This window comes from Lepisma saccharinum, chromosome 17 (assembly GCF_977018435.1).
Source record: "Lepisma saccharinum chromosome 17, izLepSacc3.1, whole genome shotgun sequence".
Classification (NCBI taxonomy): domain Eukaryota; kingdom Metazoa; phylum Arthropoda; class Insecta; order Zygentoma; family Lepismatidae; genus Lepisma; species Lepisma saccharinum.
In genome coordinates, this window is record NC_139245.1 from 65369571 (window position 1) to 65513749 (window position 144179).

At 37.9% G+C, this 144179-nt stretch overlaps 1 protein-coding gene across 1 annotated transcript; it reads right to left on the reverse strand.

Annotated features, from left to right (window-relative positions):
* Positions 1-104527: 104527 nt before the first annotated feature.
* Positions 104528-105067, reverse strand: LOC146001449 (uncharacterized). The gene has a single exon (XM_083138769.1). It carries the CDS (start codon positions 105065-105067, stop codon positions 104528-104530), a length of 540 nt encoding a protein of 179 aa, XP_082994895.1.
* Positions 105068-144179: the final 39112 nt, after the last annotated feature.

Genomic DNA, 144179 nt, shown 5'->3' on the forward strand with positions numbered 1-144179 from the left:
TACAAATATCAAGGTACATCACCATTCTCATACAGATGGTAAATTCTTAATGCCCCTGTGTAATAGCTGTAATATTAAGATCCAGAGACCAAAATTTGTCCCCATATTTTGCCATGGAGCATCCAATTATGATTTTCATCATTTGATCAGGTACGAGGGGTTTGACAAGCAGAATTTAAATATTTTAGCAGAAAATGATGAGAAATATATAGCTATTAGCAAAATAATTAAAGTTAATGGTGTTCCTATTCACTTAAGATTTCTTGATTCCTACAGAATTTTATAAGCTAGCCTGGCTACACTGGCCACTCAATTATCTGATGATCAATTCAAAATCACATGTGCTTTGTTTCCAAATCAGGACCTGAAATTAATTAGGCGGTAGGGTGTATATCCATATGATTATGTTACAGATTTTTCTAAATTTGATGAGTGTTCTCTGCCACCACAACAAGCATTTTACAGCAAAGTCAGAGGATCTGGAATCACTGATGATGATTATCACCATGCCCAGTTGATGTGGAACAATTTAAAATGCCAGACATTTGGTGATTATCACATGGCATATTTGAAACTTGATGTCACTCTCTTAGCTGATATACTGCAGGCATTCAGAAAATCATCCATGCAAAATTATAAGCTGGACCCAATGTATTTTTAAAGGCAACGGGCCTAGCATGGTCTGCAATGTTTCTAAACACTAAAATGCAATTGGATTTGTTCCAGGATCAAGATAAGCACTTGTTTATGGAACCATGTATAAGAGGGGGCATGGTGCAATGCTCTCAGAGATATGCCAGAGCAAATAACAAATATATTCCTGATTATGATCCAGCACTGCCATCAAATTATATACTGTATGTAGATGCAAACAGCCTCTATGGTTATGCTATGATGGATAAACTGCCATATACAGGGCTTGAATGGGTTGAAGATTTCAATATTGAAGATCTTAAGGATTTTGATGACAGTGACTATGGCCTCTTCTTAGAGGTTGATCTGACAATTCCAGATGATTTACACAACAAATTTTCTGATCTGCCCCCAATTCCTGAGGTTAAGTGTTCACCTGGCTCCAAACAGAAGAAATTGATGATGACACTGGAGCCAAAACAGGGTTATGTCATATATTACAAAAACCTCCAGTTCCTGATGCATCATGGTGTTCAAGTGATCAAAATTGGCAAAGTTTTGAGGTTCAGGCACTCAAGATGGTTGAAGCCATACATTGATACAAAAACAGAGCTTCGAACATCAGCAATAAGCCAATTTGATAAATCTTTGTTTAAATTGATGGTCAATTCTGTATATGGCAAAACTATTGAAAATGTCAGAAAACATACCGATGTTAAAATAATTACTGACCCCAGCCTGAGCAAAAAATTGATTGCAAAGCCAAATTTCAATTATAGAAGAATTTATGATGATTAAGTTTGATAAGCCTATTTATGTGGGGGCTGTGATATTGGAATTGGCCAAATTACACATGTTAAAATTGTATTATGATGTGCTGAAGCCTTTTTATAAGGATCGTGTAAAACTGATGTACATGGACACAGATAGTTTTGTTCTTGATATTCAGACAGAAGATGTTTATCAAGATATGTCACAGCCTGAATTGCTTGAATATTTTGATAGCAGTGAACATACAAGGATTCAACCCCACAACAAAAATGTGCCTGGCAAGTTAAAAGATGAGACACTTGGTGATGTTATTGTGGCATTTGCTGGGTTAAGGGCCAAGATGTATAGTTTTGAAACATGTACTGGTGTTGTTGCCAAAAAAGCCAAGGGCATTGGCAGAGTGACTGTTGAAAAAGAGCTTGAATTTGAAGATTACAAAAATTGCCTCAAATCATGTAGTGCAATCAGAACATCAGAATCCAGAATTCAGAGTGTGAATCTGTGAATCATTTTGTCATGTGGCATACATACTCTACCATGGGGTCATTGTGATTTGAAAAATGCAATCAATGCCAAATTACAGAGCATGATTTGAAATAAATAAACATGCCTATGAACTTATTTGGGTTAAAAAAACAGGCTATTATGGAGCTGCCAACACCACAAACCTCTTCTGATATAATATCTAAACTAAGTGGCTTGTTAATTATTCATCTGAACAGCATACTTACAGATGTTGATGATGAAAAAGGTAAAATATTGTACATATTTAACAATAATTTAAATCATTACCAATTACCTGTAGGTGGTCAATTGCAATTTATTACAACCCCTGAGGGTGAGGATTTCAGTAGGGAGAAATATTTATAGAATTAAGCACTCAAACATGATTTCTGGCACTGTATATACTGTTTCTGCTGGTGACTGCTTATATATTGAGGTCCCAGGATTTTATGACAAGCTTATACCTTTTTTTATAGAATTAAGAATCAGATACTCTATAATAAATAACCACTAAATCAAAAATGCCTAATGATATATTTGGCCATACATGGCATGAAGATCACAGTGATGAGATTCTTATGCTTGATGTCAGAGTCAAGAAATTAAGAAGTGATTTACAAGCTTTACAAACCACACTCAATGCCAGTCTTCAATTAGAAATTACAAATTTACAATCACAATGCATGGACCCTCTTCTTAAAATTGATTCTGAACTCAAATTGCTGCTTCAAAAATATACTGACTTGGCCACATTAGATAATTTTCAAAGTTTAGAAGAAGCTGTAGCAGCTCTTCAAGCCAAATTTAAGACCCAGGCCACCAACTCTGAGCAATTGAAACAGCAATTGGAAGAGCAGATAAATAATGTCCAGACACAACTCCAAACAATTGTCAAAAGCATAAAATCACAAGAAGTTTTTGATCTAGTGATTTCCACTCTAAAAGAACAGATTCAGTCACTCCAGATCCCTAATCTGGACCCCTTGAACAATGCCATAGCCGAGGTTAAAGAAAAAATTGAGACACTTGAAAATTTTATGAACAACTTGCCATCTTCTGATGCTTTGAGTGCAATAACTCGGAGTGATGCCAATATTAAGCTGCAACTTGAAACATATGAAGATTTTGGAAAAATTCAAAGTACCATAGCCCATCTTGAGGGTGCAATAGCAGCAGTGCAAAGTAATTTGACAAATGTACAAGAATCTCTAGAATCCCGCCTGCCTGGTATTGTAGATACCCTTGTTAGTGTCCAGCAACAAATCACAAAGCTTGAAATCCTCAACACTGAATCTGAGCTATCTCATTTTCATCACTTGATAGATGATATCCAAGCAAAACTTGAAATTTTACAACAATCAACACCCACTCAGGCAGATATAGCCCTGCTCCAAAATGCTATGCAAAATGTGGCTGATGCTTCTGAATTAAATAATGTGAAATTGGCACTTGAATCTTTGGAAAATACTGTTTCAAATCTGCCTACATCACAGGAACTTAAAAATATTAAGAGAGCAGTGAATCGCATATTAAAATCAGAAGATATCAAGAATATCCAGACAGAGATCAAACAACTCACTCAGACAGTGGCCACTCTACCAACCAATCAACATATTAATGAACTGCATGCCCTGTTTGAGGATATCAGAAGACAGGTCCATGATCTTACTGCTCAAAATTCAAAATTGGCAGTTGTTGAAAATTTGCAACAAATTGTAGCTAATATCAAGCAACAGCTAGGGACCATGGAATCCAATCAAGCAAATGCTCTGTCTGTTTTTGCCACCCAGCTTCAAGAGATTGTGCAACAATACAAGAAACTTGTTGTGGACATAAAAATCAAGCCAGGCCATGATGATGTTGTTAGGACCATCAATGAGCACCTTGAATCTGTAACAAGCAGATTGCTTACAGCAGAAAAGGAAATGACATTCATAATCGAGAATCCAAAACATACAATAATTCTTGTATTGTACAGCATCCCCAACAAAGGATATGATTCACCATTTACACCAGGTGGCAAAATATATATGCTGTCCCCTGCACAATTTTATTACCAGTTTTTTGTTGGGGGCACATTGAGACCAATCAAGATCAAATATTGGCTACAACCACAGGCACACCACTACCCCACCTTATCAATAACAAATGCTGATAACAAAGTGAAAATCACCAGTGTAGAATTAGAGGATTTTACAGATCCCAATACATTAGAAACAGCCTATGTTGAAGATGATGGCTCTCTGGAATTTAAAATACAAATAGGGGACAAATTATATTTAGTAATATCAGCTGCTGAACACCCCATAGTTGCAATATTCTTGTTTACATATTATGTCTAGACAAATTATTGTTGATGAATTACACAGACAAGCCAGACATAATTTTAAGAGATTGCCCGTAGTCACAAAGGGCATAGATGATTTATGGCAGAGCGACTTGATTGAAATGGCAAGTGGACAGCTGAAAAACTTAAACAAAATCAACAAGGGCTACAAGTATCTACTCACTGTAATAGACACATTTTCAAAATTTGCCTGGGCTGTGCCACTCAAATCCAAGACTGGAAAATACAGAAGCCTTCAGGACAATCATCAATCAGAGTGGAAGATCACCGCGCTATTTGCAAACAGATAATGGCAAAGAATTTTATAATTCAGTGTTTCAACAATTTTTTTAAAAACCGGTCAATACAACATTATTCGAGTTACAGTGATCTCAAGGCCTCAATTGTAGAGAGATTCAACAAAACCCTAAAAAATCTTATGTGTAAACAATTTACACTTCAAGGTAATTATAAATGGATTAATATTCTTCCAGAACTTCTACATAAATATAACAACTCGGTCCATTCCACAATCAACATGAAACCCTCTGAAGTAACTTCATCTGATGAGCAAAAAATGATCAGTACTGTTTATTATCCTAGTTACAAGCCAACAATAAGAAAAGCCAAATACAGGGTGGGCGATCAAGTAAGAATCAGCAAATATAGGCACTTATTCAAAAGAGGGTTTACAAGAAACTGGAGCACTGAATTATTTACAGTGGTTCAAGTTAAACCTGGGACCCTTAACACATATATAATAAAGGATCACCGAGGAGAAATTCTCAAAGGCCGATTCTATGAACAAGAACTCAGCAAAACTAAACAGCCTGACACATATCTCATAGAAAAAATCATCCGCAGAAAAGGCAACAAGTTATTTGTCAAATGGCTAGGACTTCCAGAACACAGCTGGATCGATGCAAACAAAATAATAATATGAACACCTGGGATGTTATAAAAAGGCTGCCAGAACCTGAAAAGCAGATTAAGAGAAATGGAAAATTGCTACCTGATAATATTGGGCCATCGGCTTGTTGTAAAACTACACTAATGATTGATAATTTTTATTGGCACCCAACTGGTTAGACTGGAAAAACAGGCACTTGTATGTCTTTTCTAAGAGCTTGGAACAATTAAAATATCAGCAGCTGATGAAGCTATATGATGGATTGGATATAGCCAATTTTGAACCAGATGTTAAGCCACTTCATGAATGTCTCGATAATTCTGTTGTTGTGTGTGATGATATTATACTGGATAATCAAAACAAGGTTAGAAATTTCTTTACACAGGGCCGACACAAAAACAATGATTGTTTCTACCTGGCACAGACTTTTTCTAAAATTAATAAGCAGCTGATCCGAGATAATAGCAATTTTATATGTGTGTTTCATCAAGATCATGAATATGTAGGTGGGGACTTGAGCTACAATAATTTTTCCAAGTTTTGCAGTTGGTGCTGGAACCAAGACAGTTATGGGTTTGTCACAATTGATATGACAAGAACACCTAATACTGGCAAATACAGAAATAAAATCAACAATTTTCTAGACATTGAAACATATATAAATATGAAAAGGCCAATTATTGATGATCTTAAATTAAGAGATTATCTTGTAAAAAGATTTAAGGGGTGGAAATCAGAGAACCGAGGAATCTATGAAAAACACAAACAAACAGAACAGCCTATTATTGATGCTATTAGTGAATTAGGTAAAAATATCAAAACTGTTACAGAGCAAAATCAAAATTTGATCACAGAGCTTGTATCTGTAGCTGCAAGAAACATATTAGATTATCCATTCACCCCACTTTCCAGTATTCATACACCTAGTCCTATTGCTCCTCGAAGAATTGAATTTACTCAGGTTCCTATTGAATTGGGTCTTCTTGCTCAAAAATATTTAACCACACCTAAAGACAACAAAGATGAGGTCTTTGGCTTATATGCTGATGCAGAGCCTGATGGTAGCATCATACATAAAATAGGCAATTTCAGAGTAACATTTATGGGAGATGATCTGATTGTATATTCAGAATCTCATCTTGGAGAAAGAGGTGCTTTTGTTAAATATCCTGGAACACCTGGTTTGTGGGAACTGATGACTAGGAAAAGGCCTGGCAGCTATACAGATCAAGATTATGAACATTACAAAGAAATATTAATAAAATCAGATGCTCTATACCAGAACAATGATCCCACACAAAAAAGAGTCAAGTCTAGCAGTGGGGCAAAATTCAACAATTTAATCAAGCCCATATGGTCACAAATCAAGACAGGTAGTGGAATCAAACAATACAACACCCTGCCTAAAGAATTTGTGTGGGTTGATGATGTCAGGAAACTTGTAGATAGGTTATTAGTGATAGCTGGGGAGGAAAATGCTGGCAACCAGAATTTTTACAATGAAAAAGTTGGAATTATGGACATGATAAGCACAAAATTGTCTAATTTTATAGTAAATGACACTAAGGGGATTGGATATCTTATAAAAATTATTAATACTCTACCACCTAAATTTTGGAATATTTCTGAGGGTCGGGGGTTGGTTAATGACATTATAAACAAGCTGCCATTTGAACTACACATTCCAGGCTATCAGTATTGTGGTCCAGGCACAAAATTGGATCATAGATTAAACAGAGGGGATCCTGGTGTTAATCCCCTAGATGCTGCTTGTAGAGACCATGACATAGCATACAACACACATTCTGATCTTGACAAGAGACATGTTGCAGACAAGAAATTAGAAGAGGCTGCATTTGGTAGATTTGTAAGCAAAGATGCTTCTTTGAGTGAAAAATAGCAGCATTGGGGACCACCATAGCTATGAACACCAAACAAAAACTGGGGTGGGGGCTGTGAATATATATATATAATAAACATAGGATGAAGGCCAAGGGTGTTATGTATCAAATACCTTATGCAGGTCTTAAATCTCTTGGGCCTATTAATAATCTTATAACCAAATAGCAGCGCAAGAAAAAAAGCTCTTGTATTGCCAAGGGCCATGGTATGAAATTGTTGCTTAGTACCCCTCAATTAAAAAAATTACAACAATCTAGAAAAAAATCACATGTGGGGGGATTTATATTTACTATCCCGGCCATCTTAGCAGCACTTGGGGCTGTTGGGAGCTTGGATGGTGGATCAGCCGCCATAGCAAAAACAGTAATAGATGCCAAGAAGAATAAGGCAGAATTAGATGAATTGAAGCGCCATAACCTGGCTATTGAGAAACAAGGTAAAGTGTTAAGAGAGCCATGAATAAGTTTAAAAAAAACAAGAGCCGCTTACAAACCAAGATATTGAAGCTTTAATCAAGCCACTGAGCATCAAACATTTTAGAGGTGTGTACATGTCTGATTCTTTACCAGAACAACCACTCAACAAAGAGTGTGGCATTGTTAATTTGGATAAGTACTAAAATCAGGGCACTCACTGGATTTGTTATCTTAAATATTTAAACAATAAGGCATTTGTGTTCGATTCATTTGGAGGTGTTCCACCTGAAAATTTAACAAAATATCTAAAATCAACTAATCTTTATTACAATAATGCCCGTGTTCAAAACTTCAAAGATGTTTATTGTGGACATTTGTGTTTATCTGTTCTTAGATATATGTCTCAAATAAATAAACCATCAATTGAAAATTTTCAAAAAGCCCTGTGGTATCTGAAACATCATGGGGGGTATTCCATCTCACCAGCCAAAATTCAATATTGAAACTCAACTTACATGATGACATAGTGTATCCCAAAACAATAGCTCTCAGAGCATTTTATGGCATGTACTTGATCCCTAATATTACACACAACAACAACACAATTGCAGTAGGGGATCAAAAAATTGTCATCACTCCAGGGCAGTATAATCTGTCCACTCTAAATGCTCAATTACCCAGAGGTATAGTATTAACTCAAAATTCTGTCACTCACAGAGTAGAGATTGTATCTGCTACAGAAACAGTGGATCTGGGTACTATAGGAGAGCTGTTAGGCTTTGAGAACAACACAAAACTTGAACCAGGCATCAAACACACTGCTATAAATATACCTAAATTCTTGGCCATAGATACTCTGAATATTCACTGTAATGTGGCCGAGGGTATGATCACCAAATCAAATGGCATAGGCACTCACAAACAAACTGGCATCATTGCAACATTCAAACCTAATTCTGAATTTATGGAGCCCATCATCTACAATCCATCCCCAACATTATATTTTCCTGTGTGCCATAACAGAATAGATTATATTGAATTGATGGTCACTAATGAAATGAAGAATTAGTTGATTTTGCTGGAGCCACAACAACTGCTATCATAGAAATTAATATTTAAATAAAAATACATACAAGAAGAAAATGGAAAATATTGAGAGTTATGAGCTACAATCATTCCCTCCAAACAGGAGGACATTTGCAAATTTAAATCAACCCAACACAGAGATTGAGGTTGATCTTGATGTAGGGGATGGCTTTATACACCCCCACAGAGCAGATCTATACATCAAATTTGATGTTGTAAAGCTCGATGGAACAGATTATCCGGCAAATTCAAATATAAGATTGGTAGACAATTTTGTGCCGCATCTGTTCTCGGAAATTGAGATCAGAAAGCATGGCGTTGTTATAAACAGAATAGATTATCCCGGCATTACCTCCACAGCTTTGGCCACACTAAAATTATCCAAAACCGAGGCTTCATACTACAAAATAGGTGGATTTGAGGCTGGTGATAAGATATTATCTAAAAGCCATACAGTGCTGTTCCCTATGCGCTTGTTGCCAGGATTCTTCTCAGATTACAAAAATATTATGTGGAAGGGTGGTTTAAGAATTACATTTAGAAGATCTGCCAATGATAAAAATGCTTCGATGAGGTACAGTGCAATAAACTCTACAGGGGAAGCTCTGCCTAATACCCTACATGATGAGGGCAAGTGCATTATTCAGACTATGGAGCTAAGAATCCCTGTTGTTGAATATGAGGCCAGTCATGCTCTTAAATACAAAGCAGATATTCTAAAAAATCCACAGATTCCTCTGCAATTTTATACATATCAATGTGTACAGAAGCCCGCATCTGGTACCTATTATGAGTTTGATGCTACAAATTCATTCTCCAGTATACAATATTACATGCCAGATTTTGTGGTGGTATTGTTTCAGACTGGAAGACACAATAATCAGGAAAAAAATTCAAGTAAATTTGATAACTGCAACATCAAGAACATATATCTTAAAAATGGCAGAAATGAGGTATTTCCTAGAGAAAATTATAATTTAAACATGTCCAAGGATGACTTCCTCAAATTATATGAGGCATTTTCAGCATTCAAAAGAGTCACTACTGGCAATACTGACATGTATTACACACCAGATGAATTCAAAGCACAGAGACCCATGTTTGTAATCAACACAACAAAAAGGAAACAAGTTGTGGTTAATGACAGGACAAACATTAAAATTATCTGTGAATTCCATGAGGCATTACCTGATGACACCATATGTAGTGTTATTCTCATAGGTGAAAAATCATATGTTTATGATGTAAGAAATGAGAGAGTCACAGAGCAAATCTAGAGGGCCGACTCAAACACAGAATCCCCTTGATTACAAACCAATAATACCAACATTTTGCCGTCAGGAAAATTTTTATATATATTACTTACCAAAATTTAACAGCACTTCTGCTCGTGGCAGGAAAGCTCAAATATATCACATCTGCATTTTGCATGAAAGCTCAAATATATCACATCTGCATTTTGCAGGAAAGCTCAAATATATCACATTTGCATTTTGCAGGAAAACTTTTATATATATTACTTACCCAAATTTAACAGCACTTCTGCTCGTGGCAGGAAAGCTCAAATATATCACTTCTGCATTTTGCAGGAAAGCTCAAATATATCACATCTGCATTTTGCAGGAAAACTTTTATATATATTACTTACCCAAATTTAACAGCACTTCTGCTCGTGGCAGGAAAGCTCAAATATATCACATCTGCATTTTTCAGGAAAGCTCAAATATATCACATCTGCATTTTGCAGGAAAACTTTTATATATATTACTTACCCAAATTTAACAGCACTTCTGTTCGTGGCAGGAAAGCTCAAATATATGACATCTGCATTTTGCAGGAAAACGCATATCAAACAGCACTTCTGCATTACAACAGAGCTCATAAACAGCTCCTGTGTATTGCAGGAAAGCTCAAATATAGCACTTCATCTCGTGGCAGGACAGCTCATATCAAACAGCACTTCTGCATTACAACAGAGCTCATAAACAGCTCCTGTGTATTGCAGGAAAGCTCAAATATAGCACTTCTGCTCGTGGCAGGAAAACTCAAATATAGAACTTCTGCTCGTGGCAGGAAAGCTCAAATATATCACTTCTGCTCGTGGCAGGAAAGCTCAAATACAGAAATATGCAATGAATATTCTGTAAGTTACAGACTCGGGCTTATATTATTGCGACAAGACCAAACCTAAATGCAATTCAGGTTTGCATGACAATATCCAAGAAGCCAATATTATCATTACTAAGAATTTCCTTTTTGAGTTAATAAAATGATGGATGACATGTAATTTTCTCTGAAGGGGTACAGTGTAGATAAGAATTTCCTTTGAGTAAATAATATGATGGATGACATGTGAGGCACAGTACAGGTTATATTTCTTGCATGCCAGCAGATATAATCTCCCAGGCGTACAGAAAGAGGCCAATATTCTCTTTACTAAGAATTTTCTCTTTGAGTAAATAATATGATGGATGATATGTTATTTCTCTCTGAAAAGACACAGTGTAGATTATAATGCTGGCATGCAAGAAATATAATCTCCCAGGCGTGCAATAATTTATTGCTGGCCGAGACATAGGACTGATCAAAGATTAGAAAAAAACAAGCAAGTAATTAATTATGTTTGCCCACTCTTCTCTTATTGTATTGATCGGGCAGTTCAACAGCAGTAACTAGGCTCGGGTGATCCCCAATATAAAATAATTTTGCTCTATTATGCTGTTATATAACACTTTTTACCAGGTTTCAGATCTGGGAGCTATCAATTGTATATCAACTAGCAATAATTATTCTCAAAATCTCACGTGTGGAGATATTGTTTTGCCACATGTATTTCAATCTCATATTTTGTCAGGACTCAAACCCGAGACTCTTGTTTACAAGGCAACAATATTAACATTTTGCAATCAGGGGAGGCTTCACATTTTATCAGAACTCAAACCCGAGCCTCCTGATTACAAGGCAATAAAAACCATGGGGCTATGCACCACACTCTACTGGGTCTCCTGTGATTTTGACAGAAAAACACACTATAAACAATAAGATGATATGGGAACTTGGCATAGTTTTAAGTGTAGGCAAATCTGTCTGAGGGGCTTCATCTTTTCTACACTAGAATTCAAAATTCTTAAAACTTCAGAGCATGTCACACCTGAAGAATTGGGGTGTAAGCCCCTCTTGCCATTGTTTTAAGTGTGGGCAAATCGGATTGTTCAATCAAATAGCCTCTTCTTTTCTACACTTGTAAGTTGAGTTTATAATATTGAAAATACAACTACTTTTCTCTGGAGGAAGAACAGCAACTGCGTTTGAGAAGTTGAAAGAAGCTTTACTTACAGGTCCTGTATTAATGGCATATGATCCATCAAAAGAAGTAAGGGTATATACGCATGCAAGCAGTAAGGCTATTGGCGCGGTGATTTTACAGCCGAATGCGAACGGTGATTTTCAGCCTATTTCCTGATGCAGTAGAGTGTTAAAAGACCATGAAACTCGACTTTCAACCATCGAGCAAGAATTGTTGGCAATCATATACGCATTTAAGTCGTTCAGATTCTTTCTACTGGTCCGACATTTCGAATTATTTACCGACAACCAAGCAATCACATTCATTCGCTCCTCAACGCAACATTCAAACAAATTATTTAGATGGTACACGTTGATGGCCGAGTTCGATTTTACGCCAATTGACTGTAAAACTATACAAAATATGGCGGATACTATAAGCAGAGAGACAGAACATGATACACAGGATGAAGAAGAGGAGCTTCCAGAGCCACTTACATTGTTATTGTTATATGAGACAATTGATGTTGCTGTACACCAACGAGAGGATTTTTTTTTGGAAATATCATTAATATGTTGGAAGGAAAAAGGGGGCAACAACCCACCAAACCCCTCATTGCAGAGGCAAGCCTGCTATTATGTTATGGAAAATAAACTTCTTTATAGACAACATAAACTAGAAGTTACGACAAAAAAAAATATTATGAATACCGATGTCACTTCGCAAAGCTAGTCTTGAGACATTATGTAGTTTACCAGCTGGAGGAGTGCATTACGGCTTCACTAAAATATACAAAAATGCACTGGATAGGATTTACTTTCCATTTATGAAGAACCATATTCAGAAATATTCAAGGAGTGTGTAATTTGTCAGCAGAATAAGCGCATAAAAGGAGCGCCATATGGAGAACATTTAACGTTCAACTCACATAAACCATTCGATAGAATCGCTTTAGATTTTAGCGGACCGTATTCACCAAGTGGTTTGTTCCGCCATAAATATATATACTAAGTGCAATCGATCATGGTACTCGATTTTTAATTGCCCAATCAGTAGCAGATACTTCAAGTGAGACAGCAGGTAACTTCATTTTTGAAAATGTAATTTTACGCTACGGATGTCCTTCCCATATCGATACGGACAAAGGTACTTCATTCACAGCTAGTTTATTTAAAGAACTATCGGAGAAATGTGGAATCCATCTTAAATTTGCTCCAGCAGCTAATCACAATTTAATAGGATTATTGGAACGATCACATGCTATTTTACAGGGACTTACGAAAAACTTCGTGAACTCAAAACACACAGATTGGCTTTTATAATTGCAATCGGCCGTGTGGTCGTACAATGTTAATTACCAGGAGAATTTGAAGAAAAGTCCATTTTTTCTTCTTCATGGATTTACGCCTAGATTAGTCTGGGAGAGCGGACTACATTTAACGCCCAGTGTGAATGTAAACAACGAGATGAGATTCAAGATTCTCGAAAAAGCACGAGAAGCAGCTTATGAGTCTCTACAGAAACGCCACCGACAAGCAAAAAAGTACTACGATAAAGGTCATCAATCCATTGAATTTACGCAAGGAGAATTGGTTCTAGTATACGATGGCAGTCATCGTGTACACACCGCTAAATGCTTTTCCGGAGTATATAAAGGACCTTGTAAAATTATGCAAAAGAAAATCCCAATGTTTACAAAGTGTAATATAAGACAAAACGGGGACAGACAGTCGTAGACTCAATTTCGATTCAGAGATTGAAGAAATACTATGTTTCGGAACATAGCGGCTATGAGAATGTAAATGGTGATGATGAGATTGAAGAACAGGAACATTCAGGAGTGAATGAGTGAGAACATACCTTTGACCCTGGACGTAACTTCCTTTTCAGTACTCTTATGCACTAAATAAATTTTACATCTTGCAAATATTTTTTTTTAAAACGAACAAACACTAAAATTATGTGAAATATTATTGTTTAGCCCTTAATAATTCAGCCGCGGTGGCTCAGTCGGTAACGCGTCTGACTACCATGCTCAAGGTTCCGGGTTCGATTCCCGGCCGGTTCAAATCCGGGAACTTTTCTAACGGTGGAAGCGGCCCCGGCGCCCACCCAGCGTCGAATAACATGGGTACCTGGGGGAAACCCTGGGGGATAAAGGCGGTCAGGGGCGTGATGCTGATCACATCACCCCCACTCACGACCGGATCAAGAAAGTGTGGAGCGTTACCCCCACACCCCCTATACGCCTTCATGGCGTGGTGCTATGCACAGGGGAACACTTTATCTTTTTTTACCTTAATAATTGCACGGCAGTGTAAATCTAGTTATTACCACACTGAAATCATTAGCTATAACTCGTAGACATCGAGGTTTCATAATTATGACGTCGGGAAGTAATAAGAATCAGTTTCCTTGACTTACTATTTATTCGACACAAACACGTAATTGCAGGTATTACACCCCGAACAAACGTCAAGCCACTGCTTGATGCCCAGTCCGACGTCAAGCGATCTGCCGTTTTAACTGCTAGCACCTCCCCCTTCCCACCTCGCTCGAGCCGCGAGGTATGAGGAGCTCTGAGGTCGTTCACCACGTCACAGCGACGTTCCTACCTCTATACACTCTAGTACAAAATTATTCACATGATACAACTGTAATAACTCCCCTCTCTTCGGAGAAAAATTTCCTTCAAGTGAAGTTTTTACAAAATAAAATACCCATTTATAATTTACACATTGTTATCTTATCTACACGCATACTTTGTGTAGTTACAGTTAAACTGGTATATAGCATTGTCAAACACACTGGGTATAATCAATACAACATCTATTTTAAAGAAAAAATAAAAATAGCAAATAAATATAAATCATTTTAAACAAAATATAAATCTTTCTTTGATATACACAAAACAAATGTTTATACAATTTTGGATTTAGTTTTTCCAATTGGCTTTTCAATGGAACAATTCCAGATTTTTTTATTATCACTGTGATGGTTACCACTGATATTGCCAGTTTTCAAATCTATTACAATGTATACATTAGTTGCTTGTTTGTCAATTACCATATACGGACCTTAATAGACCTCACAGTACTTTTTATTGCGATTTTCTAGGAGGCTGCTAAGATAATGGGTTTTTACAAATACCAGGTCTTTTATTTTAACTTCAGGTCTATTTTCTTGTTGCAAGTTGTACCTGTCATTTCTTTTCTTCCTTGCTTGGAAACCCTTTACAAAAGCCATGTATAGCTTATCTTTCCACAGAGAAATTTCATTAGGCGGTAAATTAAAATGATTCAAGATACATGAGTTAAGATTTCTATTTAGTTGTAACTCTGAGGGAGCAAATCCTAGCTGTGTGCGTACACTATCATTTAATAAGCTTACAACTACATTTATATATTTCGGCCGATCTTTGTGGTTGTTTTTACAAAACACACGCATGAGCCGGTTGAGTTCAGAATGAATTCTCTCAAACAAATTAGAAGTAGGGTGATATATTGGGGTATACGCCAATTTTATACCTAAGCTTGTTAAAGTGTCCACATATTTGTTAGAATGAAACACCGTGGCGATATCACTGACCAACCTATGTGGAATGCCAAAATGCCTGACATACCCTTTTAGCAAGGCTTCTACAATACTGTTCGCTGTACCTGACCGCATTGGATACGCGAACAGATATTTAGTGTTAGCATCTTCTAAGGTTTGAAGAAACATTTCTCCTTGCGAGCCTCTAATAAATGGTCCTTGTATATCTAAAAACAAAATAGTTTCACCCTGGTTACAATGTTATTAGAATATGCACTTGGGCGGATGTCTACTCGGCTTTGTTCTCATACATAGTTCACAATCTTTGAAATAACTCAGAATACCTTTTCTAATACAAGGCCAAAAGTACATTTTCCTAACTCTTCTGAGTACCTTTTCACAACCAAAGTGGCCCATATTATCATGATAATTCCTCAGTATTACAGAAACTATATTGAGGTATACATATTTTCCAGATGTTCTCAAAGTGAAAATCTCTTATCATCAAAACTCCATTGCATACTTTATAAAACATTTTCAAATTTCTACACCTTTGAGGTAAACTTACATTTACATTTTCACAATTGTTCAAATAATAAATAATAGGTTGAAATAACTTATAATTGTACTGTTCTTGGACTAACAACTCTACAGATATATCTAATACTTCATTTTTAAACCTTACATTATTGTTTATGTGCATCAAGTTCGGCTCTGACTCTGAAAATTGTCTGGACAATAAGTCCGCTAGACCATTGTAAGATTCCTTGCAGTATTCTACAATGAACTGGTATTTTTGAAGTTGAAGGGACCAACGCAATAAGCGAGGGTTCCAATTCTTCGAATGGTTCAGCCAAGTGAGACACTTATGATCACAAACTAAAGTAAATTCTTTACCCAAAATATATTGATTACATTTCTCAATACAAAATAGAAGACTTAAACATTCTAGCTCGGTTATAGTGTATTGTTTCTCATAACCTTTCAGTGTACGACTTACATAACTTATTATTCTTTTCTCACCATCAATTATTTGATACAAATATCCTCCAATGCCAAGTAAGGAAGCATCTCCTTGGACATAAAACCTTTGATTAAGATCAGGATGAAATAGTTTAGCATCATTAGAAATTTCTTGTTTGAGTAAAGGAAAACTCTCTTGTTCCTTCTTAGTCCATATCCATTTCTTACCTTTCCTTAACAATTCATATAAAGGTGCACATATGGTAGCAAAGTTTGGAATGAATCTTCTCATCCAAGAGAAACAACCTATAATTTTTTGAAGTGTCTTTACACCCTTCGGAGTAGGAAGATTGAGAATAGCCTCTACTCTCTCTGGATTTACTCGTATACCTGTTTCGTCAATAATGTGACCCAAGTACAATAACTTTTCTTAACAGATGAATGTCTTCTTGAGACGTACAGTCATACCACTCTCTCTCTTAATTTAGAAAATACACTTCTTAAATGTTCTATGTGACTTTCTAAAGATTCACTTCTAATGCATAAATCATCAACATAAATGATATAATTCTCTGACAGAATGTCGCCTAATACCTTTGTCATTGCCATCGTAAATGCTTGTACTCCATTACATGTACCAAACACTAAACGTTTGTATTGGTATTGTCTACCTTCAAACAAAAATGCAGTATACTCTTTAGATGACTCTGACAACAAAATCTGATGAAATCCAAGGGAGATATCGTCCAGTGATACATATGGTCTACCAACAAATCCTTGTAATGCCTCTTCAATATTAATTGGTCTAATTTGACTAACTTTTTGGTGTTGATTAATATTCCTGAAGTCAGTACATACCCTTACACTTCTATCAGACTTAGGAACTATTACTAGTGGATTTAAATATGGTGAATCAGAAAGTTGTATAATGTCCCACTCAAGTAATTTTTGAATATGATCTCTAACATTTTGTCTGTAATGATAAGGTATTCGATATGGCTTAGAAACTAAAGGTTCTGTTGTATCTAATTCAATATGATGTTTATATTTAGTACATAAACCAGGTTTTTCATCAAACAACATCCTAAATTCAAGTAACAAATCAAACAGTTGGTTCTTTTCATCTTCACCGAGTATTTCAGCTTGATTGCTTTTAATTTAAGATCTTCTACACTAGCAACAGTTATTTCCTCCTTTGACTTTTGTGTTACATTAAGACAACTACTCTCTGGCTCTTTACTCACAGCAAAAGTTGGACAAGATATAGGTAATAATTTAAATAAACTTTCACCTTGTTTGGTGTGTAGCAATAAAGAATTTTCCTTGAAGTTTACAAGAGCCTCTACATTATACAAAAAATCCAAATCTAAAATAATTTCTACTGTCAAATCTTTGACGACAACAAACTGAACAAAAAACATAATTTCTTCAATTTCTATATCCACACAAAATTTTCCAAGTACTTTCTGTTTTCTTTTTCCAGAATAGTCAACCAAAATAATGTCTTCTTTTGGCTCTAATTTAGGTCTGGTGACTTCGCTAGTAATACTTTTCCATTTGACTCTGACATCATACAAATGTCGCTACCACTATCTACTAAGCATTTACTCTCTATCCCATTAATATTTGCAAAGATGAAAGTTGTATTCTTGAGTTTGTTCCTGAGGTTTACAGGTAACATTAAGTTATTAGAACTATATTTTGCTTCATCTTCTAACAAGTCTTCATAAAAATTCATATCTACCCTACATACATTTTTAAGGCATGATTCACAGTTTGCTTTATTAGAATTTTCATTACAAAGTTTGTTTCTTAAATCATCAGTATTAAGATTGGATACTGACACAATATTCTCATCTTCGTCTATACTATTCTGTGTCACACTAACAATAGATTCACTATCTAGTTTAAAGGTTGTTCAGGCACAAACCAGGGCGCATTCACCCTAAGTGAATACCCACCATTACCATTTTCTATTTCTTCCCTAGTACTAGATCTAGGTTAATTTCTTTCAGGATTGTTTTGAACATCATCGTGTGACACAGTGTTTGTACTAGTATTTCTATACCTAGGCCTATTATTATCAGCATTTATACGATTTTGGTTACTATAATTGTATCTACCTCGACAGTTACTATTTCTATAGTTATTGCCTGAATATGGAAAACGGTTTACTCTCCAGGACCTTTGACCAGATGTACTATCATTACTACTATTATTATCAGTGGTATATCTCCTGAAATTACCAGAATTCCTTACATTAGTTTCATGGCTTGTATTAGAATTTTGCATATTGCTTACTCTAGATTGATTATTTCTTTTAGTTTCATTAACAACTTGTACTTGTCTAATAACAACAGGCCTTCCAACTCTCCCACTGTCACATTCAGCACTTGCATACAAAGCTTCATGACGCGCAACCAATTCCGCAGCGGTACCAAGACTAAAATTAGGTTCATTTAAGATTGCTTCTCTAACTCTATTCGGTAACTGTTGGGCTACTAAATAGTTTTTTGCTGTTCTGTCATGTCTGGCTGAATGGAATTTAGTAAATTAATCTGTGACCAGAAATAATTTAACAGAGTTTGTATACTTTCTTTGCTGTATCTCTTGCACAAGACATTTGCAAGACATGTTGACTTCCACGATGCACTTTCAAAGGTATTAAGGAAAAGAACCTTAAACGAACTATAATCTACAATGTGTAGTTTCTCCTGAGAGAACCAATTTTTAGCAACACCTTTCAAAAGCATTGGTACATACTTCATGTAATCTCTTTTGGGAACATTTAACATATCCAAGCGATCGATCCTCAACCTCTTGAAGAAATTGTGACGCCAAATAGTCCATCCTAGTTGCAGTAAATTTAGGTAACCTATCTAGATCAGAGTACTTAAGTGTACTAGGTACAAACTTCCTTCTGTAACTACTACTTTTGTGATCAGTTCCACTTCCCGAACTACCATCATGAAATTTATCTCTTGACATGCTTTTCGCAACTCTACCTGTCTTATTGCTACTTATAGATTTACGTTTAAACCCCCTTAACTGAACTTTTGTTTCAGAGTTAGAAGATTTTACATCTGAATCAGATTCTCCTTTACGTAATAGTCTTTGCTTTCTAAACGTGATATATTCAGTTTTTTCAATGGGTAAAGAAGCTTTCTTCCCTTCCCTTTGAAGTTGAAACAATCTAGAAATATCAGGACTAACTAAGCCTTGTACTCTAGTTTCTAGTCCTAAAGAAGATTTTACCGGTTCAGCACTTACTCTTAAAATGGAAAAATCATTCGTTAAATCTCTAACTTGATACCGAATATTCTCCAACTTATCATCTAGAACCTCATATTTGTTAGTAATCTCTGTAAGTTGTTGTAAGCAACCCTTAACAGTAATGTCATTACTAGATATTTTCTGTTGAACGGTTTGAACGCTCAAGTTTAGATCTTGAATAGTTTGTCCAGACGTAACACTAATTTCGTTAAATTTACTATTCAACTCATCATTACTTCATGTCCACTAATGTTATTAAACAACTCCTTCATACTACTTTCATTTCCATGTACAAGGTTGACTAAACTTTCAAACTTATTTTGATTCATTTCGAGTGTTTTCTTACTTTCATTCATTTTCTACCTGTTTTACATGAGAATCGAAAACCTCTCTCAATTTTTTATGTTGATTTACACACGTAACAGAAACCTCGTTTATCTTATCTTCTAATATCGTGCTCAAGTTGACCACTTGTTCCTTTAGTTCATGGGCGCATTCCTTTGTTTCAACCAAATTATCAGACACTTTCTTTTCGACTCGTGCTTCCAATAATTCGAAGTCTTGCCTTAAGAGACCTATACTGGTGCCTATTTTACTTACACAGGCCTCAACACTATTAATATCCGCTTTGACGTTACTTTCAACACTGTTAATATCAGCTTTGACATTAGCTTCAACACTATTAATATCAGCTTTGACATTAGCTTCAACACTACTAACTTGTTCCGCGAGTCGAGCTTCAAATTGTTTAAAGAGAAACTCCAATTCCTTTTTTGTAGCCATTTTCAATTTCAGTTACTGCTAGCTAAGAATTGTTGTCCCCGTATTCAGTACAGCTATTTTATAATTTCGGTACAACAATCACAGCACGATAAAGTTATTCGTCACTCATCTTTTCATTATAGAAAAAGTTCAGTACTTACGTTCCAACATCACAGACGAAAAAAATGAATTCTTCCATCTAACAGCTACAACCAGATTCTAACGACGTAGACGATCGAGTCCTCCTGTTCATGCGCCATACTTATGACGACGTGAAGTAATAAGAATCAGTTTCCTTGACTTACTATTTATTCGACACAAACACGTAATTGCAGGTATTACACCCCGTACAAACGTCAAGCCACTGCTCGATGCCCAGTCCGACGTCAAGCGATCTGCCGTTTTAACTGCTAGCACCTCCCCCTTCCCACCTCGCTCGAGCCGCGAGGCATGAGGAGCTCTGAGGTCGTTCACCACGTCACAGCGACGTTCCTACCTCTATACACTCTAGTACAAAATTATTCATATGATACAACTGTCATATAATAATGAACAACAAGTACAGGAACGCTCGAAAAAAATAATAATAATTAATATTATTGTAATCACGAATAGTGAACAAAGGGAATGAATGTAAACAGCGCGCAAGAAATTTTCCTCAGGTATCTGAATGCATGCAGAGAACTGATGGAAATAATCTTTTGTGAACTACAAAGGATAAATAGTGTAAGTCGATAATAGACTTTAGTATCTTTTATGAATGAAATGTGTTAAACAGATTCGGTAAGGAAAATGAAAATTAAAATTCAATATGATTTAGCGTGGTTAGTCAAAGTAGGGTTTAAACAAGTACACATTTTAATATTTCAATTGTTAAATTTAAGTTAATTACATTTATAATTTTAATAACTTAATAAATGACAGAAATATGAAATTATCAGTTTTATAAGATTTAAATAACGTTAAATAAAGAGAACAGTTATAATAAGAGCTGACTAGGCATACTGCCCGTAAATTATTCAATTAAATGAGCTACAGATCATAATAATTAAATAAGAGCGATAATAAGAATTATAATATAGATAATAATAATAACGAAGAGAATAGTGAACATATTTAGTTCTTTGACATTTATAAAGCTTAAATACAATGTGTAACATGGAAATAATATAAATATTAAGATTACCTTTATAATTATACGCATTTTACATTGAGATTTAATTACTTTGTATATATTTCTTACATAAATTTACATAAAAGCTAGACTTGAAATCTAATATGAAGAGAAATAAGTCAATTAAGAGCATAGAAGAAATAAGTAGTATTTTACACATACAGTTACGATCATGAGATATCAGCAGCCACTTGTCACATTTTATTAACAATTTAACGACACAGTCATGAGATGAATTAAGTAAAGTACCTTTCATTAAACATGTAGACACTACATTGATTCATCTAATTTAGGATACTTCATTCCAAATACGACTCTAATCTAGTTACTTAGAGTACTTCCTAATTTTTTTTCTTCCACATGGTAGAAATTTTCCATCTTGTAAAATTCTCACTTAAAATTTCACTCACATGTATTTCATACTTCTCGAAGCGATATTCAAAGTCAATTTCAACTGCCTTCATGGTAAAATGTCTTTCGTCAGCAAAAGGATAAAGTTCAACTGGGATGCACTGGGGAAATTCCTTCCTCTTTTAGCAATGGGGAAACTGGAGTGACATTCAGGAAGACAGAACAACTGAAGAAATATGCAAATGAGGCACTCTATTCGTTTCTTCCGGCAACGATATCTCCCTACATCGACAGGAGCAAAATTCTCTCTTAACATGAAGTAACCAACACGTTGCAAATTAAACAGCAGATATCTCACATTCCACATTAGCCGGGGAACTGAATAAACTGCCGACAGAGCATTCTTTCAACTCAGGTTATCAGCTCGAAAGATATAAGGGAACATGGAATTTTATGTCTGTTCAGAGCGTTATTTCTTTGTGAGACAACATTTGGAATCTACATTGGAATTAAGTTTTCATTTTTATATCATTTAATGTTAGGTGCATATGCATATAATTAAACACTACGAATTGCTAATCCTTTTATTATATACACAATTGCATATTATTTTTTATATTCTTAGAATATTATTTTACATATTCCAATTGTCATGGACACTATCAGCAAGTTGTGTATTTTACAATTAATCTTTATTAATGACGTTATTTTTAATAATTATACTAACAGAAGGACGATCGTTAGACACATTATTTTTAGTAATATTTAAAGTATTTCATTCAATCCAATTGTTATTTATAATTATTTTCAGTCAATTTAAGCATTCATATATTTTCAGAAACCAATTTTCATTTAAATTTTGCAGTAGTATACAGTATACACTTATAAATTCTCAAGAGTATTTACAATATTACATTCAATTCATGTGTAAAGTTGAATTTGCTTTTTGTAATTATTAGTAGTTATATTTATTTATTTTCTCTTCCCAAGATTGTAATTATATTTGGTGTGTAAAGGATGGCATTAATCAGAATTTGGGTATTTTTTAGTAAGAGTAAATGTTATGACTGAATCGGTACTCCTTTTCAAATTCCATTTCCTCAAATATAACAACCCTCAACTACAAGAATTTTCACACCTGAAATATTTACAAGTACTACCTTCTTAAAATAAGGGTGACTTAGAGGCGCCCTTGTCTCAACAAAACCTCTACACACACCGACACATTAAGTTCTCTCACAAACAACTTTACACTAACGATCAGGAGGAAATGCCTGTTCAGTATATGATGCAAATTTCCTTTCCAAAACCTACCTGAATTGCCTCACAGATAATTCAAATTTTAACGGTGAAATGAACATTTTAACAATATTATGAAACCATGTTAACAGTCCTCAGTTCAGCTTTTTCACAGATGTGAACGTCTAGAGATGGTCACCAGCTAAACCTTGGAGAAATAAGATATCAACAACCTCCCCCATGGCGCAGTGGTAGCGTCATTGGCTTGTAATCAAAGGGTACCGGGTTCGATACCCAGTGGAGGAACAAGTGGTTCGGATCCCACTTTAAACTGTAGGTCCAGTCCCGATTAGCCTTACTGTGCATAAAAGTGGACTTAAAATACCAACTCAAACAATAAGACATCACCATGATTTACACCTGAAGGACGCAGAAACATTATTTTGTTCTACGATTTTTTTTGAGAATTTCTCAAGATTTTTATACCTGAGATTTCTCCTCATTTTTCGACACGTGGAAACATGAATTACAATTAGACCTTTCGTCAGTTTTAATTACGCAGTTCCGCGAAATCAGTCGATAAGCACTAAATCGTTTAACACGGATCTCCTTCATTCTATTCTAATTAATTCCTACTGAAGTCAAGTAGTAGTGAGACCTGACATTCAACGCTGATAATACATACATTGATTTGAAGGAATATTTACATACAACTAAGTACTTCACATTCACAATTAGACGATATGCAGTCCTCTACTGTACTTTTTCATCAATGACAATATTTTTATCTGCAAAGTTAATGCATCAAAGTGAAAAACATTTTTCACGGCCACAAGGAACTAATATATACATATATACGTGGTTTGATTCAAGAAGAAACTTCATTGCTATGCGCAGAGACTATTAACTGATGATAACAAGAGTAAAATTATAGTATTTTACTTGAACTCTTTGGGAGAATCAGGATAACTCAAGGATTATTTTATGGACCAATGTTAGTGCTGTGATTTTATCTATCGAACACTATTATATTCTTATTTTTAAATACATAAATTCATGTACATATATTATTATTCAAGGACAGTTATTGATACAGTATATATATTTTGATTAACTTCAAGTTTTCTAATTAAATATTTACTTTGATAGTTGACATATATTAATAATAAAAACGACAGCGATAATTACTTGATACACTAAAGTAAGAGACGGTGAAATTTACATCGATAATATGACATTTGTGTACAAGTGTAAATCGGATGAGTATTACACGTTCCTGATTTTGTAAATATTAACTTCAAAATATTTAATAGTGTTGTGGAGTGTCAGTGTTTATAGGATTGATTATATGCTACCTCGTTAGTGTGTTACTGTTCCATAAACCTTGAACTAGGTCAATACTGATGGAACAATAACCTTGTAATTGTGTCACGTGGTGTGTGTTTACATATTTTATGCGTAGACAATCATAACGTCAACGTGTGTGACGTAAAACTCTCAATCTTTGCATACATGAGTCAGCATAACAAAGTCACATGTCAGTGTTCACCTTTCATACGCTGACAAGTATTGTTTATTTATTTTCTTTTTTTATTGTTTATTTTTCTTCATTCATTTTCCTTTATCAAGAACAATATTACTCAAATTTCATAATTTCGGTTGTGGTATGATTACATACTGGTACCGGCCTCATGAGTTGCACTACCCGACCATGTAGGTGACGAACTTTGAAGACAAACTAAAATAACAAATATAGAATTTACGTATTTCACCCATCTCGATACCCTCGAGACAGTCTACGCCAAGAATGGTGACTTCCAAATTATTGACAAAGAAATAGGTGAGAAGTTGTACATCAAAAATCCAGTTGCCTCGGCAGCTGGAAGTCCCATCCGAGGCATATTCCTTTTTTTCGTATGTCTAAGCAGATTATCGTGGTCGAACTCCACGTACGTCGCAATTACAAACCACTACCGGTGATGACGAAAGGCATCGATGACCTATGGCAGGCTGACTTGTCCGAAATGAGCAGCGGCAATTTAAAATAGTTACATAAATTCGATAAGCCGATAGCCAAATTACCTGCAAACGGACAACGGAAAGAAACTCTACAACTCTGCATTCCAGTAATTTATTCGAAGGCACAACGTCCAGCATAACTCGATCTACAGCGACATGAAGGCCAGCATCGTGGAACGAATAAACCGAAGCTTGAAAACGGGCATATGCAAACGATTCACCGTTCAGAATAACTACAAATGTTTTTCTATACTAGCTCAGATCGTAGGCAATTACAATCGCACCGTCCACACCGCGATAGGGAGGAAGCCCGCGTACGTATCCATGTCTGACGAGATAGGACTGATATCCACCGGGTACTGTTCAAGTATCAAATCACCTTCAAGAAGCCTAAATACCTTGTGGGGGATTGTGTGAGGATAAGCAATTTCAAACGTAACTTCGAGAAGGGCTTCACCAAAATCTAAAACACAGAATTATTCACCTTAAAGCTAGTATTGATCGGTAGGCGGCACACGTACTTAATAAGGGACAACAACGACTAACTACTGATAGGGCAGTTTTACAAGCAGGAACTCAGAAAACAAAATACCATGACACGTAGCTCATTTTTGCACAGAAACAAAAAAAACTGATTGTCAAATGCCTGGGGCTTTTGGAGATAAAAACTTCGATCAACGCCAGCGAGATGTTCCTATTGGCAGGATGGAGTGTAGTGAAGAGCTCACCCAACCCATTGCATCAAATTACCATTACAATTTTGTGCTCGCATTCAAGTGGCTAAACTAGAAGAACAGAAACACCTGTGTCATCTCCAAACGTCTACAGCAGCTGAAGTACAAACAAGCGATGAGTCTGTATTAGAGACTGGGCATAGCCACGTTTGATCTCTAATCATATCTCTGACTCATTGCCTCGATAATTCTATTGTGGTCTTCGATGATGTGACCCTAGAGAATCAAAATGAGATATGTAATTTCTTCAAACAAGTCCGGCACAATAACATAGACACCTTCGCTTAAGCCAGACGTTCTCCAAGATTCCCAAGCAGATGCTTCGTAGTAGTACAATTGATTATTTCACTGGATTACCTTGTCAAAGGTCATTTGATAACATAACATATTTGTGCTAAAATTAAGCTACAATTTTATATCTTCTGGTGGATTTAGCTAATTTCTAAATGTAGCAAATTGCCAGAAGGAGTTGACATGTTCTGGCCCACCTAGTAATAGAATTATTAATATTAGTAAATAATTTTGGTAAACATTATGCTATATTTTCATATCTTCCGGTGGATTTAGCTATTCTGTAGGTGTAGCAAAATGGTCTAATCTTGCTATGAATTCTAAAACCCTCGTACAATGACGATTAACATTCTTCAATATCTACCTTGGGAATTCTACCCCCAGTGTCACGTAACCCCACTGTTGATTTTTTCAGAGTGTATTTATATATTTATTAGTATGGTTCTCCTCATGAATTTTCTGAACGTACCTACTTCTGGCCAAAAAATGTAAAAAAAATAATCAAAAGAAACATTTTTTTAAAATAAATAAAAAATCAGAAAAAATGTAAAAATAAATAAAAAAAAATTAAAAATAAACAATCAAAGAAAAAATATTGTCAAAATATTTTTGTTACACTTAAGCATAGACTTGTGTCTCCAGCAAAATTTATATATAAATTCAATACCCAAAATATTTTACTATTCTTGATAAACTTAACCTTCGAGCTGGCGCGTGTGCGCAAAATTTACGCCAAAAGTAATTTTCTTTAATTTCCTTGTGTTTCTTTTGAATTAGTCGACCTATGCTTTTTATGTGTTCCTCAAAGAGGTATTTTGTGTTTCATATTAGCAGTTATTGTTACTAATTCATATGTTATACTCTGTCAATTGTTGTTTATTTAAGATCAGAACACTGTGTCGTAAAGTTTGCGCTGCGCGCCTGCTCCTGTTCTGTAATTTTTTATTCAGGTCATTGTTGAAAATGAGTCGACAAAACGTAGACGTCAGCGAAATTCAGCGTATTCTTCAAATTTCTTCTGATGAAGAGGGATCACATGAATTGGACAGTGATAGTGACTTAAGTGACGCATATATAGAAGTCAATCAATATGACAGTGAATCATTTAGTATCATTCATTATGAGCAAAGATTTTTATAATATAAACGTATTTTTTTTTGTCTACATTTATTTATATCATATCTGAGGTTAATATAAATGAAATTTATTGAAATACGAGTTAGAATGCTGAAAAAAATACTTGTAACATTTAGGTTTTCAGCAGGAATATCTTTCGTAAAAAGTACGACATTCACCTGCTGATGAAAAGTGTGGTGCGCTATAAATATGTAATAAGTTACGTACTGTATTTTTTTATTTTTTCAACATTCTAACTTGTATTTCAATATGTTTAATTTATATTAACCTCAGATATGATAAAATTAAATGTAGACCCAAAAAATACTTTTATATTATAAAAATCCTTGTTCATAATGAATGATACTAAATGACGTAAAATATGCGTCACTCGCCCGCTGGTGACACGATTATGAACGCGCCCGCTAGAAGGTTAAGCATCAGCTTGTGTTTCCAGCAAAATCAGTATATAAATACAATACCCAAATTATATTACTATTCGTGATACAAAGCAATGATTAATTTCTATTCAATTCTTAAGAGTATTTATACTAAATATATTATCTGCAAGTAAGATTAAAAGATAGAGTTGTGATATATCCAGAAAATATATACATAAATACCAAATAAAAACAATGGCTAAAACTGAATGCCCCAAATGTGGTAAATTTATATACAAAACAAGTTTGTAAAAATATTTTGTAATATATATATACTGCGCATCCAAAAGAAACTAAATTATTAACAAAAACCTGTCCCTATTGTAAAAATCATATTACCACAACTAATATTAGCAGCCATGAAAAGAGTTTTGAATTTCAACAATTAACCAGCCAGAGTAATCCACGAAAGAAGCAGATATAGATCTAAGTGATGATCCTGAACCAAAACAAAATAGATATTTCACTACACCTAGTACAACAGCTTCTGGTGGTCGTCACAGTGATTACACTTTCGAATCAGAGCCACACTGTGATATCGTCAATTTCTTTAACAACATACACTCTTCATTAATAGAACTCCTCAGAAATGAAATTAAAAATAAATCTATCACGTTTTATGCTACTGTATCTTCTGAATATGAGAAACCTGATGAAACACATCATACATTTTGCCATTGTTCCAAGCCTCAGACTCTATATTAAAGTGATATAGATAATTTGGAACGAATTTGTGCCCAGCATATGGACGTATTACTTACAAAACATGACAAATTTCAGGCTAAAGATTCTGGTTGGAAATTATGTGAACTCCAACACAAACTAAAACTTTAAATATGTAAATTTCCACCTCTTACTGCTTCTACTTATGTCCTTCTTCCAGTAGATATTAAGAACAAGAAAGCAGTGGTCAATATAAAAAATAAAGTTAACAAGTGTTTTCTGGTGTGTATTTTGGAAAAGCGTTACCCAATTAATTGGAAAAATAATCCAGAGCAAGTTCAACATTATATACAGTATGAGACAGACTATAAACATGTTATGTCAGTTATCCAATATCCTGTTGCTATATCTGATATAACAAAATGTGAAAAACAAGCAAAAGAACCCTTAGCAATGAATGTGTATGCCTATACAAAAAATAATTTTGTATATCCTCTCAGAATAAATACCAACAATAATGATAATGCTACTGAGATTGATTTGTTACTTATTTCAGATCATAAGAGTTTACTTTACTGTCTTATTCGTTATCTTTCACGTCTAGTTAGATATCAAATAACTAAATATCCTGGGGAAATAAAAAATTGTCGTAGGTGTTTTACTATATTTTATAATCGTATACAAGAGAAATATGTTAAATATAATAATCCAGCAATTGCTGACAATAAACTTAAAATAAAGCCTGTGCTTTTTTGTATCTACAAACCAAAAGAAGTTAAGAAATTAAAACAATACAAGGCCTTGTTAGTGCATCCAGCTATAATAATAGCAGATTTTGAGGCATTACTTAAACCATTCAACTATTCAGATACTGAATAGTTGAATATCTTCTACTACACCGTATCAACTCCAATAGGTTTGTAGTTATCGTTACATAATTGTGTGAATATTCATTAAAATCTAATGAGACTTAAGTATACAGAGGACCTAATGCTGCCTAACATATTTTCCAAAAAATATATGAAGAAGTATTTGGAAAAATATTATATTTGTCAATACCAAGAGTACCATTATCTGCTGCTAATGAACAATTGCATGATGCTACTGCGATCTGCCCACAGTGTAATTTACATTTTACAAATGAAAATGAGAAAGTTTATCACCATGTTCATTTCACAGAAAAGAATCTTGGAGTCTTGAGTAATAGCTGCAATACATTAGTCTTAGCAAAACATTAAAGATATCTTAAAACAGTACTCTTAAGATGAGATTTCTCTCTGCTGGCCTGGATGATCTTGCCAACAAATTATATGATGAACAGTTCCAAATTACAACTAATAGTTTTTTCTGACTTGGGCATAGAACATAATAGACAAATATTAGTCTCTCAATATGAATATGTAACTTACCGTACTAAGTTTAATGAAGAAACTCTTCCTCCCCTCAAGAGTTCTACAGCCAACTCAGAGAAAATAATATTACAGATAAAGATTACCATCATGCACAACTAATATAGAAGAAATTTGGCTTTTAGACACTGGGAAACTACCATGATGCTTACTAAAATTTGATGTGACAATTCTTGCTGATGTATTTCAAGCTTTTAGAAAATTGTTTAAGAATATGTATGAATTGGAACCTGCACACTTTTACAACCACCCAGGGTTAGCTTGGGCAGCCACGTTAAACAAAAATAAGATTAAGATGGAGCTAATTTCAGATGTGGACATATTTGTTTTTATAGAAAGAGCTATACGTTGGGGCATGGTACAATGCACCAAAGATATGCTGGAGCCAACTACATAAATATGACAAAACAATATAATCCAATTGAACCCATTAGTTATATAATCTATGTTGATGTGAATAATTTGCATGGTTATTCAATCATGCAGAAACTCCCATAAGCTGATTTTGAGTGGATAGACCCTACATCAAGAGACATAGAAAATTTTGATGAGACTGAGTATGGTTTCTTTGCTGAGGTGGATCTTTTTTTTTTCCTAATATGTAACATAATCTGTTTTCGGATTTTCCACAAGTTTCTGAGATCAAGTACCCATCTCAATCAAAAGAAATGAAGCTTCTCACGACTCTCGACCCTAAAGAGAGATATGTTATACACTATAAGAATCTCAAATTTTAATTTTGAAAAAGGTTCATATAGTGCAAATTCGAAGAGTTCTTAGATTCAAGCATTCAGAGTGGTTGAGGCTTTATATTGAAACTAGCACAACACACAGAACACTTGCTACTTCAGATTTGGATAAGGATTTCTATAAATTAATGAATAATGCTGTCTATGGTAAGAATCTGGAGAATATTAGGCGGCATGAAGATGTAAGACTAGTCCTTGATTCAAAAAAGTGAAATAACAAACAAGGAGTATTCGAACAGAACTACAAGCTATTATCCAGTGTATTAAAACTCAAAAAGATAATTACTGATTTGCGTGAGCAGATTCAATCCTTTGAGATTCCTACATTGGAAAAAATAAAAATTGAACTACAAAATGATGAAGTGCACACTGCTATAACTGAAGTCAAAGGCAAACTTCAAATATTTGAAAATTTCATAAATAATCTACCTTCCTCCAGTGAACTTGATGCCATTGCTCTTAATGTTATTAACATTCAACTCCAGCTTGAGACTTACGAAGATTTTAGTAAACTTCAATGTACAGTCATGTTCAAAAAATCTGTCGCATGGATTTTTTATAAGTCCAACGTCTTACGAAATTATGTTGGTAGCTCAGAAAGAAGGAAGTGTTGTAAAATATACGATCCTCCAATCAGAGTGAAGTTCGATTTGGAGGAGCAGGAGGCCTGACTCACGGTCTTGTCCCCAGGAAGTTCAACCAATGCAGCATTGCCAAATATGAGATAACGTCCCCATTTGTTAAATATTGTTTCAATACTGCGAATCGGCAGAAAGATTGCGCAAAAGTTTACTTTGTCGTTTTAATTGCCTTTAATCGTTTCAAATTACTATTAAATTGTTCCAATTATAGTTCACGAGCTTAATATAATGTATTCATGTATGTGTTTGACAATCATATATCACACATTAGAACAATTTTCACATTGTTTTCACTACGTGAGATGACATTTCATTTACATATATGATAAAATAGTGGTTTGGGTGTATTAACAGTTTTCATTAATTAATTTAGAGATGCATTTTTAATTCTTGAGTTAATGATTAAGTTAATTCGTTATTTCTCGCGGAAAGTGGGAACCACAGCTGAAAGAAAATATTATTGAGGTCAAGAGTTCGTTTTAACATCACTTTTTGCACACATAGGCGAATCAAGACTCGGGGTACATTTGAATTGGAATCTGAAACATTATGCAACCTGACTGGAACTCGGAAAAGGACACACTGATTACAAGACGTCGATACATTACCACTTCATCTGGCGAACGCCAATAATAATGAGGGGTTGTGGGAGTGGGAGAGGGGTCACGGAAAGTAGAAAATAAATAGTATTTTTGGGGGTATTTAATGTTATATTTCTACACATACAAACCTAAGAAAATATTTATTTTGATGCATGAGTGTGGGGGTGGGTAAGGGGGAAAAGAGAGGGACAGAAAAATATTTGGAGAGATGAGACGAAGTGGTGATTGTGGAAAATGTTTTATTTGACGTTCAGTAATAAAAACAATCAAATCAATGATGATTATCTTATAAATACCATAGTTAATGTAAGTTTGTTTTAAATATGGGGGCGGGAGCTGTTTGTTTTACGTTCAGTGCAGGATAACAAGTGGAGACACATAGTGGTTTGTATCTCACTTTAAACTGTAGGTCCAGGCCCCATTAGCCTATCTGTGTATAACGTGAATTTAGAATTCAGTAGAAAATAACGTCGATCTAGTATTTTGGATTTTCGATGCGTTGAGACCACTAAAATTTCCAATTCTTATAATAAGAAACGTGTCCTCATATTACGATTTTGAAAGAGAGAGAGTTAATTGTATAATCTTTCGTTGTTAATTTCAAAGAAGACTAATTCAAATAGTAACAATGGGAACGAATAAAACTTACAAAAAGTTTTTGACACCTTGGGGATTTGAACCCAAGACCATTAGAGTGACAACCCAGTGCGATAACCACTACCCCACGAGTTCGTTCCTTCTTACGGCATGATTATGAGTTAAGACCAATTCGTTCAATATGCAATAGAAATATAATCCCCACCCGCCTCTTTATAAACAACATACCCAAACGCTTCTTTGTAGCAAATGAAATAAAGGTGGTATGAATGTCACAAAACATTTAAGCAAAATCTACTATATTTACGACGCAATCGTTTTACATGGAGAGGCTACAGCTTGGAAAATTGAGGTTGTGGCGTGGTTTCTTGTAGTGGTAGGGTAGATATTCGTATGTCAAGGTTCCTGCGTGCACTAGCCAGTAATTTCCGAGGAAAAAACTTCATTTTTTTACAATGTTAAAGTGGTTCGGTGATAGGCTATCAGTATTACACGCCGAAGATTATAGGTTTGACTTATGTTCGATTACCCCTATTATTAGTATATTTAGCAACTAAGTATTCTATTTAATTAATAATTAAAAGAAATAAAAATGTTATATATTTTTTTAAAAAATCACACTCCTTTCTAATGATTTTTCAATGTTAATTTTGAAAATAATTTTTCAGAATATGTTTTTGAATTTCTCATCATTTTACTAGGATTTGCATAAAAATGATCCATGTGTCATATTCGACGAAATGTCATGTACAGCGAGAGTTATACATTTTTATTTTAGGGAAAATTATCAAGAAACAAAACAATTAAATACTATTGACATATTTTTGTGAATAGTATTTATTTTACATTATTTATTGTTCACCATGCATAGTTGTATGTGTTTAAAAAGCATGACAAACAATATGTTATCTACATTTCGCAAAGCAAATAATATACGAATTTTCGTAATAAGTAAAATGCAATAAATAATTTTTCTTTTTAATAAGAAATAAAAATCGCAGAAAACACAGAATTTTACAACCCATAAAATGCCTTGTAGCCTTTGCAATTAAGTGATGTAGATTCAAGTAATAAAATTTCATGCAAAATCGCACGTTATAAGATTGTTCAAATATATTAAATCAATGTGTCCATAAGTTATTATACTGTCAGCCATTTGGCACATCTCGTTACAAAATCTCAGCATATCACAATTCACTAGTTAATCGAATTGAATATTGATTCACTTCACAGTTCAATGTGCAACAATAGTTTCGACTTATATCACGTGAGATGTAAACTCAATTCAATTCTCTCATTGTATGTAACTTGTATGTTGGGCTCATGTAGAAATATCAATTATGAGCTCTAAGCTAAATTTGACGCTAGAATCGCTTCATCAACTCTTGCGTCTCGCTGCCAGATATTCTACGTTCCTGTTTGCTCCAGGTCGCTTCTGCATTTCATTATCATTGTTTTCACCTCTGTTTCATTCTCAAAGTCGTTATAAACCTACGTAATTTCTACTGTTTACAGTAGACAGAATCTACTGTTATCAATTGTAGTACTCCACTGTGTCTCTCGGAAATCTACTCAAAATCAATAATTTCCTACTGAACACTTTCAGTAGGCCTAATGTGTAATTACAGTTGAGGAACTACAAGTGAAATATTCTCTTCAATACTACATGTAATATGGCATGAAGTGTGTTTCAATTTGAATTTGAATTCAAAATTTTGGGTGCGTCAGCACTTAGGCTATTTTGCACTAGTCACTTTATACGGGGTCCAGCCCCTTACCAGAATTAAAATAACATAACTGTAACGTCGTGTTGTAACTAAAATATTCTGTATTCGGTTAAAAGCTGAGGCTGTAAAGAGGCACTCAGCACCCACAAGGACCAAACACAGGACAACACAGAAAATTATACTGGCCATGGGGCCAGTCGCCAGAACCTCGTTCCTCTGCAAAATGAAGTCCAGGGTGTACTACGTGAAAGCAACAATTGGGTGTACATACTTCGTGGAAGGTCATCCATTACACCCTTGTAGTGTGTTTAGCTCAGCATGTTACCTGTAAATATAACTTTTTATTCCTCCTCACTAACAATTTGTTTTTATATCTATTTAAAATTTAAACTAACCTCACTTTCATGTAGTACACCCTGAACTGCATTTTGCAGACTAACGAGGCTCTGGTGAGTGGACCTACATTTAGTATAATCTTTGTAGGACTGCGTGTATGTTGTCCTTGTTTATGCTGACTGTCTGTCGCTTTACAGGCTCAGCTTTTAACCCAGGTAAGGATATTTTAGTTTTCAGACACGCTTTAATTTTTGTAATGATAAGGGGTTGGACCCCGTATAGCGTGACGGGTGTAAAATACCCTAAGTTTTCAGGCACACAAATTGTAATTCAAATTTAAAAATCTCAACATAGATGTTTCAAAACACCTATTGATCTACTGAAACCAGTACAGTAGATAAACTGCAAGTGAAAATAATTTATTCAGTATAGTGTATAATATGTTAATTTTAATATTTTGGCTGTAAATATTAATTACATACCCCCTTATTATTTGTTTTGTATTTATATCTTTTTGAAAATCTGAACACAGTAGATGTTTCAAAACACCTATTGATATACTGAAAACAGTAGACAAAAGTTTCATTGGAGTAAGTAGGAAAGAGTCATGAAATAATACCCAAAGAAGTCAACCATTATGAATTAATGTTACATACTTTTTTTTATTTCACTTTCCAAAACCTAGGAGCTCGAAATAATACATAGCATGCGATTTAGTAGACAGTCTGCTTTTCTGTGATTGATTCGTCGTGCCCAGTCGGGGATTACTACCGTACAAGGTAAAAGGGGAATAAATTCACCACAGTACCATGACGTATGAAGTAACATGTTCACAGGCATCCAATACAACTGATAATGGTTCACATGACCTTGGAAATGAGGGAAACACGTTTCACGCTCGTTTCCAGAATGCTGTGGCTAAATCTGGAACTAATGGTGTAATAAGAAATAGTTTGCAACATTTAACAATGACATTTCGCATTTACAAAATATGAGATATGTAGACGGTAGGGAATTACTTACCACGAAAATCAAGGTCTAAATTGCAGACATCAAAATCTACTCCAGGTTGTAAAGTACAGGGTCATCCGTTTGGGATGTCAGAAAAGTATAACGCTGTAGCTTTTATGTTAATGTATATGTATCGATGCAATTTGCGGTAATGTACATGGCAAAGATGGGAGTTTGCAACAATGACTTCCGCGAGACAACGCAGCAGTAGTTCATAGTGCAATCAGCACATGGCATGTATAGAGACGGTACGCGCGCGCTCAGTGTTCAGTGTTGATACAGAGTGGAGTGAAGATGGTCGTTATGTTTTTTGTATGGGGCTACGTCAAGTCAAACGTGTATGCACAAAGACCACAGAATCTTGCTGACCTATGGAGGATGATTACAGCTGCCTTTCAGCAAATCACTCCAGAAGTGCTGCGTGCCACGTGGCGCGCTATGGATTCCCGGTATGATTTGTGCCGCATGCGCGATGGTGGACATGTTGAGTGCTAATGTGCTGTGACATGAACTCCCGACTCTCCTACACATGTCTGTACCGTTTACAACCAATAAATGTTCATAGTTTCTAGTTAGTAGCGTTTTACTTTTCTGACATCCCAAACGGATGACCCTGTACATTTGTGATAGACAGCAGATAGGTTAATAAGGTTTACAAGATTGCTAGCGACTCTTACGACAAACGTTCAACGAAGGTTATTGAGTGAGAAAATGGTAAATTGTTAAAAATAGCGGTATGTTGAGTGAAGATCGAAGGTTCGAATCTCTTCTAGAACCGGCTATTTTTTTACACTAATTTTTGGTGCATAATATATTTAATGTATTTTCGATATTTATAAGAAACAAAATATGAAAACTCTCCTCCTCCGTAAAGGTGCGGTCTAAAACTCTGTGCTTTAGACTCCGACTGCAGCGGGACGGCATGGGTTCGAGTCGTCCTGGGTTCTCGGCCTGTTATGTGTATAGGACCGGCGGAAACCCACCATCGTGAGGAAATTGGGGAGCTACGAGTGACTGGTGTAACCTGGTTTCAGATATCTTCTATAACGGCTGAGGGTTCGACGTCCTGACCAACGTCACCTTGTTGCCAGTTCAATATAACTCTAGGTAGGATTGTGGGAGGGAGACTGACAGTCGGGAGATAGCCCATGGCCTTTCAAGGTTTTAAAATATGAAAACTATTCCTTCCGTAAATCTAATTTCTCGTCATTGTCACGTGAGATTTCTTTTCAGTATGACTCCTGCAATACTAATTATTTCCTAAGTAGGATAATGAGGTGGACAGAGAGATATTAAATTATGAGTTCACTGTTTAAAAAATTAGCATTATCACATTTGTATATTCACGTACCTCTTTACAAATTCCTGAGCACCTCACTACAATGAACCAATCTAGTGCACACTAGAGCCTTGGCTTATGATATGGGGTATCCTACAATTACAGTCAAACCACAACCTCAATTCTCGAAGCTGTAGCCTCTCCATGTAAAACGATTGCGTCGTAAATATAGTAGATTTTGCTAAAATGTTTTGTGACATTCATACCACCTTTATTTCATTTGCTACAAAGAAGCGTTTGGGTATGTTGTTTATAAAGAGGCGGGTGGGGATTGTATTTCTAATGCATATTGAACGAATTGGTCTTAACTCATAATCAAGCCATGAGAAAGAACGAACTCGTGGGGTAGTGGTTATCGCGCAGGTTTGTCACTCTAATGGTCTTGGGTTCAAATCCCCACGGTGTCAAAAACTTTTTGTAAGCTTTATTCGTTCACATTGTTACTATTTGAATTAGTCTTCTTTGAAATTAACAACGAAAGATTATACAATTAACTCTCTCTCTTTCAAAATGGTAATATGAGGACATGTTTCTTTTTATAAGAATTGGAAATTTTAGTGGTCTCAACGCATCGAAAATACAAAATACTAGATATACGTTATTTTCTACTGAATTCTAAATCCACGTTATACACAGATAGGCTAATGGGGCCTGGACCTACAGTTTAATGTGAGATACGAACCACTATGTGTCTCCACTTGTTATCCTGCACTGAACGTAAAACAAACAGCTCCCGCCCCCATTTTTAAAACAAACTTACATTAACTATGGTATTTATAAGATAATCATCATTGATTTGATTGTTTTTATTACTGAACGTCAAATAAAACATTTTCCACAATCACCACTTCATCTCATCTCTCCCAATATTTTTCTGTCCCTCTCTTTTTCCCCTTACCCACCCCCACATGCATGCTTCAAAATTAATATTTTCTTAGGTTTGTATGTGTAGAAATATAACATTAAATACCCCCAAAAATACTATTTATTTTCTACTTTCCGTGGCCCCTCTCCCACTCCCACAACCCTTCATTATTATTGGCGTTCGCCAGACCAAGTGGTAATGTATCGACGTCTTGTAATCAGTGTGTCCTTTTCCGAGTTCCAGTCAGGTTGCATAATGTTTCAGATTTCAATTTAAATGTACCCCGAGTTTTGATTCGCCTATGTGTGCAAAAAGTGATGTTAAAACGAACTCTTGACCTCAATAATATTTTCTTTCAGCTGTGGTTCCCACTTTTCGAGAGAAATAACGAATTAACTTAATCATTAACTCAACAATTAAAAATGCATCTCTAAATTAATTAATGAAAACTGTTATTACACCCAAACCACTATTTTATCGTAAATGTATATGAAATGTCATCTCACGTAGTGAAAACAATGTGAAAATTGTTCTAATGAGTGATATATGATTGTCAAACACATACATGAATACATTTTATTAAGCTCGTGAACTATAATTGGAACAATTTAATAGTAATTTGAAACGATTAAAGGCAATTAAAACGACAAAGTAAAGTTTTGCGCATTCTTTCTGCCGATTCGCATTATTGAAACAATATTTAACCAATGGAGACGTTATCTCATATTTGGAAATGCTGCATTGGTTGAACTTCCTGCGGACAAGACCGTGATTCACGCCTAATGCTCCTCCGAATAGAACTTCACTCTGATTGGAGGATCGTATGTTTCACAACACTTCATTGTTTCAGAGCTACCAACATAATTTCGTAAGACGTTGTACTTATAAAAAATCCATGCGACAGATTTTTTGAACATGACTGTACCATACCTCAAATTGAGGATACTTTAACAACAATGAAATTGAAAATGAAAAAATTGACAACAAACTTACATGGCATTACTGAAACTCTGAGTAGAGTCCAGGGCAGCAACAAATTACTAAGCTGGAAAATCTTAACATTGAGTTTGAATTGTCTCATTTTTATCATTTGATAGATGACATACAAAACAAATTAGAAACAATACACATATCAACACATACACAAAATGTAATAATACAACTCCAAAATGCCTGAAGTACTGTAGCTGATGCCACTCAATTAGATGCTGTGAAATATGCTCTGACAATAATACAGAATACTGAAATAGTTTACCTACACTCAGGAACTAAGATCTGTGAAACGATCAGTAAATAACTAACTAACTAACTCCCTAGCCTTCTTAAACCCGAAGGTTCATGGATGCAGCAAAACATGTCTTCCATCTTTCCCTATCTTCAGCAAGTTCTATATACACTTTTCCATCCCTAACGATTTCCCTAGGTCCATCTCAACGTTGTCCCTCCATCTTCGTCTTGGCCATCCTACAGATCTCTTACCATCAGGTTTCCCAACAAGAATCCTGTAAATTCCTCTTTCCTCTCCCATTCGTGCAACATGGAAACCCACCTAAGTCTTCTTGATTTAATTATTCTAATAATATCTGGACATGAATACAAATTATGTAGTTCTAAATTATCTAACCTTTTCCACTCACCTGTCTCCTCATCCCTTTTAGGTCCAAAGATCTTCAAAAGGATCTTATTTTCAAATACTCTCAATTTATGTTCCTCTTTCAATGTAAGGGGCCAAGTTTCACATCCATATAATACTACAGGCAAAATTACTGTTTTGTATATTTTAACTTTCAGTTTCTTAGATATTAAACGAGAAGACAAAAGTTTATGAAGAGAGAAGTAACATGCATTTCCTGAATTAAGCCTACTTTTTATTTCCTCTTTAATATAATTTTCATTTGTTAATATTACTCCTAAGTATTTGAATTTTGAAACTGGCAGAAACGAGTTGTTATCAATAATTAGATTTTAGTTATTACGCAACACTTGGTTTCGGCCTGTAAGCATATATTTAGTTTTCTCTTTGTTAACTTCCAAACCTATCTCTTTAGCAGTTTTGAAAAATATTTTAGCATTATTCTTAATTGTATTCACATCATCCCCCAGTAAGTCTACATCATCTGCATATGCTAACAACTGAGTCACACTATTTAATTTTAGTCCTTCATTAGTTTCTTTTACCTTCCTTACAGCATATTCTAAGGCAAAGTTCAAGAGCTATGGAGATAATGCATCTCCTTGTTTTAACCCATCATGAATTGTAAATTTGTCAGACACATTAATACCTACACGAATTTTACTTTCTGTTTCATTGGTGCATATTTTTATCATACTAACAAGCTTCTTAGGTATTCCAAACTCTACTAATATATTATAAAATTTATCTCTTTTGACCCAATCACATGCTTTTTTGAAATCAATGAATAGCTGATGGACATTTTGATTATATTCCCACTTTATTTCAAGTGTCTGTCTGATGTGAAAAAATTGATCAGTAGTTGATCTGTTACGTTTAAATCCACATTAATAATCACCTATAATTTCATTAGTATATGGGGTTAGTCTTGTTAAAATAACGTTAGATAATATTTTATATGTTGTTGAGAGTAGAGAAATTCCACGGTAATTATTGCAGTTCATTTTATCACATGTTTTAAACACAGGAACAATTATGGATTCTTTCCACTGTTGAGGGATTTCTTCTTTATTCCATATTAAACAAATAATTTATGAATTTGACATATTAATGAATTTCCACCATATTTAATTAACTCAGCTGGTATTAAATCAATGCCAGGTGCTTTGTTATTCTTTAGCCTTTTAATAGCATCTTTAACTTCAGTCAAGTTAGGTTCTGGAACTAAAGGTTCCGCTGTGTGGACTTCATTTACTTCTGATTTATCTCCTACATGAACATTTAAAAGGTCATTAAAGTAGTTATTCCATCTATTTAGAATATCGCTTGGGTCAGCTAGAAAATCACTGTCTTTATCTTTTATCAAGTTTACTTTAGGTTGCCACCCCTTTCTAAACTCATTTACACCTTTATATAAATCTCTAATATATATTTTTTTTTTTTTTTTTTTTTTTGCTGTTCGGTTCAATTTTTGGCAAAATGTGGCTGCCTAAAACCCCACATCGAACCTTCCGCCAGGTGGAATGCCGGACACTCCTGATACCAAAGCGCCAGCCCGACGCGGGTAACCGTGACGGAACTAGGGCACAGTTTCCTCCGCATTTTTACATTACGCTGATTACCGACACAGACATGAGGTCGATAAATTTCATCGAATTCATCCTCATGTTAGACTAAACATACAGAAATTTAATATTTGTTGCTAAAATGTTGGTGTGCTTGTATGTGGGTTTGTCTTGAGTAGTAGGTATGCTGTCTAGTGTAGTTGGGATTGTCTTGTGTAGTAGTTGTGCTGTCTAGTGTGTTTGTGTTTATATTATGTAGTAGTATGCTGTCTAACGTATTTCTGTTTGATTGTGTAGTATCGGTGATGTGTACGTATGTGTCCTGTGTTGCAGTTGTGTTGTCTAGTATGTTTGTGTAGTAGTTGTGCTGTCTAGTATGTTTTTCTTGTCTTGCGTATTAGTTGTGATGTCTAATTTGTTTGTGTTTTTATTGTGTAGTTTGTTTATGTTTATATTGTGTAGTAGTTGTGGTGTGTTTGTGTTTATATTGTGTTATAGTTGTGATGTGTTTGTGTGTGTCTTGTGTAGTAGTTGTGCTGTTTAATGTGTTTGTGTTCGTCTTGTTTAGTAATTGTGCTGTCTAATGTGTTTGTTTGTCTTGTGTAGTAGGTCTTCCATTCATACTGGGGGTTAGGCGTAGAGCTGACAACTCTGCACTGTAAAAATAAATGTCAAGAAACATCAACATAAGGCGATGGATGTTCCCAAGGTAAAATATTCCGGAGGTAAAATAGTCCCCCGTTCGGATCTCCGGGTGGGGACTACTTTGGGAGGTCCCTGGACTAAGGATAAGATCTACGTTAGGAATAAGGATATTAAATTAGGTCCCTGGAATGTTCTGAGCCTTTACCGGCCTGGGGCATTTCAGTGTACAGTTAATGAGATAGTTAAGTATAAATTAGATGCAGTAGCTGTCCAGGAAGTTAGGTGGCCAGGAAAAGGGAATTGTAAAACTAAAAATTATACTTTTTTCTATGGTGGTACAGAAAATCATAATTTTGGAACAGGCTTTTTCATAAATAATAGAATTATCTCTGCTCTTAAAACAGTAGAGTTTATTAATGATAGGATATCATATGCAGTTTTACAGGGTAGGTGGTGTAAAATTATTTTAATAAACATACATGCACCAACGGAAGATAAAGATGATAATACTAAAGATGATTTTTATACAGAGTTAGAACAGGTCTTTGATAAATTTTCTCAGTATGATATGAAAATTCTGTTAGGTGACTGTAATGCACATATTGGCAAAGAAGAGACATTTAAAACCAATATTGGTAAAGAAAGTCTTCATGAATTAAGTAATGATAATGGTATAAGATTGATTACTTTTGCAACCTCAAAGAATTTAATTGTGAAAAGTACCACTTTTAAACATAACGATATCCATAAATATACCTGGTCTTCTCCAAATGGTAAAACTCATAATCTGATAGATCATATTCTCATTGATAAGAGAAGGCATGCTAGTATAATTGACGTTCGTACACATTGAGGTGCTGACTGTGCCAGTGACCATTATTTAGTAATTGCTAAATTAAGAGAAAGACTCTCAGTGATAAATCATAAGCAACAAAATCTAAAAGTTCTAAAATTTGATACAGGAAAGTTTACTGATGAAAGAATTAAGAAAGATTACCAAATTAAACTGTCAAATAGATTTGATGTTTTGCAGGATTTAAATGATGATGAAAATATAAATGAAACAGACGTAAATAAGAATTGGGAGCACACACGAAATGCAATAGAATCAGCAGCTAAAGAAAGTATAGGATATCATAAACCGAGAAAGAGTAAGCCATGGTTTGATAATGAATGTCATAATCTAATAGAAATAAGAAATCAGGCTAGACTTAGGTGGTTAAATAACTCTGATGATACAAATCTAAACAATTGTAATAGAATAAAGCGAGAAGTTAACCGCACGTTTAGAAGTAAAAAAAGAGATTACTTGAAAGCGAAATTAACGATCAGTAAATAGAATATTCAAATCTGAAGACATTAAGAACATTCTGGTTTAAATTGCACAAATTCAAGAAACTATTGCCAGTTTGCCCAACAACAAAATTGTCAGTGATCTTCACTCATTATTTATTGGAACTAGAATCCAACTACAGTTCATGATATTCTAGCCAGAGTTCAAGATTGAGACTTGTGGAGAGTTTACAGCAAATTATTTCAAATATTAGGTTTCGAATTTGACCATAGAAACAAATGAAGAATCATCCTTATCAAGTTTCACCACACAGTTTCATGATTTAAATGAACAATTGAAACAACTCTATGTTTATTGGAAAACCAAAGCCAGCTATGATGAGATTGTTCGTACAGTGGCGAACTATAAAAAAATGTCTCCCTCTTCTAAGTTAGATTGGAAGCAACAAACAAAAAACGATTTTGAATTGGAAACACTCCATCGTCAATGACGAAACTCTATGCAAGATAAGGGAGAGCTGCACAGCTGTCAGAAGTGCAATGTTAACCATGAGTCATCAAGGAATTAGCACTTCATTTCTTTCTCTGGTCATTCGGCCTCCGAAGAAATATTTCTTGTCCATTTTGAGCTCTTAAGAAATCAGGTTCTGACCTTGCGATTTATTTCCTTCATGAATGAAAATACGTTGTTTATTTTTCGTTTATTTTCTCTCTTTTTTCATTAGCTCTAAAACAAATGTAAAAATAAAATGAGCAAAGAAAGTCGTTTCTTTCGGCACGTGAAGGGCATATGTTTTGACTTTGCTATTTCTACGACCATATTATATCCCTCTTGTTTACTTTCAATGATATCGACGAGGAGTGACTAGAAAAAATGAACGAACGCAATAAGCTCTTAAATATTGCCCACGATTCGAAAAAAAGATTCCGGCCCCAGTGACAGAGTGGTTATCACATCACGCTACCACGCAAGGCATCGAATCGTGGCATAGGCATGGATTTCTGAGTGTCCATTCATCAATTTCATCATATCGTCACTCGATTGTGTTTGTGTGTAAAGTCTACTTTATGCACAGAAAGGCTAATCGGGTCTGGTCCTACAGTTTAAATTGGGATTCGAACCGGGGAGTTCTTGATCACAAAGCGACGATGCCACTACTGTGATATCGGTGAGGCCTCCCCCATATTTGCAACTTAGCCAAAAGTGGCACAAGAAGCGAAGTAAAATAAAGCAAAATCAATCAATCAATCAATCGAACAAAGGGTCTCCGGTCTCATAGAGTAGTATGCAAAGCACTCGGTCATCGATACTCTCAAAATTGAAATAATAAGTGGAACAGAAAACCTGATATTAGAGTATTTTAAGAGTTTAGGCAGATTAACAATTCACCTCAACCTACAAGAATTTCACCTGTATTGTGTGATATATGGTTCTACCCTGATATAATTGAACGCGCTCATACGATAATAGTTACACATTTCAGTCTTGCAACACGCAACCTCGACTCGGCACGATATGTGCATTTCCTTGTCCCTTTTCTGTATTCTTTTCTAATTAGGCTATATTACGTTGCCTTTTTGCCTCTTCGTTAATCCGTGGCGATGAGAATGATTGAACAATTGATAACATGGTTGTGATGGGGCAAACATGCCTTAAGCATGGTTCGAACTTACGACCTCTGTCTTCAAAGCACGTTACAATCTGACACGTGTTTCTTTTCATCTCCAGTCACCATTAATTTGAAGAGGTAGAAAACGACGTTACTCAAACAAATTGTATAAATATTTTCCATGACTATAAACATTTGTTGCACCTGTTGAGAGAAATCCATACCCTTGTAATATTATAAGTAAACTTCAACTTAGTTGATGTCCCAGAAACCCTTCCTTGCACGAAAATCAAATTGTGTCCACAGGATTTACGACTGAACGCTTACTAAAGTAAGATAAATTTGCATCCCCATTTCCATTAATCGTTCACTCTTCGTATATTTTAAGGTCAGCTAATTCAAACATACGACCCTAAGACAGCTACACACTGCCAAAAAAACTGCAGTGTCAACAAAGTAATTACTGCATATTTATATATTTTATTTTTGGTAATGGAATATTTTTCCCTTCAACTTCTAATTTATGTTTGATTTCGTTTATTTTACTTCGCTTTTCTGCAACTTTTGACTAAACGCGACGATGAGGATGAGCGATGAAATGATGAAATTGATGAAGGGACAGTCACAATGAACACCGAACGAACACAATGCCGAGGCGGTGTTTAAGGAAGCTGTGTTAACCACTCTACCACGGAGGCCGGAATCCTTTTTAGTTAGGAGAAATCGTTTCTTGACAGCGAACTAAGAACAGTTAATATGCGTCACGTCAGAGTTATAATGCTTTAAATTTCTAACAATCATTTGGGATTTACTCTTAACCATTCTTTGGCCTACATGAAAACTTCCTCAGAGTTAAGATCGTTTACACTAAGTACAACAGCGTTAAAGTCTATGTTTGCTTTAAGGAATGATTATGCACACTATGATGATGGAAAATAATGATTCACAAAATACTATATTGATGCATTACATCGGTAAAACATTAATTTTCGTTCAGGAAGAAATATTGAGAAACGCAGGGACACAATGACCAATTAATTTATTTATTTTACTTCGCTTTTCTTCCACTTATGAGTAATCACATTGATAAGGATGAAAGGTGTATTAAGACGACATTTGTGAAAGTCAATCACAAACGTAGGATACAACCCAAACTTCACAGACCATTATACTGGCCTTATGTCTAGACGCAAGATCCTCGTTAGTCTGCAAAATATACTCCATTGTCACAATGACGTAAGCATTCGTAGAATAAATTTGTATATCATTCTCCCCCTCCCCATAAGAAATGTAACCTAACTAGTGTTCATTCTGTGATATGTTCATTACTTCTCAGGAACCACTCGCGGCCTTCAACTAGTTTATAGTGAAAATAAATACGGGTTAAAACGTTAACATATATTTCAGAGACAATATCCAAAGAATACTGTCACAAACACAGAATGCAAAATATTTCTATTTTTTCATTTCTACTACAGGGTGGGCCAAAAGTCCCTTACCACCCCTTGTAAAAATCGTTTTAGTGGAAATTGATGAATAACAACCATGTGTGACCACATTAGGCCTAGGGGGAAGTCATAAGGTGGGGGTGCCCTTGAAAGCCGCAATCTTGGATACAAGTCCAGTTTTGTAAATGGGAAGGTAGGCATGCGATACATGATTCTAGGCTAGAATTTGATAAGGAAAACAATGGTGAAGTCGTAATGTTGAAATATTCATTTGTTAAAAAGTTACAGGCATTCAAATGTTGGAATCACACATTTACATATGGTGCTCTACGTGCTCTACGTGAGCGCCCTCCAGCGCAACGCACGTGTGTAGTTGTTCACTCCAATTGTCCATGACCATGCTAAGTGTGTCAAGCAAAATATCAGTACAGGCTGCAAAGATCCTTTCTTCCATGTGAGTAACATTCCTGATCTTCTCGGCGTATACCTTGGCCTGTAAACGACCCCACAAATAAAAATCTAAAGGAGGCAGATCCGGTGAACGTGCCGGCCACTCAATGGCACGACGACGCCCGATCCACCGTCCAGGAAAATGTTCATGCAGATAATCACGGACGTTTAATCCATAATGGGGAGGTGCACCATCCTGTTGGAAAAATAAGGGAAATGTGTCATCCTCGGACAACACGGACGGCAGGATGAGATCACGCAGCATTGCCAAATAATGATCAGCATTAAGGTTACCAGGAATGACGAATGGACTAATTAGTTTGGTAACCCAGAGGCGCACCACACCATAACTTTACCAGCTCCTACCAATTTACAGGGGTCAACCCAGTGAGGATTGGTAGCGGACCAACAGCGACAGTTTTGTTTTTTGACCTCTCCTTGCACATAAAAATTCGCTTCGTCCGAAAACAGAATTTTTGAGGCGAATATGGGATCTGCTTCAAGTTGGGCAACTGCCCTGTCACAGAATTCCAGGCGTCGATCTGGGTCGTCTTCTGATAAATAATGTTGAAGTTGCAATTTGTACGGATGCCAATTGTTTTTCTTTAGGATGCGTCTGATGGATGTACGGCTGACACCACATGCCGCTGAGAGGCGACGAGTACTGCTGTGTGGTGATGTTGCAACAGATGCCAACACTGCTATGGTTGAGCCGTCGTCTGTTTCAGTAGTGGGTCTTCCGGACCTGGGTTTGTCCGCTACTGAACCAGTATCCATGGATTTCTGGAAGAGGTTGGCAACATTCACGTGAGACACAGGATTTCGATCTGGGTGCCGTTCATTAAATTCAGCTGCTACAACCCTTGCACTCCTTCCACCCCATGCCCTTATTAACTCTTTCCTCTCCTCTGTGGTTAGTGGCATGATTTAGGCACCTGCAACAAATAAAAAATGAAGGTGTGATTCCAACATTTGAATGCCTGTAACTTTTAACAAATGAAGATTTCAACATTACGACTTCACCATTGTTTTCCTTATCAAATTCTAGCCTAAAATCATGTATCGCATGCCTACCTTCCCATTTACAAAACTGGACTTGTATCAGTAGTGTAGGTGCACCGGTTCCCAGCCCGAAAGTGGAGCTCGGTGGAGCTCGCCTTAATGGATTTCTCTCGTAAGGCATGAGCTCCATTTTCTCGCAGTGTTGCCAACTCCTCACTCGAAAAAATCACCAAGGTTTTTGGGTCTAACCTAACCTAAGGCAAAGAGTTGGCAACACTGCAAAGCAAGCCTCAAGCAGTGTTGCCAACTTGTTCTTGACCTATTTTTTATTTTACGACGTTTTATGCACTAAATTAACCTACAATGAGAGTAGTGCAGTTTAGAGAGTTGAACGTCATCAAGTGAAGCGCAGTGTTGCCAACTCCTCACTTGAAAAAATCACCAAGGTTTTTGTTTTTGGGTCTAACCTAACCTCAAGCAAGTAGCTGGCAATACTGCTTGAGGCTTTTCTCGCAGTGTGGCCAACTCCTCACTTAAAAAAATCACCAAGGTTTGTTTTTGGGTCTAACCTAACCTCAAGCAAGGAGCTGGCAACACTGCTTGAGGTTTGTTCTGCAGTATTGCCAACTCGGGCAAGGCGTAGCCTTTTGGGTGTATGTTAACCTCATAGTGTGGCCAACTCGGCGTAGCTTTTTACGCTGTATAATTTTTTAGCTTTTTTGTGTGTGAGTGTATATGTGTTACCAACTCGGCGTAGCCTTTTGGGTGTATGTTAACCTTGCAGTGTTGCCAACTTGGCGTAGCCTTTTGGGTGTATGTTAACCTCACAGTGTTGCCAACTCGGCGTAGTTTTTACGCTGTATAATTTTTTAGCTTTTTGTGTGTGAGTGTATATGTGTTGCCAACTTGGCGTAGCCTTTTGGGTGTATGTTAACCTCGCAGTGTTGCCAACTTGGCGTAGCTTTTTGGGTGTATGTTAACCTCGCAGTGTTACCAACTTGACGCAACCTTTTGGATGTATGTTAACCTCACAAACAATGTTACCAACTCCTCACTCGAAAAAATCACCAAGGTTTTTGGGTCTAATCTAACCTAAAACAGCTGGCAATTTTGCTGAGGCTTGCCTTGTAGTGTTGCCAACTTACTCGAAAAGTTACCAAGATTTTTGGGTCTAACCTAACCTAAAGCAAGGAGCTGGCAACGCTTGAGGCTTGGCTTATAGTGTATAAAGCAATTTGCCAACCTACTGGTATTGTCATAGTTTTTTACGAGAGAGAGGAGAGAGGGGGAAGAGTTAAAACAACTGGCGGCCACCAACACCTACCTTCAGCTTTTTTTTTGTTTGGTGTAACCTCTAAAGCAACTGGCAAGTTTGCTTGAGGCTTGCCACAGTGCATAAAACAATTTTTTGCCAACCTACACACACTGGGGGCAAGAGAGCCGGCAACAAATATATACTGTTGTAAAAGAGATGGATGGCAGCATAGTATGTGTGTGCGTGTGTGTGTAGCATTATTAACTAGTGTTGGCAACCCACTTACAACTAAAAAAAATAGAGATGCCAACGTTGCTGTAAAAGAGAGAGACCTATCGCGACCTTTGTAAACCTCTCTCGGGGGAACGATGTGCCACACGCGCGCGCGCTGGCGCCTTTATTATTTTCGTATTGCATACAATATTTATTGTGTTTTTTTTTTTTTAGGATGCCTGGCCCCTAACCCCGCCAGGGTGCGTGGTGCCCAACCCAAAAAGGTTCTAATGGCTGCGGCTCTAGATAACCACACCTCTGTAATGCATGCAATGTGTACTAACGACTCTAGTGTTATTTGATGTTGTAATATTTTTGGATATAGAGTTTTGTGAGATATAGATAATAATAATTATGTTTATTATAATATTTTTTGATGAAGATGGAGAATGTATGTGTGTGTTACAAATAAAGTTGCATGTTTTTTTTCTAGTGTGTGTTTGTATGTGTATGTGTGTTTTTTGATGTTCGACAGCATCTGAAACGATAAAAAAGAATTTTATTGTTAATTTTCTCATGTAAAAACAACAACAACAAAATTTTTGTGCAAAAATTCTGATTGTCTTGTGCTATAGTGCAAAAACTGATGATATTGTAATTCATAACTGATGAAATTAATATTGTAACTGATCTGAACTAGTAAAATTTTCGTATTGTGCTATTGAAACTGATTGTGCTAGTACAGAAATTTCTTATTGTGCGAGAAAAGAGGTTAAAAACTTGTTAAAACTGCTCTGTGACCCTCTCGTTCTTCACGTCGTGGACGAAGGACTTCTCGGCGACCAGGATGACACTGCATACGGTATCCTCGGGCAACGGACTGTTGAACTCGCAGACGATCTTGATGTTGGTTCGATCGTTGACCACCACCTGCTTCCTCTTAGATGTGTTGATGACGAACATGGGTCTGCGGGTTTTGAATTCGCTGGGCGTGTAGTACATGTCCATGCTTCCCTCGGTCACGCGCTTGTAAGCCGTGTAAGCTTCGTAAAGTTTGAGGTAATCGTCTTTGGTCATGTCGAGGTTGTAATTCTCGCGCGGGAAAACTTCGTTGCGTCCATTTTTCAGATAAACATTCTTGATCTTGCAGTTGTCGAACTTGCTGGAATCTTTTTCCTGGTTGTTATCGCGCCCGGTCTGAAAAAGCACTACGACGAAATCTGGCATGTCGAACTGTATGTTGTTGAACTGTGTCGTCACGTCGAATTCCATGTGACTCCCCGACGCCACCTTTTGCACGCACTGGTAACCGTGAAAGTGAATCGACACCTGCGGACTCTTCAAGATCTCTGCTTTGTACTTGAGGGCGTAGTTTGTTTCGTATTCCACGATCGGCATTCTCAATTCCATGCTCCGGATGACGCACTTGGCTGCTTCAGGTAATGTGTTGGCTATCGGCGTGCCGTCGGCGTTCAAGTTGGTGTATCGCATCAGTGCGTTGTTGTCGTTGGCTGCTCTTCGAAAAGTGACGCGCAATCCCCCCTTCCACATGATCTCCTTGTAGTCCGAGAAGAATCCCGGCAGCAGACGCATGGGAAAGAGCGCCGTGTGACTTGTCGTCGATATTTTGGTCCCTGCTTCGAATCCTCCCGCCTGGTAGTATGCTGCGTCTGTTTTGGATAATTTCAATGTTCCCACTGCCGTCGACGTGATGCCTGGATAGTCTATTCTGTCTATGACGGTGTTGTGTTTCCTCACCTCCACCTGCGAGAACAGGTGAGGCACGAAGTTGTCAACGAGTATCAAATTTGCATTTAGCGGAAACGCGTCTCCGCTTTCCTTCTTCACCACGTCGAATTGAAGGTAGAGGTCCGCTCTGTGAGGATGAACGAACCCATCCCCTACGTCCACGTCGTATTCGATCTCTCTGTTCGCTTCGTTCAAATTGGCGAACGTGCGACGGTTGGGAGGGAAAGATTGCAATTCGTAACTTTCGATTTGCTCCATTTTTACTATGTGTGTTATTTATTATACGTTGATCTCCACGATGGCAGTGGTCGTTGCACCTGCGAAATCCACCACGTCTCCTTTCTCGTTTGTCACCACCAACTCTATGTCGTCTATGCGGTTGCGGCATACTGGAAAATAGATCGGCGAAGAGGGTGTGTAGATGATCGGTTCCATGAATTCGGAACTGGGTTTGAACGTGGCTATGATTCCCGTCTGCTTGTGACTTCCTAACAATCCGTTCGAGGATTTCGTGATCATGCCTTCCGCCACGTTGCAGTGAACGTTTAGAGTTTCTATGGCTAGAAATTTAGGAATGTTGGTTGCCGTGTGTTTGATGCCAGCTTCGAGTTTGGTGTTGTTCTCGAAACCTAAAAGTTCTCCCATGGTACCCAGGTTTATGGTTTCCGTCGCCGATAGGATTTCCACTCTGTGCGTGACCGAATTTTGAGAAAGGTACGTGCCTTTGGGTAATTGAGCTTGCAAAGTGGAAAGATTGTATTGGCCTGGCGTGACGACAATGTGTTCGCTTCCGACGCTAATTTTGTTGTTGTGCTGCGTAACGTTAGGTATGAGGTACATGCTGTAGAATGCACGCAGAGCTACGGATTTAGGATAGACGATGTCGTCGTGCAGCGTGAGTTTCAAGATTGAAGATTCGCTCGTGAGATGGAACACGCCCATCGTGTTTTAGGTTCCACAATGCTTTCTGAAAATGTTCCACCGAGGGGTTATTTATTTTAGACATGTATGCGAGAACGGAAAGGCATAGGTGACCGCAGTTAACATCGGTGAAACCCTGGATGCGTTTGTCATTGTAGTAGAGGTTGGCAACACTGAGATACTTCACCAACCTGGCAGGTGGTGTGCCACCGAACGAATCGAAAACAAATGCATTGTTATCGTCAATTTTGAGGTAGCATATCCAATGTGTACCAGGATTTTTGTAACTGTCCAGGTTGACCACGCCATACTCCCTTTTCTTCGCAGCAGAGGGTAGAGAATCGGACATGAAAACACCCCTGAAGTTTTTTATTCCCAACAGTTCGATCAGAGATTCAATATCGAAGTTGGACAGGGCTTCTTCTTTTTTTTATATTTTTTCAAAACATCGAGGTTGCTTTTTTGTTTTTTGGTTATACCTTTCCCCTTCTTCTCCATAGCCAGGTTGTGACGTTTCTGTTCTTCCAATTCTGCCTTGTTCTTCTTCGAGTCGATGACGGTTTTTGCAATGGCGGCGCTACCGCCGGCCAAACTTCCAACGGCCCCTAATGCTGCCAGGATGGCTGGGATGCTGAATATGAAACCTCCGATCTTTTGCTGTTTTCGCGAACGCTGCAAGCGTCTCAATTGAGGTGTGCTGAGAAGTAATTTCATTCCGTGTCCTTTCGTCAAGCAAGAACGTTTCTTCTCGCGTTGTTTCTTGGTGAGTAACCCATCGAGGGCACCTAGATTTTTCAGATTGGAGTATGGTATCTGGTACACGACACCCTTGGGCTTCATGATGATGCTTTATATGCTATTTTCACGGTATGTTATTTATATATATGTTCTGAGATTTTTTTGTTTTGTGTAATTTTTTTTGGTATGTTATTTATATATAAATGTTCTGAGATTTTTTTTGTTCCGTGTAATTTTTTTTCAAGGATATACTCGCGCAGAGCCGTTACACAAATTCTATTACATGCTTTGTTTTCTTACCAAGAAGTTCCTTTGTACCCTTGTACACGATTTGAGTTTTGTTCTCGATTAAAATAGCTAGCTTCTCGTCGGATAACATGTTAACGTATCGATCTGGTAAAAATAGACTGTATTGTGCGTTGAGCAACAGACGCGCCTTGGGGCCATACTGGGTAGAAACAATTGAACCAGAAGTTATCGTGTAAGGTTTGTCCACTTCTAATTCCTGAATTTTTACATATTCGACTGATGAATTTAGCATTTGTTTTAATGCTTGGGCGTCTAGTGATTGTTTACTCATTTTATAAATGGCAAACACAACTGGAGTTTTTTTTTTACGTAGTGTTATTTATATACCGAAGAAATTTTTTCACGGTTCGAGAATTTTTTTATTTCTACACACCCCATCCAAGTTTTTGTTTCGTGTTCATGGCGATGGTGGTGCCCAGTGCTGCAACTCTTTCTCCCAGCGAAGCGTCTCTGCTAACGAATCTTTCGAAAGCTGCGTGCTCTAATTTTCTGTCTGCTTCGTGACGTGCATCCAGATCGGAGCGAGTGGTGTTGTAAGCGATGTCGTGATCTTTGCATGCGGCGTCCAACAGATTCACACCCTTGTCTCCTCTCTCCAATCTTTTCTCGAGTTTGGTACCTGGTCCACAGTACTGGTAGCCAGGTAAATGCATCTCGAAAGGTAACTTGTTGATGATGTCGTTCACGAGACCCTTTCCTTCGGCCACGTACCAGAATCTCGGAGGCAGCGTGTTGATGATTTTAATGAGGTACCCTATGCCCTTGTCGTCGTTTACGATGAAGTTGGAAAGTTTTGTGCTGATCATGTCCACGATGCCAACCTTCTCGTTGTAGAAATTACGATTGCCTGCATTCTCCTCTCCTGCAATAACCAACAACCTGTCTATGAGCTTGCGCACGTCGTCCACCCAAACGAATTCTTTGGGTAACATGTTGTAGAGTTTGACGCCGCTGCCTGTTTTCACCTGGTTCCAAATCGGTTTGATGAGATTTCTGTACTTCTCGCCGCTGCTCGATTTCACCCTATTCTGCGAGGCGTCGTTGTTCTGGTACAAGGCATCCGTCATGATCAAAATTTCCTTGTAACTCTGGTAATCTTCTTCGGTGTAATCCTTCGGCTGCTTTTTGGCAACAAGTTCCCACAGTCCCACCGTACCCGGATACCTGTTCCAGCTATTCTTATCGCCTAAATTGACTTTAATGTCGTTGCCTTCGAAGGTAACTTTCGATTTTCCAATCTTCCAAACCACACCGCCGCCTTCGTTACTCTCCATGCTCGGATACAATCCGAACACTTCATCCTTGTCGAACTTGCCCGTGCTCAGGTAGTCTCGTGCCAAAGGTCCCAACTCGATTTTATCCGACGGCGTGCTACCTATGGCTCGAGGTCGTGCCGGTACGTCCTTCAGTTCGAATGGTGTCGAAGGAATGCTCGAAATAGGCGTGGGTACGGTGTAACTTTTAGCTGCAAGTGGTACAAGTTCGTTGATCAAATTTTTATTTTGTTCTGTGACGCCTTTAATTTCTTTACCTAGATCGCTGATGGCATCGATCACAGGTTGATCTTGACGTTTCTTCTCTTCGTAGAATCCGCGATTCTCGGATTTCCAACCTTTGAAGCGTTTCGCGAGGTAGTTTCGCAACTTGAGATTTTCGTCTTCGATTTTTCGTTTCGCCATAACGTTATTTATACACGTCGTTTCTCACAACGTTGCAACGTTTAGAAAGTCGTTGATTTTGTTTCTGTATTTTCCGTCGTTGGGTTTCCTCGTCATGTCGATCGTCGCGAATCCGAAATCGTCACTGTTCCAACAGTGGGAGCAGCAGCGTTCCGAAAATTGATTGTAGTTCATGTCTCCGCCTACGTAGTCATCGTACGCGTGCTTGAGGTTGGTGTGATCTTGACGAAACAAACATATGAAATTAGCGTTGTCGCGTACTAACTGTTTTGGAATTTTGGAAAACGTTTGAGCTAGGAAGAAGCAATCCATTCCTTTGTGACGACCTTGCGTGAAAAAGTTGCGAATTTCATTTTGATTTTCCAGGATGACATCGTCGAACACAACGACTGAATTTTCACGACAATCGTCGAGTGGTTTTATTTCCGAAGCGAACGTTGCAATGTCCAGACCATCGTACAGTTTTATCAGTTGCTGGTATTTCGCTTGTTCGAGACTTTTCGAAAATACGTAGAGGTGCCTGTTCTTCCAATCTAACCAATTCGGTGCGAGGAGAAAATTGTCCACGAGCAGTGTTGTTTTTCCACACCCTGAAGGACCTACGATTAGACAGCGGATGCTGTCGGGAAGCAACTCGCCGTTCTTTTTTTTCGTTTGATTTTCCGAATCAGGTAGACGTTTCACGACACTCCACGCACTCATAGAATCACTTCGTTCGCGTCGATCCAACTCGTGTCCGGAAGTCCCAGCCATTTCACCAATAGTTTGTCACCTTTTCTACGCAATACTTTCTCGATAAGGTACGTGTTGGGATGTTTTGTTTTAGAGAGTTCCTCTTCGTAAAATCTTCCTTTCAAAATCTCGCCGCTACTATCTTTTATTATATATGTGTGTCGGTTTCCGGATAAAACTCGAACCACGGTAAAAAGTTCCGTGCTCCAGTTTCGTGTGAAACCCCTGTCGAACGTTCGCTTCAATTTGCTGATCCTCACCTGGTCTCCAATTTTGAATTTTGACTTCTTGGTAGTCGTGGGAGTGTACTTTGGACAGTAAACTGTAGAAATTAATCGCTGCTCGTCGGACTTGGTAACGTCAGCTGGCTTCATGCCTATGGTTCTGTGTACTGTATTATTATAGGTATCGACGAGTTCCGGCAGTATGTCGACCCATTTGTAATTTCCTCGAAGCGTGAATCGTTTCCACATGTGTGTTTTCAAGGTTCGATTAAATCTTTCCACGATGCTGGCTTTGATGTGACTGAAGGTTGAATAATGCCGAATGCCATGTTTTTGAATAAACTTTTGGAATACGGTGTTGTAAAATTCTTTACCGTTGTCTGTTTGCAAAAACCGTGGCCGTCTGCCGCTTACGCGAAAAATTGTCTTGAATGCTTCCGTGACGCACGTTCCCGTTTTGGCTTTCAAAGGTAGAGCCCACGCGAATTTCGAAAACGTGTCTATGACGGTGAGGAGGTACTTGTTCCCCTTGTTCAATTTATGCACATTTTTTAGATTACCGCTACTCATCTCCACGAGGTCACTTTGCCAGAGGTCGTCGATTCCCTTGGTCACCACCGCCAAACGTTCGTAGTTGCGGCGCGCAGGTTTATGCAATTCTTCGACGATGGCTTGCCTAGACATTTTTAGAGATTACGTTTGAAGAGAAGCACCAGCGTGATGGGATTCAAAGAAGGTGGCACTTCGCTCGTGTTTTGAATGATCAGCTTATCGCCGGCACTCACGTCGAAAACGGTGAGATCTTCGTCTTCGTGTATTTCATATATGTTGCGCGTTTCGTTCCAACGTGCCAGAGGAATGTTTCCTGCTTTCTGGACACCACGATTCGATATCAAGGTCATGGTGGGAACGCTAGCTTTTCTGCCGTGAGACCAGTACGAAAATTCATTTATCTGAATCGTGCCATCGAGGAGAAACTTGTAGTACGGATGATAAGGATGCAACATGTACAGTTTGTTACCTTCGACGAATGTGGAGATTCTCTGTTGATTGGGTACGCTGTTAATTTCGATGGCTTGCAGAGAATGCAGTTTGGCGAATTTAGTATCGACGCTAACGAGGTTGTTGTGAAGCTGTCCCAGTGTATTTTGTAAGGGCAACAAATGTTCGGCTATGGTATCCGTTACAGTAGAAAATGACGGTTTGATTTTCACTTCCACGTTCAACTGCTTGAAGTTTTCGTTGAGTTCTTGCAGCTTGGTACCGAAAGAGGCCAGCGTCGATTCCTGCGTGGATTCCAGCACTCCAACTTGATCTCTGATGTTGACGACGATACTCTGAAGGTTCTCGACTTGATTCAATTTCGAACTTTTCTCGGTAAGATCGTTCACGATGCTTCGCATCTCGGTAAACTGCGTGTGAAGGTCGGCGACGCTCTGCGAAGTGGGCAACGTCGACACCAGCAAAGCAAGTTCGTCTCGAATCTGTTCCACGTTCGCCGTTTCTGTTTCCAGTCGTTTCAGCATACGTGATATGTTTCTTTTCAAAGCGTGCAATTCTTTGGAGGTGGGGAGATTGGCCACCCTACTCTCGAGATCGCTCAACGAACTTTTAACGTCGCTCGATTCGGATAGTGCCGTCACCGCCGTTTTCAATTTTTCCAAATCTTCGCTCGAAGGTACGCTCGTCCGTAACGATTCCAAGTCAGCCTGTATGTTGTCCAGCATGTGATGAAAATGAGCAAGATTCGTTTCGACGTTCAAATTTTCTAAATATTCCATCTTCTGCTGAACCGTGCTCAACGTGTCTTGTATGCTCGTCAACGCGCTCGCTTCAGCGTGAATATTTTTAATTTCTTCGTTGATCAACTCCAGAGACGCCTGAAGCGTAGCGATGGTGGTTTGAATGTGTTCGAAATCTTGATAAGCCTCCAATTGAATTTTTATGTTCGCGACGCTTTTGCCGATGACCTGCAGTTCGTCCGACGATGGTAGGTTCGTCATGGTATCTTCCAAAGTCTTCAACTTGGATTTAATTTCTTCCAACGTGCCGGCGAATTCTTCTTGTAATTTGGAAACAACAACATGCAAGCGTTCTACATCAATATCCTTCACAACGGTTTGAAGTTCAGAGAAATTCTTTTCAATTGTCGAAGTTCGTTCTTCGATTTCGAGTTTCAATTTTTCCAAATCTTCATTTTTCGATTGAAATTGCTGTAATTTGGCCAAATCATTTTGAAGCTTATCCACGCTCAACTGTATATTTTGAACGTTGTCGTAAGAAGGTACGTCCACATAATTTTTTATGAGCGTTTTCAGTTCGGAATCGATTTTCAAAATAGGGTCGAGACATTGCGTTTGGAGCGTAGCGATCTCCGACTCTAAACTTTTGTTTAAGGTCTCCTGCAAAGCGATCAAATCGCTCCTCAACTTTTTAATTCGGACGTCCAACATGAGAATCTCTTCTGCATGGTCTACACGCTTAGTGTTGCCGAAAATATCGTTAGGCATTTTGGTTAACGGTTATTTATAATAGGATAGACGATTCGTAATTCTACGAAGAGAGGAATGAGTTTGTCGTAATCTCCTAGGAGTTCGACGTACAGGTAATCTCCTGCGGAAACATCGTACGTAATGTTAGAAAGCATCTTGTCGTGCTTGATTCGAAAAATGTTCTTGCCGGTAGATATTTTGATTTCGCCCACGTTTTCCGGATTCACGGTGATTTGAAGTTTTCCATCGATCGGAATTTTGTAAAAATGTAAATTGTTGTTGAAGACGTAAAACATCTTGCCCACATCGTCATCCAATTTCGTCCAAATGCTGTTAAGGTGAACAATCAGTAGACCGTTGAGTTTAGTTAACATGGAAGGTAGAAATTCATGATCTGTCGTCGTGTAGTGTACAGCCTCCATGTTGGTTTGTTTTCGGAAACCAAAGAGATTCATATTATGCTGGTTATTTAAAATACAGTCAAAGTTTTTTGTAATGACTGTCAGTGTTTTTTTTTTGTTTTTATGAATCTTCTGTTGAAGGGCATATGTTGCAGGTTTTGCTTTCTGCTAAGCGATAGTGCCCCCACGGCAGTGTGTGGATTCCACATTGGAGAACGCACCTCTTGTCGTCGTTGGGATCCAGGGCAATCTTCCTCACTTTGTTGGTGGTTAACACATGGTCGACGCTCTGGATACGCTGTTCTGCTCTTAGAACCGACGACCCGGTCTTGAGGCAATCCACGAAGTCCTCGAATGTGAGATGCTCCCGAACCACCTGTCTGCCGACACCCTTGGCCTTCTTGGTAACGCTGCCCTCGGCTTTGATGGTATAGGCCTTGGCGCGAAGACCTGCAAACTCGAGAATCACGTCTCCGTCCTTCTCGTCTTTGAGTTTGCCAGGCACCTTTTTGTTGCGAGCCAGGATTCCGTACTGGTTCGGCTGGGGATAGCCCGAGGTGTCGAAAAGCTCAATGAAAGATTGAGCTGCGGCTATATCCCCGTATGCGTCGGCTGTGCGAACGTGGTACACCAAGCTGTCCGTGTCCGTGTAGAGAAGCGAGATGTTGTGGGCGTAGTGTGGACGTAATGTGTCGTAGTACGTCTCGAACATGTGGAGCTTGCTCAGATCCAGAACAGTGGCTCCAACGTAGATGGGCTTGTTGAGCTTCACCACACCTTGCTTCATGTGAATCAGAGCCAGCTGCTCGTTGTAGATTGTTCGAGACTTGAACAATGGACTTGCAACAAGCTGACGACATCGCTCTTTCCTCGTCACCAATTTTATGTCCACGCGATTCCGTACATTCTCCATGGTTTTGCCAAACACCGCATTATTCATTAACTTGAAGAAATCCTTATCAAGCTCGGACGTGGCTGCGGTGCGGTGTTCAGTGTTGACTTCAATATATGGACGCAACCATGGAGAATGCTCGAACTTGAGGATGCGGTGAACTGCGTGGACTGTGACCCCTCGCTGCATCAACCACCGGAGATTCTGGTAGTGAAGGACGTAATTCTTCTTGGGTTCGAAATCCATGACGAGCTTCATCTGGTTGGAATCGGGTGGACACTTGAACTCGGGTGCAGGTGGAAGATCGCAGAACGAATCCTGCAGCTTCTCGGAGAACTCAAGGTCCACCTCGGCGAAGAACCCATGTTCCGAATCGTCGAAGTTTTTGATGTCGAATTCGGAAGGATCAGCCCACTCGAACCCTCTAAAGGGGAGTGGCCGCATCATGGAGTGCCCGTACAAGTTATTTACGTCCGTGTACATGATGTAGCTTGACGGTTGGGTGGAGTCGTAGCCAGTAGCCATGTGATGGTTGTTGGCGCGCGCGTGCCGTTGCGACACCTGGACCATTCCACCCCGCTTGGCACGTTCCACAAACAGCATCATGTCCACGTCCGAAAGAAGCTCCAGCTTGATTTTCGTCACCAGAAACATGGCTGACCATGCCAGTCCGGGGAGACTATAGAAGTAGGCGGGATCCAGGTGGTAGATGTTTATTGCGGTCGCCCGGAACGTCTGGAACACGTCGGCGAGGAGCGTCACATCAAGTCTGAGGTACGCATCGTGGTAGTCCCCGAGAGTTCGACAACCTAGCTCGCGCCACATGGACTGAGCATGGTTATAGTCATCCTCAGAGATGCCCGAGCCTCGCAGCTTGCTATAGAAGTTTGCTCGAGGAGGAAGCGACGTCTCCGCAAACTTGGTAGAGTCGGTGACGTATTCGTAGGGGTAGACCCCCTTACGCCTGAAGAGACTGGCGTCCAAGTTTGGAAAATTCGCAGAGGTAATGAGCATTTGTTCGTTGCTCAGCTTCCCTGCAAGAGCATCGAGGCTAGCCGAGAGGAACCTCAGGGAGTCAAGGAAGCGAAGTTCGATGCTCCTGCTTTTTGAGTTGGGGATCGGCACCCACTTGCTGACGCTAATATAACGCTCCTCGTTTTGTGCCAGGACATTGATTCTTGCATTGTCGTACCCAAGATGCTTGACGAGGTGCTGAAAGTCGTATCCCGAGCCATTGTGAAAAAACACAGGGATGAAGTGCGGGTCCCGGGCCATGAGGTTGCATCCGTTGCACCAAGGACCAACGTACCTACCGTTAAAGTGATCGTGGTGTTGGACTTTACGGTTGTTGATGCTAAACTCACAGGTGCACACAGGACAGGTAGTAGCCTCCTCGTGTCTATGTTGATCGTCGGGGGACAGTGGGAGCATAGACTTGGGGGTCAACAGCACCTTCCCTATCTCGATGGCCTCGACAACCATCCTCTCGAGGAAGTGTTTGGCTGCGTCGGGACCACGGTACACATAGGGCTCGGGGACGATGTGTTGATCTCGTCGCACCACAACGTATGCGAAACTGGATGCCTCGTGGAGTTGGTAAGGGGTGGTGGAGGAAACTTCAGGATCGGGATCGCAAGTGGACAGGGGTTTGAGAAAGGCCTCGAAATCCGCGATGATGATGGCGGGGTGCTCCACCATGGCAGCGTGCATGTGGAAACGCTCCACGGTGCCAGGTTTGGGCAAGTCTGCCAGCCCAGGTTCGTTGGCTTTGCAGTAGAGCTTGTGGTTAGCAAGCTTCTCGGCAGCGATGTTGCGACCTCTGGTGCGGTGATAATTCTGCTGTTCCTGATTACGAAATTTAGATAAGCACCTGGGACACACCTCGACGTGGTGACTGTCTTTGCTTGTTTGGCTCGAAACAAGCCGAGAGAGGGAACGGATGAGGGTGTAATGGTGGTGGGTCTCGTTCTTGATGAGCAGAAGATGAATTTCCTGCACACCATCGTCCTCTTCGTCGCTCACCCGGATAGGGTACACCACATTTTCGTCGCTGAGGCCATAAACGTTGATGGCCAACCTAGGGTTGTGTGTACGGGTCTCGAACTTGCGAATGTCTGAGACCTCCACCGGGTAGTCGATCCCAGCCATCGCATCTTCCAGCTCCAACTCGTACTGCATGTAGTGGTTAACTCGGTATGGGTGGGTGTGGACAGGGTGCAATGCTGCAAGCACACACCATACGAAGCACTTGGCGTCACTGTTTTGAATATTCACGATGGCATTCTTTTTCTCAATATCAGATGGTAAGGGGACGTAGCTGGAGGCGGAGAGAGGCACAAACTTGCAAAGTTTGAAGCACAGTTCGTGAGGCTCGCCGCACAGCGAACCCCCCGAGCCCTTGGCTTGATGATCCTCCTGCTTTGCCACCAGCTCCTCGGCAAACTTGTTGTAGATAACCTCTAGGTTTTCGACATCCGCCAGATGCAGCGTCTTCGCCTTGGTGTTGTGGCAAAAGCTGTAAATTTCATCAGACGGCTTCTTGTACTGGCAACGTAGCGATGCGTAGAATTTGGTAGAGTGCGTTGCAAGCGCATCGCCGAGGACGGAAATAATTTGCGCTTGCACGTTCTCCAAAAAGCTACGCACGTCGCATGAGCCCTCCGAAATAAAAGAAAAATCCTCTAACGAACACTGGAAAGCAGACTGGTCTGCTTTTACCACAGTTTTGATGCGTTTGGTGGGTGGTGCATTAATGGAGGTTGCTTCTGCCTTCCTCTTGGTGGAGCTGGTCGACGGTTGAGCCCCAGATGTACTGTCGCTTAGACAAGTAAGCTTATGTTTTTTCGCATACGCAATTGTAATGTGTTTATTGCATCCGGAACATAGTTCGGTGGCAGCCAAATGCTTGCCTGGCACGCAGGTGCGACAATGTCTTGCAAAATGTTGGCTTGATATAGTTCTTTTGCAAACAGGGCAACTTTTCATGGAGCGCATTTTTTCGGAGTATGTTTATTTATATGCGATCTGTTGGTGGTAGAGTGTTTACAAAACAAAAATGCCTTATGAGAAAAATTTTGTAAGGTAATTCTAATTAGTGTTAATTCGAGGGGTTTATTTATATATGGGTGGCGTTGCCTTCCTCAAATATATGCTTTAATCAACTCTATAAAAAAATAAAAAAATATATAAGAAAAATATGATTGTAGATAGAAAAAAAACACAATAAATATTGTATGCAATACGAAAATAATAAAGGCGCCAGCGCGCGCGCGTGTGGCACATCGTTCCCCCGAGAGAGGTTTACAAAGGTCGCGATAGGTCTCTCTCTTTTACAGCAACGTTGGCATCTCTATTTTTTTTAGTTGTAAGTGGGTTGCCAACACTAGTTAATAATGCTACACACACACGCACACACATACTATGCTGCCATCCATCTCTTTTACAACAGTATATATTTGTTGCCGGCTCTCTTGCCCCCAGTGTGTGTAGGTTGGCAAAAAATTGTTTTATGCACTGTGGCAAGCCTCAAGCAAACTTGCCAGTTGCTTTAGAGGTTACACCAAACAAAAAAAAAGCTGAAGGTAGGTGTTGGTGGCCGCCAGTTGTTTTAACTCTTCCCCCTCTCTCCTCTCTCTCGTAAAAAACTATGACAATACCAGTAGGTTGGCAAATTGCTTTATACACTATAAGCCAAGCCTCAAGCGTTGCCAACTCCTTGCTTTAGGTTAGGTTTGACCCAAAAATCTTGGTAACTTTTCGAGTAAGTTGGCAACACTACAAGGCAAGCCTCAGCAAAATTGCCAGCTGTTTTAGGTTAGATTAGACCCAAAAACCTTGGTGATTTTTTCGAGTGAGGAGTTGGTAACATTGTTTGTGAGGTTAACATACATCCAAAAGGTTGCGTCAAGTTGGTAACACTGCGAGGTTAACATACACCCAAAAAGCTACGCCAAGTTGGCAACACTGCGAGGTTAACATACACCCAAAAGGCTACGCCAAGTTGGCAACACATATACACTCACACACAAAAAGCTAAAAAATTATACAGCGTAAAAACTACGCCGAGTTGGCAACACTGTGAGGTTAACATACACCCAAAAGGCTACGCCAAGTTGGCAACACTGCAAGGTTAACATACACCCAAAAGGCTACGCCGAGTTGGTAACACATACACACTCACACACAAAAAAGCTAAAAAATTATACAGCGTAAAAAGCTACGCCGAGTTTGCCACACTATGAGGTTAACATACACCCAAAAGGCTACGCCTTGCCCGAGTTGGCAATACTGCAGAACAAACCTCAAGCAGTGTTGCCAGCTCCTTGCTTGAGGTTAGGTTAGACCCAAAAACAAACCTTGGTGATTTTTTTAAGTGAGGAGTTGGCCACACTGCGAGAAAAGCCTCAAGCAGTATTGCCAGCTACTTGCTTGAGGTTAGGTTAGACCCAAAAACAAAAACCTTGGTGATTTTTTCAAGTGAGGAGTTGGCAACACTGCGCTTCACTTGATGACGTTCAACTCTCTAAACTGCACTACTCTCATTGTAGGTTAGTTTAGTGCATAAAACGTCGTAAAATAAAAAATAGGTCAAGAACAAGTTGGCAACACTGCTTGAGGCTTGCTTTGCAGTGTTGCCAACTCTTTGCCTTAGGTTAGGTTAGACCCAAAAACCTTGGTGATTTTTTCGAGTGAGGAGTTGGCAACACTGCGAGAAAATGGAGCTCATGCCTTACGAGAGAAATCCATTAAGGCGAGCTCCACCGAGCTCCACTTTCGGGCTGGGAACCGGTGCACCTACACTACTTGTATCCAAGATGGCGGCTTTCAAGATGGCCGCCGTCAAGGGCACCCCCACCTTATGACTTCCCCCTAGACCTAATGTGGTCACACATGGCTGTTATTCATCAATTTCCACTAAAACGATTTTTACAAGGGGTGGTAGGGAATTTTGGCCCACCCTGTACATCCCTGAAGAAAAAAAGGCAGCTGGAGCGTAGTGCTGATCGTATCGCCTCCAAAATGGCCGTTCTCGAGAATATGCGGGGTCCTACTACCACATCCCTTAAATGTGTCTTCATGGCACGTTGCTATACGCACAACGAACTTTACCTAACATTTACTACTACTAACTACTCATGCCAGGAATCTTGGTATTTTTTATACTTTTTTATTTGCCCATTGCTAACGTGGTTCATTCCCAGCCATAACAGCAATTAGTCGATGCAAACTTAAAGAGAAACAGGTGCTGGCGTCGCGCGCGCGCTCGAGTGCGCACACACACGCACACACACACAGAGCGGGGGGGGGTAGGAACACAAGAATCTTCCACAAACTACCCAGATCATGCCTGACAAAACTCCAACAGAAAGCTTTCCGGAAAGAGGTTTACGTGCGCATAGGGTAGTGATGGCCTTGTCTGCATCTGCCTTCCCCCACTTTCTTATCCAATACATGAGTAATGAAGTGTTTCCAAATACCTTCCAATAAACTAAGAGGAGGGAGACCTTTTTCTAAAGTTCGCCAGTGTACTATAGGAGAACAAATTGAATCACTGCTTAGCAGGTTGGTTGAAGTAGAATCTAGACAATTATTCTCTACTAACATTGTCAGACTTCACATTATTCCAAATACTAGAGAGAACTGGACATATGTTGAGACATGTAATATTTACAAACTCTATCGTCACTCACAGACTCATGAATTTCTCCTGAATGGCACTATTCAATTTCTGAAGTTTGGATATTTGAAAAAGGGAAAACAATTTGAGGTACCGCTTTTAACTATACGAAGAAAATATGGTGTTTTCAGGGCACTTCAAATACCAATAGCATCTGGGGATAATGCTACGAGCAAATATAATATACATAAAAATAAACAATAGTCTGTTTTTGATGTTGAAACTGTGACCAATTATTATTTGAAGTAAAACAATTGTACCCTGCGGATAATCCTTTTATATAATTTTCTATTACTAGCCACAATGTCTAGACAAGATATAGTTCATGAACTACACACATCAGCTCGTCGTAACTTCAAACGACTATATGTGGTAACAATAGGAGTTGATGATTTGTGGCAGGCTGGTATGATTGAAATGAACACAGGAAATTTTAAAAATCTCAATAAGATAAACCATAGTTTTAAGTATTTGCTTACGGTAATAGACACTTTTAGAAAATATGCTTGGGCTGTTCCTTTCAAATCTAAAACAGGAGCTTGTGTCACTGAGACCTATAAGTCTATTTTTCAACAAGGCAGAATACATTGTCACCTACAGACAGACAGAGGAAAGGAATTTTACAATTCCACATTCACCACAATAATGGTCCAGCATGATATTAGACATTATTCTACATACAGTAAAGCATTTTTGAGAGATTCAACAGTACATTAAATAATCATAAGTGGAAACAGTTCAGTTTGCAGGGTAACTATAAGTGGGTAACAATTTTATCTGATCTTGTTCATAATTACAATAACTCTATACATAGTACCAAACGTATGAAACCTGCTGAAGTATCTAAATCTGACGATTTACAATTGAATTCTATTGTTTACTGTCCTAAATATCAAAAAACAACCAAGAAACCCAAGAAAAAATAGCAGGTGAAGTGAGAGTTTGTAAATCGAAACATCATTTTGAAAAGGTTTTTTTTTATATATAAAGATTGGATTACAGAGTTGTTCACTCTGGTTGAAGTCTTACCAGGGAACAGGTATACATATATAATAAAATGCAATTGTAATGAAATATTGAAGTGAAGATTTTATGAAGATGAACTTAGCAAAATTGAATACCCAGATAAATATCTTAATGAGAAAGAATTACGTAGAAAAAACTAAAAGTTATTAGCGCAATGGCTGGGACTTGCAGAAAAAAGTTGGATTACCACAGACCAAATAATTCTATGACAACAACATAGAATGTGGTGAGACGTTTGCCTAATTGTCTAGTAAATAGAAAGAAAAATGGTGAGCTGTTCCTTTACAATCTCAGATGCTTCATTGGTGTGGAAAACTACACTACTTGTATATAATTTTCTGCTTGCATCATTTGGTTAGACTGGAAGAACAGACACTTGCATGTTGACTCAAAAATTTTGGATCAAACCAAACACCAGCAGCTTATGAAACTGTATGAGGAACTGGGCATATCTACATTTGGATAAGAAATAAAGCCACTTGACAATTGTCTCGAAAACTCAGTTGTAGTCTTTGATGATGTAATTTCTGAAAATCAAAATGCAGTACGTAATATTCTTACTCAGGGTTGTCGTAAGGGATTAGACTTTTTATCTGGCTCAGACTTATTCTAAGATTCCAAACAGTTACTTGGTGATAATACAAATCTAGTTTGTCTGTTTCCTCAATACCACACTATTCTTAAACATGTTGTATAATATATATAATATTATATATATATAATGACTATTTAGGAGGATATTTAAACTATGTATATTATATATAATGACTATTTAGGAGGATATTTAAACTACAGTCAATTTTCAAAATTCTGTTCTTCCTGCTGGAACATAGATGATTTTGGATTTGCCACAATTCATATGACTCAAAAACCAAACAATGGAAAATATAGAAAGTAGTGTATATTAATTGTTTCTACGCCATACTTGGTAGGTATGCATTTGTAGCCTCTGTTTTTTACCAATCGAATATCAGTTTTTGACATATTTTGACAATTTTTTGTCGATGTTTTAGCGTTTAGCGATGTTTTAGTAAAATTTCCCTTTTTTCCCACTCATACTTGGTAGGTATGCATTTGTATCTTCTTTTCTTATCAATTGAATATCAGTTTTTGACATATTTTGAAAATTTTTGTCGATGTTTAGCGTTTAGCGATGTTTTAGTAAAATTTCACTTTTTTCCCACCTCGTACTTGTAGATATAACTTAACCTATCTTTTTTTTCTATCCAAGATAACCCCACTTCCGGTCGCCATTTTCAATTTCCGAACATAGGTTCTATTCATACTTTTTCTCACGTATAGGTGTACATGATGAATCCACAAACAGATTTTTGCTAAGTCTTACCGTTTCCAAGATAAACCCACTTCCGGTCGCCATTTTGGATTTCCGAACATAGGTTCTATTCATACTTTACTCACATATAGGCGTACCTGATGAATCCCCAAACAGATTTTTACTAAGTCTTACCGTTTCCAAGATAACCCCACTTCCGGTCGCCATTTTGGATTTCCGAACATAGGTTCTATTCATACTTTACTCACATATAGGCGTACATGATGAATCCCCAAACAGATTTTTCCTAACTCTTACCGTTTCCAAGATAACCCCACTTCCGGTCGCCATTTTGGATTTCCGAACATAGGTTCTATTCATACTTTTTCTCACGTATAGGCGTACATGATGAATCAGCAAACAGATTTTTCCTAAGTCTTACAGTTTCCAAGATAACCCCACTTCCGGTCGCCATTTTCGATTTCCGAACATAGGTTCTATTCATACCTTTTCTCACGTATAGGCGTACATGATGAATCAGCAAACAGATTTTTCCTGTCTTTCCGTTTCCAAGATAACTCCACTTCCGGTAGCCATTTTGGATTTCCGAACATAGGTTAGTAGTAGTCAATATGTATGTTTGACGCCAACTCTGATTTCTTGACCCCACGACCGCCAAAACCTCAAAAACTCACTTTCTCTCCACGTTCCGCGCCTCATTTATCGCGGTGACGATGTTTCACGGCGCAGAAAAGCAGTGATGAGTGAAATTCACTCTCTCATCCTCTCATCCTTTGAAGGATGAATGCACCTTATCGTAATTTTCAAAGTCCGGGACCAATGTTTATATATCGTGACCTTTGTAAACCTCTCGGGGGAACGATGTGCCACACACGCGCACACACGCGCGCGCCTCTCATTATTTCTGTATTGTGACGCAAGCAAACAAACAAAATAATAATTTTTTTTTTTTTTTTTTTAGGATTCCTGGACCCTATAACCCCGCCAGGAGTGCGTGGTGCCCAACCAAAAAAAGTTTCTAACGGCTGTGGTTATAGATACCACACCTCCGTAGAGTTTCACGTGTTTTTTTTCTCAAAGGTCCTATGGGACACCTCTGTTTGTCAAAAATTCTAGACATTTGCAATTTAACGCTGGACTTGGAAAATTTTTCGACAGAGGGGTCAAATTTGGTTCCATGACGACCTATGTTTATTTTGGTATGGGACAGAGGACACCGAGACTCGACCGACGCACTAAACCCGACCTTTCTACGACTGTTCGTTCAAAAATTACGAGTGATCAAAGTTTTGGGCGGGGGGTGGGCTAACTTCTTACCCCTTGACCCCAGGACCATGAAAACTTGGTACACGTATTCTAAACCTCCAAAATCGACAGGGGGTATCTAACGATACCAGGATGGGGGTCTTTTTCGATATATTTTTTCGATAACTCTTACCATTTTCGAGATATTTGCAATTTAAGATTTTTTTAACGCTGGACTTAGAAAATTTTCGATTGATGAAAAAAATTGGTTCCATGACGACCTATGTTTATTTTGGTATGGGAGGACAGAGGACACCGTGACTCGACCGACGCACTAAACCCGACCTTTCTACGCGTACTCTACGTCACCAAAAAAAATCGACAAGGGGAGATTTTTCGATAACTCTTACTGTTTCCAAGGTACTTAGGTTGTTTTTTTTTTATAGAAGACAACGACGGAGTCATCAATGAGTAAACATCTGTGAACTCGGTGAACAAGTCAACTTTTTCAGTACGTCAATATTTTTTTCTTATTTCTTAGTGAATGGGTTAGGTGACTTGCAACGACGAAGACCTTCTAGCAACACGTATAAATAACATACCTGAAAATTGTATCGCTATATACTAGACGTTTTGATTTCTGTGATTTTGGAGAAAGCAATGGCATCCACCAACAGTTTCAATCGAAAAAATGATAAAACTGAATGTGTTACTTGTGGGAAGCTAATCTCAAGGAACAATTTATCGGTACACAGGGCAAGATGTAACGAAACAGCTTCGAGTTTAAATCGTTTGTTACCTTCTAAGCCTTGTGCTCGATGCGGAAAGATGATCAGCATTGCAAATTTAAGTAAACACCTGAAAATTTGCAAACCATCGACCGAACAAGGAACATTGAAAAGAAAAATCGATGATCCAGGTACCGAAGTTTCTACTTCCAAACAAGTTAAATTATTCGATGAACGAAAACCAATTAGATCTGCATTTAACCGTCATATTCAGGATTTCTTTTTTACTTCGGAACCAGGCTGCGACATTCTTAGTTTCTTGAGTGAAACGAAAACATCCGTGATAAATATTCTAAAAAATAAATTGGAAAATAATTCCATAAAAGTATACGTTGATCTATTTTCCGAATACGAAAAAGTCGATGCTACAACACGAGTTTTTTATCATCGAACAAAAAACCAGGCTCTTCATTTGGCGGACGTCGATAATTTGGACGAATTTTATTCTGATCTTTCAAATGAACTGGTTAAGAAACACGACGATTTCGAGGCTAAAGGGTCGGGATGGTCTCCGTGTGCAAGTCCTCACACGTTAATCGTTTACGTGAACCAATTCTCGCCTCTTCGTGCATCCAGCTATGTTCCTCTTCCAGTGGATATTAAAAATAAAAAAGCCGTGCTGAACATTCAAAATATAGATGATAAATGTTTTCTTTGGTGTGTGTTGGCGGAACTTCACCCGATTCATTGGTCAAATCATCCGGAACGGGTTTATCATTACAAGCAGCATGAACCTGAACTGGAAAATGCAATGTCTGGCATCGAATACCCGGTGACCATTTCTGATATATCAAAATTCGAAACACGAGCACGAGATTCAGAAGGAAAACGCTTAATCATCAACGTGTATTCCTATACGTTGGATAAACATGTCGTGCATCCCGTCAGGATAAGCGATGTCGACGATGATGATGCTCGTGTGATTAATCTTCTTCTAATTTCAAACGACAGTGTTCACCATTACTGTCTCATTCGTTCACTATCACGCTTAGTCAGAAGTCAATCAACCAAGCATGCAAACCACATCGAAGTTTGCCCGAGATGCCTAACCACGTTCGACGATCAAAAACAAGTCGATTATCGAAAATACACCGGACGTCAGATTGCTATCCATAAACTTGTTCAACATAAAATATATTGCGGCAACAACAGACCGGTTCGAATGTTGATGCCCGAAAAGAACGAAGTGGAAGAATTCAAAATGCACAAGGCATTGTTGGAACATCCGGCCATCATCGTTGCTGATTTCGAGGCGTTCCTCAAACCACTCTCATACTGCGATCCGGATCCCGAAGTTTCTTCCACCACACCTTACCAGCTTCACGAACCAAACAGTTTCGCTTACGTTGTCGTGCGACAGGATAAAATAGATGAACCGTACGTATACCGAGGACCCGATGCAATCGAACGCTTCTTCGAAAAGATGATCGAGGAGGTTGGGAAAATTGGATGCATGCTGCAAAGATCGAAACCGATGCTTCTGTTATCTGCTATCGAACTTCAAAATTACTATGACACTGTCAAGTGTCCTGTGTGTGATAACCACTTCACAGACGACAATCGTAAAGTGTTTCACCATTCGCATACGGACGGTCGCTTCATAAGCGGAATCTGTAATGCATGCAACCTCAAAATCCAAAAACCAAAATTCGTCCCCATATTCTTTCACAATGGTTCTAATTACGACTTTCATCCCTTAATTAGGAAACTCGGATACGACACTCGACGTCCGCCAAATGAAGAGCCTGGTTTTTTGTTCGATGATAAAAAACTCGTGTTGTACCATCGACTTTTTCGTATTCGGAAAATAGATCAACGTATACTTTTATGGAATTATTTTCCAATTTATTTTTTAGAATATTTATCACGGATGTTTTCGTTTCACGCAAGAAACTAAGAATGTCGCAGCCTGGTTCCGAAGTAAAAAAGAAATCCTGAATATGACGGTTAAATGCAGATCTAATTGGTTTTCGTTCATCGAATAATTTAACTTGTTTGGAAGTAGAAGCTTCGGTTCCTGGATCATCGATTTTTCTTTTCAATGTTCCTTGTTCGGTCGATGGTTTGCAAATTTTCAGGTGTTTACTTAAATTTGCAATGCTGATCATCTTTCCGCATCGAGCACAAGGCTTAGAAGGTAACAAAAGATTTAAACTCGAAGCTGTTTCGTTACGTCTTGCCCTGCGTACCGATAAATTGGTCCTTGAGATTAGCTTCCCACAAGTAACACATTCAGTTTTATCATTTTTACGATTGAAACTGTTTGTGGATGCCATTGCTTTCTCCAAAATCACAGAAATCAAAACGTCCAGTATATAGCGATACAATTTTCAGGTATGTTATTTATACGTGTTGCTAGAAGGTCTTCGTCGTTGCAAGTCACGTAACCCATTCACTAAGAAATAAGAAACAAATATTGACGTACTGAAAAAGTTGACTTGTTCACCGAGTTCACAGATGTTTACTCATTGATGACTCCGTCGTTGTCGTCTATAAAAAAAAACCTAAGTACCTTGGAAACAGTAAGAGTTATCGAAAAATCTCCCCTTGTCGATTTTTTTTGGTGACGTAGAGTACGCGTAGAAAGGTCGGGTTTAGTGCGTCGGTCGAGTCACGGTGTCCTCTGTCCTCCCATACCAAAATAAACATAGGTCGTCATGGAACCAATTTTTTTCATCAATCGAAAATTTTCTAAGTCCAGCGTTAAAAAAATCTTAAATTGCTAATATCTCGAAAATGGTAAGAGTTATCGAAAAAATATATCGAAAAACACCCCCATCCTGGTATCGTTAGATACCCCCTGTCGATTTTGGAGGTTTAGAATACGTGTACCAAGTTTTGGTGGTCCTGGGGTCAAGGGGTAAGAAGTTAGCCCACCCCCCGCCCAAAACTTTGATTACTCGTAATTTTTGAACGAACAGTCGTAGAAAGGTCGGGTTTAGTGCGTCGGTCGAGTCTCGGTGTCCTCTGTCCCATACCAAAATAAACATAGGTCGTCATGGAACCAAATTTGACCCCTCTGTCGAAAAATTTTCCAAGTCCAGCGTTAAATTGCAAATGTCTAGAATTTTTGACAAACAGAGGTGTCCCATAGGACCTTTGAGAAAAAAAAAACACGTGAAACTCTACGGAGGTGTGGTATCTATAACCACAGCCGTTAGAACCTTTTTTGGTTGGGCACCACGCACTCCTGGCGGGGTTATAGGGTCCAGGAATCCTAAAAAAAAAAAAAAAAAAAATTATTATTTTGTTTGTTTGCTTGCGTCACAATACAGAAATAATGAGAGGCGCGCGCGTGTGTGCGCGTGTGTGGCACATCGTTCCCCCGAGAGGTTTACAAAGGTCACGATATATAAACATTGGTCCCGGACTTGGAAAATTACGACAAGGTGCATTCATCCTTCAAAGGATGAGAGGATGAGAGAGTGAATTTCACTCATCACTGCTTTTCTGCGCCGTGAAACATCGTCAGCGCGATAAATGAGGCGCGGAACGTGGAGAGAAAGTGAGTTTTTGAGGTGTTGGCGGTCGTGGGGTCAAGAAATCAGAGTTGGCGTCAAACATACATATTGACTACTACTAACCTATGTTCGGAAATCCAAAATGGCTACCGGAAGTGGGGTTATCTTGGAAACGGAAAGACAGGAAAAATCTGTTTGCTGATTCGTCATGTACGCCTATACGTGAGAAAAAGTATGAATAGAACCTATGTTCGGAATTCGAAAATGGCGACCGGAAGTGGGGTTATCTTGGAAACTGTAAGACTTAGGAAAAATCTGTTTTGGGATTCATCATGTACACCTATACGTGAGTAAAATATGAATAGAACCTATGCTCGGAAATCCAAAATGGCGACCGGAAGTGGGGTTATCTTGGATACGGTAAGAGTTAGGAAAAATCTGTTTGGGGATTCATCATGTACGCCTATATGTGAGTAAAGTATGAATAGAACCTATGTTCGGAAATCCAAAATGGCGACCGGAAGTGTAGTTATCTTGGAAACGGTAAGACTTAGGAAAAATCTGTTTGGGGATTCATCATGTACGCCTATATGTGAGTAAAGTATGAATAGAACCTATGTTCGGAAATCCAAAATGGCGACCGGAAGTTTGTTTATCTTGGAAACGGTAAGACTTAGCAAAAATCTGTTTGTGGATTCATCATGTACACCTATACGTGAGAAAAAGTATGAATAGAACCTATGTTCGGAAATCGAAAATGGCGACCGGAAGTGGGGTTATCTTGGATAGAAAAAAAAGATAGGTTAAGTTATATCTACAAGTACGAGGTGGGAAAAAAGGGAAATTTTACTAAAACATCGCTAAACGCTAAAACATCGACAAAAAATTTTCAAAATATGTCAAAAACTGATATTCAATTGATAAAAAAAGAGGATACAAATGCATACCTACCAATTATGAGTGGGAAAAAACGGAAATTTTACTAAAACATCGCTGAACGCTAAAACATCGACAAAAAATTGTCAAATTATGTCAAAAACTGATATTCAATTGATAAAAAAAAGAGGCTACAAATGCATACCTATTAAGTATGGCGTAGAAACAACTAATATACACTACTATAGAACCAAAATTAACATTTTTTTAAAATGTTGAGTCATTATAAAATACCTTGTTAAATTGTAAATAACCTATAAACAAAATTGACAAAACATAAAGTTGGGTGGGGGAAGTGAGGAGGCGGAAGGGGGCGGAAGGGGTCGGAAGGGGTCGGAATCTGATTTCTGTCACCTCTAGCTATAAATGGTTTACCAGCTGGAACCTAGGAAGAAGCATGGACAAGACAAAGCCGGATTGAATAGACTCCCCCCCTGCACTTTTAGGAGAGGCCTCACCAGAATTGGTCTGAACAGTGAATGTGGGGGACTGCATTTTGTGTTTTATTCATTTTGTGCTTCCTGAGCTGTAATGAACTTGTGTTCCGTGTGATTGTTTTTCATATGTGCCTCTGATTTTTTGTTCCGCACTTGCATCTTGTGCACTGCGAATCCATTTCATTCCTGTTGGCTCCGATCTTTGTAGAGATATATCTTTACTGGCCAGTCCGGACCCAAGACATCAGATTTGACACCTGAATCTTCACCCTTTGAAACATTCAGCCTATTCTGGACGGATGCTCTTTTCGACATTCTTCTGGTAGAATCTAACAGATACTGGGTGGAGCCATCCATCACCCTTATCATTCATTTTCCTTGCCCTGTGGATCTATTTCGGATACACCAAGCACGACTACATGGGCTCTTATTGGCAAAAAAAATCCTTTCACACACCTTGGGTCAGGCATGTTATGTCACGCAACCGTTTCCGACAAATCCTTACTTTCCTGCACTACACCTACAACTCTTATGCTCAAGACACCACCGATCGACTTCGGAAACTGCGACGGGTTCTAGAACATCCAAGACAACGTTACTTCGACTTGAATCATCCTACGGAACACGTAGCCATTGACGAGGCTATTGTTATTTACAAGGGAAAGGTGCTCTTTAAACAGTATATCCCGAAGAAGCTCAAGCGATTTGGCATAAAGCTGTAGTTGCTTTGTGATGCTTTGGGATATACTGTTGATCCCATAGTTTACCTTGGAAAGGACAGAGCTAGACAGACTCCAGCTGTGACAGCCACCCATGCCCTGGTCATGGAACTAAGTAAGAGAGTACAAGGAATTGGTCATAAAATTTTTATGGACATTTACTTTATCTCTCCCAAACTTTTTCATGATCTCGCAACAAAGGGCACCCAATGTTGCGGACTGTCAATAAGAATGGGCGTTCCATGCCCAACGACTTGAAGACGGGCAAGACCAAACATGGTGACTTGGAAGTAGATACAAAAGTGTACCTGACAGCTATACGTTGGCGCGACAAACTTGACGTCCTTGTGTTGACAACTTTACACACACTCCTACAAGGAAACTTCACTGACGACCACGGCAACCCGTTGAAGCCGCAGATCATACTAGACTACAATAGGAATATGGGTTACGTGGATAAGGCAGACAGAATGACGTGTACATACCTGACTGAAAGGACGATAAAGTGGACCAACAAAGTGTTTTTCTATTTCCCGAAAAAAGTATCCTCAATGCACATATTTTCCTCAAACAGGTCTCCAAGAGTCGCAGACATCGAGATTTCCTAATAGCTTTGTACGAAGAGCTGGTTCAACCGGAATTTATGAAGCAGGCTGGTCCTTTTAGACCTTTGCTTGCTGGTCATCCACCTCCCCAGATGGTAAGAATGGAAGATTCTGCTAAGCCGGTTCAACGCAACACTTGTTACGAGCCCTATTTTCTATCAATTGAATATCAGTTTTTGACATATTTTGACAATTTTTTGTCGATGTTTTAGCGTTCAGCGATGTTTCAGTACAAATTTTCACTGCACCACTTTTTTTCCCACCTCACACTTGGTACGAATGCCACGATCTTACGTGATATAACTTAACCTATCCTTTTTTCTTACGATTTTTTTTACGATCTTCAGTGATATAACTTAACCTATCATTTTTTTTATTTACGCACCGAACTAACTTACAAGGGACTCTGTTTGTTTTAATATTTCAGTCGAGAACATGAAGACGATACCTGTGGAAATATTTCTAGTGTTTTCTACTAGATGTCACCACCGGCGACTTGGACGCAGTGTTGCCACACTATGAGGGCCTTCCCAAGGGGCAAAATTTCCCTTTTTGGACCATTCTTTTGACTTTCACCTAAGCAAATGACATAATAGAATAATAATTAGTTGTGGTAGTAAAAGCAGCATTATTAGCGGTGGTGCAGATGCGGTATTGTGGTATTTTTAATCGAATTTTTTTTCGGCTAAAAATCTCGGCATGTGGCAACACTGCGTGGATGCATAAAAGAACAATTATACACAACTTTTTTCGGTTCTCCTCAGTAGCCGTGCGTGTTAAGGCGTTCACTCGTTCTTGTCATTGTTTGTTCTACGTGTGGCCTATAGTTTCGAACCCGGTCGTGGTCGAAAGTTTTTCAGCGTGTCTAGGAGTCTTTAACAGTGTGTATATTTACTTCTCTGTGTTGAGTCTACGGATTCTGAACGGGGTTGTTTAATGTATATGTTGTTCTTGATATATATATATATGGTGTTCATGTATGAATCCAAAGCACATTGGAAACAATATTCGATCATTAGCTGCGTTCAACCACTGCTGCGGTGGAGTGACCACCCCCTGTCCCCGGGGGTCCCCCCTGTCCCAGGACCCCTGTTCCCGGGGTCCTATTCCTGTCCCTGGGCTCGTGTTCCCGGGAGTCCTTTTCCCCTTGTCCCTGGACCCCTGTCCCCGGGGTCCTATCCCTGTCCCCGGGCTCGTGTTCCCGGTTAAGTTAGGTTAAGTTAGGTTAAGTTGTCTAATGTCTATGTCTATGTGTAATGTCTATGTCTATATGTAATGTCTATGTCCATGTCTCTGTCTTTGTAGGTTTCTTTTTTTTGTCCTAAGATTTTTTTGAACGCAGGACTTGGAAAAAATTTTCGATTGATGAAAAAAAAATGGTTCCATTACGACCTATGTTTATTTTGGTATGGGTGGACAGAGGACACCGAGACTCGACCGACGCACTAAACCCGACCTCTCTACGACTATTCGTTCAAAAGTTACGAGTGATCAAAGTTTTTGGGAGGGGGTGGTCTAACTTCTTACCCCTTGACCCCAGGACCACCAAAACTTGGTATAGGTATTCTACACCTCCAAAAGCGACACGGGGCATCTAACGATGCCGTATGGGGGTGTTTTTCGATATATTTTTTCGATAACTCTTACCATTTTCGAGATATTTGCAATTTAAGATTTTTTTAACGCTGGACTTAGAAAATTTTCCGTACATTTTTTTTGTTCCATGACGACCTATGTTTATTTTGGTATGGGAGGACAGAGGACACCGAGTCTCGACCGACACACTAAACCCAACCTCTCTACGCGTACTCTACGTCACCAAAAAAGGTTAAAGGTTCCAAATAACAATAGTTAGAGTTTCCCCAATCTAGTAAAGTGGATTGGTTGAAATCTCCAAGGCGTATTTTGCATTTTTTTTTTCAAATATGAACACGTTAAAACTGAACTGTCTCGGATTTTTGAGTTTTGTATTTGCCCTGAGAAAATTCTATATAAAATAACATACCTGAAAATTATAGTCACAGTAGATTGATTATTTTTGAGTTTTGTAATCACCTCAAGAAATTCTATATAAAATAACATACTTGAACATTGTATTCACAGTAGATTGAATTCTTTAGTTTTTGTATTCGCACACAAGAAATTCTATATGAATAACATACCTGAAATTCTATTTACAGTAGATTGAATTTTTGAGTTTTGTAATCACTCCAAGAAATTCTATATAAAATAACATACCTGAAAATTGTATCGCTATATACTAGACTTTTTGGTTTGTGTGATCTGAGAATGCATAATGGAATCCACCAGTTTGATCGAATGTGTTACTTGCGAAAAATTAATATCTAAAACTAATATTAGCAAGCACAGGGCAAGATGTAGGGAAACAGGTTCGAAAATTTAAGTAAACACCTCAGAATTTGCAAACCATCGACCGGACAAGGAACATTGAAAAGGAAAATCGATAATTCAGAAACGGAAGCTTCCAGTTGAAAGCAAATTAAATTATGTAATGAACATTAGATCTGCATTCAACGACCAACTCCAGGATTTTTCAATTAAGTCAGAACCAGGCCGTGACATCCTTAGTTTCTTGGATGAAACGAAAACATCTGTACTAAATATTTTAAAAGATAAACTTGAAAACAACTCTATAAAAGTATACGTTGTTCTGTTTTCTGAATACGAGAAAGTTGATGGGACAACGAGTATTTTTTATCATCGTACAAAAAACCAGACTCTTTATTTTGCTGACGTCGAAAATTTAGACAACTTCTATTATAAAGTTTCCAACGAGCTGGTTAAGAAACACGACGATTTCGAGGCTAAAGGGTCGGGATGGTCTCTATGTGGAAGTCCTCACACGTTAACTGTTTACGTGAACCAATTCTCGCCTCTTCGCGCTTCCAGCTACGTTCCTCTTCCACCGAACATTCAACACAAGAGGGCTGTGTTAAATATACAGAACAGCGATATAAAGTGTTTCCTTTGGTGTATATTGGCTGCACTGCATCCTGTTCATTGGTCAAATCATCCAGAACAGGTTTCTAATTACAAACAATACGAGTCCGAGTTTGAAAGTGTAATGTCTGACATTGAATACCCGGTGACATTGTCGGATATAACAAAGTTCAAAAATCGTGCAGGAAAACGCATCGCTATTAATGTATATTCCTTCACGTTAGATAAATATCTCGTGCATCCCGTCAGGATAAGCGATAACGACGATGACGATGCTTGTGTAATAAATCTCCTTCTCATTTCCAACGAGGATGTCTATCATTACACGCTAATTCGTTCAATGTCTCGATTACTATGAAGCCAAACAACAAAGCATGAACATTGCATCGAAGTTTGCCCAAGGTGTTTGACCACGTTCGACGATCAAAAACAACTCAATTATCGAAAATACACCGGACGTCAAATTGCTATCTAGAAACTTGCCGAACATAAAATTTATTGCGGTGACAACAGACCGGCTAGAACGTTGATGCCCGAAACGAACGAAGTCTAAGAATTCAAAATGCACAAGGCATTGTTAGAACATCCCGCAATCATCGTCGCAGATTTCGAGTCTTTCCTGAAACCACTCTCCTACTGCGAACCGGATCCTGAAATTTCCTCCACAACGCCGTACCAGCTTCATCAACCTAATAGTTTCGGCTATGTTGTCGTGCGACGTGATAAAATAAATGAAGCATATATATACCGCGGACCAAATGTAATCGAACACTTCCTGGAAAAAATGGTGGAGGAGGTTGAGGTAATTGGTAGCGTACTGCTTATATCAAAACCGATGGCACCTTTAACTGAAAATGAATTTCAAAATTACAATTCCACTGAGGTGTGTCCGGTATGTGATCAAAGTTTCACTGATGAGAACAAAAAAATATTCCACCACGATCATTTCAGCGGAAACTACATAGGTGGAATTTGCAACACGTGCAATCTTAAAATCCAGAAACCTAAATTCATCCCCATATTCTTTCACAACGGAAGCGGATATGATTTTCACCACCTGGTGAGACATCTTGGCTACGATCCGAAACGTATAGGTGTCTTGGCCGAGAATGAAGAACGCTACATTAGTCTCAGCAAGCAAGTGTCGATTCCGGGAACGAAAAATACAATCGAGATGCGCTTCCTGGATTCGTATAGATTTCTCTCTGCAAGTCTGGATGCTTTAGCGAACAAACTCACCGACGATCAATTTAAAATAACTAGAGCTAGTTTTCCCAACGTAGACATAGAACTCGTTAGACGTAAAGGGATTTATCCTTACGAATATGTTAGTGATGGTTCTAAATTTAACGACGACGCTCTCCCACTTCCAAGAGAATTTTACAGCAGACTCAGAGAGAAAGGAATCACGGACGAAGAATACCAACACGCGCAACTCATGTGGGAGAAATTAGAATGTAGGACACTCGGAGACTACCACGACGCATACTTAAAATTAGACGTAACGATACTCGCGGATGTTTTTCAAGCGTTCAGGAAAACGGCAACGAATATTTATAAATTAGATCCAGCGTGTTTTTACATGGTTGCATGCGCTGGTGTTCTAGCTGCAAACCAAAAGTTATCCGAAGCAGATTCGTCCCATAGTGTTCGAGTTATAACAATTTTATGAGTAATACGCAAATTGGCTAAAATTTGCTATTTTTCATTAAAAAATAGGGTTTTAGATTTTGTCTAATTATTAAAATTGTATTACACCAACAAACATGAAACAAGTTTCATTCTGTTGCGAAATGTCCATTTGTTGAAAAAAGGCGAAAGTTCGGGTTTTCTTAACAAAGTAGCAGGGGACGAGGGGGCACACTCCACATTTTTATGTTTTTTCATTGGCATTCTGGGGATTCGGACCCCGCCCGTAACCACCCCCCATTGTACGAGGGTTTAGAATTCGTAGCATGATTAGATCATTTTGCTACACCTATAAGTTATCTAAATCCACCAGAAGATATGAAAATATAGCTTACTTTTAGCACAAATAGGTTATGGTATCAAATAACCTTTGCACTAGTCGACCATTGAACCAATCAACTAGTACTACTCTTCGTGGTAATGACTATCTCACATAAAGGTTCTGTCAGGATCACACTAATATCCCTTATTTTTATGACTAATATCTTGATGGAGACATGAACTACTGTCAATTTTCTAATTGGTGTGACTCATGTTGGAATCAAGACGACTTCGGATGCATGAAGATGTAGGAATACAATTGAGAATTTTCTGTCCATTGAGTCATTGCGGGCACAGCAACACAGCCACTAGATATTGCTGCCCAATAGTTTGTTTCAGGAGGAGAGTATCTGAATCATTGATGACCGCCAAGATTAACCCCCCATGCCATCTGTAGTGTGTGGTGAGCACCATCCACATAAGGAAACTGACGACACCTGCCTTGCTGCCCGCCCGTCTTCACTGCGGCGTCTATCATGCTAGTAACGGTGGTGAGTATAACTGGAGGAATAAACGCACCAAGCTGGAAACAATCTGAAATGTACCGGATGAACCTGTTGAGATGGTTACCAGGAACAACGTATGTAGGTTACATGGGGAGTGAACGCTCGAAAGTATGACTTCTGGTGGTTGTCGTCTGCGCACTACAATTTCAACAATCGATTTCCTGGGGAAGCTGTCCTGTTTATTGTAACAACCTGACTATATTCCCGGCAGAATGCTATGTGTGTCTGTGAGGAGAAGAGCTGTAATGCTTTTTTCCACTTGGCTTACTACCTGGGACCTTCTGATTACAAGAATAGCACACTACCATAGGTGTTTTTTTTGAGCAAGGGACGTTTTAAATCAATTTCGTACAAACATATGGTTAACAGAAAATTAAGCAATGCGTTTTTCCCACTTGGTAACGAACCCTGGGCCTACTGATTACTAGACGATTGCGTTTGTGTATTAGAATGATCCCGAGTTGTTTTCTCGCCGTTGCCTGAAGTAACAGAGGGATTTCTAACAGTGGTTGCCTCACACATAGAACACCGATACGAGGGTTTTGCTCCCAGCAGCGACTTGGGAAAAAGGTGACTGCAAGCTGGGTTCGAATATGTAGGGCCTTCTGTATTGTACACAGGGTATTACGGGTCTCACGATCTTCAGCTAACGAGGAAAATATTCTTCAATTGGATGACCACCATTTCAGTAGAACATCTTCGCGTTAAGCGGGTTTTCTACCCTGGGGGTATATTTGTTTTTCGTGTTTTTGGTGACTTAATTGTTTGGAATTATGGGTGTGGTGGGGGAATTTGCGTGTTTCCAGTTACGTAAATGAGTTGAAATTCTCGTAAATGTGGGTGCGGTTATGGGTTTGATGTCAGAGACTGGGATGGTGTAGGGTGTGAGAGACGAATGGTCGGTAAAGGAATTGCTTTAAGGGATAACAGATGGACATCTGATTGAATGTGTCGACCTTGAGTTTTGAAAAAGGGTGGGAGAGTGGTCGGTAGAGTAATTGCTTTATGAGTAAAGAGATGGAACAGTTTAATGTGGGATCCGGGTATCGAACCCGACACCCTTGATTACAAGACTAAAATGTATATGTTCGAAACACTGATTTTGTGTAAGATTGTAGTGGTGTATCATAATATGTGAAGTTCCAATAATAAAATATGTTATATACAGAAAAGATGTTATGCTTTTCAATATGCATAGATATGAGGTACTTACAAAATTCCCTTCCTCTATTTGATGTCCACGCTGAGAATTTTGGAGAAAATTAGAATGAACTGAAGAAACAATGTCCAGTGATGTATATATATTAAAGAGCAGGTTCATAAAGATGAACATAAGTAGCGAATAACGAGTGAAAAGTTGTTTTCTGCAAGGACAATGCCCACTTCCTCATAGGGTTAAACAGCTGCAGTCATTCTCAGTTTTCGAAGTATGCACGTGAGACCATGTTGCAGTTACAGCAACCTTTTAGTAGGAGCCTCCATACCAGACATGCGACGCATGAAAGTTCTTTATTACATTGTCATTCAGTCTCTGTGCGAGACTCCACACATGCTGATTGCATGTGAAGGGTATGTAGCAGAGATACTGCTCGGGGGGGGGGGGGGGGTAATACATTGGAGAAGTTTGAAAAGCGAGTTGGGTTAGTGGTTAATGTTTCAGTCTGGTAACAAACAGGTATCGGGTTCGATTTAGCACGTATTTATCACTCTTTGTATTTTATTGAATTTCTATCCTTTTGGGCCACGAAAATCCTTTAAGAGAAACGAGATGCAAATCTGGTTCAAAGTGTTGACTTTGAGTGGGTAAAAGAGAAGACCCAAGAAATATATCTCCTGTGTAGGATACGATGGAGAAGTTCGAAAATCGTGATGGGGTAGTGGTTGACGTTGTCACCTGGTAACAAAGATATCCCGGGTTCGATTTAGTACACAGTGAAATTCAGTCAATTGCTATTGGTCTTCCAAAATATAGGTCCCTATTAGTCCATCTGTGGAAAAATAGTATATTTATAAAATCATTATGGCGATTGTGTTTTGTGCACAGTGGCGACGGTGGCAGTGCCGTTGTAGACGACTTAGAAAATAGTTTAAATATAAAATTGTTAAGGCTGAAGTTTTAATCAAATGGTTCTGGGTTCGATTCCCAAGTTTGGCAAAATTGAATACTTAATTCCATTTGTTTAAAAGTCCCGATTAGCTTTTGTGCACAAATAGGACGATATACATAATAGTTTAAATATAAAATGGTTTAAGCTGATGTTTTTAATCAAACGGTAATGAGTTCAATTTCCAATGTTGGTAAAATTGGATACTTAATTCTTTTTGTTTAAAAGTCCCGATAAGCTTTTGTGCACGAAAGAGAAATGAACTAAAATGGAGTGAAGACGTAAAGGTTAATGCTGAAATCAAGAGATTCCGGGTTTTATTCCGTATACTGTCAAATTGCCTAATTGCCTAATAAATATTTTCATTTTTTTTAAGAAATAAAGAAGTATGTTATCTGTCCCGATTAGAATTTATGCACGAAGAGATATTCAAATAGCAAAACAACACTACACATTTTAAAAATCGAGAGGAATAACGTATCATACAAACGTATAAAACGTTCTTAGGTACAAAACAAGGGCTCTGCTTAAATACATAATTTATAACGTTTCCTGTACACTGGAAGAATATTTTAGTTGTTTCAATTGCAAACACCGTGCACTCACCACAGATGGTGTAACTCAACGTGCCTTTCGTGTTGTATACGTTATACATTGTATTCGTAAACGCTAACCGAAAAGTTAAGAAAAATGCTTCTCATGCTTCGCTATGAGATTTCTGGAATCATTTACATGGCATTTATGCTAGAAAAACTGTTAAAGGAAATGCTTTTGTCTAAAAGCAGATCTTCGTTCTCTGACGACGTTTTTTCACTTTTGACTAATCGTAACGATACGGATGCGTGACTATAGGATTAAAGAAAGAGGTAGGTTAGTTGGGCACTATTTTTGAACTTGGCAATGTGAATTTGGTAAAGTTTTTGGTATTACTAGTACCATAGCTCTTCTGTGTATGAGTTAGGGTTTTCATCTTATATAAATATACTTAGAGCTTCTAAAATATTTGCAAAACATTTGATGACTTAAATTAGAACCAGCTGCAAAGCAATAGTTTAGATTACATACTGGTAATATATTCAAATTTTCATACACAAGAACCTACCTCCATCATAAATACGTCACTGACTGCACATGTACCCCAAAACAAAAAGCTTAATGTTACATTGTCTCAGACTCTCATTGGTTCAAGTCTGGGTTTGAAAATGCATAATGTCCTAGGTATTGCAGAAGTGCTTTGTACATAATTTTTGGCGGTAATGTCAAGAACCAGGGTTGTGTCTGAGTACAAATTATCTTCTCGCTAGATTTCTGATAAACCATATACTACCACTGCAGTGGTGCCGATTGGGTTCCAAAACAGCTGGGGCAAAGAAAGTATATTTTCCCGTTTTGTTGATAAGGTTTAGCATAGTTCTAGTGCAAAAGTGGATGAAAGTGCAGGTCTGTGGCCCCTAACCTCGACCCCGAATACCCGTCACTGACTACCAGCAACAACGATTGGGTGCCAAAGCTAAGGGGGGAGTTTACTTTTTCTTGGTAGACAAATTTTAGTATTAAGAGACCGTAATGTGGGGGAAAAGTGGAGGGCAACTGCCTCCACGCCTCTGTTAATCGCCGTCACTGCCTACTGCTGTATCTAACTGATCAGACTAACATCAACATATAAGAACAAGTTGGAATAGTACTTAACGCACCGAGCAAACGGTATATGTTATAACCAACACAAACCGAAAATGTTCTTTGTACCCCTAAACAAGGTACTGGACGTACAGTTTAAAGTGTAGGATATGTTGATTACAAGACAATGATATTATTATGGATTGATAGTCAAAACGTACCATAAAACTAACTTTGAATTTTTATATATTTCTTTAAAGTAATGGAGTTTGCTATTTTTATAATACTGAAATATTTCATATTATTTAATAAAAAGATTATACTTATTAAACATAAAAGCATATATAAAATAAACATTTTTATCCCACTGATCTAATTTATATAATTGTTATAAGTTTACCTAAACTGGAGGTAAATTTAGATGTGCTACAAGATATTGGGAAAGAACGATGTTAAAAGCTGGAAACGACAATTTCGAACAAAGGAAGGCGAACAGGTGTATCGTGATTGCCCCAGGCAGCTGAAAACGTTGTCATGTTTTTCTGCATCGCAAAAGAGGTGGAGAATAAAACGAATCCTATCTGAGTTGTGATAGCTTTATTTTGATCACAGTAACCAAGCTTATATATGCATTGCCTCCAAGGAAGGGGTTTATTGAGAAACGGATATTCTTTGAAAACAAATGCTATATTTCGTAATCGTTGAATTCAGGTATAGAATGAGCAGGATTCATTCAAGAGCACATCTGGAAATACAACAAGCAGAGCCGGGTTCAATTATTTGTCACGCATTCACTGAAACCACTGCCAGGTGTTTGTCTTCTTTATTCTTACCTGTTCTCTTTTGTTTTACCAATCAATTTTCGCCACACTAAATTCAAATATAGGTACCAATTATTAGTCCATCTGTGGAAAAATAGTATCTTTATAAAACATTACGGAGGCTGTATATTGTGTGTAGTGGCGGTGGCGGGGGCGCGGTTGTGTGGAATATAGATAATAGTTTAAATGTAAAATGGTTAAAGCTGATGTTTTTAATCCGGGTTCGATTCCCAATGTTGGCAAAATTGAATACTTAATTCTATTTGTCTAAAAGACCCGATTAGTTTTGTGCACAACGAGGAAATTAACTAATGTGTAAATAGGGAGCAAAAGTTAATGCTGAAATCAAGATATCACGGGAACGATTCTCAATGTTGTCAAATTGCATAATAATTTTTTATCTTTTGCTATAAAAAATGTTATCGGTCCCGATTAGAATTTATGCACGAACATATATTCAAAAACCAAACAAAGATGGCTGACAATTTTGTTGTGTATTGAAAAGGTTCCAGGTTCATTTACTTTCAATTAACGAGCAACAAAAGTCTCACGTTTTCCGGAAATTACTAAAAAGTAAGAAAAACAACGACGTTTTAGGCATTAAACATGTTTTCCGCATTCCCCACCCCTCAAATGGAGTCAATTGCTATTGGTCCCCAAATATAGGTCCCGACTAGTCCATCTGTTGGAAAATAGTATCTTTATAAAACATTATGGTGGTTGTGTTTTATGTGAATTGGCGGCGGCGGTGGCGTGGGCAAAATACATAGTATTTTAAATATAAAATTGTTAAAGCTGAAGTTTTTAAATAATGGTTCCGGGTTCGATTCCAGAGGTTGTCAAAATTGGATATTTAAATCCATCTGTTTAAAAGTCCCGATTAGCTTTTGTACATATAATTTAAATATAAAATCGTTAATGCTGGTATTTTTAATCAAACTGTTCTGGGTTAGATTCCCAATGTTGGCAAAATAGGATACTTAATTCTAATATTCGGAATCTACACAACAAGATCTTTCAATAGAATATATGGAAGGTGGATCTAGGGCCAAAATTAAAAACAAGAACATGGCGGCCCCCATTGTCAAGACGACCTGAGATGAAAATTAATTGTATAATATTACATAGTAATCGTGGGTAATGTTTATTATCAGCTATTGTTGTAGTTAAATTTGAAAACTTTAAAAACCTGTCCTGAAAATTTTAAGGGACTGTGCAGCCGGATATAATTGAACTAGGGTGAAGGCAATTGTAGAATCGGAATCTATACGTCAAGACCTTTCCACAGAGTATATGGAAGGGGGTCTACGCTCAAAATAACAAAAAACAACATGATGGCTAAGATGGCGGCCCACATTGTCATGATGACCTGAGATGACAATTAATTGTATAATAGTGTAAAAGTTAATGTTTAAATCAAGTGATCCCGGGTTCGATTCCAGATGTTGTCATATTGCCTAATAATTATTTATCTTTTTTTAAAAAAAAAGTGTTTTATCGGTCCCGATTAGAATTTATGCACGAATAGATATTCAAAATTCAAAACAAGATGGCTGACAATGTTGCTGTGTATTCAAAAGGTTCCAGGTTGGAGTCCCAATCAAAATCCTCCACACAAAATAAACCCGTCATTTTTTGTGGATATTTTATTCAATTTGTTTAAAATTCCCGATTACATTTTGTGCGCATCCATCACCCCCAGAAACCATACTCACACACAATTCCGAGAATTTGAACTCGTTAACACCACCGGAAATAGGTAAATTCCCCCCAATTACGTCAGCAAAAATACGCAAAACAAATATGTCACATTGTACAAAACCCGCTGAATGAGGTGGTGTTCTACTATTCCGCGATAGGACACCTTCCATAGCCAGTATTGTTACGAGCAGGGTGATCCCAGTAACAATCTGGACATACGAAGGCCTATGTGGAGAGGGAAGTCGGCCCAAGCACACATTTACTTGCAAGAGAATAATTGAGCATTTGATAGAAGCCAGAATGCACCTACGTAGGTATGTTTTTGAGAATGTAAATCAAATGCCTGCATTTGCTCCGCAATGAGAGAAGCCAATGCGCTGACAAAGTTGCTCGGAGCTGGGATGCTAGGACAACGGCGCCGCGCATATGCACTCGTCGTTTCTAATACATTTTGTCGAATATAACAAACAATGCGAGATAGCTAACAGTACAGCAGAGTTTGTCTTAGAGAGAGGTTGATTAATGCGGTGCCTAATACCCCCATCCAGTCAGTCGCTACGAAGAAAATATGGGATATCTGATGTTGGGTTTGGCGTATCCGACGAAGTGAAGGCATATTCAAACAATATATCATTAACATGATTCACTCGACGGTTTTTGCTTGGTGGAGTACTCATTTTGTTTGTGTGTGTATATATATATATAAATATATATATATATATACACCAGGTACATGTATATGGGGAATAGTGTTATGTATTTATATACTAATGTTCTCTTTTCTGCGTTAATATCACACCGTATATGTGTGTGTGTGTGTGTGTGTATGCTTGTAACTGTGTATGTGCGTATGTAAAGTTTGTTACTTTCTGGTCATCACTAAGGCAGAACACGGATCCCAGGTTCGATACCCAGTGAAGGCACATAGTGGTTAGTATCCAATTTAAACTGTAGGTCCAGTCCCGATTAGCCTTACTGTGCACAAAGTGAACTTATAACACCAACTCAAACCAAAACCAAAACTAAGGCAGAACACTAATTGCGTCATTATTTTCTTTCGCCATATTGATTTAAATATTTTCATTTCCTGAAATATGAATATTCCCAATTCTCTATAAAAGAGTAAGATGAATTTGATCCCGTTTATTTCAAGATGAACAAATTACGCACGCACATCTTTCTGCGAAAAAAAACGCCCAACTTCGAAAATTTCAAAATTCCAAATCTTCATCATGTGACAAGAAGGCGGGGCAGTATAGCAAACATCACATACAATAAAGTAGCATCACCAGTACGTCGAAGTCTTAGTGATATTAAAACATATATATATATATATATATATATATATATATATATATATGATGAATCTACTTATTTCTGACGATTAATTATAAATAATTAAACAATTGATATGTTTCACGATATGTTGTTCCTGTTTCATTCGTCACCATTGATATTGCTGCAGATAGTTTGCAGGATCAGTCTTGTGAATCTAGGTGAAAACTTGAAAGAAGATTGGCATGTTGGCTCCAAAAGACGAGAACATATATTTATTTTCAACTTGAATATTGCGTGCTGAATGTTTGCAAATATTTAATTCTGAAAAAAAAAATACACAAACATGTGCACACATAAACACACACGCATAAAACACATATCTAGTCAGAATAGAACACCATAGCAATTGCGTGTTTCGGCACTTAAAGCACACACATATTCTTCTTAATTACGTGTCCTACCATGTCGACAATGAAACTTCAAGAGGTGCACGATAATCACATTTTGTAATACTATCGATGTCAGTCATCCTGGAATTCCTCCCTACTCAGCTCTGGTTGCATTCCCACAATAATCATACGTAAGGATATAAAAATATTCATGGCCTCAAGCTAAACGATAATTTATGGGGCAAATATCTCAACAGGCCTCTCGAAATATAAAATAGCAAGAAGTGGCCACAGAGTATCTATCGGGCAGGCCTGGAAGATTATGTTGAAGAGAGAGAGAGAGAGAGTATTTGGTTAATGCGTCCTAATTAGAAACTTCAACTTATATTTTGATTGTATGTTCAAGTCTCCACTCAGCCAAAAGTTTCTTTTTTTTTCATTTCTTTCTCTCGGCATATGGAAGACTTTGTAACGTATGATTTTTGAAATTGCCATATTGATTTCCCTATAGTTTCAGACTCTTTGAGAATAATTCCTGCAAACACAACGTTGGCTACAGTGTGCTGCAATATTCGTTATACTTTTTCGTTTGAGTATATCAGAAACATTACAATATTGAGGAGACTAGTGTAACAATGTTAATCAAAATATTACTTCTACCTTACAAATATTGAAACGTCTAGTACTTCATGTATGTGTTGCAAAAGAGTATAAAATGCTCGATATTTTTGAGATGACAATACTAATAATAACATGAAAAACGGTAAGGTTTGTAATTACAGCCGCTTTCTTGCTTTGACTAGATAGTTTCTGTTGAGTCATAGATTTATTCCTCAGCTTTGCGTTTCAGGAGGATACGGCACGAATATGACGTGATTAATTTGAAGGTTACCTTGAGTATTTCTGTAGAAAGGATTTCTTTCTATAACATAAACATCAGAATTGAAAGTTGGTTTTCCAAAGACAAGAATTTCCTCTGTAAGGAAACTGAGGACTTACAGAAATTTACAAGAAAGTGTTTCGTAGATATTTTAAAAATTAATAATGATTTTCAGTACCATTGTTTACCGAAATGTTTTTCAAGAAGTGGAAAAGAAAATTACAAAATACTCGACATATTCATGGAAAATAACAAACAAGATATGAATAATAAAATGAAGCATAACGGTGACTTTGGGTAAATGTCATTCAGTCACATGTTCTTCAATATTTAGTTTCTTGTGTTTGTTGGAGAACATAAGTGCAACTACAAGCTGTAAACTATCTAGAAATAACAAGAAATATTATCTGTATTGTCCATTATGTTAGTAAATGTCGCCTATCTCTGTAACGTTGTGGTCAACGAATCCTGAATGTCGTTCTGTTTTGAAGGAAACACAGCAAAAATAATATATGATAAAAAATGATTCTCTTTTTCATAACAAAATAGTGCTTAAAAGAAGCGTATTGCAGTTGATCTCATGCTATCGGCACCAACGAACCCTGAATTACATTAGCGATGATGTTTCCCAGTGTCTCATCTTTATATTCACGTAATCTTCATTTATCCTCGTTGTTATCATTAGCGAAAAATGACTGACAATGCTAAATAGTAAAACATAATGTGAATACGTATGGATATCAATGATACTGAATTTATTGAATTTTGATCAGTTTTTATCAATATTCACTAACACTAAACTCAACGAAACTTTAGAAAAGTTAGTTAGTTAATTCAAGAAGATTTTGCCTGTTCTTTATTGTTACTTATCAAAATCAAGGACATTGGTTGAAGAAATATTATGGTTTAGAATTGTGTTTTACTCCAATAACAAATCAACTAATTATGTGACATGTTTGTAGCTCTTATTCTTGAAATATAATTATTCTTAACACTTATAACACAAAAACAAATTAGAAAAAACTAAAATGTAATATATTACATAGCGTAGAATAGATGTAAAATTTCAAGAAGATGTTATCAACTATCAATCAAATTTTGAAAATCCAAATAAAAATATTCTTCTTCAAGACGTCCCTGGTGTGATACTCGATGAGAGTAGATAATGGTTTGAATCCCACTTCAAACTAAGTGCATTACCGACTAGCCTTAACGTGAATAAAGTGGACTTAAAACAGCAACTCAATCAGTAAATCAGTTGAAATTCAATGCATTTGAAACGTGAACGAAATCATATTGAACTTTGCATAAAGACAGCTAACGTAAATTCAAATTATTCCACAACATCCAACATGTTCCACTTGAACTAACTGCTGTAACAAGTTACAATATTAAGACGTTGATCTCAATTTATACGACTTGATTTGATTGAGAGAACTAGATTATTTACGTCGCTTCTCTTCCATTTTGGCTAATCGAGACGATAAACGATTTGAAATAAAGAATATGATCGTGAATGAATTGCAACGTTAAGAATAAAAAAAACTCGAGAGATATCAAAATTAAGATTTTTGTGGAATGATTTTTTATGAAGAAAATATCAAATTTAGCACGAAGCGAAATATTTAAAATTGTAAAAAATATCAAATCTACGAACGCAGTGAATGAACTGTAAACTATTTGGAATATATTTTGTTTACAATTGTTTATGATAACCCATGGCTCGAGAGCCGTGGAAAGCCTTGGCCTATTTACCTCCCACAATCCTCCTGGCCTTTAAGCACAGCTACATTACTCCTACTATTACGTTAGGCTCTGTTACTCATTATAATATGGAGGATGGCAAACATTCCCCAATATTATTTTCATAATTAAGTTTTTAATTTTGTTTCCCTTTATACATGTGATATACAACGTTCCTGACTTCATGTTGTAAGCAAAAATGCAAATCTTTTACCACTGTGTTTCCGGTCAAGAGTACTGTAAACCTATTGGTTCTACGCCACCCTTGTAGGTATGCCTAGTATTTAACCTTAGTTGTGACATATTTTGATGATTTTGATGATTTTTTTATGGATTTTATTGCGTTCGATGATGTTCTAGCCCTATTTTTTGCTCAATCTTATTTTTGGAGCCTCACCTTTGTAAGTATGCCATGATCTTACGTGATATAACTTAACCTATTCACTTTTTTACAGCCTTTTACGGGTTAAAATAACCTATAAAGTGTACAATGGTTGTTCCTATGTTAACCTTGTAGGTGGGCCTAGTATTTAATCTCAGTTGTGACATATTTCGATGATTTTTTGTTGGTTTTATAGCATTTGACGATATTCTAGCCCTATTTTTTCCTCAATCTTATTTTGGGACCTTATTTTTGTAGGTGGGGTCCTCAACGTAAACGTCTACGATGTATTTGGGGGCCTTTTTTGTAGGTGGAGGCCTTCAACGTAAACGGCTACGATGTATTTTTTATGATATGTGAGCCACCCCCCCCTTTTTACGATGTGTCGTGGCATTGTTTCAATGCCCCCACTACTTATGGAGGGGCAACAGTGGGGGCTCGCAGTGTTGCCTACTTACTCCACAAAAATTTCACCATGTGATATTTTGCAGGCTAAGCTAACCTACAAATAGAAGTTGGCACTACTCAGTATTGCCATAAATTTATATAGTAAAGTGATTTTTTTCACGTGTGAAGAATATTTGGATCTAAGGTCAGTGTAATTTTTATAGAATTACCCAATTTTTTCTTGTATCTAAAACTATTCAGTCACTCTTTCATTCTTGACATCATACACAAAAGTTTTCTCTGCAATATGAATGACGATGCATAGAGTATCGGCAGGCAAGACGTCATGGAACTCGCACACACATTTTTACAGTGTTTTATGGGTTAAAATAACCTACAAAGTGAAAAATGATTGTTTCTACGCAACCCTTGATGGTGGACCTAGTATTTAACCTCAGTTGCGACATATTTTGATGATTTTGATGATTTTTCTATGGATTTTAGAGCATTTGACGATGTTCTAGCCCTATTTTTTGCTCAATCTTATTTTGGGACCATTTTTGTAAGGTGGTGGGGGCCCTCAGCGTAAACGGCTACGGTGTGTGAGCCTTTTTTTCACGATGTATGTCGTGGCAATAGGTTCAATGCCCTCACTACTACTTTTGGAGGGGGCACAGTGGGGAGGGGCTCGCAGTGTTGCCAAATTACTCCACTAAAATTTCACTCTATGATATTTCACAGGCGAAGCTAACCTACAAATAGAAGTTGGCACTACTCAGTATTGCCGTACATTTCTATAGTATAGTGATTTTTTTATGTGTGAAGAATGTTTTAGATCTAAGTTCAGTGTAATTTTTATAGAATTATCCATTTTTTTGTATTTAAAACTGTTCAGTGACTCTTTCATTCTTGACATCATAGACAAAAGTTTTCTCTGCAACAAGAATGACGCTGCATAGAGTATCGGCAGGCAAGGCGTCATGGAACTCGCATACGATTTTGATGTTGGTACGATCGTTAACAACCACTTGCTTTCTCTTCGATGTGTTAATGACGAACATGGTCTGCGAGCTATGAACTCATTGGGGTTGTAGTACACGTCCACATTGCCGGAGGTCACTCTCTTGTAAGCTGTGTATACCTCGTACAGTTTCAGGTAGTCGTTTTTTGCAATGTTCAGGTTGTAGTTCTCACGCGGGAATATCTCGTTCCTGCCATTTTTGAGGCAGACGTTCTTGATCTTGCAATTGTCGAACTGGCTCGAATCTTTTTCTTGGTTGTTGTCCTCCCCTGTCTCGAAGAGCACGACCACAAACTCTGGCATATCGTACCGGATGCTGTTAAACTGTGTGGTCACGTCAAATTCAAAATGGTTGCCGGAAGCAGGTTTCTGCACGCACCGGTAACCGTAAAATTGGACGGGAACTTGTGGATTCTTCAAAATGCCTGCTTTGTACTTGAGAGCGTAGTTAGTTTCTTATTCCACTACGGACATGCGCAGCTCCATGGACTGGATGATGCACTTGGCAGGATCGGGTATTGTGTTGGGAAGTGCTGAACCGTCTGCACTCAAGATGCTGTAACGCATCAGCGCATTGTTGTCGTTGGTGCTTCTGCCAAAAATGACGCGCAAACCACCCTTCCACATAATCTCTGCGTAGTCGGAGAACAATCCCGGAAGCAGGCGCATGGGAAACAGTACTGTGTGACTTTGAGTTTTGATTTTTGTACCTGCTTCGAATTCCCGTGCCTGGTAGTATGCTGAATCGGTCTTGGAGAGTTTCAGTGTTCCCACAGCTGTAGAAGTAATCCCGGGGTAGTCAACCCTATCGATGACGGTGCCATGCTTTCTAACTTCCACCTGCGAGAATAAGTACGACACAAAATTATCTACAAGTCTTAAATTTGCATTGGCAAGAAATGCTTCGGCGTTGTCTCTCTTCACAACATCAAACTTGATATACAAATCAGCTCTGTGAGGGTGAATGAATCCATCCCCGACGTCCACGTCGTATTCTATCTCTCGGTTCGCTTCATTGAGGTTGGCAAACGTGCGAAGATTTGGAGGGAGGACTGCAACTCGTAACTTTCGATTTGTTCCATAATGGTTATTTATTATATGTTAATCTCCATGACGGCAGTGGTCGTGGCTCCTGCAAAATCAACCACCTCTCCCTTCTCGTTGGTAATTGCCAATTCTATGTTGTCTATGCGATTACGAGATACAGGAAAGTATATCGGTGGGGAGGGTGTGTGGATAATTGGCTCCATGAACTCAGAGTTTGGTTTGAACGTAGCGATAATAAAATAATAAACTCGCTCTGGATGATTTTTCCAATGAACAGGATACAGAGCTGCCAAGATGCACCAAAGAAAGCATTTTGAGACATTATTTAGGATATTTAACACTGCTCTCTGGCTTTGAATGTTCTGTGGTAGAAGAACGTAACTCGATGCAGAAAATGGCATGAATTTGTTCACGTAAACGGTTAATGTATGAGGACTACCACATAAAGACCATCCCGACCTCTTATTCTCGAAAGTGTCATGTTTCATAATCAACTCATTTTACAGATTAGAGTAAAACTCGTTCAAATTTTCAACATCTGCCTAATAAAGAGCCTGGTTTTTGGTACGAAGATAAAAAACTTTTGTTGTATTATCAACTTTCTAATATTCGGAACATAAATCAACGTATACTTTTATGGAATTATTTTCAAGATTACTTTTCAAATTATTCAGTACAAAAGTTTTCGCTTCACGCAAGAAACTAGGAATGTCACGGCCTACTTCCGAGGTAAATGATAAATCGTGAAGTCGACCATTAAATGAAGACCTAACTGGTTTATATTTATTATTTACTTTAATTTGTTTTGGAGCAGAAGCTTCAGCTTCAGCTTCAGAATAATCAATATTTCTTTTCAATGTTCCTTCTCCGGTCGATGGTTTGCAAATTTTCAAATGTCTACTTATATGTGGAATGGTAATTTCCTTTCCACATTGAACACAGGCTTTAGAAGGTAACAAACGATTTGTTCCGTTACACCTTGTCTTATGTATCGATAAATTATTCTTTGAAATTAGTTTCCCACAAGTGACACATTCTATCTTATCATTCTTACGAGTAAAACAGATAGGTGATTCCATTTTTTAATATGTTTTAAAATATGAGCAAACAAACAATAAAAATTTCAGATGTTATTTATATAAAATTTAAATTCTTTATATAACATTTAATGGGATATCACCAACTTTAAATTCATCCTGATAATACTATTCTCTATGAAAAACTCTATGACCCTACTTGGGTTTTTTCGCCTAATTATATGCTTCTAGTCTCCTATACTTTGGTGGAGCCCGTTCAGGTTCTATCAACCGCGATGTGGGTTCTTCTGCCTACCCAGCAAAGGTGAGAAATCAGCACCGTGCTCTTACTTATATAGATTTATAGAGCCAATAGAAATCTTGCTTACTTAAACCAATCATTAAACACCACGTATAAATTATTAGCCAATCAAAATCTCTGTTTTTTAGCTATCATATTAAAAAAAATGCAAAATATTCGAGTTTCAATTCGATCCATCTGTCTGAACCGAAATAAACCGACAATTCGTATATTCACATATCACTGTATGCTTGCCCCCTTTTAGCACCTCTTTTGCTGTTGTTGCTCAATTAATTTTCACTAATTGGCGATTTTCTTGAAGTGGTCTAATAGAACAAGATAGGGCGGTATGAGAAATATGCAAATTTAAAGATATTTTAGCGAATTACGCCGGCATAAGCTAAGTTCGTATTGCTAGAAGGCCTTCGTCGTTGCCAGTCACCTAACCCATTTACTGACAAAAAGAGTTAAAAAAGTTGACGTACGAAAAAAAAATTACTTGTCCCTCTCAAGCATTCATCGAGTTCCAACATTTGCACATAGATGGCTCTGTTATTTTCTTGATCACTTGAAATATCGAATATCTCTAAAAACGGAGAAAAATAAGCAAAAAAACAGCTATGTGCAAATGAAGTAACTGACTGAATTTTATTGCCCAATTCACTTACCATGAGGTTTACAGTGGAGGTTTGTGAATGGAGTGCTAAAAAAGCTTTGGGAAGGTAAAAAATCAGTATGATAATGGGAATGTTGGTGGGTTGGAGTTTAAATTTATACATGTGCACAGGGAAAAACCTTACTTTTTTATCTGTGAAGGTTCTAAGCTGGGTGAACATGTTGGAGAAACACTAGTACGTACATAGAACAAAGTTACATGGCTCTAGCTCCTATAGGATTCGAGATATTCAAAGTCTTATAAAATGTCTCAAGACAAATATCTTAATCTTTAAGAAAGTCGACTTCCGGTCTGTCAAGATGTTACTTCCGGTCTGTCAAGAAAATTTTCTTAAGACAAATATCTTAAGACGTTCTCTAAGACATTAATTTTCTTGGCTCCTAATTGAGCTAAGATGATAATTATAGGTTTGTTGGATAGAGTTTGACGAAAATTTCTCGACTAGCAAAGAAAATTAATTCCATCCCTTCAAGTTTCCGAAATATATATTTTTTTTCCATTTTTTAAGAAACTTGATTTGCTGGCTTAGTTTTGACCCAAATTCGAAAATTTTAATACCATTCGATAAAAAATTATAAGTACTCTTCAACCTATTAGACAGGTGATGATTAGTGCTTTTTGGTTCCGAGATATTTTAGATTAAAATTTTAAGCTGTAATTTCTAAGATGTTTTGTAATTCATAAACTATTTGCTGTAGGAAAACAATTCTTGCTTTATCTGCTATTGCTCGACGAGTTCTATAACTGCGAGTCCCCACTGTGACCTCCAAAAGTAGTGGCGAATTGAACCCATCGTGAAAAGGGGGCACACACACATCATAAAAAATACACGTCTTAAGACAAATATCTTAAGACGTTCTCTAAGACATTAATTTTCTTGGCTCCTAATTGAGCTAAGATGATAATTATAGGTTTGTTGGATAGAGTTTGACGAAAATTTCTCGACTAGCAAAGAAAATTAATTCCATCCCTTCAAGTTTCCGAAATATATATTTTTTTTCCATTTTTTAAGAAACTTGATTTGCTGGCTTAGTTTTGACCCAAATTCGAAAATTTTAATACCATTCGATAAAAAATTATAAGTACTCTTCAACCTATTAGACAGGTGATGATTAGTGCTTTTTGGTTCCGAGATATTTTAGATTAAAATTTTAAGCTGTAATTTCTAAGATGTTTTGTAATTCATAAACTATTTGCTGTAGGAAAACAATTCTTGCTTTATCTGCTATTGCTCGACGTGTTCTATAACTGCGAGTCCCCACTGTGACCTCCAAAAGTAGTGGCGAATTGAACCCATCGTGAAAAGGGGGCACACACACATCATAAAAAATACATCGTAATTGTTTAAGCTGAGAGCCCCCACCTACAAAAAAATAAGGCCCCCCAAATACATCGTAGGCGTTTACGTTGAGGGCCCCACCTACAAAAATAAGGCCGCAAAATAAGATTGAGCAAAAAAATGGCTAGAACATCGTCAAATGCTATACAATCCATAAAAAATCATAAAAATCATCAAAATATGTCACAACTTATGTTAAATAATAGGCCCACCTACAAGGTTAACATAGAAACAACCATTTTACACTTTGTAGAATATTTGAACCCGTAAAAGGCTGTAAAAAGTGAATAGGTTAAGTTATATCACGTAAGATCATGGCATACCTACAAATGTGAGGCTCCAAAAATAAGATTGAGCAAAAAATAGGGCTAGAACATCATCGAACGCAATAAAATCCATAAAAACATCATCAAAATCATCGAAATATGTCACAACTAAGGTTAAATACTAGACCCACCTACAAGGGTGACGTAGAACCAATATTTTTACACTACTGTCAAGTAATTTGATCTTTAGTAAATTTGGTCACCCTAGGATCTTGTTCACTGACCATAACTGGTCTCGGATATTATTTTGGTGAAGTGTTTAAAATGCATTGTTGATATACAGGGAGTTGCAACATACCTGTTACAACGCATGGGAGGTGGTTCGACAAGTAAAAACAAGGACAAAATAACATGTCAAAAATGTCGAAAACGGCACCGTTTTCGAGTGACAAGCGTGCGGAAATCTACTCACACTATGTTTAAAGCACAATAACTCAAGAAGGAAGAAACCTCTTAATTTTGCATTAAAAGAGTACAAAGAAAGTCGTACCTGATGAATACAATGGTGCAGCAATTGAGGCCCATTTTTAATTGCGCAAGGGAACTCTCAAAGGAAGTGGGGAATCTACTGATGGAAAATATAAGAAATTTACTACTCATAGCTACATAATGTTAAGATCGGAATGTAGCCAGTAAAAATGACGACGTATGTTTACATGTCAAACTACTGCTGGGAAACCGTCCCACACTCGCGAAATAGGAAATTCCCCCGAAAATGACTCCATGCAGTCATATTACGCTGGGATTGATTTCAGTTAAGTAATACAGAAATCCCCAATAGATGTGCTGGAAGTGTAGGTCACCTGTTACGTATTAACGTTGGTGGATTCTACGTAGAGAATGTAGTCAACCTTTGTTCTGCCTGTCTGTTCTGCGTGTCGTAGCGTGAAGTTTAGTATCGCGTGTGTGTGTGGTTGATTTGCTCAACGGAGTATTGCACGTAGAGTACGTATGCCAGTGTTCTTTCCCGATTTGCAACAATTGCGTGGACACCTGTGTGACATTACACGCAGTGATAATCACGGTAGTTGTGATACGTCACTCGGAGAGAAAGTGCTGGTCAGTTCTCGAACAGGACAATGGCGGAGTGAAACTGGATCTCTATTACCCCGTAGGTGGGATTGTGGAAGACCCCGCACTGTGCACACTGTACAATGTGAAGAGAACTTTTGGACGCGATACGAGACCGTAATGGCACTAGCACACGTGTCATTGCTAGTACGCGAAAAACCCACCATAGCAATGTTTTTCGCGTTCTTCAGGAGGAGTGATTGAGCCCACACAAATTGCATAAGTTTCCCCACGTACTGAGCACGGACTTTCTCCTATGCATGGATTTCTCTCAATGGTTCGTGTAAGAAACCCTTGCCATTCCATATTTCCCAACAGTACTCTTGTGGACCGATGAGGCAATGTTAACCAGGAACGTCATGTTCAATAGCCACAACAGCCATGTCTGAGTTATGGACAATCCGCATACAATCATTGTGCACCGTCATCAACATAGGTTCGCAGTGAATGTGTGATGTGGTGCAGTAGGTGACCACTTGATAGGCCCGTACCTTTCCCCTCTACTGTGTGTGGTGAGAATTATTGGGTGTTTCTACATGACGTATTACCTGAACCTTTGGAAAACGTGCCACTGGCAAGTAGACAACGTATCTGGTTTCGCGCATCTCGACCGGGGAACCAGAGCCTAACCCGACGATATTTTAGGCGATCGTTGGAGTGACAGGGGTGGTCCTTTACCATGGCCACCTCGCTCCCTCGACCTCACACCACTTGATTTCCTTGTGTGTGGAGATATTAAAATGCTCTTAAATGAAACCCCTGTGGGAAGTGCCCTCGTGGCGCGGGATAATGGCGCTGCTGGTACAACTGGTGACATGCCAGAGGTATTTACGTGTACCATACAATCAGTGCTTCGCCGATGCCATCTTGTCTTAAAGTCAATGACGGACATTTTGAACAACGTCTCTGAGTATACCGGTGTTTGTGTGCTTCTATCAGCACCGCATAAAGTTCTTTAGTGAAAGGTGCGAGTGAAGTTGCTGGCGATCGCTGTACTACATACCGTCGATCTGCATGTGCGGAGGTTGTGCGTTTCCTCATGTGAATCCCTTAAAGATGTGCTTATGGAAATGTTACATGCCATTGTGTGCCTTTTCTCGCCATTCTCCGCCTTCATTCATTCGAGTATTACCCATTTTCTTCTTTCCTTGGTGAGCTCTCTTTTAGTATGTACAGTCTGACGACATGTGACGGGTGTTTAACTTTTGTTTCTCGTACTGGAAAGTAGTGTATAAACATTGGGTGTTTGATTTTTTCCACGGTTTTCAGTATTTTTTTTTTTCGATTTGGGGTGGTGTCACAGCAGTAGTGGGATATGCGACAAAGTGGTTTATTTTTCTTCGTATCGCAATGTGAACCATGTGCAACAGGCGATTTGCAGCGATTTTCCAATTTCCCGAGCTTGGGACGTTGTCCCAGCATTAGTGGGACATGTGGACATACGTCGTCATTTTTTACTGACTACATTACGATTTCAACATTTTGTAGAAGATGGTAGTAACTTTCCTGTATTTCCATCAGGGGATTACCTACTTTCTTTGAGAGTCCCCTTGCGAAATTTACACTGGACTACAATTGCTGCACCATTGTATTCGTCAGGTACGGCTTTGTTTGTATTATTTTAATCCGACATTGATATATTACTTCCTTTTTGAGTTATTGTGCTTTAAACATGGTGTGACGCGATTTTTGCATGCCTGTAACTCGAAAACAGTCCCGATTTCGACAATTTTTCACATGGAATGTTTTCCTTGTTTTTACCTGTCGAATCATCTCCCAAATGTTGTAACAGCTATTTTGCAACACCCTGTATAGGAACTTTAACCACGCCTTCAATTTTAATGTGCAAAGAGCCAAGAAAGAGGTAGAATTATCATAGTATAAGCTAATAATGTAATGTCTCCATTACTCTATTTTTGATATTCATTCAACATCATTTTTTTTTCTAAAATATCGTTTCTTTACAAAAGGTGTACACAACGTAACACCTAGTGATAAATATAGTGGATTTGGTAATTTTAAACAATTACAATGAGACCATAAATATGCAAGACTTCAATCTTATTTGATGTTTACCTTCAATGGGACAGAACAAACTACCCAGAAATAGTAACGTAAGTTGTAGAAATATAGGAATTTAATATTGCATAATATTTTAGAAATCAGAGAACGCAGTTGAAACTAATAATTTTATATAAGCTGACAACAATTCAAAGCAATAATATATTAATTTATTTTTATTATAGTTCATCTTTCAAGATTAAAACTCTATGGAGATCAAATACCCAAAGATGCTATTACATTCTATGCGTGTAAGTATTTTTAATATGTATTATTTTATATTCCAATGTGTTAAAAACGTTTCTTAATATTATACAAGTTTTTTTAATTGATACATAAAAATAAACACAGAAAGATGTATAAAAGAGACATTCACATCAATGAACACAACACAAACATTACAAATATCCTTCGGACACTAATATTTCCTAGAAAAGTATAGAAGTAAATGAAACGTTTGGTACAAAATAGAAATTTTATTTCAGTTTTCTCCCTGCTACCTTACGTGAACATTTCATTTGCAGCGACTAAGTCCCGAAAAGCTACAGGAATAATGGGTGGTGTTAATTAAAACATTCGTAATATACACATTAAAGATTTACACAATATTTTAACTTTTCTTCAGTTCTTGCTTTCAGTTTTATTTTTGGGTCATTACTAGGTCTGCTGGAAAATTTTCATAATATTCACCGTTAAGATCGAATCACTTTTAGCATAAGCTAAAAAACAATTTTGAAAGCATATTTTCCACTGCAACTGATACCTCAGAAACCGCTGTTCCGAATGCTGTTCCGAACTTTGGTAAAATTGTTTGGGATCCAACGGCTTGAACGTTTCCGTACGTTCAAATGACCATGCAAAATCGTACTTATTGCTTTCATGTCACTGTTCAAGGATGCCTGAATCTCACGGTATGTCACATGCCGATCTCTCTCAATTATTTCACGAACGGCATCAACATTACAGGCAACAACAGTAGATGGATGATCTTCACGAAATTCATCACTAAGAAATGTGCGACCACGCTGGAATTCGGAAAACCAATTGTATACCATTCTATTGGATGGTGCTTCATCCTTAAAAGCCAAATGAAGTCTCTCGATGCTCTGTTTTCGTGTTAATTTACATTCGAAATCATTAAAATCGTTCCCCAAAGTGTTCACGAGACATTTCCATTTCTTACATGAAACTTCGTCTTCAAACGGCTGTGAAAAATAAACGAATAGGCTTAAACAAACAATCAAGGATAAAGTAAGAATGAAAGGATCTATTCTTCCGATTTTAATAATAGCGGAACACCAGCGCCACTCTTGGTGGTGGTTTGCAGAAACATTTATAGCAAGCCTCGTACTAGATGTAAAAGGGGGTACCTGCCAAATTTACCTATCAAAACTTGTGATTATAGTTTGATTCTATATATGTTTTCCCTACAGTGGCGCTATTTGTCTGTTTAATCGGCTTGATTCAGAGAACCTTTCAACCCATCTCCAACCCCCTCTGGATGTCCACGGTAGCCTCTTGTCATTGAAAAATTGCATGTCAGTCCCTTTTACGCAGATCCATAATATTTGATTGCATTAATCTCTATCAATATAACGAACACAATGCATTTTATGGGAAATGAAAAGTATCATTGTGTTATGAAGAAGGTAAACTCCAAAAGAAACGGATACCTGTGCAATATGTAATAAAGTAATATTTGTTCCAAGCAATAACATATTACTTTGTAACTGTAAAGAGTTAATATTTTATTATCGCTTTCACTGCGCGAGCTATACCTCCGACCTCGAAATGATTATTCTTAGCAGTAGGTAACAGAGGCGAAGATATAGTACAAGCAATGCAAGCACTGCTTGCATAATTCGAATATAATTTAATGTACGTAATGTTCTAACCGTATTTAGTTTCCATCGCACTCGATTTCGCGAACAAATGCGGCAGCAAACTCCCCCAGCAGCTCTGTAGCAAGCACCAGCCTCAATGCTTGCAGCCGTTCTGCGGGAAAATAAGACCTCCGAAGGAGTCACATGGCGAAGCGTGAAATTCTGGTGGAACCCGTCCACAAAGCTTCTACAAAAAGCTGTGCTTTCCGAGCTTGCGTGATTCCCGAAAATAGCCGAGTTTAACCGAAAGCAGAAGGATTCATCTATGGGTACGTTGCCAGCAAAAACTAGTAACGAATATTTGTCTTCATGAACACGTAAACAAGATCGCAAATATAATAATAATTGTTAGTCATAAAATAACTAAAAGAAGTTATTATCACTGTTCTAAATTCCATATACAGGGTGATTTCGAACTCCCATTACAAACTTAGGGGGGTGAATCTAGAAGGAAAAACAAGCCGAAAGTACCATGTGGCAAAATTACGAAAACGGCACCGTGTGGCTGCCAGAGCCGTGAGAAAATCGGTTCACACCTCTTTCAAAGAGCAATAACGTCTGAACCACGAAAGATACGAAGATCGGCTCTGGCGGAAGTGGAGGAAGTCGTATCCAAACAATATCAGTGCGTTGAAATTGCGGCGCTTTTCGTAATGCGCAAGGGAAATCCCCAAAGGAAATGGGGAATCCCCACTGCATGTGAGCGGAAACTCGCGCAAAATGGAGAAAGACGACGAGGGAACATGCTGTCACAGGACGGTCGAAAAGTGACACATGGATGGAGTCCCCAGAGGAGCGCATGAAGTGCGACAAATGGAACATGCTTGGACAGTGACTGTCGCGCATCCCAGATGGTACGCAAAACGGAGTGATGGATGTACACGTGCATGCTACGTGGAACGCAACGTGCAATTACAATTGCGATATGAACCACTACCTGCCCCCTCCAACCGGGAATTCGTTGAACCCGGGACCTCGGGAGTACAAGGTCAGCCGGAAGTCGGCTCTCTGAGGAGCAGCACCAAATACGTATCCACGTGCCCCACGAATGCTGGGACACCTCCCTAAAAGGCACAGCCACAAAAAAAAGGAAAGAAATTGGCACGTACGTATGAAGGGTTTCACATTGGAATGTACAGTATCACTTTGGCGGAAGGAAAACAGAGAGTAGCACAAACAGATAAAAATCAGTAACACAGATATTGACCCTTTGTCCTGAAAAATAGGCAACTTGTGCTAAATCTTGAATCATTGCTGCTTGATGTTTCTGTTCCTTACCGATGGTATGAAGGAACGACGATGAACTCGGAATGCAGCACGTAAGCACTGCGAAGGACAGTATGAAAACATCCTTTGGCGTGTGCAGAACGGAAACTCACAACAGAGGATCAATATGACGACCACCAACATCGATGCACACATTGTACTTTCGAAGAATGTTCTCATACAGACGATTGAAGACCAGCGGATTCTCTCGAATGAAGTTCGCTGCTGCCACAATCCTAGCAACCAGGTCATGCTCAGACTCGATGGGGGTTTCATAAATGAGACTCTTCATGCGCACCATAGAAAAAAGTCCAGGGGCGTTAAGTCGGGAGATCGTGGGGGCCACGGCACGGGCCCGGCACGCCCTATCCATTGCCTGTCATATCTGTGGGTCAGATGGTCCCGTACGTCCCGTGCAAAGTGGGGTGGTGCCCCATCATGCTGGAACCACATGTTTTGCCTAATGGCCAATGGCACATTTTCCAACATTTCGGGCAATGTCTCTTGGAGAAAAATCAGATAAGTACGACCTGTGAGATTGGTGGGAAGTACGTATGGGCCAATTAAACGACCGGCCAGACGTTGATGCCCATTCGCTGCTGGAACCCATTAGCTTTCGTTGCGAATGTGTTCTATTCATCCCACACATGGCTGTTGCGGGAATTAAAAACACCCTCTCTGGTGAATTTCGCCTCATCCGTGAAGAGCACCAACTGTGGAAACTGAGGCGTATTCACGCAACGACGCACAAACCATGTGCAGAAGCGAACACGTGGTTCAAAATCTGTGGGACCTATGGTGTGCACCTTCTGGGGGTGATATGGGTGCAGTTGTTGATCATGAAGGACATTCCACACTACAGACTGAGATACACCAACATCCCGCGCTACGATTCGGGTACTCGTACCAGGGTCTTCGTGCACAGCATGAAGAATTGCCTCCTCCACCGCAGGCGTGCGCCTCGTCCTTGGGGCACCTGTGTCCACTCTACTCACAACAAATGTTCCAGATTCACGAAGACGACGGTTCACTTTTTCGAATATGGTGTGTGATGGCGTCCCACGTTCCGGGAGACGTTCCTGGTACATCGCACGGGCAGCCCTTCCATTGCATCTCGCTTCCCCGTAAATGAGCATCATGTCTGCATACTCCTCGAAACTGAATTGCACCATCGTGGGAGTTTTCACGTCCACACACACACACAACGTCGTAATGTTCCCAGAAGATACGTCGTGTGTACGTACTCAACCAATGTGTCACGTCCAGCGCTCTCTCCATACAGTCTTGCAATACCCAGAGGGCGCAAGGGTCAACTTCGACCAGGGATACCGAGTGACTCCTAGTATGACGTCAGCGCACACCTTCATGCATCACAGATGCTACGAACGGGAAGGAACGTCAGTAAGTACGGGTTGGTCGCTCCCGTTCCATATCCTTCACGTGAGAACGTTAATGACTAACGTCGGACTCGAATGGGATACCTCTACACGCTCCGCAGTAATGTAGTACAGAACAATACGAACGTGTCCCACCATTCGTGGGGCACGTGGATACGTATTTGGTGCTGCTCCTCAGAGAGCCGACTTCCGGCTGACCTTGTACTCCCGAGGTCCCGGGTTCAACGAATTCCCGGTGGGAGGGGGCACGTAGTGGTTCATATCGCAATTGTAATTGCACGTTGCGTTCCACGTAGCATGCACGTGTACATCCATCACTCCGTTTTGCGTACCATCTGGGATGCGCGACAGTCACTGTCCAAGCATGTTCCATTTGTCGCACTTCATGCGCTCCTCTGGGGACTCCATCCATGTGTCACTTTTCGACCGTCCTGTGACAGCATGTTCCCTCGTCGTCTTTCTCCATTTTGCGCGAGTTTCCGCTCACATGCAGTGGGGATTCCCCATTTCCTTTGGGGATTTCCCTTGCGCATTACGAAAAGCGCCGCAATTTCAACGCCCTGATATTGTTTGGATACGACTTCCTCCACTTTCGCCAGAGCCGATCTTCGTATCTTTTGTGGTTCAGACGTTATTGCTCTTTGAAAGAGGTGTGAACCGATTTTCTCACGGCTCTGGCAGCCACACGGTGCCGTTTTCGTAATTTTGCCACATGGTACTTTCGGCTTGTTTTTCCTTCTAGATTCACCCCCCTAAGTTTGTAATGGGAGTTCGAAATCACCCTGTATATCATATTATATTACAAATTATTTTAGATTTTGCGAAATATAAAACGCGTAAAAAAAGTTGACATTGGGAGTTGGGGCAGTGGAATTTCTGCACCCCCGTGAAGAGTTTTCTCAGGGAGGGAGGGAAGATTGGACGGACCTTGGTCCTGCACCCTGCTTCCTGGTCGGTCCAGCTCAAATTACGCCAGAAGTGTTGACCGCTACCAGTGTTTGCAAGTGCCAAATTATTTACGCAGTAATTCAAGTGAGCTCTTTCACAAATTTTACAATCAATAAATTGACTGCTTTTGAATAAAACTTGGGGTCAAAATAAAGCTATCTGAGAAAGAACTATCTACTGATATTTGTACATGGCATAGAAGTAAATCGTATACATTCTTCATATTATGAGCACAAGAATATGTTTTAATGATTGATTGATTGATTTGTTGTTTTAAGTCCACTTTATGCACAGTAAGGCTAATCGGGACTGGACCTACAGTTTAAGATGGGATCTGAAACACTTGTGCCTCCACCGGGTATCGAACCCGGAACCCCTTGATTACAAGGCGACGACACTACCACTGCGCCATCGGGGAGGCCAGAATATGTTTTAAGTTCTATTATTATGACGCAAGTGGTGTTCCCAGGGTCTTTTTACGGTCCCCATAAACATTTTTCCTTCCTTTGACGTTTTTTCTTAGATATACTGGGCCAAAAGGGGGTTATGTCTACCATCCACACCCCCACTTTCGCCCCGGGCACGCCATTGAATGACACTTTATTACTTAAATATTAATGTACATACTCGTTCTGCTGAAATGATTCTGATTCCTCCGCGTATTTTTTATCTCCAAACTGATATATCTTTTGTGACGGATAAAAAACATTAAGGAAATAGGTTGGTATCACTTTCTGTTGTTTCAGAGATTTTCAAAGTGATCTTGTGTGGATGCTTGCAGTTGTGGAAAGCGCTTGGGATAGTGTGAGTGTTTGTTGCTTCGTGTTTTGTGCTGTGAATTTATCGGAATGAACGCGTATTTAGGAACGGTTGATGTGAAGTGCGGGTGTATTATTGAGCAATTGAAAATTGCTTCGTTTAGCTCGAGAGAGATACCAACACCGCATTTACCGGACTTAAAAACAAGTTAGCCCAAGGGGCTTTGTGCGACATTTCCAAAGCAATTTGTACCACAAGAAGAATGGAGTATGAATATCGTCACTAAGGGTGGCATCCAATGGACCAAGAGTTTGAAATTTATTGTGGTGAGTACATCGTCTTTGCATGTGTTTCTTTGCTTTGAAATGAATTTTTTATTGTTTGTGTTTAACTTTTTATTTAGTGTTTAAGTTACTCCAATGCGGTTTTTAGGGTGCCCAAAAATACTAAATTACATCGTGCAGCGTAAAATAAACAAATGATTCCCATTTTTTTTATCTTAATCGGTTTGGTCACCGTTTGACCATATTAAATAATAATGAACAAATAAAGGTACTAATAAGTAAGTAAGAAATTCCGTCTCCCTTTAGTCGTATGCGGAAAGTTCGCATATGCAAAACGTTTAATATCATATGAATAACGTTACCTGGATTTTTTTAAAAAAGTAAATGTGACGTTTGTGGATCATATGGTTTATTTTTAGTACAGTCACTTTATTACGATATTTTGACAAATCCAGCGACTGGGTAAATGAGGCTATAAACCTTGAATCTTTCCCCTCGGCATGTCGTTGTACGTACTACATGTTTTGTTGTACTGAAACATTGCTTGCCTCCTTCGTAAGACTACGCTTCCCTACTGAGACAGACAAGTATCGTCTCGGGCTTTAACGCTGCAAACCTTGGAATGTATAAACCACCTCCTCTCGTGGAAAGGGAAGAACCTTTTATTTCTTGGCCATTTATATTTATTAAAAGTTTACTCTTTGTTTCAAACGCCATGTTCGGGACTGATGACGTAATTTTTGACCTCAGAGAGAGGCAAGAACATTTATTCTATGTGATTCATTTTTACGTTGTGAGAAGAAATTGTTTAGTTTTAGGTGGCAAGGTCGAGGTATGATCGATATTTTAGACTAACAGGGGGGCGGGGACGATCGCCCCTCTCACCTTCAGTCTTAGGTTAGTTCTTCTCTCAAATCTGAAACATCTGAGAAGGCCCATTGATCTGAAAAGACATGTAAAGTTCAGACTGATTTCATTCAAATGCAATACCAGGTAACTAACTGCAATGATAATTACAGATCAAAATATCTAATTTTAAAGCTGTTGACGTAGAGTGGCGACTTGCCCCATATTTGACACCTCGGCCCTCTCCAACCGTGTACTATATTTGAAAGTCTTCGTTACAAAACATTAGAATAGCAAATGCTCTAAAATTACTGATAGTTTCATTTCTTAATCAGTAAAGGTGAAAGGATCGTTTTTGTACACCATTTTAGAAGCAGAAATATTTTATATGTTAAATTATGAAAAATATAGCGCCTACATAATAAAATATACCATATTGCCTCGATCTCATCGTCTGCCTTCGCGATTAGCCAAAAATGGCAGAAAAGTGAAGTCAAATAAACTAAATCTCTCATTAAATTATTTCTTTTTAACTCTTTCATTCGTGTAATTCTTCTTTTAGTATGCGACGTTTTTGTTAAAATTATACTACGATTTCATACACTCGTAATAATAGGGATTTCCATTTTTATCAAATTTTATTTGTCACGTACAAACCACATCGCTTTGCATAAATACCTAGATATTAATAAACTGAACACACGAATGCACTGTGCGTCATCTTGTTGCTTTTTTTATCGAGAAAAAAACACAGAGCCGATACTCTGCAACCACAGACAAAAACTCCCCTTTGCAAACTCACAGATTATTTTCATTTGCTCAAACTTTGCTCTGATTGCCTGGTCCAGAGCATCCTGTTGAGGAGAGCTAGTAGGAATTAGAACATGTCATATTCCTCTAAACCAGTCAAGCAGTCAGCCAGGCAGCCATTTCATCCCGGAAGGTAGCCACTTCAAAGCCAACTAACTCAATATACCGTTAAGTGTGATTCGGCCTATAATCGAGAGAACTGGTTGTCACCCCGTTTAGCTGGTGCGCGGTATGGCGTTCCAGTACGGATAGCAACGAGGTGGTTGGCTCTATACGAAGAAACTGGTGAGGCATCACGATCGGCTGATAGCGGAGTGTGAAGTCAATGCGTTCCAGTCAGCTACTCCACTCAAGGCAAGGACCGATTTTCCTGGTTGCCCACAGACAGTTCGACGGAGGCTGGCGGCTTCTGGTTTACGGGCACGAAGGGCAGCAAAGAAAGAGGTCTTAACGAATGCACACAGAACCGATAGGCTAGCATTTTTTGAAGAAAATATTGATCGGATTTAGGATAGAGTAATCTTCTCAGACGAGAAAGTATTTTCTACTGCAAATAATGGTCCGGTTCTGGTCTACCGGCGTCAAGGACAACGATTTGATCCCCATTTTGATGCTAACTCACGCCGGCGTGAACGCGTGAGAGTGCCTGTCTGGGTTTGGATGTCTCTCAGTGGCGGAGGTGACGAACACCGCATAGAAGGACGTCTCAACGGGATACAGTATGTGCACATTTTGGAGCATGTTATGGTTCCTAGCGTGCGAGCTTTGTATCCAGATGGAAATATTGACTTCCAGCAAGACCACTCCGCCATCCATGATTCAGCCATCGCTGAGCGTTAGTTTTCTGAACAAAACCACAAAAATTTATTTGACTGACCACTAAGGTGGAATGAAAATGTAGGGAATTTTTTACATAAAATGAAGATGCCTTTAGTGGAAAAATCTGTTTTATTACACAGTTAATTAAACTTACGAATTTCAGAAAAAAAAATTAGTTGTGCCCCAGGGTCACTCAAGATTTCATATTGAAAATCAGCATTAACGCACCGAAAACTATTACTTTTTTTTTTTTCTTGAACTGAAACACAGAATACCCTGTTTCCTAAGTAAACAAGTGCAAAAAATAGACATTTGAAAACAACCAAAACGTTGTGCTACCGAAATACATAAAATAAACTACCCAAGTACCCATTAGTACCCAAAATATGTAACAATGTTAAACTTTTACATTTACGTATAGCCCAATATCGTATTACAAATTACTTTTACAACTTATATTATTTCTTAGTGTGAAATGATTTCATCAATGCTCTTGACTTGATAGTTGCAAAGATAAATCCATCTCTTTGTTCCTGGCCACAGACTGATTCTGATGCTTCAGTAACTAATTTAACGTATCTTTCAGTAGCCTGAGTGTGGCATGGGAATTTAGCAACTTCGATGATAGCTTTGAAAGCACTTTTTGCATCATGAAGGTTGAAAATATCATCTCTTGACATATTTCTCAGTATTGGTGGACTGTTCGTGGAATATTCTGCCAACCAATGAGACTAAGGTAATCGTGAGAATCAACATTAATTTGTGGAAAATTAAAAACTCTAGGTTGCTGTGGTGCTGTAGAATCCATTGCAGAAAGAAAGTTTCTGTGTTCTAGTTTCCGCATATGTTCTTGATTGTAATTCATCTGTTCAAGAAGCATATTTTCAGGGTGTGCATAAAAGGCATTCCTTTGAATTACATTATCCACTATACTTCGTAACAAAGGGGAAGATATCTGGAGTATGAAATCATCTTTCACAGATGACGGGTTCCTTCTGTGTATTGCCAATTCACTTTTATGCTAAACAACAGTGGAGTATATACCCTCCCCACAAGGTCACAAGATTTGTAAAATTATTTGAGGAATTTTCAGTCTATACATACAACCTTAGAAGTCATGCAGCTGTTGTTAGCCACCTGGAATGGTTTAATAGGCCTGGTTTGCGATTCGCTAATTCATCACTGCAGTGTCCATTTGTTACACTAATACATAAATCATAGAGATACCTCTGATCAGTACTTAAGTCTTCAAAGTTAACATTCCCAACAAGCTGACAAGAAGAAGGAGCATTTATTGATTACACAAATACAGTACAAAGTCAAATACAATCAAACCAAGATTAATGTATATAAAACCACATGATAGTAGTGTAATTGATGATAATACTGGCTCGAGAAATGATGAGCCCCCCTCAGGCAGATTTGGCTACACTTAAAACTAGCTCAAGATGTGCATATGAGCTTATTGCTCAAGTGTAGTACTCTGGCTAACCCAAGATTTTTGTAAAAATGCCCTGGGGAATTTCCTGTGAAATGATGAGCCCCCTCAGATTGATTTGCCTACACTTACAAAAGCTACATCTGTGAGATTGTTGTCCATAAGCTTGTTAAAATTATGGCCCTCTTGATATTGTTTTTGCTACACTTAAAACTAAGCCAAGATGCTCATAAAACCCACACCCAAACCCACCCACACCCACACATATTTATTTCCGGTCCACTTCCGGTCCACTTCAACGTATATTGAAACGTTTATATAGGAACAATGGGCATTGATTGCCACTTTTCAAATCACAATGACCTATGGGTTGCAAATATGCTTTTAGATTGCTGTATAATTGTAAATATTGTTTATTTTACAGCCTATTCTGTTAAGGCAGTCAAACCCTGTCAGAACAAACAGCAATCAAACCTGTAACATTACAGAGTGAGCATGTAGAGTGGCACAGAGTGCATTCAAACCTGTAGAATAAACAATACAGAATAAACAGCAGTCAAATATGTAGAGTGAATAGCAGTTAAACCCATGTCAGGATTAACAGCATTCAAACCCTGTCAGGATAAATATTTAAATATGTATGTATTTATAAATTAACACAAGTATTAATATGTATTTCCTGTTCAACAGGTACAGCAAGCAGCCCTGAGTATCTCAGCAGGTTCATAGAAGGCATAGACAGCAGACAAGGTAATATGAGATTATTGTTGAAACAACAGAACTTTGTACCTGTCAAATATTTTATATGCTAGGAACAATATTAGCTTATAGAAGAGTGGCATATGTGTGTTTTATCTTTGCATGGATAATTCTGCTACAGGATTTTTTGAAAGAAGATGCATTTCAAAATACATAAAATCCAAGTCACTTGTTGATGATTTCAAGCTTAGATTCTCTGGCCTATCTGAGTATGACCTGTTTGCTGTACAGAATGAAACTGAAATGCAGTGGGTGCTTATAAGTGACAAGATTTTCCAGTACCTGCTTACTGCAGGTAAAATGCCTCCAATTTAAACTCTGAGATGCCATTATGTGCAGCCTGTACTCAAAACAGAATTCATAGCAATTGTTGAACCAGTGACTGTTATACAATCTCAACATGCAATAGTAATGATACTGGTCTGTATAAAAATTAACAAAAAATCCAAAAATCCTCCTACATCTATTGTATACAAACCTCTCAAACCTGCTAAGGAGCTTGAGGCACAGGTATTGAAAAATCCTGTCACTTATAAGCACCCAGTGCATTTCAGTTTCATTCTGCACAGCAAACAGGTTATATTCAGACAGGCTAGAGAACCTAAGCTTGAAATCATCAACAAGTGACTTGGATTTTATGTATTTTGAAATACATCTTCTCTCAAAAAATCCTGTATCAGGTAATTCTATATAATTTAAACACCCCTGTCTATCCTTTGAGATTGTTTGCAGCAAATATTTAACAGTTACAGAGCTCTATTTCAACAAAAATAATCTCAATTACCTTGCTTGATGTTTTCTGTCACTCGGGGCTGTTGCAGATTGGTGCTCACTGCTTATTGCCAGATCCTTGTATCTGAAATACATATTTTGCTTTAAAAAATTAATGTATGTATTATCACACAGGCAGACTGTATAATTGTTTCCCACAGTTGCGTGTGTAGTTGATCTCATCTAGTGATTCAACAACACACTTATAATTACAATCCCTAAATTTTTGTCTCAGAAAATACATAACAATCTCACTTGTGTGTGTATGCTCTGGGCACCTGACAAGATCTGGATTAAAATCTTCACCACTGTACAAGTTCCCATCATCTGTGGTGACAAATTCAACACTCTTATCCATCAATTTCCTGTTAATTTTATTTAAATATTTGTAATGCTTCAAATTTGAACTCTGATCTGCAATCATGTACATCTTATACTCTGCATGCAATTCATAGCAATTGTTGAAACAATAATTGTCATACAATCTCACCATGGAATAGTAATGGCACTTTTCTGTGTAAAAATTAACAAAAAAAACAACAATTCTCCTGTACCTGTTGTATGAAAGCCTTTCAAACTTGCTAAGCATCTTAAGACACAAGTACTGGAAAATCCTGTCACTGATAAGCACCCACTGCATTTCAGTTTCATTCTGTACAGCAAACAGGTCATACTCAGATAGGCCAGAGAATCTAAGCTTGAAATCATCAACAAGTGACTTGGATTTTATGTATTTTGAAATGCATCTTCTTTCAAAAAATCATGTATCAGGTAATTCCATATAATTCTAATAGAAAACAAGATACATGTGCAATTTACATAAACACCCCTGCTTGCCTGCCCTAGGTTGAGATTGTTTCTAGCACAGAGCTCTGTTTCAATAAAAATAATCTCAATTACCTTGCTTGTTGTCTCTGTCCTGTTTGCCTGCTTAGATGCTCAGGGCTGTTGCAGCACTAGATTTGATGCTCACTTGACCACTGCTGAAATACATGTAAAAAATTACACTGACAGACTGGATAATTGTTTACCACAGCTGCATGTATCATTCAGGTTGTTCTCATCTAGAGATTCAACAATACAATCATAGGTGCAATCCCTAAATCTTTGCCTTAGGAAATACATAATGAGCTCATTCAGGTGTGTATACTGGGAGTACCAGACAAGATTTTGCTTAAAATCTTCCCTGCTGTACAAGTGTCCATTATCTGTTGTAACAAATTCAATATTCTCATCTATTAATTTCTTGTCAATAATTTTATTTGAAAATTTGTAATGCCTCCAATTTGAACTCTGATCTGAAATTGAATACATCCTATACTCTGCAAGGAATTCATAGCAATTGTTGAACCAGTAATTATCAAACAATTTCAACATGCAGTAATAATAATATTCATCTGTGTAAAAATTGATAAAAAATCCAACAATTCTCCTGCACCTGTTGTATACAAATTTTTCAAACCTGCTAAGCAGTGGCAACAGTGTCCTCTGGATTAACCTCCATACCTACATCTGTTAGATTGTTAATGTCTGTATGTCTGTCAGAATTATGTTGTGATGCTATTATTAGGTATAGGCTTCAAAAAATTGATTGCAAGATTTTAAATGCCCATGCAGGTGTCTTGCCTGTTTCTGCATACAGACCAAAGCCTGGCAAGGGCATTGCAGGGCAGAGATATACAGCTGTTTTATCTTTTATTGTTGATATCTTACATGCCTAAGAGATCAGAGGTCTATGTCTATGACATCTACAATCTAACAACAGGATTGTTTTTAAGACCCTACATGAGAACTCTTGATGTATTAAGTGAGGCTGGGTTCAAGAATACAATTAAAGGCCGAGTAGTGCACCTGACTGATGATTTTTGGGCAGGGATAGAGTCAGAGAAGTTACTTTTATTCCCACACATAAATCAAATAGAGGGATTTGTGTTCTTTCACAACTCGTCCCACCCTGTTGTTGAGGGTCACATGTTCAATCAGAACATATTCAAATACAAAACCCAGGGCTGTGTGATAGCACTAATTTTGATTCTGGGTTGCTTATATTTCTGGGGGTGACTCGGCATGGCCAACTGAACAACATACTCAAATTTTGAAAAAAAATCAATAATTTTGTTTCTCTGATATCTCTAAAACTATTGATGCTAGAGACATGGGGCTTGGTGATTTCTCATAGACATGCCAAAATGCAACTTTTTGATCTCTATAATTTTTCAAAAAAATCTTGTTGTTCTCTAGATCCTGAATAACTTGCCTAGTTTTCAAGATAAAGGCATGGGAGTTGTGTATTTCAACTCTGTATGCTGTTTAGAAGTTTTGTGAAAAAAATCGAAATTTTTTTGATTTTGTGATTTCTCAAAAACTACAAGTGCTAGAGACCTGGAATTTTTTAAGGTGGATTCTGTGCATGATTTTCTATGTTTTAGGTCTCAATAATTTTTTGATAGATGCAATATTTAAGCTGCAAATGTCCAATTTATGTCTGTTCTATAAATAGAATTTTATGAAAAGTGCAGTAATAACAGAGTTTTGAGAACTATGCATTCTGGACCACTCCAGCAGGGAAATATAAACTTGTGGTGCCCTACTGAACAACATACTCAAAATTCAAAAAATTATTGATTTATGTCCAGACATAAATTGGACATTTGCAGCTTAAATATTGGATCTATCAAAAAAATTATAGAGACCTAAAACATAGAAAATCATGCACAGAATCCACCTGAAAAAATTCCAGGTCTCTAGCACTTGTAGTTTTTGAGAAATCACAAAATCAACAAATTATCGATTTTTTCACAAAACTTCTAAACAGCATACAGAGTTGAAATACACAACTCCCATGCTTTTATCTTGAAAAATAGGCAAGTTATTCAGGATCTAGAGAACAACAAGATTTTTTTGAAAAATTATGGAGATCAAAAAGTTGCATTTTGGCATGTCTATGAGAAATCACCAAGCCCCATGTCTCTAGCATCAATAGTTTTAGAGATATCAGAGAAACAAAATTATTGATTTTTTTTTCAAAATTTGAGTATGTTGTTCAGTGGGCCATGCCGAGTCACCCCCAGAAATATAAGCAACCCAGAATCAAAATTAGTGCTATCACACAGCCCTGGGTTTTGTATTTGAATATGTTCTGATTGAACATGTGACCCTCAACAACAGGGTGGGACGAGTTGTGAAAGAACACAAATCCCTCTATTTGATTTATGTGTGGGAATAAAAGTAACTTCTCTGACTCTATCCCTGCCCAAAAATCATCAGTCAGGTGCACTACTCGGCCTTTAATTGTATTCTTGAACCCAACCTCACTTAATACATCAAGGGTTCTCATGTAGGGTCTTAAAAACAATCCTGTTGTTAGATTGTAGATGTCATAGACATAGACCTCTGATCTCTTAGGCATGTAAGATATCAACAATAAAAGATAAAACAGCTGTATATCTCTGCCCTGCAATGCCCTTGCCAGGCTTTGGTCTGTATGCAGAAACAGGCAAGACAACTGCATGGGCATTTAAAATCTTGCAATCAATTTTTTGAAGCCTATACCTAATAATAGCATCACAACATAATTCTGACAGACATACAGACATTAACAATCTAACAGATGTAGGTATGGAGGTTAATCCAGAGGACACTGTTGCCACTGTGAAGCAGAAAATACAAGACTGAAACTGTGTTTGCAGTTAAGTGCCCAGTGAAACTCTGGCAAACACATCATACTCTGACAGGGTTGAGAATCTAATTTTGAAATCCTCAATATTTTGCAATACCTCTTGACATTTTTACACAGTGTGCCCCAGGAATATGTGAATATTTCTCCTGTCTAGAAAATTACACACAAGAGGTCTTATAGCAGGATCACAAGTTTTAATTTTTTGACTAAGCAGATACAGCAGAACCTCATTCATATTAACAATTCTCCTGTTGTAGAAATTTTGCCTGGCAACAAAATCCAACCCAGAATACACCATGCCTGTATTTGTAGTTACAAACTCAAATGTATCAAAACAACTCATAACAACATCACAATTGAAATGTTTCCAGTTTGAAGTCTGGTCAAAGGGCATATAAAAATTGTACAGTGCTGTGAAATTTGTGGTTGTGAAACAGTAATTGATCCAAAAGAAATTATAGAAACTGACAAAAAATGCAACAATTCTCCTGTGTATAAGATATGCAATTTTTTTCATAATCACCAAGGCACCCCAGGTTCATGTATCTAAACTCATGCTCACTGTCAAGCATCCACCTGAACTCAGTTTCATTTCTTACAGCAAACAGATCATATTCCGACAAGTCAGAGAACACAAGCCTGAAATCCCTAAAAAGTGACTCTGATTTTATGTATCTTGAAAGATTCCTCGTGTCAAAAAACATTATTGTATAGTGTGAACAGTACTGGGCAACAAATCTATAGGAACAGGTGCATGACTAGAATTGTTCTGTGTTTTAGGCACATATAGCTATCCCTCCAAGACAACAACACACTCAAAGATACAATGCTGCAATTTTTTGAGGGCATGATGGATACTCTTCTTAAGCACATCATTCCTCTGCTGCTGATACTCCCTGTTTATTTCCAAACCTTTGTGCCCTAAATACATGATGTCAGTTTGGCTTCAAAAATCTTTGTTCCAACCCTATGTATGTATTATTGGCAGGTTAGATAATTGTTTTCCACAGTTACATACATCACTCCAATTATTCTCCTCTAGTGACAGGGCAAGACACTCATGGTCACAATTCCTAAATTTCTGATTCAGGAAATACATAACAAGCTCATTCAAGTTTGTGTGCTTTGAGTACTCAACCCTATCAGGATCAAAATCCACCCCACTAAACAAATTTCCCTCATCTGTGGTAATAAATTCAATACTGCTATGCTCCAATTGCATATTAATCATTTTACTTAAAAATTTAAAATGCCTCCAATCTAAACTCTGAGATGCCATTATGTGCAGCCTGTACTCAAAACAGAATTCATAGCAATTGTTGAACCAGTGACTATTATACAATCTCAACATGCAATAGTAATGATACTGGTCTGTATAAAAATTAACAAAAAATCCAAACATCCTCCTACATCTATTGTATACAAACCTCTCAAACCTGCTAAGGAGCTTGAGGCACAGGTATTGAAAAATCCTGTCACTTATAAGCACCCAGTGCATTTCAGTTTCATTCTGCACAGCAAACAGGTTATATTCAGACAGGCTAGAGAACCTAAGCTTGAAATCATCAACAAGTGACTTGGATTTTATGTATTTTGAAATACATCTTCTCTCAAAAAATCCTGTATCAGGTAATTCTATATAATTTAAACACCCCTGTCTATCCTTTGAGATTGTTTGCAGCAAATATTTAACAGTTACAGAGCTCTATTTCAACAAAAATAATCTCAATTACCTTGCTTGATGTTTTCTGTCACTCGGGGCTGTTGCAGATTGGTGCTCACTGCTTATTGCCAGATCCTTGTATCTGAAATACATATTTTGCTTTAAAAAATTAATGTATGTATTATCACACAGGCAGACTGTATAATTGTTTCCCACAGTTGCATGTGTAGTTGATCTCATCTAGTGATTCAACAACACACTTATAATTACAATCCCTAAATTTTTGTCTCAGAAAATACATAACAATCTCACTTGTGTGTGTATGCTCTGGGCACCTGACAAGATCTGGATTAAAATCTTCACCACTGTACAAGTTCCCATCATCTGTGGTGACAAATTCAACACTCTTATCCATCAATTTCCTGTTAATTTTATTTAAATATTTGTAATGCTTCAAATTTGAACTCTGATCTGCAATCATGTACATCTTATACTCTGCATGCAATTCATAGCAATTGTTGAAACAATAATTGTCATACAATCTCACCATGGAATAGTAATGGCACTTTTCTGTGTAAAAATTAACAAAAAAAACAACAATTCTCCTGTACCTGTTGTATGAAAGCCTTTCAAACTTGCTAAGCATCTTAAGACACAAGTACTGGAAAATCCTGTCACTGATAAGCACCCACTGCATTTCAGTTTCATTCTGTACAGCAAACAGGTCATACTCAGATAGGCCAGAGAATCTAAGCTTGAAATCATCAACTAGTGACTTGGATTTTATGTATTTTGAAATTCATCTTCTTTCAAAAAATCCTGTATCAGGTAATTCCATGTAATTCTAATAGAAAACAAGATACATGTGAAATTTACATAAACACCCCTGCTTGCCTGCCCTAGGTTGAGATTGTTTCTAGCACAGAGCTATGTTTCAATAAAGATAATCTCAATTACCTTGCTTGTTGTCTCTGTCCTGTTTGCCTACTTAGATGCTCAGGGCTGTTGCAGCACTAGATTGATGCTCACTTGACCACTGCTGAAATACATGTAAAAAATTACACTGACAGACTGGATAATTGTTTAAGACAGCTGCATGTATCATTCAGGTTGATCTCATCTAGAGATTCAACAACAATCATAGGTGCAATCCCTAAATCTTTGCCTTAGGAAATACATAATAAGCTCATTCAGGTGTGTATACTGGGAGTACCAGACAAGGTTTTGCTTAAAATCTTCCCTGCTGTACAAGTGTCCATTATCTGTTGTAACAAATTCAATATTCTCATCTATTAATTTCTTGTCAATAATTTTATTTGAAAATTTGTAATGCCTCCAATTTGAACTCTGATCTGAAAGTGTATACATTCTATATTCTGCAAACAATTCATAGCAATTGTTGAACCAGTAATTATCAAACAATTTCAACATGCAGTAATAATAATATTCATCTGTGTAAAAATTGATAAAAAATCCAACAATTCTCCTGCACCTGTTGTATACAAATTTTTCAAACCTGCTAAGCAGTTTCCGGCACAGGTACTGGAAAATCTTGTCACTTATAAGCACCCACTGCATTTCAGTTTCATTCTGTACAGCAAACAGGTCATACTCAGATAGGCCAGAGAATCTAAGCTTGAAATCATCAACAAGTGACTTGGATTTTATGTATTTTGAAATGCATCTTCTTTCAAAAAATCCTGTAGCAGAATTATCCATGCAAAGATAAAACACACATATGCCACTCTTCTATAAGCTAATATTGTTCCTAGCATATAAAATATTTGATAGGTACAAAGTTCTGTTGTTTCAACAATAATCTCATATTACCTTGTCTGCTGTCTATGCCTTCTATGAACCTGCTGAGATACTCAGGGCTGCTTGCTGTACCTGTTGAACAGGAAATACATATTAATACTTGTGTTAATTTATAAATACATACATATTTAAATACTATCCTGACAGGGTTTGAATGCTGTTAATCCTGACATGGGTTTAACTGCTATTCACTCTACATATTTGACTGCTGTTTATTCTGTATTGTTTATTCTACAGGTTTGAATGCACTCTGTGCCACTCTACATGCTCACTCTGTAATGTTACAGGTTTGATTGCTGTTTGTTCTGACAGGGTTTGACTGCCTTAACAGAATAGGCTGTAAAATAAACAATATTTACAATTATACAGCAATCTAAAAGCATGTTTGCAACCCATAGGTCATTGTGATTTGAAAAGTGGCAATCAATGCCCATTGTTCCTATATAAACGTTTCAACAAACGTTGAAGTGGACCGGAAATAAATATGTGTGGGTGTGGGTGGGTTTGGGTGTGGGTTTTATGAGCATCTTGGCTTAGTATTAAGTGTATCCAAAACAATATCAAGAGGGGCATATTTTTGACAAGCTTATGGACAACAATCTGGCAGATGTGGCTTTTGTAAGTGTAGGCAAATCAATCTGAGGGGGCTCATCATTTCACGGGAAATTCCCGAGGGCATTTTTACAAAAATCTTGGATTAGACAGAGTACCACACTTGAGCAATAAGCTCATATGCACATCTTGAGCTAGTTTTAAGTTTAGCCAAATCTGCCTGATGGGGGCTCATCATTTCTCGAGCCAGTATTATCATCAATTACACTACTCATGATGCATATGTTTTCATCTGAAACTAAACAAGAAAACTGTCACAAACTTATTCAATGTATGAAACACAAGAATAAGAACATATAAAACTGGAATCCAGAATTCTCCACGTATCTTTCAATACGCGAAAATAAGTTGAAATATGAAACCTTCGGAGGCCTTGGGTCACCAGAAGAAATTGACCTAGAGAGCTGCTTTTAATTTGACTATCTGATACCAAAACTCAACTTTCTTAACTACAGGCATTTCTAAATTAAAAAAAAAATTCCATGTATCTTTCAATGCTCGAAAATAAGTGGAAATATGAAAACTTTGGTGTCCTTGGGGCACCATTAGAAATTGACCTAGAGAACTGATTTTTTTATTTGAATATCTGATACCAAAATGCAACTTTTATTACTACAGGCATTTCGAAATTCAAAATAAAAAAAAATCACTCCACCCTACTGGCAACCCATGGGTTCTGATATCAACATCTTTGAAAATATGTGGGCTGTGGTCGTTCTGTGTTTGAAAGAAAACTGGCCTGATCCACTACCTCGAAGAAGTGAAGAACTATTGACCACGTCAACAATCCCTGGAAGGACGTGTGCAATTCACACAGGTATATCCTTTTGAGTCCCAATGCAATTTTTACATGTAACCCCTTTGGTCCCGAGCATTTGTTGAGCAAAATGTAGAGTTTTAATTAAATGAGTGTAGAACGGAGGCTAATTGCCCTATAGAGATGAATGATATACCGTTGTACGTGTAATGAACCAGAGATTCAGACTGTGTAAAATGGATGTAAATTCGGCGAATATGTGCGCGGGGGAGCGGCTAACTCTCAAAACTCCAAAATTCCGGGGAAAAAATGGGGTCTCCTTCCCTCCCACGACAATGTACATGACAGTGACGACATGCACATGGAAGTGATCGCTGACATGTAGGGAACACAAAAATATTTGCATTATTATCATGTGACCAATGTAACTTAAGTTGTGCCCCCAAAGGACAGGTCGGCACGCCACTGATTCAAGCTTCAAAATTCAGCGTTATCTTGAAATGACTTTAGCTCAGAGCCTATTTACCACGGAGTTATGAACGACATACCGTTGTACGCAGAATAAATCACAGATTCAGACGGTATATAATTTATGGACATTCGGTGTACATATGGAGGGGGAAAGGGGGAAATACTTTTTTAAAACAAATGGGGTTTCCCCCCGCCCCCCAAAAAAAGGATATCAAAATGTCAAAATGCACAAAATGCAAAATTTATGCAAACTCGGCGTATATATGGATGGGGAAGGGAGTAAATACCCCAAAAATAATTTTAAAAATGATGTCACTTCACTCAAAATATATCCTCGTACTTGGGTACAAAACGACGCACACCAACGCACAACTTTCACGGATGAAAAGCTAGAACGCAGTAAAAAATGAGCGCCGATTCTTGCAGCTGCTTCAAATTCTATTTTTAGACAACGCAGTGTAACCTGTGTTTGAACTTGTGGAACACTTATGCTCAAAAACAAATGTTTCCTTCAGCGCGCCTCGAAATTCCATTCTCACAGATCAGATTCAACAACCAGTCTTCCCCCTCCCCCCACCCCCATCGCCTGCGTGCGCCCGCACGGAAAACTTTCATTATGACATCGGATACTTATAAACAAGCTTCTTTCGAATGCAGTTACCAGACGGGAGTGAAAAGCATTGCTTTAGAACAACAAAGCCGGTCTTTCTTTGTCGGCAAAGAAAAATCCTTGGAAAGAGACGCAAAAGAGAAGTCTCTTTTTTCGCCTTTTCCCCTCCATTTTCGTGAAGAAAAAAGTACAAGAAACATTTCTGTTAAATACATATGTTAGGAACAATATATATATAAGAAATCAAAATTGTAGCCAAAAATTGAAATGTTATAACGTAAAAACTACGACCTTGACAGAGAGTCTTGATCGAGACGCTTAGGACCGCGAGGGTTACATTTGAGTATCTCGACCGAGACACTTGGGACCCAAAAGGATATTCGACATATTGTGCAATCCGTTCCTCTACTCCTGAGACATGTCATAAATGCAGGTGGCTACTGGATATAATATTAAATAAATGTTCAATTTTCAAAAACAGTAATTTTCAGGACTTACAAATTTTAAAAAAATGTCAAATGTAAGAAAAAGTTTGGAACCTTTAATATTATTGTCTTATAGGGTTTAATGTATATGAAACTATACATATGAAGTGAAGATCGAATCCTTAACACAGACCCATGTGGAACTGGAAATGGTTGCCTTTACCGAAAGCGCCAAAAAGGTACAACAGAGTGAACTCCACAGCTAATACTATATCTTACTTTTTGTTTGATATTATAGCATATACCTATTCCACCGGTAAAGCGGTTTCCTATTAAAGGTTTAGATCAAAAGAGGTTTTCTTCACTTACTATAAACCGTAAAGATCGTAAGGTATAATTATTCATTAGCTATTTCCTTGCTTTGATGGGGAATTTCCTGTAACGAAGGCACTCCTTTGCACCTAAATATCAAACCTCCCTTACCTGCTTCTCCCACCGTCTATAACACGTGCTCGTTTATCGTCTGTGCAATTGCCTTGTTAAATTATGTTACATTGCACCACTGGGAGAGAGGAAGAAGTTGTGTAGCTTGTGGAAAGCAGCTAGAAATATATTCAATTCTTCATAGAAATATATGTTAACAAATATGGAAACAATAAAACTCTCACGTGCTTTTCCCTGCACCGCTTCTGGTCTTGAAGAAATAAGGCATTGCAGGGAGCATCCAATTTACTCCTCACAGTCAGGCACCAGGGGAGTATTGGCACCTAACTTTATTTGGGGCTTTGGTCGCTGATGACGTCACGGGCTCCCCTGTAAAAGACAGTAGAAAGCACACGGTACCCCCAACCTGAGCTGGGATCTGGCCCTAGCCATAGAATATTGTACAATCCTTTGCTATCGTTGTTCAAAAGGATAAAGTTTTTAAATTACACAGTCTGATTAAAAAAAAAAACATGTCGCATTGAAAGACTTTTGGCTAACAGCACTAATTTTTTGATGTGGTATATATACTCATAAAATAAAGTTAAGCATATTTGCAGTACCCACCAATGCCAAATGTTGATGTTTCATCTATGTTTAGATAGTATATACGTTGCTGAAATCATGTTTCAATCATGATAACCCTGCTTTCTTCTTCTTCTGCACAGGTAGGGGCATTTGACTCACGACCGTGCAACACATCCAGCACGCTAGAGCTGAAATTATGCTCTAGCAACCTTGTCAATGTGCCTCGCGTTCGTGGAAGGTTGTCTGTGTGTACCAAAATGCCTCGTGTGTGTGTGGGAGATCGGATCAAAATCATCACGTTGATGGAACAAAACATGAGACAAGTTGACGTTGCCAACATATAACACGTGAATCAAAGTGTTTTTTTCTGTGTTGTGGAAAACCTGTAGCAGATGGACATCGCGTGGGCCATCCACGCAAAGAAGAGCAGCTGATGACCGGTACATAAACATGTCTGCACGTAGACACCCAAATGCACAGCTACTACTCTGCACAATGAGCTTCGAGACCCGTCAGGAGTTAAAGTAAGTACCTAAACTGTGCGCAATAGACTCCATGACGGGGACTGCATTCGAGAATACCTATCAAGACCTCTCCACTTCGACGACATTAGAAGGTGGATCGCGTCGAAGAGCTAGACATGAGACATGGAAACGAGAACAATTGTCCAGACCGTTGTTCGCTGATGAAGTACAAATTGGTATACACCCTCAGAACAACTCTATGCACACATGTTGGGTAGGAGGGGAATGTTAGAATGAATCATTATCATTAGAACGTCATCAACAACTTGTAGGTTCAGCACCATTTATGTTCGGCCGTCGTACACCACTGGTTCACATTCAAGGAAACATTACTGCCGCAGTGTACGAACACAATATTCTCCGACCAAGAGTACGTGGGATATGGGTTTACTCTACAAGACGATAATGCTCCTCCACATCATGCATCCGCCGTTAATGGATACCTGGAGGGACGTGGACTGGCCAGCTTCTTTCCCGGACGTGAACTACATAGAGCACTCGGGAACCTTCCTTAACACGTTCACTGCCGGTCCATTTTTCAATGCATAAGCCACAGGCCGCTGCCTGGATGTGTTGCGCACGTCAAAATCCGTTACTTTGATTTTGTTTATATCACAAGTACAGTATGCGCCAAAATATTCAGTACTGAAATTAAAGACGAACATTACATTGCTGTTATCTGCGAGTTTATTTATCCTGAAAGAAACACTACATACACCTTATTAGCGAGTTATAACTTCCTTTTCACTACTGCGAACACGAGCGGCTGGAGCTATGCCCCATCGACAAACGCACATGCGCGTTTGAGGTGCGCGAGTTTCAGTACTGTATATTTTGTGGCATACCGTGTTTGTTATATTTTGCCAATGTACAATTCATTTTTGTTATTTTGGAGGAGATTTTGGAGGGACGGTGTGTGTCACCGGCCTCTCGCATATTTTTTTTCGTGAGAGGCCAGTATCACAGGGTGTGTGCCATGATATTATATCACTTCTAACTGCAAAAAGTCTACAAAAGGTATCGCTAAAAATAAACAAGAAACTTTATGATTGTTACAACACATACCATACATTCAAAACTGAAAAATCCTGTATCTTCTAAGAAATAAACTTGCTTTCGGAAGCACAAATTCAGACAAAACTATCTCTTCTTGCACACATAAGAGTGAAGATTACTTCCAGAACAATGAACTTGAAAAAAAACACTTCAATAAAAATAGTAACATTATGCATCTACTCACAACACTGGACAGGCAATAACACAACTCTTCAATGGTTATGTAATTGTGCAAAACAGATTTTCAAACACAGTCCAGGTTCATCTTTAGAGTCGATTGTCTTCCGAATGTTGTTTTGGTTGCAAACTCTGCATCTTGTACTGTGTGTTCTGTCAAGCTTAGATGGAAGATGTTCCATTAGCCTCGGCATTGTTGTAGGAGGTAAGGCTCTTTCTGATAATACCACCATCACTGGAATCATTTCCGTATCACCGACACCATCATCATCTTCACCATCTGAGCCATTCGTCATATGAGTGCATCATAAGTTCTATGCCAAGAGTCTTCCAAATCATAACGAGTTGGAGGTTTCGGGAGAGCTCAAACCCCTCCCCCCAGAAATCCTAAAATACAAATTTAAATACTGTATTGTCATAGTTAATTTTACTTCATTAGCAGAATTTTGAAGAATAAGCTGTAATATACTGAGAAATTATGATGTTCAATGTTTCTCTACCTCCAGTTCTTCGCCTATAGATGGCAGCTACTGAAAAGAGATGAGCCCCTCCTGCCCTAAAACAAAATACTGGCTAGGGGCCTGGAATCAACACATTTTTGAGATGTCGAATGATGCCTGAGCAATTTTATGTAACTTTGATTCTCTCAATGTCCTCTTTTTTACCCTGTTAGTACATTGTCCCTTTACCTTCGGCGGCCCTGCAACATATGGTTTCATAGAAACAACACAAAACGCGTAACCACGAAACGAGTTGTGTAAATCAATGCAGTAGTACGTACCTCAAGAAGCCGGAACAAATATAACCTCCCAAGCCAATAACCGACTCACAACTAACAATGTCAGTGACACTCACCGTGTGACGTCGGCTTCTCTCGGTAAAAGCCGATGGCACTGAACGTGCTACATCAACGACACACGGTGTGTGTCACCGGCACTGAACGTGCTAAAAGAATAATTTCCAAGCGTCAACATCCACCACTAACGATTCAGGCCCTAAAAGATGCTGCCGTTGAGGAGTGGGACCGTTTGTATCAAGAAATGATCAATTATTTGGTACTGAGCATGCCCCGTAACATTCAAGAGTGCCTCCGGGTTCGTGGAGGGCCAATACGTTATTGACTCATGTGTCTCTCATTCGTGATGTTCTAACTGAGGAGGTTCATTACTTTGTTTGGTTTAGTCACATACGCAGTGTTTTGTTCTCTTTTTTTTCATACTTGGTCTCAAATTACCGAGAAGTGTAAGTTTTCGTTGTATTTACTACTCTGAGTTTCACATAAAATAAAATGCTATCGGTTCCACCTCAACACAACAGAATGTGGTTTATGCTTAACTTTCTTTCATGAATTTAAATAACATGACGAAACTCGAGGCTTTTGCACAATTCTATCTAAATGTGTAAAGATCTTATATCTGGGAATGAGGGGCTGCAAACTGATGAAAGCCGTGTTTTAAACAACTCGATTTATGTTACATTTTCTTCTATTGCAATGTCCTTTTGGCTGGCTGGTTGAAATCATAAGTTGTAAATAAAATTTGTTTGTAGATTCGCCAAATTGAGCCCCAAACAGCGTAGTAACAGCGTTCTTCTTGAACGAGTTTTTAGCAGTAAACGGAGTAGCAGTAGTTATGTTAATCTCCCAAGGTCGAAAGATCGAAAACAAGAAGGTTGTGCTTTTCATGAAGAACGCAGACAAGAAACGATTCCTCTGGTCAATCATCGCAGCTTTGCACCTGGATTCAGTTAATTCCTGTCGTGTCTCGAATTCTACCAAGCTTCAGGCAGAATTCAAGCAGGTGATGAAAGGCATACAATGCCCGGTGGCTTGACACGATATCAACAGGTTCCTAAGACAGTACCACTCGGTAAAACGTACCACCATTCATGTGAGCGTCTTTGGACTGGACATAAATGGCAACGTATGCGTGCATCGTCCATGCAAGAATTTCGATATCAACTGCGTGGTACGTCTCTTTCTGGTAGAGAATTACTTCCGTCTGATACGAGATTTGTCGCGTCAAGTAAGAGGCCAAACCTTCTCCGACAATGGCCACGCGATCGAAGTGTGAAATGTATGACTGGCAGTTATTCGGAGAAGAGAATGGAAGTCTGCAAGGGAACGCATGGAGAAGCACAGGGGGTGGTGTTCCACGCATCCTGCTACCGCTGGGAAGATGCCGCCACCAGGGAGCACCGTGAAGTTTACAAACTATGGAGCGCTGTTTCAACCTCCAGTAGTCCTGTACGCAGACTTCGAATGTTCCACGTGCCCGTGGCTTCCTGCGATACGGACCATTAGTCCCATGTATATTTTCAAGCATAAGAACTGAATTTTTGCCATAATTTCAACTAGCATGGTGGAGCTCATACTTTACCGCGGCGTCGAAGTGTCTAGGCAGTTTGTGGAAAATATCATAGAGTGTGCATAAGACAACATTCCCATTGTGTAAAACCAAGGAAGCTTTGACATCACTTGGGGTTTATAGCTCATGTTCGATCATTGATATCTCAGCTAACACATTGCTGAGGTTTTTTTATCTCTAATTGGCACAAGATTCAATAAGTTCAGATATATAATTTATATAATACACATATAAAATAATGACCAAACTCTAAGATACTGTGTTCTAAGTCCTAAGTTCTAAGCTCTAAGATCTAAGTTCTAAACCTATAAGTAAATGAATGGAGATAATCTAAGGCGCTATGCTATAGAAGAATATAGTAAAGTCCTTTTTACCTAAGTTTGGCAGAAGCAACACCGTCAGCTTTCGGCATCAAATCCCCTAGTAGAGGATGCTGTTTCCTAAAACGTAGGGTTGTTATACAATTTAAGTTAGCGTGTCTCGATACTTGCCCCAACCTTTAAGCAACCTCGTTCTATTACCGTGGTCATTTTCGCCTAAGTCAATTATCTACTATCATGCCCTTGAGAGGATAAGCTACCAGGGCGATAACTACCTCATGAACGGTAGGGGGAGAGTGAACTCATGTGCATGTGGAGACCTTGGCTCTCAGAATACACAAGAGATTACTGTCTGACCTAGTCACCCTTGATGAAAGATTAACTCACACTATCGTCTGCTTGGCCACATCCTGTTGTTCAAAACTGTGATGTCCACCAAGAGGAGAGAAAGATGGTATCCTTCTTTTTGACATTTCCTAGATGACGTATTTGACTCGCTATCTTTGTGTTTTTTTGGCAGAAAGCCTACACAATAAGCATTTTACTTAATGTTTAAGTCTCGTGTCTACTATCGCCAATAAAATAAAGTACTTTGCCATTTACATAACGCGCCGCCTTACCTTAGACGGTTATAATCTGTTGCCAGGTACTTCCAAAAATTCAACTGCCCTCGTATATAGCAAAAAAATGTGCATATAAAAAAAATTCAAATAATAATGAAACTGATGTAACAAACCAAAACTAAATAAAACCAAACAAAATGAAAATATAATACACATTTAAATAAGTAATGCATAAAATACCTGAAAATATAACTGAATGAATATTAATCCAGGTGAGTCATATAGAGACCATAATATTTAAATTGCTACAAGTAATTGAGAATTAAGATTTTTATTGAACCTAACTTAATTCTAAAATATTTATTAGTTATGTAAGGAAAATGAAGTTTCATCCTAAGAGGAAATCCTAAGATGCCAGTAACTTAACCTAGATATTTATGATTAATTCTTCAGTGCTTGTGTAGAATTACAGCACACTACTTGAATACATATTAAATATTGTACAGTCACAGACACTTCGGGGTTGTAACGACCTTATTGAAGACACACTGAAGCAAGCCATCCATGTCTGATCACCAAGTGCCTTGTGACTAGACAACCCAACCAGCATTGCAATTCTGCGGCTTGTATACCAGTCAAGTGTATATATCTCTGTAAATTGAACAGTGATGCCAAAGAGAAATACGAGATGAAGATTGTCGATCGTAATGCCTCGTGTTCTCGACATGGAATAATACTCGGTCCACGTTACGTTCCATTATTTAATGTTGCTTGGGAACGAACCTGACGGACTGGGTTTACATTTTCACTGCTTGCATTACAGTAAATTCTATATTTTAAAATTATATTAATGCTTTGAACGAAAATAATACCCAGAAAACATCGAAAACAAGTGCACACCGCTCTTCTCACACACATGCACGTGAAAACAAACACATAAAGCTAAGTTTTAACTTCCAAGTGAATGTCCAAATAACAGTAAATGGAGAAGCACGATGTGAAAAACATGAGATTTTTCACAGAAAGAATGCGTCTATTTTTGACATACGTGGTTCCTATTAATAGACAATGAAACAATTATGAAAGAAATTAAGATGCATTTTCGTCTTCAGGTGTTGAGGAAGGAAACAGACTGACTGCAAAAAAAAGAAAACATGGTGTTATTGGTAGAGTGTTGGTTAGCGTGTACAGAGCTTACATCAATGAGGTGTAGGTTCGATCCCCACCAAGGACAATTTTTTTATTCTTTTCTATTAGTGAATAAGTATGTAATATTGTTTTCTAGGCATTTTGATGAAAGGATACACATCAAATTTGTTATTTTAATCTGTATTATATTTCTTCTAATAAGTTCTCTATCACAAGGGGATATAGAGATTCTCTGTCTAGGCGATGGATATATTTTCAATGGTTCCGTAACTACGATTCTCCAGTTCTTCCACCCACTTGTCTTCTTCATTTTCTTTATTCTTATAAACTCACGAAATGCCATGAATCTAACGACAACACACAGATTTAGTTAGAACAAGAAACACACCTCGCGTCGAAGGTTCCAGATTCGAGTTCTGGACTTTTTTGCGAGGGTGAATATTCCTGTGTGTCTGTTCATCATCTTTGTCAAAAAGATATTCCTCATTATTGCCGTGATTAACCTAGGGAGAGACCAAAGGGACTGAAATAACAAAAGTATAGAAAATGCAAGACACATGTGCCTGGGTATGTTATATCTTGGAAATTAGCATTCTGAAAATTAACTTGCGTTTCAGTCGAATACTTGCGAAAAAAAACCTTGGTGTTTTCTCGTTTGGAGTGTTGGTTATTGTGTCGGTGTCGGACGAGCATGCGCGCAACCCGAGTTCGACCCCAGCGGAAGGCAAGTTTTTTTTTTTGTTTTTTTGTCTAATTTCATCCAACCTTATTTATGAAACTAAGGTTTCTGCAAAACCTATTGAATTGCATGCCACTTCGTATGTTGGTAATCTGAAAGGAGCAAAGATGAAAATTTGATGTTCCGAAGCGACGATGTATTTGTGTTGAAAAAACGCAGTTATTTATCAGCAACAAGCATGCAGCCAAGTGATCATTGAGAACGCTTCCTAGTTGTCAGTGCTAATACGGCAGTAGCTACAGTCTGTCAAAACACCAACTTTCACGTTCCCCGTAAAATGATTACCTTTCCACGTTTCAAAATCATGAGTGCTGTCTAAGGCAATACTTTGATACTTGCGTTTTCATTTTCGAATCTAAAGTAATACGAAACTTCTTTTCCCAGCACATGAGATTGAAACCATTAATAAACTGTTTGCAATGTGATATTGATATAATATATAGAATGAATAAAAATGGAGAATTTCGCTAAAAACAACTTATAAATATATTAAATTATGTGAAACGTACGATTCATGATCAGAGATCCTGAATGTTGCATTGAAAACTACACTGAACAATGACTGACTTATGAACAGTGAAAGGTTTTTCCATGGTCCAATGAGATTTTATTTATAACTATAAATAAACAAGGGAGAAGAACACAGGTTGGTATGATGAACTAAATCGTAATCTAAAAATTGTAATTGAAGAAACAATAGGCTACACGTTCACGGTCAACCATAGGGCATTCAATTTCAGGCACATTACACTAACTGAAAGACTATTTTCAAAATTAATAATATTTGGATAACCGGCAAATCCAAACTTGATGTTAACCACGTAATGCAGTTGATAATCACAGAAACATCATTTTTCTTAAGCATGCCCTTTTTTGTGTCTTGATTGTTGAAATAATACGTTGAAATGAACAGTAGTATGTTTTAGAGTGTGTTTAGAATCTCTTGTGTACTGCATTGGAATACTGAAGTCATTTTTAGTCACCTAATCAAATAGCAATTATTCAGTGTAATATTTAAAAAGGAAAGCCTTTGTTTCCTTGCAGCTGTTCATGACAGAAATTCAATTTCAAAATAAGTTACCAAATGAGCAATAGTTCTGTTACATATTTGTGGTATGTGCTCGTCTGCCTTATACCGGATGAGGCAGGAAGCAGATATAAATAATAGAAAATTACTGTTCTTGGGTAGCTCGTCCTGCTTTTGTCAGAAAACATGACCAGCATACTGAACCAAGCCATCACATGAGATACGACTAATATAATCAGTTTCTGTGATGAAATAACTCCGAAAAAGACAATAAAATTGCCAGTGTGAGGAGACAGAGAAATAATTAAATTTTATCTTACATTATACTCTTCCGGTATGCCTAGTGTGGTTTGTCTGTCCCAAAGCTGAAGACAAACCTCTGTCTGTTGTAACGTGTGGCATGTTTTTCTTCCAGCTCACAAATCACGTAAAATACCTTCGTTCACTTCAGTGTGCTGGTTCTGCAGGCACAATTATGTGCAGAAAAACCATGTTTTCTGTGTATAAAATTTATGTTTAGATTGTGTGCTCAAATGTTCCAGTAAACATATTCCGTGACCCACAACAACAATTACAAGCGCTTCAAAGATTTGAAACTTAGGAAGCGTTGCTTCCTAACAAGACCATTCTATTGTCCGCCTGACAGAAGACCAAGTGGTGGGGTGGTATCGTGTTAGTTTGACATGCAGGAGATACTGGGTTCGATTTCCGTTTGACTGCCTCCAATTTTTTTCTTATCTCGAGCGACTATTTATTTCAATTTATTTATTGCGAACATTCTTATTTTATTTTCTGTGCCAACTCTTGAATTTTGAATTGAATTCTGTTTTCCAAACGATTACGATAATTTCTTGTGAAAGTATTATATGTATTTCTGGATCATTTTCTCGAAAGAAATGTATACATTTCGCCAGGCATAACATTTTAATGAGTATGTTTGTAAAATGATGAAAAATGTGAAAAACTATCGTAAAAAATAATTTCCGCAAATAAAATTTAAAACTATAAAGATTGCAAACCAAAAATAAAGTAAAAATAGTTTAACCTTTACTCCCCACCCGTATAGCGCTATTGGGCCCGGCGACTGAACCCGGGATCGACCCAATGCCGTCCCGCAGCCGCTGTCCTATGCTAGGTGCCTTAGACCGCACGGCCACGGAGGAGGACTAAACTTTACTACATTAAATTTTTGAATAAAATTCAATAATTAGTTTCTCGAGTAATTTAAAAATATATAGGGCAATGGAACGGGAATCGAACCCAAAGCCTTCTTTACGTGTAACTTATTCGGGGCATCCCCCATGGCGCAGTGGTAGCGTCATCCTTGTAATCGAGGGGTCCCGGGTTCGATACACGGTGGAGACACAAGTGGTTCGGATCCCACTTTAAACTGTAGGTCCAGTCCCGATTAGCCTTACTGTGCATAAAGTGGACTTAAAACAACAACTCAAACCAAACCAAACGTGTAACTTATTCTCTACCATGGGGCCACATGACCACTTGAAAATCATGTAATCATCAAGGCACTTATAATCCAATAGCGTAACCTCCCAATATCAGCCAAGGCTTACCTACCGACTGCTGGCCTCCCTCGCACGCGGGATCTGCAGCCAGACTAGGGGGACAGGTGGTCAGCCCGACCGACCCCAAGCCGTTGTAGGACTTCGCGACCGGATTACGCTCACTCACTCGGAGCTCCCCAATTTCCTCACGATGGTGGGTTGCCACCGGCCCTGTACGTAGGCCGAATAAATTCCGACCAGAGCCGGATTCGAACCTACGCCGTCCCGCAGCGAACGAACTCAAGACGAGTGAACGCCTTAACGCGCTCGGCTACGGATTAGGACCATCAAGGCACTTGGACTCATCGAAACTTTCAAGCGCTTTTCCTATTTTTTTTCGTTTTGAGTCCACTTTCTGCATAGTAAGAAAACTGGATCTATAATTTAAAGTATAATTCTAACCAATTGTGCCTAAACCGAATATCAAACATTTCCTCCGGAATTGTTGGATAGCGTGCGACATTATCAATACTCGCTTAGGGCATGGATGTGTGTGTTTGTCTCAATGAGAATACATAGAATATAGAGGAAATTGAAATGTGTGACAACTGAGAAAAAAGGTGAAAAACGGGGGATACACTAAATTTTGAAAAAAAGTCTTTCAGTTTGTGTAATGTGCCTGAAATTGAATGCCCTATTTTTGACCGTGAGGGTGTTTTGTTTCTTCAATTAAAACTTTAAGATTACAGTTTAGTCCATGATACCAACCTGTGTCCTTCTTCCTTGTGCAATTATAATTCGTTGTGCAACAGCCCATGAAGGGTCTAGGCGTACCTACCGATTTCCGGTCTCCCTCCCAAGCTTTCCTTCGTCACCTCTAAGCGTGGAGATCTTGAACCAGTATTGGAATAGTCGGGGAATCAGCCCGACGTATCCTGTTTATTTATAATTGTAAATAAAATCCCATTAGAGCATGGAAAAACCTTTCACTGTTTATTAGTCAGTCATTGTTCTCTACAGTTTTCAATGTAACATTCAGGCTCTCTGATCGTGCATCGTACGTTTCAGGCTGATCTGATTGAGATGGCTCAATTATAACTCCATTAAGCCTTGTTTCCATGATTATGAAAAACTAAAAATGCTGACCAAGGCAGTAATTTATTTTATTAAAAACATAAACTAACGTAACGTTTCAACCTTCTAATAAAATAAATTACTGAGATGGCTCCACGAAGGGATACTTTAAAAAAATTGGATAAAATAAATCATGGTTACAAATGTATGCTTACAGTTATTGATACTTTTAGCAAATATGCATGGGCTGTTCCCCTAAAACCCAAGACTGGTTCTTGTGTTACCGAGGCTTTTAAGTCGATATTCAGTGAGGGAAGGATACCAAAATATTTACAGACAGAAAGAGGGAAAGAATGTTTCAATTCTACATTTGCTAAGTTCATGCAACAACATAATATTAAACATTATTCTACATACAGTGATCTGAAAGCTAGTATACTGGAAAGATTCAACAGAACATTAAAAAATCGCATGTGGAGAAAATTTACTCTACAGGGAAATTATAAGTTTGTGTAAATTTTACCCAAGCTAGTTCATGATTACAACAATACACTACACAGTACTATTGACATAAAACCTTCTGAGGTAACCAAATCTGATTAGCAATAATTGATTTCTACTGTTTATTGTAAAAAATATACATATACTACCAAAAAGTCAAAGTTTAAGGTAGGGGATCAGGTAAGGGTCAGTAAATATAAACAATTATTCGAGAAAGGTTTTACTAAAAATTGGAGTACGGAGTTATTCTCAATGGTTCAGGTTTTACCAGGGAAGAGAAATACATATATAATAAAATATAATCATAACAAAATATTGAATGAGAGATTTTATGAAGAGGAAGTTAGAAAAACAAGATATCGAGATACATATCTAATCGAGAAAATATTAAACAAGAAAAATAATAAATTTTATGTTAAATGGTTAGGCCTGTAGACAAAAGTTGGATAAAGCAAACCAGGTGATTCTTTGACACCAACATGGAATGTGGTACAGCGTTTATCAGATGTAGTGGAAACTAATAAAAAATGGAGAGTTGTTACCTGATAACATAAGATGCGTCATTGCAGACTAATCAGGATGTGGAAAAACCACTTTGCTGGTTGATAATTTCTTGCTTTTCCCCAATTGGCTAGATTGGAAAAATAGACACTTGTATGTATTCTCTAAAAGTTTAGAACAACCGAAATACCAACAACTCATGAAGCTGTACGAGGGACTGGGCATAGCTACATTTGCATCAACAATAAAACCTCTCGACCAACGTTTGAATAATTCTGTTGTGGTATTCCATGATGTTATTCTGAAAAAACAGAATGAAATTAGAATTTTTTTTACGCAGGGTGGTCACAAAGAAATAGACTGCTTTTATTTAGCTCAAACGTATTTCAAAATTCCCAAACAATTACTACGAGATAATACAAACTTAATCTGTTTGTTTCATCAAGATCATACTAATTTGAAACAAATATAAAATGATTATGTTGGAGGAGACATAAATTACAACCAATTTTCAAAATTCTGTTCATCTTGTTGGAACAGCGACGATTTTGGATTTGTTACTATCGACATGACTCGGAAACCTAACAATGGTAAGTTTAGAAATAAAATCAACTACATTTTGAACGTTGGAACGCTATAAAATAACCATTAATCAAAAAATAAATTTGACGAAACATAAGATAGAAGATAATTCGAAATTACGAGAGTATTTGTCCAAACGTTTCAAAGGTTGGAAATCAGATAAATGGAGGTTTTTACGGACAATACAAGCGTCAAGACCAACCCATTATCGATACAATCAGTGGTCTTGGTAAGGAGATAAGGGTGTGACAGAACATAATAAAAACCTCATCAATGAATTGGTACCTTTTACTGCTAAAAATTAAGCAGATTTTCCACCTACCCCATTATCCAGCATCCACACTCACCTGGCACTTAAGGAACCATCTGCTAAAACAGCTTTAGAAGAATCAGAGAAAATCGAGTTGGGTCCCCTGGCAAGGGATTATTTGAGTACTGGAAAATTCAAAAAGATGAAATGTTTAGTTTGTATCCAACTATGTAGGGAAATGAAGGTATAGTATGGAAATTTTGCAAATCTAAAGTTACATTCGAAGCTGACAACATAAAAATTAATTTGGGTGGGAGAAACAGCTGGTCTAGATATCTTGGTACCTTAGGGCTATGAGAGCTCATTACCAAAAAACACCCAAAAATTTTTACAGAAGATGATTATCAAAGTTACTTTAAATTTTGACACTCTCTGATGCTTTGTACCAAAAGTGTGTGAAATCGAGCAGTGGGGATAAATACAAAAATCTGATTAAACCTATCTGGAATCAACTAAAAACCGGTAGTGGTATAAAACAATACAATACTCTACCTAAGGAATTTGTATGGTTAAACGATTTGAGAAAACTTATAGATAGATTGCTGGTTATAAGAGGGGAGGAAAATGCTGAGAACAATAATTTCTATAATGAGAAATGGGTATTGTACATGATTAGTGAGAAATTAGCTAATTTTATTGTAAACGATCCCAAAGGTATAGGATACTTAATTAAATTTATCAATACTTTACCTCCTAAATTCTGGAATATATCAGAGGGTCGAGGTTTAATAAATTATATTATTAATAAACTTCCGTTCGAGTTACACGTACCTGGTTACCAATATTGTTGTCCTGGTACAAAACGTGAGAAACGAATAGAAAGAAGGGACAGGAGTATTAATGCTCTGGATGCAGCTTGTAAAGAACATGATATTGCTTACAACACACACAAAGATCTGAATGATCGTCATGTGACTGATCCAAAACTGGAAGAGGCAGCTTTTGGAAGATTAACAAGCAGAGATGCATCATTGGGTGAAAAAATAACAGCGTTGGGTACAACCATTGCTATGAATACATAACAAAAATTAGGGTGGGGTTTTAATATAAATAACCTAAAAAATAATAATAATAATAAAAGAACATGAAACCAAAATTAGTTGTATAGCAAATACCATATCACAATCTTAAAAATTTAAAACATAATTCGATTTTAACTAAAAAACAACAAGAAAAAAGAGGCAAAGTACAACCAAAGGAAATGGAATGAAATTATTACTCAGTACGCCACAATTAAAACGATTGCAAAATACAAGAAAGAAAACACACAGTGGAGGATTCATATTCAGCATTCCAGCTATCTTGGCTGCATTGGAGGCAGTTGGGAATTTAGCTGGGGTAGTGCTGCTATTTCCAAAACTGTAATTGATTCGAAAAAAAATAAGTCAGAACTAGAAGAACAAAAGCGTCATAATCTTGCCATGGAGAAAAAAATATTCAAAGGTGTGAAGATTTCGATCAAATTATATGTGGCCATGTTTGCATGCTCAGAATTTTAAATAAAATACCAAACATCAAATTGAAAGATTTTCTAAATGCTGTATTATATATTAACTATGGGAATTTTTCATCTCTCCAGCGAGACTTCGGTTTTGAAACTACATCTTCACGATGATATTATCTATTTAAAATCCATAGCTCTAAGAGCATTCTACAGCATGTATCTGATTCCGAATATAACTACCTACAACAGTACTATATTAGTAGGTAATGAAAAAATAATTATTCCTAATAAACAGTATAACTTATCTACTTTACAATCTGAACTTCCAACCACTGTCTTGCTTTCTCAAAATTCTGTAACACAGAGAGTACAGATTGTAACTACCGATGAAACAGAAGACTTATCTACCATGGGAGAACTTCTAGGATTTGAGAACAATAGCAAATTAGTACGAGGTATTAGGCACATAGGTAAATTTATAACAAAAATTCTTAGCTATTGAGACATTGAATATTCACTGCAACATTGCCAAATGTATGATTATCAAAGCAGAAGAAAATTCGATTGGCAGTCACAATGTATTGCTACATTTAAACCGAATTCGGAATTTAAGAAACCTATCTTCTATTATCCAATCCCACCAGTCTATGGGGGATGTATACATTTCTAATTTATATAATTCAAGAATTGTAACACCCAAAGCTATGGGCACATCACACACTACATCGGTGTTACTTCTTTCAATTAGAGTCATATTTTCAGTAATTTCTCTAAAATGTTTGTATGTAGGATCAGCAATATGTTTAAAAAGTTTTTTTTCTAATTAGTCGCCAAACTACACCTCAATAGATTTTTTGTTCTCTAAAACTTTTCCATATATGGCATTAATTATTAATTTATAAAGATCTTTCAAAACTTTAGATTTTGTTTGTAATCGATTGTTTGTATTTTTCACAATATATTGTGTTAACCATTTTGATTGATCAAATTTTAAACCCCTATGTATTGTTGTAAATATGATACCTTGCTTTTCGTAATATTTAACATTCGATAATGAAGTACATAATTATTTTTGTTTTCGAATGTTAACATTAATTTTGTTTCTTCTGTACCTGGAAGCTTTTGAGATACTGGTGCCATAGCTAATCAATCCATGGCGTTTCTCATGACACCATGGTGGGTATTGCATCTCAACTTCAAATAGACAACCTTTTGGAAGATCTTCAGCCCATTTAAAGATATCCCTGTCTTCAAGTTCTTCCTGGGTCATCCATTCGTAATTACCAATGTGGAGTGATTGAGTCATAACATACCCATATAAAGAGTTCATATCAATATAGTGAATATATTTAGATTTTTATTAGCATCATAATCAAATAAATATTTATTGTTTGCTTTTATATATATCTCAAATGACACTGTACTATACCACCACGTATAGCAGATTCAACATAGGTGAACTGCTCACTATCTTCGAGAGGATCAATTTCAACTCCAGTATTTAAAAGCATAGCTTGCCAAGATAAACCAGGTGTTGTACACATAAAAACAGGTTCCAAACTATATTTTTCAAAACATTTTTTGGAAAAGTATTGAACACATCAAGCAACAAGAGAACATCTAATTTCAAATAATAATCATGTCCCAAATTGTGTGTGCAAGTTGATAATCCTCCTCGGTACATTATTTATCTTGAAAATGGTTATAAAATGCTTCTCTCGGTGGTAACTGTCTCTCTTCAATTTTTAAAAATCACCCTTGTATTGATAGGTGAAGACTCCTTTTCTCATTAGCAAATTTATATCTAATTGCCCAAATTCTTTTTTTGTATTAATACATTTGTCTTCGGTTAATTGTTTGGCCAGAGTAGCTAAACTACTGGAAAGAAACAGATGTAAATCCAAAAATTTAAGAACAACTGTTCTTTTATTTTCTAATCTGATAGTTTTCTCTACAATAATATATTTTTCTTGTGTCTGTGATATAATATTAATATTCTCTGCATCATAATCTAATTCTTTAATAAATAAATATGTATCAAAATGTTTTGAATTGTGAATAATTACTGGAATAAAAAATGATTTTGGTATTTTCAAGTTACATGAATTAGAAATCGTATGGATATATTCTACATTAAAATGGTTGTGATGTAGAATTTTTTTATTATATAAATCAAAATTACTTTTACAGTACATACATTGTATGGCATTATTATATTCCCGTTGTTGTTCTGGTGTAAGTTTCTTCATTCGTTTTTCTGTATGTTAGAATGGAGCAAGAATATTTACCCACTCTCGAAGTGTTTCAATAATTATTTTGGCTGCATCTTCACCTCGATATACAGGGTGTTATAATCCTCTACGTCTCTTGTTTCCCCTTTAATACCAAAGAAGTGAGACGAGGATTGTCTTATCGGCGCAGTGGATGATCATATATTAGGTACTTAAAGTATACAATTGGAACTTAATATTCGTTAACCCAATATTTATTACAAAACATATTAGTACTTAAACTTTCCAAATACAATTAATTCAACAGAAATGTCTATGGATTATCTCCCAGTTAACCTAGTTTAATGTGTCCCATTTGATAGTCAGCAGTCAGTAAGTAAAGGCTACACGAGTCAGAGCAAATCGCAACCCAGCCCAAACCCCCCCCCCCCCCCACAGCCAACTTGACCCGGAGCAATCCACCTAAAAAATCTAAACTAAAACAATTTCCTTTTCTTGCACTTTTAAGAACTCAAAATAAATCAATGGACTTTAGGTAAATTACTTCCGGCCATGAGGGCCTATAAAGGGCGATAGACTGCAATGCAATATACTCAGCCTGTCCAGCCAGTGTCCAGTACGTCAGAAGTCTCTCGTAGTCGGCAAGGATCTGCCACGCTAAACTTCTCGCTCGACCAGCACAGAAGCCCAGCCAATGGCAGAACCTTCCAGAGTCACCTGTCTATTGAGTCTCAATATGTCATTCATGAGTAATATTACACTATGGGCTTACAAAACAACCTCTCCCCCAAAAATTACAATTTTCTAGCACATAGTGTACTACTAGTTACACATATCTTTTTAGAATTCACATTTCAAACATACTCTTCTTACATAACCAAGTTTCAAGCTTTAGAGCGAGGTTTCGTAATAGTTATATGAGTTTGCGCATGTCATCCCTCCAACTCCATCGCCTGTAAATATTCAAAAAGAAAAAGAAAACAAACTGGTACCAGTACAAGTTTACAAACAAACCATTCACTCTTACTACAGAGTGTCCGAAAAGTCACGCAACCCGGTGTTTACGACCGTATAACGGAATAGCGAAACGGAATGAGAAGAAACGCTTTCTGCCAAGAGAATGCCCTGTATATTGGGAAAATTTAGAGAGACAAACATATGTAAGAACATGCATGTTTTAATAACAAATAAGCAAAGTGTTGCCAAAGGCGGAAAAAAAATATTTGCAAATCGTGTATATTGATGCACAGAACTCAGTGAGGTAAATTATTGCAACATTTTACAATACCAACGAACAATTTGGGTGGCCATCTAATGAATTTGACAGAAAAAGAACTTTCACGAAGTTTCAAAAACATTGCAGAAGGGAATAAATGGGCTGTTCCAAAAATCGATGTTTTCACAATATTACGAGGGACACTGGCAACACTGTTGGTGTCACGTGTCACTAACAGACGTGTTTCACCTCAGGCTATCACACTAAGGCACTCTTAACGACAAAGGAGAAAGTTGGTTATTCTCGAACATATGCAATAAATTACATACACCTTGCAACCCTGAAATGTGGGTATCGCTACAAATTAAAGCAAATGTTTGAAGTGTCCACCATTTTCTTGGATACATAAGTTGGTTCGCTTGATCATGTTCTCAGATACCTTCCTGAGGGTTGCAGCACCGATATTATTAATTTCCTGTGTAATGTTTCGTTTCAGCTCCTGCAATGTTCTGGGTCCAGTTTGGTATACTTTCCCCTTTAAGTAACCCCACAGAAAAAAATCTCCAGATCTTAAATCGGGCGAGCGACTGGACCATAAATCCTGGGATATTAGACGATCACCAAAAAATTCTCTCAGCATACGAAGAGATTCATTAGATGTATGGCAAGTTGCTCCATCTTGTTGTAGCCAAACATCACGTTCGTCTTCTTCCAGGAGAGCAACGAATTGCATTATGAGATCCCCGTACACAGCAGTATCCACTGTTGTCTCAAAGAATAACGGTCCCACAATACGACGTCGCGATATTCCACACCATACACCGATTTTCGGAGAGTGCAAGGGTAGTTCATACAACTGATGTGGGTTTTCTGTTGACCAATGCCTGGAATTTTGGCTGTTGACATACCTATCCAATTGAAACCACATTTCAGGGTTGCAAGGTGTATGTAATTTATTGCATATGTTCGAGAATAACCAACTTTCTCCTTTGTCGTTAAAAGTGCCTTAGCGTGATAGCCTGAGGTGAAACACGTCTGTTAGTGACATGTGACACCAACAGTGTTGCCAGTGTCCCTCGTAATATTGTGAAAACATCGATTTTTGGAACAGCCCATTTATTCCCTTCTGCAATGTTTTTGAAACTTCGTGAAAGTTCTTTTTCTGTCAAATTCATTAGATGGCCATCCAAATTGTTCGTTGGTATTGTGAAATGTTGCAATAATTTACCTCACTGAGTTCTGTGCATCAATATACACGATTTGCAAATATTTTTTTTCCGTCTTTGGCAACACTTTGCTTATTTGTTATTAAAACATGCATGTTCTTACATATGTTTGTCTCTCTAAATTTTCCCAATATACAGGGCATTCTCTTGGCGGAAAGCGTTTCTTCTCATTCCGTTTCGCTATTCCGTTATACGGTCGTAAACACCGGGTTGCGTGACTTTTCGGACACTCGTTATAATACAGGCAACCTACACCAAATCTACAATAATATACATTTATATAATGGGAGAATCCTTAATTAACCTTACATAGTCAGAGATCTTGGCGATCCATGTATAAAATTACCTATTATTGCCTCTCCTGGGCTCCAAATATCTTTTCAATTTATGTACATGTACTTTGGAACATACCTTGTCATCATCAACTTTCTTAACCAGAACTGAATTCTCTGTTAGAAATTTACTTATGAAATATGGACCCTCGTACATATTAGAAAGACTTTTAGTTATCTTGTCCTCTAAGGAAGATTTAATCTTAGTCCTAACTAATACTTTGTCATTGACTTGAAACGTTATGGGTGCATATCGCTTCTTATACAATTGTTTTCTCTTTTCCCATTCCCTTTGCATATTTCTGATAGCGTTTTTCATTTATCTTGTATAGTACCCTTTGACACATTATAATCCATATGAAATAATTGCCATTGGATTTCCAATGGATCCCACAATTGTCGTTCCAAAAACAATTCCGATGGAGTATACTTCAATGTATGATGGTATGAACAATTTAAACTCTACTGTATATTTTTCAAACCTTCATGCCATTTAGTTTGATCTGCTGAATAATAACATCTCAAGGCAGTTTTCAAAGTACGTATGTATCTTTCACTTAAATTGGCTTGAGGATTGCCAACAGATAATCTAATATGCTGAATTCCATGGTTAAATAAATAACTGGTAAATGCATCTGATACAAAATATGACGCATTGTCTGATACAATCTCATAACAATAGCCATATGTCATAAAAATATGATCTAATTTATCAATCAATACCATTGAACTCAATTTCCTAATTGGCTCAACTATACAAAATTTTGATGCTCCATCCACCAGAACAAAAATATATTTATAACCATTAGATACAGGTAATGGTCCACAAATATCTATGTATACCTTTTCATAGGAATTGTTACAATTTCAAACGTTAATATATTTTCAGGGGTTGTGTTTTTACACTTAGCTCGTTGACATATATCACAAGATTGAACTAAATCCTTAACATCCTGAGACATATGTTCCCAAGTAACGTGTCTCTGTAGACGCTTAAGTGTTTTCAACCAATTACCATGAGATCCTGTTCGCATATTAGTGTGATAATATAATATTAAAGGATGTTTCAAATTATCTGGTACACATATCCTGTAAGGAAAATTCTTGGCTTTAGTTCTTTTGTATGAGAAACCTCGATGCAATTTATAATTTGGGAAATTTATACCTTGCTCCATTTGTCTCATAATATTGGCCAATTCCTGATCTTTCAACATTTCTTTCTTCAAGGTATCGGCATGAAATGGGTTTACCAACATGGCCAAATTAGCATTACTAACATAATCAGAACGCAATTCTTCCGTTTGATAATCTCTCCAATCATACATACGAGATAATAAATAAGAAGTCACATTTTGCTTAGAGGGTATGTGCACCACTTCAAACTTATAACAAGAGAGTTTCTCCATCCATCTCGCATATTTGGAATATTTCCTAGATTGTTTAACCATATAACTGAGGCTCATATTATCTAATTGAATAATAAAAGGCTGAATTTACAAACAGTATTCAAAACGTGATATGGCTCGCCTTAGACTTATAAGTTCAATCTCATAAATTGTTCGTTTTC

Excerpts from the sequence above, each read along its gene's own strand:
- LOC146001449 (XM_083138769.1), bottom strand. The coding sequence starts at position 105,067 with ATGGTGCAATTCAGTTTCGAGGAGTATGCAGACATGATGCTCATTTAC.